Source organism: Labrus mixtus, chromosome 1 (genome assembly GCF_963584025.1).
Source record: "Labrus mixtus chromosome 1, fLabMix1.1, whole genome shotgun sequence".
In the NCBI taxonomy this organism is placed as follows: domain Eukaryota; kingdom Metazoa; phylum Chordata; class Actinopteri; order Labriformes; family Labridae; genus Labrus; species Labrus mixtus.
The window spans coordinates 23,671,308-23,815,486 of NC_083612.1; the positions used below are offsets into that span (position 1 = coordinate 23,671,308).

Consider the following 144,179-nt stretch of genomic DNA (forward strand, 5'->3'; position numbering starts at 1 on the left):
AGTAATCAGGCGCACAGCCCGGGTTCATGTTCTGACCTGTGGCTTCTTAGCTGCATGTATAGTTCTCCAATCTCTCTCCCTCGGTTTCCGACTTTATCCACTGTTATCTCTAAAAAAAAAGGCATAAAAACCCCAAAATAAATATTTAAAAAAACAACAGACAGCAAATGACTATTTATGAGATGATCCTGAGACCACAACACTGCCCCATACTTTTTAATTAAAACATAAAACATGCAACAGCATTTGAGTTTCTTACAGCGCTAAAACAGGAATCATGGGGCCATTAAAGAGCAGGTCATGCTGGCTACATGATGTAATGTTTTAAATATATTGAGAAATAAAGCTAATTAAGAGAGCCAAATTAATTAAAAGAAGTGTGTCACAGTTCTTCCTAAATTCTGAGGGCACTCTAGAAGGTTGGGGGAAAGGGGACTTACAGATGAACAGAAACAATGGACCAAGAACTGGACGCATCAACATGTATGACAGATGGCTGACAGAGGGGGCAGATAGTTGGATTACATGGATTTGTGTACATAACCATATTTTACATCTGATGTATGAGTGTATGCACAAGATATATGTAAGGAGACAGATGCAACAAAAAAAATCCATTGATGCTTTTATCTACTTATTATTTCCCATTCTTATTTTGCGATGCACACCGCATTTTCTAATTTTGAGTTACTGAAAGACAAACTTTGAGTTGTGAAACAGCTTTGCAAAAAACAATCCAAATAAGAAGACATGGATATGACAAGTGTGCAAGGTGACATGCTGAAGTATTATTATTGTGTATTGTTTGAGGTATTGTTTCCTGGCTGTGACTTCCATTTCTTCCCAAGGGTGTCAGGTGATTGACAGCAAGCACAGCGTAAAAAATATGCCCAGTGTGATGAAAACACAAAACTTGGCCAAAAGGGAAAAGACGACAAAACAGACATTTAAAGAAATCACGCTAACTCTTTTAATAGTGTACATGTTTAACTATATGGGGCGGGTACCTCATTCAGACCAGAAGACAGACATGCTCTCCACAGGGATCGTCTGAATCAGAACAGAAGAAGATGCAGGAACATTACTTGTCAGTCATGTGACAGAGCTTCATTACACTCACACATCACCAAAGCAGAGACTCTCTCTAGTGTTTATTACACTGGGCTTCAGGGAGAGATCGATCTAAAATGACAGTTGTTAGGTCCACTCCTGTGGAGAGTGAAGTCGACCTGTACACAGTGAAAACTCAGTGACTCGTCCACCTGAAGTCTCTGTGTTCATCTATCCAGGCTGTGATCCTATCAGAGGTTAGATAAGTCATCTAGTTGCATGATGGCTTCTGCTGATTGCTTTTTTACAATAAAGAAGGTCGGGATTGAGGAGAGAGGATGGTGTCAAACATTTGGACATTTACAGAGTTAAAGGACAAAGTACATACCATGAAAAAGCTGTTTATTTTTTTCAATTAAATTGTTTATTTATGTATTTAAATAAATTAATTTCTTCTGTTATTTAGCTAAGTAAGGACATTATTGTGCATTATATTTTATAAGTATTGCTTATTCTACTTCTGTTTTCTTTGCATCTCTCTGATAGAAAGCAACAGTAATTATTTTCCTTTTGAAAACACTTCTGATTCTGAAATGCAGGTAATGAAAATGAGTGCATATAAAACATTTCAAATATGTATTTATTTTTGAACCTTAACTATGAGCATAGACAGAGACAGAGAGATACACATATAGGCGTGCTGCTGCATACTGGAAAGGAATAAGTCTCTTCTCAAAAATAACTTCACAATGACAGGACATAAACTTGATTCAATATTGGAGAAAAAAAAAATCCAAAAAGGTGTAATAGTTCAACCGATAATTCATTCAGAACATGATTGTAATTACCCCTCCCCTCCCCCTCCCCTTTATTCATAACAGTAAATACTACATTTGAGAGTATTTAAATCAACCCCTTGAATAGCTAAATGAACTGCACAGAGCAACACTTCCTACTACGTTGTACTGTTGTAGGTCTGTGGGGAACCAAAAGCATAGCACAGCTGTTAAGTAGTTTAAGCAGAGCTATTGTTCAGTGAAACAAAACAGCCCATTCAGGTTGGCTGGTTTCCAGAGCACTCCTATAGTGGCCAAATGTTTATCATTGTTTTGACACTGCATAGGATAGGACGGCATGGGGTCTGCCTATGGATAGCCGTGTTGTGTGTGTGTGTGTGTGTGTGTGTGTGTGTGTGTGTGTGTGTGTGTGTGAGAGAGAGATAGAGAGAGAGAGAGGTTGTACAAGGCATTATGCTCCGGAAACAAATGAGTATTGAAACAAACTACTATACTCTGACACTTCCTTGTAACATATATGGGTTTTTTCAGTGTAATTTATCTGAGGGTAGGAGAAGATTTGCAGTGATAACCTGCAGGAAATAAACCTGTTTTAGGTTTTAAGTTTCAAAGAATATGTTTTTATTTTCCTCACAAAGTATAGGCCACTCTGTTGTCTCAAATGATTGGCATTTCCTCCATCATGGAATAACCAGTCAGTGTTTGGCGTAACAGTACAAGACAGAAATGAGAGGTGTTACATTATCTGCCCTGACTGCAGTCCGATTGCGGCTGCTACACTGATTGTGTTCCCCCTCTCCTCTCCTTACCCATTTAATCTCTTCATTCTGGCAGTGTGCACAGCCAGGACAGTTCTGCTTTATTCTAATTGCATACTTTCGATTAAAAAAGCTTGTTTTCCTTGATTACTTTGATGTTGAAATGGGAGCTGGGGAGCAATTCACATTCATTCGGCGGTATGTTTTTTCCCCCCGCTCTTTTGTGCTAACAGCAGAATTCCTATTTATATATTGGCAGTGGAACTAAATTACTGCAAACATCTCTGTGGGCCAGCCAGGCATAACAGATTGGAAGGGTCTTGTATTATTTCAGTGCCCCCTACTGGCCACGAGCAGGAATGCACTATTGTTCATTCCAGGCACATATGGCATCAGGGGCTGTTAGAAACACAGAGGAATGGTCTCCTGGATTCTTTGCTGGGCTGCAGGAATATTTGCTAAATGAATCCCTCATGACTGGGATTCCTCTGCACATATACTGCTATGTGCAAGTACCAGGAATGCATGTCATTTACATTCACATTACCTGCGTTAAGCTTTCAAGGTTCTCAATTTAAACAGTTCAGCTGGCTACATCTTCAAGTTCACTGCATTACAAGCATTCACAAAAAAGGGAAATGGATTTTTTTTTTTTTTTGCTGCAAGGCTTAAGGTCTTATATACTGTAATGTTTCTGCGATCTGTTAAAAGATCAGAAAAATCCGACCTTATAAAAGCACTGACGCATTGAAGATATGAATCAAAGGGAGGGACTGACATCTTTTAAACAGATGAGTATTTAAAAGAAAGTCGGTCCCCAGCGGAAAAGGAGGAGGGTAAATGGGTTTTTAAATAGAAGAGGGAGATTCTTTATTTGTGCTTTGATGCTACATGCTAAATGCTACAGGTTTACAAGTGCCGGGCTTAGGGCTCAACCATACGAACAACATGAAAGCTTGATCAGCCGTACATCATTCATGCCCTCCACTGATGTTTACACTGTAACCCCTAACCCAGCAGAGTTCAGGAGCAAGTTTGCAACTAAAGCCATGGATCCCTACTGAGATGTGAGCGAATCTTCCCGTGAGTCCCATCATGCACTGTGCAACACCAGCAAACATCAAGGGGCTTCGGCTCTTTTTTTCCCTATTTGATTCTCTCTCTGTTTCACCTCTCAAAACAGCTGAAAAACTGAGATGCACAAGGGGGCACACAATGCAACAAAAACTGCCTTGTTAGCCTATTAGCACACCTGCAAATGTCAATGAGGTGTATTCTAGTGCTGAGAGCTCAGCTGGAGCCTGAGATTAAAGAAAAGAGTTAGGGAGAAAGATGTCTTTTTGCTACATTTCTCTCTAACAAATAAGATATTGACAGAGACAAACAGCATGAAGGAGAAATATCTATGCACAGTCAACTGTGATTGCTGAAGACATAAATAGTATCAGATGCAATCAACTCAACAGTGTGGCAAACAGGTTATGTCACAAAATAAAACAAGGTTCTCGTATTGACTATGAATCAGCTTGATTTATTGCAGGGAATGTCCTTTTAAAACTTGACACTAATGAGTACATAGAAATGACATTCAAGCTTTTAAAGAAATTGCATCATTTGCAGTGAAAGAACGAGATAATATAAAGCTTTTTCATTTGAAAGCAAATGCCAATTACTGAAATGTCACCTAAAGTTCACGACAGCATAAGAACTGAATAATGTTTCTAAGTGCTGCCCTCCTTTCACTTGCTTAATACAAAAAGGCATCTTGGAGGATGCTTGTTCGCTTCACAGAGAGAAGTGTTTAAGATTATTTCAAATCACTTTTGCAATTTTTAATGTTGCTTTCTTCTCTTGGCAAAAAACAGCACAGCTCTGTTTTTGTATAATAGTTCTATTGATGGGCATCATGTCAGAGCTGGTGCCAGCTGCACCTTGAGATGGGGCTGTTTGTCTTCATTAGCATCCAATGTTTTCTGCAGTGTTTTCATTAGCAAAGTCCCCTCCTGTATTTGTCAACTGCAGTGAAAGGGCAGAGACACAACAGAATCTGGGTCACGCTTTAATCGTTTTCATGCTATCTCCACCGCTCTCCGAGGTGTTTGTCTTCTATTAGCCGAGCGGAGACTTTCCCACACTGGGGGTTTCTCGAGCAGCTGGTACAGTCTGACCTGGCCAGCTTTGAGAATGAAGCTGCAGGTTTTTGTTCCCAAGCATTCCTTGATTCCCACCTGCACATCCCCGCAGCTTGACGGCTTTTCTTGAAGAAAAACTGGCAACAACAAGATCCAGATAAGGTGAGATGCAATTTACTCAGCACAGTAAGTCAGCTGCGCTTAGAGCGAGTAGACACACATGAAAAGTTGCACTAGCATCTTTCAATTATAACTCTAAATATAATGTTTGTATTTTAAGAGCCAATTTTTTGAATAGCATTACCTGGGCCCGGAGAGATGCTTTGTTTTAAATCTCATGTGACTTGCTGTCATTGTAACTACAAAGGTCACTGTGCCTTCATTTAAACATGTCACATGAAATCCACATTATCTTTTGCCTCAAACATAAGGTCAAGGAGTTTGGAAAGAGAACGAAAAAAGCACACACACTAAAGTTTTCATGGGTAGTAGTGAAATCAATGCATATTAAGAGGTTCTGTAATAAATGTACCACACGCAACACGATAGGAGATCTGCCTAATTGTGCTCATACAGTTGTCAATCTTTTCACAACGGTGCTGCTGCATAATCATTGCACTTTATGACCTCTAATTAAACTATGAAGAGCAACTTTGAAGAGGCACCGTCTCCCTCACTTCATTTCTGTGCTGCCAGTTATAGAAACAGAGTTAAGGTGCTGTCAGCAGTTTAATGAGCCTCTTACCTATTGTTTCCAGCACTTTTCCGCGGAGCCGCATCTCCACTTCTCGCTCTCATGACTGTAGACGTCTCTCTCGTTGTGTAAGTTGCAGTGATTAGCAGCTGTGATTTAAGCTATTTCTTAATTAACCTTGTTCTTTAATTCCCTCCCCCGCTAATTTTCAGGAGAGACAATGGAGACTGTGTGGAGAGAGTGCTTATGGGACTGAGCCCATTACAACGACAGGGTGATAGAGATATGGTGTATCTCACCGTGTGCACATTAACCAAGTCAATTTGAGATGGATGGAGATGATAATCCTTCATCATTAATCTCTCTGCATGTGAGTGGATCTTTTGGTTTCTGGTAGACCCCTGGTACTGGGTTCCTTTATTTGTGAGCTTTTTTTTTTTTTCTCGTCCTAGGGCATTAAAAGAAACCTATACTAGAGGCGTTTTGTACAGATGTTATAGGCTTTAAGAGCTGGCCCTATGTTCAACTCCCACCCTCAGCCATTTACCACGTCACCCCCACTCACGTCATGTTTCTTACTCTATCCACTGTACTGTCCTCTCAATAAAGTCATGAAAAAACAAACAAGATTGTCCAAAAAAACATCAACTAGTGTCACTTTAAATGGATATTATGCTATATTGAAAAAGCACATCAATCTCATTGATGATCTTGTTTCTCACAGACATTCATGTTGTTTGGAGGGGTAGTGATGGAAACATGTTAAAGTCCCTCAGAAGATCTAATGGTTGGTTTGTGTGTCAGGCTACGACTTAACAATATATACAATACATTGGTTTCTGTTAACAGTCGAGACAATGCTGCTTTCATGTAAAGTTGGCAGAATGGAAAGCGAAAGGAAATGGAAAACATATTTCTTCCCACTTGGCAGTGATCCCACATTACTCAAACATGGTTATTGCATATCCCTAAGTCTATTCGACAACAGATACAAACAATCTGTGTATAGCTAATACTGCCTGATTACATTATGCTTGTATCAGGATCTTATATTTAGATGTAAATGTCAGGGATTTTGGCTTCTTCATCACAATAACAAAGTCTGAATATCTGACTCAGTTGAGTGTGAATGACATTTGAAAATGATGACAACATAGGGATTGCACAAATAAATACTGTCCCATATATTGTGGATGGCTGTAATTCTTATTACAGTGCAGTTTCATTTTCAGTAGTTGATATTAGTGGACAAGTATTAATAAAACATGTCAGCAGATGAATTCCAGTTCATATTTTTGTTCATTCATTGTGTTTCCCGTGTCACATCAGTGTTACATCATGTGCAAATAAGACCATGGAGCCTTATGGCTATCTAGAAATGAGTCTATTTTTAAAATGCCTGTCCCACTATTCTTTTTCTGAGTCAAAGTCTGTTGGGTCTATTGATTTTCACTGAAGTGGTAATCTCTGCTTGCTTAATACACACCAACCCGCAGTCTCTCATTCCAAAAATAATTTATCTTCGCTGTGGTGGTTGGATGAATGGAAGAAAAATGGAGTGGGAGTGGCCAGCTAAATACCAAGACCATGTCATGGCTGTCTGTGCTCAACGATTGTGGACTGAATAGCTGGAGGCAGGGCATCAGAATCAGGTCAGTCTGTTTACCGATCCTCCATGAGCCTCCAGAGAGCAACCCCTGCTAACAGTGCTGAACAGCAGAGAGGGGAGTGTTTTCAGAAACCCATGGAGGTACCCACTGCCCTGGGCCAAACTCTGCAGTATAATTTCTAAATGCAATAACCATAAGTCAGAAAAGTTGAAATTCATGGATACAACTGGCAATGCTGTAAGTATTCATGTATGCATTAGTACGAGTAGTGCTCATATTTTCAGTGCGCCAGTGCTTTAGGCTACTCCTCATCCATCCATGCTTTTTGTAAACCACTTGAAAATAAACTACTTGTACATTATTCTATACAAATTAGAGAATCACCATCACACACTTTAGCTGCAGCTTGTTTAGCATCATGATCGGCTGTAATTGTAAAAAGTTCAATAGAATTTAAGCATGGATGTATTCTTTAGCATTTCCCTCAACATTTTGAGACAAATTGCACACATTGGAGGTCTACTAAGGAACTGTTTTATATTAACCTTAGATCATTTATTCCTCTAGTGAGAAACATGAAATTAGAATGTGGAAAACCATTCATAGCATATCGACCATCTTTATACTCAATACAGCAGAGGTACACAATACACTATACCTCTGTTAAAAAAAGTGCTTCTATGAAACAGGAGGAACCGAGCATTGAGAAGAGATCGTTGATGGGATAGAAGTTTGTGTGGTCAACTTATTCATAGGCCATAATCAAATGAACCTTTTTTAAACCCCTGGTTTTAATAACGCTTCAAACATTATGTTTGGCCAGGGACACTTGATACTTTTATGCTAAAAATCATGTGATCAAGGACAGATCCACAAGTTGTTTATTCTTCAAGTAACTTTTTATTAAGAAATTAGGGCCTGTGTACGGAACGCACATACGGAATCAAGAAACCAATAGCTGACATCATAGTGGTGATGTCCATCATGGCTATAAACAATCAATGTCAGGTCGGGGTTGTGGATGAAATATGGAAGCCAGTTGACTGTTTCAAAATATGATATCGATCAGTTCATCAAAATGTCTGACAATTCATCCCTGAATTATTCAACTCCCACACATTTAATAATTTCCATTATTAAATAATAAACATTTACCACTTTCAGTTTATCTAATTATTTTTTGTTACTTCCAACCTCAAACGTCCTTAAATAATGAATGGTAATATTGTGTTGAGGCTGATTAATGATGTAGGACTGATTTTATCAAATCGTTTTTGGAATTGCTGATACGGGACTGTTTGACAACATTTATTAGAAGGCAGTTATTAGCTAACTTAATCATTCTGTGCATTATGAAGAATATATTTGTCTACGAGAGCCTTTTCACTTATGTGAGAAGGGCTGTGACTATTTTTTTCTGGTTAAAGATGAATATCAAAACATTTTTCTTTTAGGTCCATTTTGGGATTAATTCATACTTATAATAACCGTACCTGGTAAAACAGTTTGCATCATCTAATAGCCTGATGATACGGGTGTGTGCTTGTGTGTCTCCGCTCTGCAAGAAGGTGCTGATTATTCCTATTAGAACCATGTTGTGTTTCAGGCACAGTAACAGCAGTGTCATCTGCCAATGTTATTTCATGCTCAGTTGGGTGTGAATCAATTTCATTTCGGGGAACAATTACAGAAGATTGCAGTTTTTTTTTTCCATCCTTCCAATCATAACATTTGAATCAAATCATTATGCATTGCTCAACATACAGTGCCAGAATAAAAACACATCAGCAGCTCTGTGCTGGTATTATGTGATGTCTTTGACAGGCTGTTTCTGAGAGAAAACCACTTGTTTGCAAACCACAATGTCCGCTTAGTTTCACTTCGACAAAATCTAAAGCCCTAGTTTCTTTCTGCACTTTATTGCAGGTCAATACATTCCACACATGACCTTGGTGAACTCTGTCTCTGAGCGTTTACATTGTTGGGGCAGGGTAGTCAAACAATACGCGGGATGGATTGGAGATAAAGCCTCACACAATCTCCTATTACTCACATAAAGCATGTTGGCCCCTCTGTGATGGACACACAGCCTGGATTCCTGGAGCCTCGTTGGGCCAACACTGACAGTTATTTCTGGCTTCAGAATGGGAATGAGGCAGGCTGGAAGTTGGGAAGTCTACCCCAGGAGCCATGCTTCAACAGTTAAAGAGGCTGATCAGATTGAGGTTGTTGCACCTTCACTAACGTGGAGGTGTCATTCAAGCCTGGCTACCTCTAACTGGAGGAAAAGGTCCATCCATGGATCACTAACCAACAAAGACAGACAGGCGCTCTCCAATTAGAACCGGCTGCAATGTATCCGCCCTGTCTTCCACTGGCTTTTAGTTGGACTTGGACAAAATACTGCTGAGGGTTAGAATCAAGGTGAATACACTTAAACTAACAAATCTTTGGGACACCAGTATTGAAACTCAGCGATGTTCCTATTAAGATTTTAGATGATTTCCAAGGATCTTGTTATATTTACAGTGCTTTAAGGTGTCTAACATTGAATTAAATGCTTGATTAGACTTTATTAAAAATATACATTTACAGTATGGTATAATTAAGGCAAAGTAGAAACCACAGACAACGATCACATTTTTTGGGACCACACTGATCACTATGAACAGATAATCACAACGACGTTATTTCATTTTGTGCAAATGACCATATGATTGATTTTAAGTTATGTAACATATGAATAAAGTGATATAAGGGAGTGTTTTGCAAGTAACTGAATTGAATTGAACGTTTCAAAATACGGGACAGTTCTACCTTTTTTACCTCACTCACGAGTCTACTCAAGTATCAGATGAGCAGGAAATATCACTCCACTTGATGAAGAAGCTTTAAACCCCAGGTGTTTTCCTGGTGAGTATTTAGGGCTGAATGATATCTATTTTTATTATACTACAGCTATTGTGATGTGCACATGTTGCAAGACTTGTGATAATCAGGCAAATAAACTGCTATACATCTTGCAGTTCGTTTTTAATTACTTAATGTTAAATGAAAACCTGCCAGGTTCTCATATATAAGCTATATCAAGTATCCAGGATGTCACATAAGTGTCCCACTTAACCACATCATATGTGAACAGAGAGAGTGTATTCCCGTTATAAACAGTTGAGCTGTAGCTTTACGTGTGGGCCGTTAACAGAGAGGACATGCCGCGCTGTGTTTACTTTCAGCGGCTACACCTATAAGACTTATTGTGTAATGATGTGTTAGTCGACAGGAAGTAGGAGACAGTGAGCTACTATTTCAAAATGTTGCTGGAAGACAGTATATTGACAGTATAGAAATGAATATAATAACTCTAAATCTTTTTATACGGTCTACTGACTGGACACGCTAATAAACAATACATCTTGACACTGTTGGAAATGATTGATGCGACCCACAACTTGTAAAGTTTTATTTAGAATCATGTTGCTACACCTGTTTTCTCTGCTGCTGTCTACTCTTTATGCTGTTAGCGAGTCTCTGTCAGGAAGCTGAACCTATTGCGGTCAACTTTAAGAAGATTTCCTTTTTCAGAAAATAGACTGAAAGTCCCGAATTTCAAGAAGCATGATGGTTAATTAATGATTGTTTAAATGAATAAATAAACTGTGATTTTCTGGCATCATTTCATATCGCAGAAAGAAAAAATACCACAATGTCATATTTTCCAAAATCTTGAATCCCTAGCGCATTTGATTTTGTCTTTGGCACCTGCAGCCGGGACTGCTGCATCTCAATTACATCTCAATGGCTTGTTTTTGGCAGAACATTGTAAACCATTCGAAAGAAGACGGGTATATATGAGAATATATCACAAACAATTTTAAAAAGACTTACTATGAGCAAAACATTATGTAGCTGTTAAAGCCACTTGAGGAGTGGGAATCACAGGGTCACTCACAATACCATGCAATATGATACCATATGATAATACATAATACATGTATTAATATAATACATGATAATAATATCATCATACAGCGAAAGAGATATATTTCTGTTGCCTCAATGTAAAATAGATATATCAAGTCTTTTAAAACATATTATCGTCTTGTCTTCCATCAAATAATAGAAAAGTATCAACAGTGGCATCGATAAGGATTGGGATCATTAAGGAGTCTCAATAATGGCATTGATTTCAATACAAATGATCAATCCCCATCCATACTTTCCACAGTACATGAGATGCTGTTTTTATAGTAAATTTGCGTGCAAAGCGATTGTTTTTAAAATTGGAGTCTAGGGCCTATAATTGTCCTGCTTCCTGCTAATAACTGTAGCATCATGCCTTTCCTTTGTCACAGAAAAGCCCCTTGGTGTGTGCACACAGAAACCCAGATTTTCAGCTGATTTCCCTCTCTCGTGCTTTGTGAACTCCTCCTCCCTTTCTTGTCCATTTCAGACAGTTACCCAACTGCTTTTAACAAGACTGCGATCATCAAGCCGTGATTTTTGACTCAGGTCTTCACACAATCAATTGACAAAGAAGAAGCTATTTCTAAAAGTGGCACAAGAGTACAGTATATAAAAAAAAAAAAAGAGGAGAACAAGAATCGATAGAGATTTCTTTTGCAACATCGGGGCTGTGTGATGTGGTGTATAGTACGCTACATCAACCCTCCACCTACACTTTGCAGATCCAAACAGACACTGCGCTTGTTGTTGGTCATGTTGCCACAGCAATATTTCTATTTATCCTGTGAGACAGCTACACAAATAGATGAAGTGCAACAACATGACATTTTCTGTACTTCAATTACTTTGCAGGGCTGGGCCACGTGGGTTAAAAGCCAACAAACCATAACTTTCCCTGACATTTCCTCCCCCCACAGTGACCGTTGATGGATTCTCCCTGACAAAGCATTCATTATCGCTGAGAACAGAGAGTGCACTAAAATCTCTTCTCTTTTCTTCTCCCCTCTATCCTCTGCCTCGCTGTCCAAATCGAGATGAACTCAGCTACAGAAACAGAATGGGCTCAACACTCAGCGTAAGAGGGGGGAAAAGCACAGAATCGCTGCAGGATATTCACAGGCAATCAAAAAGTATATCCTTATTGCAGGGCAGCTATTATGGTGCAGTGGGCAGAGGGGCATATCAAATGGAAACAACTGTTCTGTGCCAGCTCCGATTTGATCCCGTTACAATGAGAGAGGCTTCTATGGAAATGAGCTATGATGGCATGCCATTGAAGATTAGCCCCCTTTTATCATTTATCTCTGAGTTCAATGCACTAAAGCTCAGTGGTCCAAGATGCAGAGAGTCACCTTACATGGCAGGCAATTCCCCAACCCCCCAGAAAGCCCTCTGGATGGATGGAGCTAAAATGTAAAATTCAAACACAATCTGTGAAGCAGTTTGTGTAAAGGGTATCATCTCTGGTCAAAAATAAAACCTCTGCTTCCTTTTTTAACCTGTTGTGTGACACTGTAACCTGCAAGGATGCAAGAGGGAGCTATTTACATGCAAGGGTTGGTGTCTTTATCACATCTTTCTTACATGGATGCAAACACACACACACACACACACACACACACACACACACACACACACACACACACACACACACAAGTCTTATCCACCCACAGGCAGGGGACTGATTGTCTGATAGCATTAGCATTCCTGTCCGACCCCGATAGAAGCAACACAGGAATCAGGCTCACTTCAAGAGGTTCACATCACAGACAGAAACACATCCATTCACAGCGGACAGGCTAATAAATAAAAGAGTAACCCTGTGGCAGTAACAAGCCTATAAAGTATAGCTATGTTTTACAAGTGAATGAGACGGACAGCCCAGAAAGATGGTTACCTCGCGAGAGCCAGGCCGCTCTGTACTTTACAAGGCTGAGAGGAGTTTGTGACTCTATCTAATACTGGACTCCGCAGAAGATTGACTCTCTTCATCATAATTGGAAAATCTCAGAGTGTCGCATGAATTATCATGTTTACACTGTGGACTCAAGTCATCTGTATGCTAGACTGTGTGGTTTGAAACATATTTATACTCAAAAAGTTATTTTCTACACAATATACAAACAAAAATACACAACTTTTGCATCAAGTTTCCACAGTAATATATGATCAATATTTGTTTAATCAGTCATAAAATAAATACTGGATTTCAAATATTTAATCAAGAAATAAAAGGTCTACTACGAGGGAAAAAATTACATAATGTATTCATTTGTGGCGAAACAGAAATGAGCATTCTCAGGATTTTTTGCTCCATAAGTCCATCTTCTGTCAGTAAAATGTTAGAACATGTGGACAATGAGGTTCTTAATCATTTCCAGGACCACAATTGAACATATTAAAAAACATTGTTCAGTTGAACAACATTTACAAAAACCCTTCACGTCTATTGACGTAAACTTTGTTACAATAGAAGACTATGGACAGACGGTGTGCTTTGTGCATTCAGTCTGATTTTAGTCCAAGATCAACCCTGACTTATTTTAAGAATTTGGACACATTTCTACATCAGTTCTGGTTTAACATGCAGTATTTAGGAGCAACCACACCAGATGAATTATTTTATAATGAATGAGAAAGAAAGGACAAATTTTGTCCGTTTTAGTCTGGAACCAATGCAAATTTTTTTTATTGGACATTTGAACAGAATTTTTGAGTTATCAATTGGTACAGATTCATTTTCTTTCAGTTCTCTTTTTAAAAAAAACAAGCATTATTTCCTATAAGTAGAGTATTTGGATCAATCTATCCAAGTGGAAAATATTTTTTTTTTAACTCCAATATTGGTTTGAAATAAACAAATATTTTGTGTAACAATTTAAATTTTCCAATTCTCTATTTTATTCTTTTAAGTATCTGAACATAAACTGAACATGAGGTAAGATAAATGCAAATATATATTTATCAGACTACAGACAATCGTACCCAGAAAACAAACTAAGACAGAATGTGATGCTGAGATTGCCGAGAGGCTCTAGTCTGACTGTCATGCCACATCCAGGCCTGGTGGACACAGCACAGATGAACAAAATGACTCCATGTCGGCTCCAACATATGCACGTCAAATGCTGGATTCCAAAACACGCCTGGTAGACACAGCCCTTTAAATTTACCCAGCGTCTGTTACACGAAGAACCGAAAGCCAACCAATCAGAGCAAAGTCATTCAGCCGCCTCAATTACAGGGAAAGTCTGAGCAGCCAAAACATTGGCCTCAGCATGTCAGCGTTAGCCCCACTCCAGTCCACAGAGACTGCAATCAGCAGCACACTACACAAATATAAACACATTAGCTTTAATTAGATTGTGGCCAGCACTTTGACTCCATCAAATCTAATACATATTATGCTGGATGTAATCCAGCTGGTTGCCATGGTGTTTGTTGCCTCTGCAGTGCAGGGTGGGGGGGGAATATGGGCTGCGGGGGAAACACTGATTTGTTTAACTGGCCATATATGAGAGTGAGTGAGTCTGTGTGTGTGCAAAGGCTGGTAACAGTGTATTGAAAGTTGCTGTGCATGCATCCACGAATGTGTGTTATTGGTTATTTCCAGGTGGTTTAAAATATGTGTGTGTGTGTGTTTGTGTGAGAATTATCTCTGAGGTAGGGGGTTGCTTTTATAAATGCATGCCCACGCATATGTGTGTCAGTGCAACCGTGTGTCACAGCCAACATATGCTCCCCAGCAGCTCTGCCCTCAGAGGGAGGCTGAGCTGCAGCACACAGCAGGACTCCATGACATGATCCAGGGGGACAACATGGAGCATGGTCCCAGGGGCCATGTGTCTCAGCCTGGAGCCTAGAGATCTGTTTGTGGCCTCACTGTCACCGTCTGTATAGCTGAGCAGGACTCTTGACCATGGACGATTATGCCATCAAAAGACAGCCCTATTGAAATATCATCAAAATATGTTCATAAGCATGCACAAAGACATGATTGCCAAATCCATACATCTATGATCTCAAACTGTTGGATCAAACATTAATCAAACTTTTACTTTAAACAGCCTATAGTTTTTTTTTTTTTTTGGACTTTTAAAGAAAGCCACAGCAGTTAGAGTTTGTGAACATTATCAAATGTTTGATACTCAACAGATAATTCATGTAAATGGACTTGGACTTTTTCTAATTCAAAGCAGCTTTGACATTGCATGTCACATTCACCCATTCACACCATATTCACACACTGATGGCAGAGGCTGTTACGTAAAACTGTGATTTTCATTTGTATGCATTTACACACCACTGGCTGTGCCTTTCAGGGTCCAGTGTCTTGACCATGGACACTTCAACATGTGGCTGCAGGAGCTGGGGAATCCCCATCCTTCCAGTTGAGAGACGACCGACTCTACCACTGAGACACTGCCATCCCCACTTGTAATACACGTGTATTCTCTGCAGGTACATGCATACCTACACACCAGCTTTAATGCAAATGACTGTTAATAAATGTATAAAACACCTGCTTACAGCCATTAGCAAAGCAACACCACCTAATCGTACACAAGCAGTATTCACCTTTTACGTTCATCCATTATTAGTCATTTGAATTAAGGGCTGCCACTGATGAAGATTGACTGTATCACTGACTTAGCTGAAATATATAGTATAGTATCATTTTCATTTTCTAACATGTTTAAAAATGCCTACAACAGCTTCCAAAATGAACGCATTAAAATATTTGATCACAAATAGCTTGTAAGCAGCAGTTTTTGGTATCTGCGTGATCGTGAGAATCAAGACAATTTAATGTATAATGGACACACAACGACATTGATGTCATGTTTTAAATTTAGAGCAGGACTAGATCATTTTCTCTTTATTTTCGAACAAGATGATAAGTAGGCTACATAACAGAAGACAAAAATAACTTATTGATGCACTGGAATATGCAACAATTTTCCAATTAAGGTGAAAGTAAAAATAGTATAATGATCCATTCCTTGAGATGTCTCAATGTGAGGCATAATTCATATAAATAGATGCATTATCCATTTTCATTATCAGACACAAACAAATGGATACATTAGAATCATGGAGCCCTAAATGTATTGTTATCATTAGGGCATGGTCATGGCTTGTAAAGCACTTCTTTTGTCTCCTGACTACTCAAAGCACTTTTTTTTTCACCACAGGTCACATTAGGTGCACACCCATTGAAACACAATGATGGTTCTGAGTGGCTGCAATATAAAGTGTCCATCAGTATTAACTAATCCCTTTCATACACATTATTTTCTTACTGAAGTAAGCTTTATTGGCCATGATGAAAAAGCATTTAAGGCCTCAGATGACTGTTTTGCAGCATATAATGAGTCGGCACAGACTGTACCCTCAAATGTCACAGCCGCAGCCTCAGCACATCTCCAGCCAATTGACACAATGAATGACGTATGGAGTTTTAGCTTCTGTAATGTGCAAACATTACTGTTGGAGCAGCTCTGGCTTCAGCCTGCACTGTTCTCTCTGCCTCTGCAAACTTGGAAAGCAGCACCCAAAGCTGTGTGCAGCTCCACGTCTCTAATCCTGTAATTACTGGCCCATCAGCGCCTAGTAAAACCATAATTGGAAACAGCTGTCTATTTGTTTTGTCCTTTCCTCTCCCAATCTGCACCATGACCAATTTGACATTTGCGAACGCGTCTCTGGACCTCCGATTGAGCCTGCTTTTTAACAAGTTGAGACAATTTGGTCCAGATTACATTAGTCCAGAACTATGAGCCAGAGAGCGGAGGGAGCCCTGTCAATATGGCAACCTCTGCTCAAATGTTGCATGAATCTACAGTGTTTGTCTGTGGCTGTGGATGAGTCAAGCATGAGGTCCAGGTGTACAGCGAGGCAAATAATAACCTGGCTGAAAACAAGATAAAACAAATGATCAGACCTATGCATGGACAGACTTGAAGGGATAAGTAAAGGATACTGAAACACAATCACAGGAGAAGAAAACAACAAAGTAGAAGTGAGGTCTGGGAGTAAGGGATTTGAGTTTTATTTAACATTTACCAGAGTCTGCTGCTTTCTGGGTGAAAACAATTAATGTGCCTTGTATTCATTTTATAGCCAAAACATGCCTGCATACTACAACCCATTAGGCTCACAAAAACATACTTTTTTTCATTGCTACCTAACAATGTAATCCAAATGCAGGATACTACTGATTCTAGAAAAGAGTTGGGTCCATTGGCACATGTTTTGCCCCCAGTTTTGTACGCTTGATTAAGATTTTGCTATTACTAGGTTTGTGATTTTTCACCTAAAGATGTTGTTACATTTCCCCCGGAAAGCAAAATCTGAATGCCAGGAGTCGTGAGTTAGGGAACTATTGTAACAAAACACTGCACTTGTTACGAAAGGGTACAATTGGGTATTTGGGCATTGGGTTTCTTAAAATTGGCAGAACATATCTCCCTAAAACCACCCACTGATTCAGTAAAAATTATTTGAAAAAAAACAAAAACATAAATTGGAGCCAAACAAAAGAGAAGTGGGAGTCAATGACCGGGGGGACAATAGAAGGACTCAAGGGGCTCAAAAAAAGAAACGTTTTCAATAACACACACAAACTGAGCGTTTCATTCAAAAGGACATAGAAAGCCAACTGACAGCATGGACTCTCTGGAGACACACAACCAACTCAGCAGGGAAACGTCCAACTCCCTATATAGCCTCCCAGCCCAGCTGATTGTCATCAGCCATCAGGTGAGGGAGAACATCACAGGTCAAGTCAATAGCTCCTGATGAGCATGGACTGTGACCTTCCTTGAGAATCTATCCACAACAATGTATACATGTAAACTTATTGAACATATTTCAATTGGCCACTTAGGGGCAGCAGAAACAAGACCCAAACACCACGATTGAATTACTAGCAACATTTGAATGAATTCATCTGATTGGGCGGCTAAATGCTTTAATATGTTCCCCAGTAAGGCATATTTCTTTGTGCTAAATAAATAAAACATTCAAACAAGCAATCATTTCTCACTCAGCATGTGTCTATATGATGCTTTCACAACATTTTATTACAGTCAGATGAAGCCCAACATAGCCATTAGTTAACCTTAAATTTATTGGTGCAAAAGAAGTGGTTAAAACTTTTTTATTTTATTCTTTTGGGATTCAGGAGAAACATTACAAATAGATATTGTGTAAAAGTTAAAGAACAGCAGACAGACATACAACAATGGTTCATTATTTATACTCTTCAATATTTGCTTTTTTATTGTACTTCATGAACATAAACTACTGAACAAAAGAATATTTTTTTTCTTATATCGTGCAGGCTATACTGTGCAGGTATCGGGTAGAGCTTTATACTGAAAATATGTGTGCGTGTGTGTGTGCATGTGTGCATGTGTGCATGTGTGTGCGCGTGTGTTTGCATGTGTGTGTGGAGTAAAATGAGCAGATTGACGTTTTTGTTGGGTAATACAAAAACATTAAGAAGTTTATAAAATTGGATTAAAATGTTGTTTTTTTTCACATTCATTGAAATGTTTGGCATAAATGTCAATACTGTCACTTGATCTAACAGACGACATCACATTAATGAAAAACATTGAAATACATGACTGCATACAGTCCATGGAAATAACTGTTTAAAGAACTGCCAGATAAAGTAGCATTCCTGTATGCTTATAAACAAAGCTATATCCTGCTGTTCCCGTATTATTATTAAAGAAAAAAGAAAGGGGAGTATTGATAAGTTGAGGTTTTCAACAAAATAATGACAAGGCAACAAAATCACTCAGTTGTGTTTTTTCAACAATTATCTTACAAAGCCATACATACTCATCCTAGAAGAGTTGTTCTTTGAAAGGTAAATTGCAATGAAAGGGTTTGCATCTTTCTAATCTTCATCGGCTGCTTTAAACTGAACAGTCACTCTCAAAGATGATGTCTATTGTTACTATGAACATGGGTGCATCTTAAAATAAACAAATTATTTTAAATAATGTCAACAGAGGTTACATTTAGTTTCCATTTTCCTGGCATAGATACAGTAAAGTGTTTACAACTCCAGATGGAATATTCCACACGTCCACACTAACCTTCCCTTCCATTTGTTTTCCCCTGTGAAGGTCACTGTTGACTTTCCTCTCTCTCTCTGTTTACATCACATTTCACAGTCTGTTGCTTCATTCTCGTCTAACAACATGCAGGCTCCTCTGTCTGATTTGCCAGAAATGAAAGCAGACATGACAGACTAAATGACTTCAATTCTACTGCAGAGTAGAAACACATGCGGTCTGTGGGAAACACACAGAGGATAAATAACAAATAAAACAGCAGGCAAAACGATCAGGAAATACAGTCACGATGAAAATAAAGCTGCAGTACTACACAATAGTCATGATTAGAGTTGTTTATGGAGGCCAAATTAAAGCAGTTATTCATTTATTTTTAAAATGGGCTTTTAGAAACATGTGCCCCCAGATGCTTTTTGTTGAGGCCTGAACATGATTATGATATAAAAAAAACAGCCTCAGTGAAATGTCATCTCTGACAAACGGATGTGTTTTGAATTGGCATATTACCTTTTTAGAGAAAAAGCATGATGCCACAATGATTGTTTTTTTCATGCTTTTGTTGCTCGTGTTACAGTTAGATTAGCCTTTACCTACAAGAGGCAACCAACTCATTTCAAGTGATTTTATTTGCTTTAAAGATTCCTCATGATAGTCAAAACAAGAAGTGCCCAGAATGCAAATAAGGAGGGTATATTTTAAAACAACTGGTTTTAAAGTAAGCCTTTTCAGTGTGGTATATGTTTTGGAAATACAAACAATCAAAATGTCCTTAAAATAATATTTGAGTTTTTAGCAAACCTCCTTCACATGTCACTGAATCAGGGCTCTTAAGATAAATGTGTTTGGATCTGCTTTTTGAACCAGATTTAAAGGAGGACATAGAGTTAAGTGTTTACCCTGTGATATGATACATTCTTTTAGCTTCCACATGATGGAATACTTCTTTAATGCTCTTGAAAAATATGAATGTACTTATCTCAAATTCAATAATAAGATCATGCTGTGGAGTTTTCAGCCTTTCTTCCTGGTGTTTGATACTTTACCTTTAGCCGACGTTGCCTCGGGGCTCATATTTGAAATGTTACAAATGCTATATAGCAACACAGGATAATTTAATAGGTTTCTGACTGCCAGTCCCCAGGAGCCAACAGGAGACAAGGAAGAGAAAAAAAGGCAGCTATTCTAATGTATGCTTGGCTCTCTTCCTTGACTCGGATGCAACTAGCACTGAGAGGAATGATGGTTTTTATATGTATCGCTTTCTGAGTGGCGGCAGATGTTCCGCATTCTCCAGCAGGGCTGGGATCCGGGGGGAAATCAGGGAAAACTACGCACTATAAAATTAAACCACTAACACTTCACCGGCCCTGAAACCAAATAGGGCCTGCAGCATCAGCAGGCTGGAGCGAATCCATCATTTCTCATTTTTAGAGGGTTCCATCTGTGCTAACTTTCATTAACACTGGCTGCATCTGCAGTGAACTGCTTTATAATAGATAAACACACACTACTTATTCAGCAGGGCCCATTGTGCTTGATATCAGAGGAAAACATACAGAGTGTATTGTAGGATTAGGAAATCCCCATGTGGGAGATAAAGCTAACATTGTCTGATTTCATTACATACTAAACAGCCATGATTATTTGCATTGGAGTGTGCCACGATTAGTTAGACTCAGCCCTGCCACAGAAAACAACTTGTGCGTATGTGTCAGTTTGAATCTGATATTTCTGGTTCTCGATGGTAATGGTGGATACAGTTTTGTACTGGATGAATAATTCAAACTTTGAGGGGAAAAAAACATGTCCTATAAATAGTGGTGGGACAAAATATTGATACTGCAATTTCTTGTCGCCCTGACTCATAGTGATACATTCATCAAATTGGTCATAATATCAATATTTCATTTTTTTCTTTTAAAGATACATCTCTCTGAACTGATTTCTCTGCAATTTGACTCACCACATCCCCACTTAAAGTTCACACTTATGACATGTACGGGGGTAATATGAATGGAAGTGAATAGGCCATCGAAGATGATGACAGCAGGAAAATGACAGACAGCAGTGAAAAGAAGTTCAAACATGAAAAGCATGATAAGAGATGAAACTGACACTGAATGTCAGTGAATAAATAAATGAATCATGCACTTTACCTTTTTAGTGTATCGTATTGTATCATATCATGAGGTACCCAATTAATGTTACCCAATGGATACCCTGATTAATGAATTGCTGCTTTTCATGACTGGATTATAAAGTTTTGCTATCCGCTCTTTACTTTGGAGATCTTTAGTTTTTTTAAATATGTTCTCTCTATTGCAGAATCAAAGAGTAAGGCATATGAAGAGACTGAAAAGAGATGTTTGTCAGAATGGAGATTTGCTTAATTAAATGACTCACTGGATGGAAACATGATTACCATGATAGCTCTTTTATGTGCTCTCCGTAATGGCAGGTGCAATTGCATTTTGTACCTTCTAATCATGGACAAGTGCAAAGACTAATTACTTTATTTTTTCCCTGTTAGCTATTTTTGATGTATTTTGGTTACATATACATAATAATAATAATAGTATCTTTCACTATTTTGAATTATTTACATTGTAATCTGTTAGCCACTGTAACTGCCTCCTTCAGTCGCAGGTCACACCCAGTTGAGCCTGGATAAGGGGGATTAGACCTCAGGCATTATGGAAATAGAACAGATCAAAAGAGGACCAGCAACGGTCACACTGTTCATGCAGGTAGACTGGTGGAACAAAGCCTTTTTAATTACCCTTCTAATTGCCCCTTTAACAGTATGAATTAGCATTTTAATGATGGGTATGTAATTAGGGTGGAAAAGGCTATGAGAGCTGCAGGCTGCTAATAATGTCTCTCAGCTCAGAGATCACAGCAACAGGAGACAAGAGCAGCTGCACCTGAGCGTCATGCACACTGCACTACTCAGCAGACAATGAACAGATGCCATATACACAAATACAAAGAGGGGACACTTCTACACACACATAGACACATCTATGGGTACAAAGGATGTGTGGTCACTCAGGGGAATGATCAGACAGCTTCCAGACACACAGTGATAACAGTAAAACAAACATCATTTGTACAAACTCGTGACTCAACAACCACAGCAGGCCTGTCCAAGAGCCTGATTAAGCTAACACCATTTAACTGATTCTATCCTCTATTACCACAATGTATTACAACTTAAACTTTGCTTTTGTGCAGTATCACTGGTCAAGCTTTCCCCTCTAGAGGAACTGTGAGGAACTCTCAGTTTGAGTTTGTTTTGGCTGCCCTTTTGGAAAACAACGGTACACATAATGTTAGAAAGATTTGAATCATGCTAGCATGGTCATATGCTATTTGTAGGGTTAGTCCTATTAAGCCAAGGTAATCATATTTGATACACAAGGGATGATGCCCCCCAGTGTGGAACCAGTCCCCACACCATTACCAACAGGCTTCCTAACAGCTCACATGTAGAGATTGAAGGCTGTGAAAGAATGAGAGTAGTTTAGCTAAAGTCTTTCCAGCTAATTAAAAGACTAACGTAGCCTACAAACTGCCATTAGGATGCATTTAGCTTGTGTGCAAAAAGGCAGAGATGTATTCCTCATCATGAAATGTGCCTAAGATGAAAGCAGGAAACATCAAATATGTCTTTTGTGTGGGCAAGTCTTTTTTTTTTCCCTCAGAGAAACCTTTACCTATGTTTACATGCTAATCAAATTGTTCAACTGCCTGAGCAACATCAAAGAGGTTTCTGCTAATGGTCTGATCTCAAGGGGCATGCAGTTATTTTTATATGAATAAGTCATAACTCAAATAGGCATAAAGTAGACACAAGGCAGGAAATAATTATGTGACTTAATGGCATTACATGAAAAACAACAGCGGCATATCTCTCATTGTTACAGAGTATGATACCTGCAGTGTATTACATGTAAATCTTTTCTTTTGTACTCTAGCCCCCTTACAAAATCATATGCTGCAAATACAAAGCACTTTTCTTCTTTACATGATCAAATATGAACGTGTTGACCCCATTTTTATGCTTTATGAAAGTCATTCAGCAGCTGACATGCTGCAACAATGAGACGCACTTATATCTGCAGAAAATAAATCACACCTGCCATGCAGCCTCTATTTTTTGAGAACCTGTAATCAGCCTTTGCATTCAGTTTCTAACCTGTTCCTCTTCTGGCTAATCTGACTCTTATTGCTGCTGCCTTATTTAACATCACAAACATGTTTCTATTTAGCACCCGAGTTAAGATTATGTAGCCAGAGTCCAGACAGAAATATCAAGGCGGGGCCAGCATGGAGAATAGAAAACTGTCTTTGTGTATAGTGTTTCTTGTGGGAGAGAGAGAGAGAGAGAGAGAGAGAGAGAGAGAGAGAGAGAGAGAAGGGGGGCGGGGGGTTCTCAGTATGCTCTGGACGCCCATCCTAATTATTTTTCCCAGAAGATGAGGTCACATTCCTCATGGCCCAATCATGAAGAGAGGCGAGCTTGTTATTAAGAATCTGCAGACAAATAAACAAGCCGGTGAAAAAGGCATTTATTCAGCAACAGAGCTCTAGTTGTAATGATCAAATTCAAACAAACAAATGTAGACACAGAACGGTAAACAACTAAAGAAAAATAATCTTCATATTTTAGCCATCATTGCAACAATAGAACCGATTTTTCTCTTTTTCCCTCGAGGCATGCAGGACTGTGGTATGATGACACAGCGTGCAATAACACCATTAGCAGACTATTACTGTTATTTGATATGCATTAAGCAGCCCTTCTGCAGATGGTTTAGTAATGTTCAGGGGTATTAAGCTTGTTGTCATGGTGAACACAAAGGCTCAGTCGGGGAAAATGATTGCGATAATTAGCGTTTCTTCTCCTAATGGATTTGTCTCTAGTATTGTTAAATGTTGAGCCAAAAATCTAATCCACAAAACAGGCGTTCAAATGCACACATTTGTTTAGTGTTTCTTGTGATATCTGGCATATACACGCAACGTGTTCTTTATGTACCCTCAAAGGGAAGATGTCTATTGTGTTTCTTTTTTTACTTTCTAGGGAGCTTGACTGGCAAGTTTAGCATAGATCAACACTTCTCTTTGTGTTTTTTATTAAAGACATCTAGGTAAGAGCTAAAGGGGTTTATTTTACAAGGACGCCTCAAAAACAATTAACAGTAAGCAATAGACTCTTGGCTAAACCCAGCTCCTCCCTAATGTTGCTGCATCTGTCAGGATTCCAATTCGAACATAGCACCTATGTGGAGTTAAAAATTAACCAATCCAAATTCAGCTATTAAAGTCCTTAAGTCCAACAGAAGTACGCAGAGGCAGGTTGTCTTAATTTGGGGTTAAGACGCTGTGGGCATTGGCAACTTAACTCAAAAGTTATCTGTATAAAAAGCAAAGCAGAAACACATAAACCATGATATTATTCTTCCATGAAAATAGACTGCACAGACGCCCAACTAAACCCATACAGGGCCATCATTTGCTTTAACACCAACTTTTTCCTTATCAAATCTGATATTTTACAAAGCCCACCAGTCCACATTCACAATAGAAAAAGCCGATTCTGCTGAAGGTCACCCCGACATTCATGCTGAATGAATGACATTTAGAGTACATTTCCTATTTTGCACCATTTCCTTTGAAATATGTTTTTGTACATGTACACACATGCACACCTATACACCAGTCCATACCACATTTATGCACACAATCATACAGAAGGCTTTTAGCTGCCTCCAAGCTCTCTGTAATAAGATGACATGATGGCTCCTGAGTAACTCTCCTCTAACATGAATACAAAAATACTCAGACTGGTTCCACACTGTTCCATTTATCTTTAAAGGAGTTGTGGTTAGCCGCTTATACAAAACGCTTGATTGCTCAAAACAAAACACTTACACAAATCAACACATCATTTCAATAGATGTAATTTTTAAACAACTAATACATTTTAGCAAATAGCTTACAACTGTACACTTAGTTAATGGCTATGAAAAATTAAAAGCTTTTTTTTTTGACATAGCTAGTTGTTTGCTTTACAGCATAGAATTCTAAATGAATGGTAACCTCTGTTCATCAATAACACATTTTTCCTTTTTTAATGTAGAGAAAAGACGGTTTGATTCAATCTGGAATATCATTAAAATGCATGCTAAAAATGTACAAAGCAAACACAGTCACTTCTTTGCAATACTATTGAACAAATCAAAGGCAAACATCAAACACAAATAATCACCCTACCAAACATAGTCCCCACAAAAGGCATATGGATTTATAAAATCTTTAAGCTGTGATCAAGAAACGCTTATAGCAGTGCTCGAGTTAAATAGCCAACTAAACGATAAAGCAAATCCATTTTACATAAAACAGCAATACCCAACTCCTGTTAGCAAGCTAGCAGCTGCTCGTTAGTTCCAAGCTAAGCAACAACAAATAACAAATGGCTTACTCAAAGCACACACTGACTTACAGAATTAGAGCCTGTATCCATTACAAGCTTTTTTTTGGGATGGCAGCGCTCACAACCTCAGTTTCAGAGTGTTTCTCACTGTGGCAAAGTTACAAAACGTATCTATCTGTCTGTCTGTCTGTCTGTCTGTCTGTCTGTCTATCTATCTATCTTTCTGTCTGCCTGTCTGTCTGTCTGTCTGTCTGTCTATCTATCTATCTATCTATCTATCTTTCTGTCTGTCTGTCTATCTATCTATCTATCTATCTGTCTATCTGTCTGTCTGTCTGTCTGTCTGTCTGTCTGTCTGTCTATCTATCTATCTATCTGTCTGTCTGTCTGTCTGTCTGTCTATCTATCTGTCTGTCTGTCTGTCTGTCTGTCTGTCTGTCTGTCTGTCTATCTATCTATCTATCTGTCTGTCTGTCTGTCTGTCTGTCTGTCTGTCTGTCTGTCTATCTATCTATCTATCTATCTATCTATCAAATTACAGGGTGTTAGCCTTTTCCCAGTGAAGGGGCATTAAACACTGTCTGCCTTCCACAATAGGTTGCTTTTACTTAATTCCCTTATTTATCTGTATTTTTCAAGCGTTTCGAGCTGACACTGTTACCCCTGTTATTACAAGATAGTATTTTTTTTTTCTAACCCTGCTGCAAAATTACATGTCTCTTTGTGCTCCCATCCAGGATAATCAAGTCATCCTCGTCCACATGCCTCCCTCTATCTCTCCTCCAGTGCCTTGACCTTTATCTTCTGCTAAATCTTATTTGCCTCCAGGAATTTATAGGGTTCTCCACTCGTTCATAATGTATTTGCAGTGTCCTACAGACTTTTCATTGCTATGACATTTGACAAAAAAACGTAATGGTAAGATATTTCAGTCCCTGCATTCATTTGCAGTGGACTTAGAGTGAATCCTTTTTGGAAGCAGTGAGTAGATGGATTGTGAGCAGCTTTGCCCCAGGTGCATTGTGACTATAGTTCAAGGAGATTACCTTTTTTTGATGTATGCTCCATTAGGCAGCGAAATCCTAAAAATACTCTAGTCCCAAAAAACTTTTGAGTAGTTTTTGTTTGCTCTCCACTAAAGGGAGATTCAAGTAGAGCATGTAACAAACCAATGAATCACACGTGTTTCCTGTTTGAGTTTGTCTCATATATTTACTTGAGGACTTTTTCTTCCTCTGCAGAGTAACTTACAGTGACTCACAGAACAATCTAGATGGTCCAAGCTAAATGGATGAAGTTGAATTAGCTCAAGTGAAATATTTCATTTGATTCTTTTGCGCTCTCTTTTGCTGGATTTAGGGTCCTTGAAGTGCACTATGGTATTGACTTTTCATTGGTTCACTCCTGTCTAAAAGCTAAGTAAACACAAGTCCAAAGTCTTTGTCCTCATCAGCTTACACACAGCCATACATCTCTCAAACTTGGAAAGACAAAAGTCCACTGAACACTTTTGCTAGTTCACTGTGTAAACTATCCGTGATAGTTCACAGAATGGTCCACGTTAATAAAGATCAGGTACATTTTTCATTCTTTGAAAACAGCCAATAAACTAGTTACATTTTGTTTTGTTTTTCCCTGGAAGCTGATTTTTATTTCACACATCGATTTAAAAAAGACTCTATGGTGTATTAATATAACTGAAACTTATTTAGACTACAGGGTTCTTAGAAAAGAATTTTAAAAAGCATTTATTTCTGTGCAACTTTTCTCTATAAAACAGTCCATGAGGAACTTTGTGTTGATTTTGGTGCGCCCATAATCAACTTGTTTTTTTAAACTTTAAATCAAGAAACTCAGCTTTTTGAACATCTAGAGATACCTTAGTGCATTGCAGTGTTAACAGGGTAGTGTCCGTTGTTGCAGTCGTAGTGGTAGTGTTGGTGGGGGTAAAGGAGGAGGAGGAGGAGGATGAGGAGGATAGGAGAGGGTGTTGGAATCAGTGACATTCTTCAAGGCCAGTGTAAGATTAAAGACCCAGGCTGTCGGGCCTCTGATCATATATTCACAAAAGATACCCTGTGAAGAACATATCTTTAAAGAGAAGCTGGCTGAAAATAAGACCACTGCTTGTGAATATTTGTGGCAGCCTATTATACACATCATATAAATGGTCCATTACTGAGTAAGGAGATTACACCCCGGAGAGTTTTCTTTTTCCTTTAGTTACCCTTCTCATTTTCTGTTTGCCCTCTTTTTTTGGCACAATCCTGTGAGCAGCTGCCTCCAGTGGCACGAGTTTGTCCTCTGTGATGTTTTATGTGTGGGAACTGCATGGATCCTGGGTTTGGATTTAGCCGGGAGAGCTTTATCTGCTTCTTTTTCTCTTATTTTTTTATTGTACAGAATCACTCCAACATCATAACATATAGTCGCATTGAACTTTAAGAGCACGGATAGAAAAGAGAGGGAGAGATTCTAACAGCCTTGGGCATAATGCGCAACCAGAAGCATTTATGCAGAAATGAAAAATGTCAATAGTGCTCCCTTCCATAATATTGCCTATTTCACTGGCACATAACACTGGCCTGTGACTCATGAACATAAATTCAGCGCACACAGTACAGTTAACCGAATAATGATTAATATAACTTTCATCTTGGGTTTGCTTCACTTGGTGTGGCCTTGGGTCCTTTAATAGTCATGGCACAGTGGAAAATTTAATAGCTCGCTGCTCTGCATGTCCTTCAAATAAAACGTTTCCAAAATGGATTCTCAGTAGTAGCCTTACATATGTACTTAAACTGCTCTATAAGATTTGCCCTTTTTCTATATTTCAAGAGAGAGTTCACCAAAATGAAACTCTGCTAGATCGCAGGATTTCAGCGCCTGGAAATAAACAGCCAATCAAGTGTCTCATGTTGCTCTTAATTCAATTGTCTCTGTTAACATTTCCCGGCTTTGTCAATCAATGTGTGTGCCTTGTCTTTAAAGCAACAGAGGAGATATTCATTCTGGCACCATTAAAACATCAATGTCTCATTTTTGCTTAATGTCAGAGGGAAAGATAATTGGCATGTGTGCATGCATATTAATTAACTGATAATGAGACGATAAGGCCTCTTCTCTATCTGCAGATGTGGAACCACTAATCAATTGGCAGTGAAATGGGCTAAAAATCGCCGTCTTTTATCCCTCTACTGAAATTAAAAACCTATTTAGTACCACGTTTTCCAACAAAGTGCTTTTCATTTATCTTCTCCAGCACATTATTCAATCACTCTTTCCATTTGTATAATGGTAATATTTTCATGTAATTTCCCACTGCCTCTGAGATGGGTATTTTTGATATGTCTTTGTGAAATAGCTATTCCATTCCAACTCCATTCTCCAGCAGGTAATAAACTTACAACCAATATTTCAGATTAAGTGTCTTCAGCAAATGGAGCCGGCCTCAGATGTCTTAGCGCATTGGGGAAAGATCACTTCTGCCCTCTTGTGGCGAAGGAGATAACTCGGTTTGTGATCCTGCATGCCCCCTGGTGGCAGAGACCGGAAAGAACAGGAATATTTCTTTAACCCAACACTTGGCAAGCATGTCATTATTTTGCTGTGTTGAGCTCTCACTGTGTCTGACTGTTGGAATGAGCAGCCTTCTGGTACGCAGAGCATGTTGGAAAGCTGCGAGAAATTCACAGCTGAAACACAAGATGACTGTCTTAAAGGGTTACTGCTTGAGCCTTCTTGGGGCCTTCAGAATCTTAATAAATGATGAAGACAATTAAAATAAAGCACAGTTACAAATACAAACACAACATGGTATTTGACTAGTGTATTTATCACACAAAAAGTTTAAGCATTGTGAACACAGGAGCTGTATGTATTCAGAAGTGTGTGTATTTGTGTGTGTTGCTGGCCCAGATGACACAAAGGTTGATGGACAGTAGTGCAGCATTGCCTCCTCCTCCTCCTCCTGCTGACAGGCCCTCCTTCACCCCTGACAGGCCAATCTGTACACACTGCAACACAGACACACACAGCCTGTCTCAGTCACCACACAGCTCATTTGTCATGTCAAATAGCCTCAGAAAAGACATGGCGGTCAGGTTATAGAGGTGATTGTATCAAAGTGACCCCAATGTGTTGGTCATAAATTGCTTGCTTTGTGGTTAGGTACTTTAACCTTGTTCCATTGATACAATTGAAAACAGCAAAAGGACATAGTCGACTGAAAGGAAAAAATGGGAAAACATTGTTCATGTAAACTTTAGATATTTTAGAACCAAAACCACAATTTCCAGGCGATCTACTGTATGTACTTCTTACTTTGAGAATAGCTCACAATGAGGTTTGAAGATCAGCTGGAACTTTCCGTTTTTTCATCCCTGTCTTCGACCGTTGTTCCATTCGTTTCCTCTGTAGACGCCTCCTTGGTTGAAGCAGCTGTCTTTGGTCTCTCCTCTGGCTTCTCAGAGGGATCCACCACCGCGCTGCCGCTGCTCGTGTTGCAACCCATGATTTTGTCAAAACACAAGACCTCACAGTGTGCTGCTCTGCTGTTGGGACTCCAGAGGTGAATAGATTGTTCAAACACTTGTCGTATACTTGTTTTGGGTTTAGTGCCTTTGTTCTCTATGGCAACCTGAAGACTTCCTGTTAAGTTTGGGTACCTGACTCTGTGTGTATGGTTTTAATTTACAGGCCTTTTGCTGTGAGCCATTATTACCTCCTAAGCAACACTGGTGTAGCATTAACTCTGTAGATAGCCAAAACATAGTTACTGATAAACACTGACAAGGGTTGTGTGCCAATCCCAGGGCAAGCAGAGTCGCTGAGTTGGTGCTTTCTCTCAGTCAGAAGTAAAAGAAGAAGTGAAATTATTTCCATCAAGTCAGTTATGGCGGAGAGAGAGCAGATTCTTATTTACAGCTTTTCTGTCTCTGGGAGAACGTAAAGGGGGAACAAAATCTGTAATTATTGATTCGGTAGATACACTGCTTTATATGATGGAGACCACACCAATGGTACTTGATCATAAAATCACACTATGGTAAATATAGCCTTAGTGTCACTTTCTGTTTATTCACTAGATAAAACCTGTAACCCACCTGATCTAGTCTGACTCGCCCCTCACTGGTTTAGACAGGTTTTTATTCAAACGGATTCAGATAAACCAAGATGGCTGCCACTCTGCCATTGCGTCAGTGTTAATCAAACTGGACATACGTTGATTCATAGATGTCAGCCATAAAAATCAGAAGATAAAACGACTGTACTGATGAAGTCAATCGGCCTCCTGCTGTCACAAATCTCTGTGCTCTGATTGGTTGTAGCATCCAGAGACATTTGGCCCTGCACCCATTACTGTATATATCCCCTGTATTTTTTTTTCCATTGCTACTGAGAAACAGCTGATTGAAGTTATACAAAAAGATCAATCACAGCTGAATCCCATAGGAACACACTCAGGTGTTGAGGTTCTTTCACATGTTATACAGTAAAAAAGGACCTCTTTGGGCTGATCTTGTGTGGAAAAGGAACAATATAGAGCAACATAAAGAAAGTAAATACAATGCCTGCATGAGGGAGAGGAAGACTGAGTACCAGGACAAGGAAGGAAGGAAGATTCAAGATTTGTCACATGCTCAGCAGATGTGCAGTGAAATGTAAAGACTGTTCCGCAAGGCCATACAATAAACACTCAAAAATTACTGCAGTAATACACATACAGTAAATGTAGAAATATGCTGTAAGATAAGATCCAAAAAAAAGAAAAGTATAAATATTCAAAATGTAGAAAATGTAGAAAATGTAAACAGTGTAATGAGTAAAGTGTCAGCGCGTAAAGTGTCCATGGTGTCAAGTGCAGACGAGTACCAGGACATGGGAGAGGAGGGGGACAACGGCAAGGGAGAGGAATGCCTGGACGAGGACAAGGTAGAGGGAGAGGAGTTAGAATGCGTGGTGGCGCTCAAAGAATGGCCAGAGCCGGGGTAACTGATGAAATACTGTAAGAGCTTCTATCATAAACCATGTCATAAACCACGGGTTGTCATACAGAATGGCTGGTGAACGAGTACAGCCAAATTTCAGCCGGGACACAGTGGCATCCATTGTCTGGATTTTTCAAGAAACCAACAGGTAGGATATTGTGTAATGGCTTATCCTACTACAATGTGTAAATCATTTTTACCTTGTATTAGCCTCCGGTTTCTGATATGTAACTGTATTTTGTCTCTCTAAGGATTCAACGTCTACCTCCCTCAGGGGGCAGAGGAAAGCACCTACTGTACTGCAAATGAAGAACAGGAACTTGCCATTATCAACATGGTGATTGCTGACAATGAAATAACTGCACTACATTTACTGCAGCAACTCTGTCTGTCTTCTTTTTTTCATAAACCGTACATTCACAAAACAGAAATGTAGAGAGGCTTCAAAAGAAAATGCAGTGCTAAACACAATCTATGATCAACACAGTGTACCGTCTATTTAAGGGCAGACCCGACACATTTAAGTAATGCAGTGTTTTTTTATGACAATGTGCTATGATTGACTAAATGTTCATGTTGGAAGACGACATGTGTTAGTGTTTTGGAAGATTTTCTGATCTTGAGACATGTTTACAGTGTTTTGGTGGACATGGTGTATTGTGTCTGTGTATTATTGTATTTTGAAAATTAGTGTGAAGAGTTTAGTTTACAATGGGTTGTTTAGAGCATGAAATTAACTGTTTTGACAATTGTGTGTTTTAGGTGTCTTGGTATGTTAAGAGTTTAGGAAAATTGTTAAAAGTATTGAAAAAAATTGTCATAGCAATTGTAAAAAACTGTAATAAAGCCGCTTGGTAATTAAAATGTACTTAAGGTAGATAGCATTGCTCTCATAGAAGAAGCACAGAAGAGTGAAGCCATGACTCTGAGTGTAAACCAGTTTCCTGAAAAAAGTCATGAAACAAACCAAAACAACCAGTCTCTGGGGTTTATGTCTTTGATGAGTCAACACATGAGCGGCGGCTGTGGCTCAGTTGGTAGAGTTGTCGCCTCTCAACCAGTAGGTCAAGGGTTCAATCCCCTTGCCCCTCCTTGGGCAAGACACCTAACCCTGCATTGCTTCGCTGGCAGTGTATGAATGGATTGTTGTTGTACTTAATCTCTGATGTACATCATTAAGTGAATTGTAACATTGAACACATGAATAAAGACAATCTTTTATTGAAAGAGGATGTAATAGAGATACGAATACATGACAGTTTTAAATAAATGCACGTTCATGTATATGCAACACTGATTGCTTTTAAGAAACTCAGACATATTAAAAGACATCAATAGACTTCTGAAAGCAAAAGAATGCTTCTTTTGTTATAAATATTTGTTATAAATATAAATATAGTGAAAAAGATTACATTTGTTTAAGAAATTAGAAAAATTTAGTTTCCCCTTTTTTTTTTTTTTTTAAAAGCATTAAAAATGGATTGAAGCACAAAAAATATTGCACTTAAAAGTGAATAGTAAAATCCTTAAAGGAATCAGTATTCTGAATCCTACATCATTAAACAGGACAAGAAATTATTTTGAAACTGGACATATAATCAGTCCAGTTCATGCTGTGAGGGGCTTGACAATCCTGGGACGAGTTTGTCCTTCACTTTTAAGTGCAGCACACTTTGTTACCTCCCTCCCCTTTTAAACCGGATTCATCCAAAGGGCAGTAAACATTTCCTTGATTCAAACATCTTCGTACAGTTCCACTGCAGGTGCTGCCCAAGTCGACCACAACCTATAAGCTTTGGTGGTCAAAGAGCTGAGTGCTAACTAATGAAAAGAACACCGAGAGTTGGTGTCAGAAAAAGTGCAGTGCAAAGAAAGGATAGCATTAAGCTCAGAGCGCAGACAACACTGATTTTTGTGAAATAATTTAGCCTGAAGAAATTTTTAAAAGGTACCTTCAAAGAAACCAAATTACTTGATGCTTGATTTTTTTCTTTAAATATGGCATGATCACATCTACTCTAGTGCAGGTGGTTGGCCTTGGTCTCTTCCTGCCACTCGATCATTCACCACATCCCTCAGTCGCCTGTGAAAGGCTGACGGACGGTCCAAACGACGCCTCCTTATAGGAGGACCATCATCTCCTTCTACCTCCTCTGCTCCATTCATTGAGGAAGCAACATGTGGCCGCCTGCTGGGGATCCTGCCTGAGACCACGTTATTGATGTGATGCAGACGCTGTGGAAACAGGGATATTTGCAGAATTATTAAACAGTGAATTAATGTCTTGATCCATTATTGAAGCTCTAGTATCCATTACACTGAATCTGCACAGTATACAAGCAGAAACATCTGATTGAATGTGACAAATTGATGACTTAAGGTCTATAGCAGTTTGTGCTCAGACCTCAGAGTTGTCTGAGTTGAAGGTGTAGGTGAGTCCAGGTGCCCGTTGGGGAGCCGCTTCTCTGTTGTACTGTGAAATGTAGATGTTGTGACTGCTTGACGGTCTGTATCTGTGAGGAGATGCTCTGTACTGCTGGGGAAGTAAGGTCAAGGGGGGAGTGCTAACCTACAATTGGAGTTACAGAAAAATAGCAATCTTAATCCACAGTGTATTACAACATTTTTAATTTACATTCATTTGTTTTTTCATGACCTCAGCTTTTTAAATTGTTCTCTTGTTCAGTTTGTCCAATGTAGCAACTTTACTTACGCCAGGAGGTGGGGCAAACTGCATGGCCAAGTCTTTCATCTTTGGCATGTAGACTTGGTTGTAAAAGTTAATGAGGTTTCCCCTGTCCTCTTGACGTGGTGCTGGATAATGTGCTGATGGTGTGTGAGGGGTCAGAGAGGGGTCTGGAATCAACAATAGAAAGAAGAGTGAATATTACAGTTTGTCTCTTCTTTTATCACCAATATGAAGCAGATAATACAATGTGGTTAAAAACTTGTGGTAATGTTTTACCACATGCCTCTGAATTTTTACTTTTTTTTTTTTTAACCATGCATCCTTATACTGTACATCTCCAGCTCAAACTGAAATACAGGAGTACAGGAAACATGGTGGAGCCAGATAGTATCCAAAGATATTCTGCCTCCAAATCAAAACATTGTTCATCAAATAAAGTGTATTGCAGGAGTCCCATATAAAACATTGGGACTGATACATCGCCGGGAAATGAGGGACGTTTCTAAGACTTTACTGTTTATACAGGTTAACAGATCCAATATTTAGTTAATAACATTTATACTAAAGTGTTTCTTACTGTTATTCCCAATTGGAGAATTCTCTGTGTTTCTTCCGGAAATCAGCACATCTTTATAGACCTGAGAACAGAAAATGTCGGTGTTCAGTCATACACAAAACTATAACAAAGCAAACACAAAACAGCCCGCTTTAAAAACATGACTTACATGTTGATCACGCGTATACTTTTTACACTCACTTTTTAAATGGCTTTAAATAAAGCTTTTCATTTCCATAGCCATAACTATCATACTTAAAAGATCCAGAATCCTGACATGTTTCATCCACAGGGAACTTTTCTATGGAGCAAACATGTCAAGATTTATTGTGAGGTGAATGGCACTGGGTTTTACATTTTCGTTACATTTCAAAGTCAATGTTGATGTCAGATATAACAAAATATAAAAAAACAACAACTTACATTTCTGCTGGCAAGTGGCAGAGACATGTAGCACACAATTATGCGTTTGAAGGGTAAATCCATACAGGTAATCTGTAAATGCAAATTTAATTTGTTCATTTTTTTGCAGGTTCTTTTACATTCATTTTTACGCAAAGGTGTCACACCCTGTACAATCATCTTTAATAACAAGATGCCATTGCTAATACATTAGTATTCCGGTACATGATAACTGCTGTTGTTTTCAATGCAAACATTTGAACTAAGTTACACTATTCTCCTTTTGAGAAAAGAAAGTGAAATAGAGTAGCAAGGATTTGTCCCTCTGATAATGTTTCAGCCCACCTTAGCAATGATGTAGACGGCACACATGAACAGTTGGTCCAGGTGACGGTCTGCCATGACGTCAGTGAAGTGGACCACAGAGTGCTCAAAACAGGTCCAGATCTTCAAGCGCAGCTCATCAGAAAGGCCCAGTTTGGAACAAATATCCTTCAGCCTTGAGCTCATCAACATGTAAACCTAAGGCAAAGAGGGGGAAAAAAAACAACAACACACTAAACATAACATGACGGCCCATGATTCAGAAGATACAGACATGATAAGTTTATTCAAAAGAAAGCTATGATACTATACAACTTTAGTAGGGCTGAAACTTTCAGCTGGGAACGCTTCAAATAAATCATTAAAAACATATATTTGCCAATGAATACAACATCATTGGTGAGGGTCAAGATTGGTTGTATGAAGGAAGAAAAGTCCTTGTGGAGAGCAGCAGAGGTTGAAGCCATCAGCCAAAATGCCATCTCATAACCCAAACCTTAATGTAAAGGCATTTATATGCAGATATCTTTTTACAGACAGTGGCCCGAGAAGTCATTTCTTAACTTCAACTCATTTGACTGCCTCATTCTGCTGGTCAGACTTCAAACACTGACCAGGACACAGAGGTGGAAGGCTTGTCCTGTACGTATATTTACTGGATATCTGTTGGGGAAACCTAAGGGCCCCAGCATTTTTACCCCAGGAAAATAATTTTGTTATCAGACAGTGGTGGGACTGACTGTTTGTCAAACACATACAAACACAATGCAATTGTATATTTGTTCTGCAGGCTCTGTCCATGCAAGCAAAAACAATTCAGACAATAATAGACAGTACAGCACTAAAAGAACTCTGCTGCAGGGTGCTGTGACAGAGTTATAGGACACAAATGGACAAGTCAAATAACAGGTGATACCGAAATCTTAATTCCACATTTAATCATGAAAAATCTCCAATCACTTTGCACACTAGTTTGTTTGATTGATTTACCTTTCGAGCAAACACAGACAAAGACATGCCTATTGGTGGTCTGTCTTCAGCTGAAGGCTGTTGATCGTGGTTTGCAGGCACTGATGAAAAACAGAACTGATCAGTCAGTATACAGTATGCATCAAGCGAGTGTATTAAATGAAGCAATGTCTGCATAGAAATTAAAAAACTGTGACCAAAAAGTGGCTTTAATATGTTGTATCAGCATCGTACCTCCTGGTAGGTTTTCATCAGGTTGCAAAACAGTCCTGCTCGGGTCTTCAAGACTGTTAGGAGGCATCACCTGCATGCCAAACAAAGACTCCATTTAAAACTACATCATGTACATTTGATGCTTAGATAATCATCAATGATTTGTTCAGTCAAATAAAATGTTTCAATCTTATTTTTTCCCAAGCGACGCAAGATTAAGGGTGTCAACCTGTTGGCAGGTAGGCAGACGGCCACCATTGGCTCTGATGTCCTCCCACAGAGGTGAGTCGCTGGTCCAGGCCAAGCTCTCCAGGATTTTCTCATTCATTTGAGCGAGGTGTCTGTAGACAGTACGAGACAGGCCGTCTCTTACTTGCAGAACCGGCTCTATCACCTGTCAGACCAAAAGGGAAACAACATGGAAGGAGGGAGGTTTGCTCAAAGTTAAGAGTAATCGTGGATGTTTCACTTCAATGTAAATCTTTACACACTTTTGCATCCCAAGACAACGCAGACAACATATTATTTTTGGTTGTGTTGGGAATGTGGTGTTGGTATTTGACAGTTATTTGGGGTTGAGATCTGTCTACATATTATATTCTAAGAAGGAAAAATACTAAAGTATGTATATGAAAATGTTATCAATGTAAATAAAATATCAACAAATATCTGTGTACACAGCTATTGTAAGCAAACATTTATGAGGAAAGTTTAACAAACCTTTCTAAAGTGGTATGGTGCCAGTCTGAAGATCTGAAGAAGCAGAGGGAAGTCACATGGTAGGTTGTTGGATGATTTGGCCATCTCCAGACAACAGGCCACCAGACAGCACTGGTACAGTTCATTGTTCAAGATGCTCTGTAACAAAAACAAAAGTCATCATAATGAAACATTCAAAAATATTTGATTGTAACGGCAACAAAAAGCCTGAACACGTAATGTAACATGCAGTATTGGGTATCTCTTGTCACTGCTCAAACAGTGCATGTAGTGTCAATAATTGAGTTTGCTAGACTGCAGTTCTGGTTTTAGCCACAAGAGGACAGTACACTCACTGAAATGTCAGTGATGCCCAGCCTTTTCCTCTCTCGAATGGCGTTCTTCTCCAGGATGCGGTAATACCAAATCCCAGCTTGGTGGCAGCACCTACCTGCCAACTCTGAGAGAAATATCACCCAGATTAGAAGTGAAAAGTATAAACAACAATAGATTTATTCCAAAATATATGACATGCCTTAAAAAGAAAAGAAACAACCCTCACTAACACTGATGTTACCCGGAAGTTGTTCCCTGCTGCGCTCAGAGAGTTATGTTGCCTCTGATGGTTTAGAGAGCAGCTCGATCACATGTCTCAACTGTTTTTGGAGAATTAAATAAAACATACCGTTGGTCCCCTCGTTTCCTGCAACGTTCCTGTGGTGCTGAAGAAATGTGTTTAACAACCTTCTCAGTCGGGTCCTAATCACCTCGGTTGGATCTCTGGAGCACTCCCTGATTTAAAGGAATCATAAAAGTGAGTACAAAAGCGCAGCAGTTAAATTAGCAGGGGATATTGGTTGGAAAATACCTGGAATTAAAAATTTAAAAAAAAAAACATGCCTAACAAAGGTTTTTTTAGAAAGCTCATTCAAATAATTTAAAAAGTACACAGAAACCCTGTCAGAAGTTCTCATTGCAATCCTCGTTGTGGGTGTTTTTACTGAAACACTTCACACATTCACTAACGTATTAACAACGTTTCAACCGTCACGTCACATAAACATGTTGATGGAAATGTCTCTAAACTAAGGAACACTATCCTCTAACTAAAAAAATCAATGTCAAAATAAAAGGTTTGCTAGCTCGATATAACACATCCTCGTCTCGTATTTATTTACACTCACGTATGAATACAAAAGGTTTTAATTTCATCCAGATGACTTTACGTATCTTATTCTTTTCTAAATCAGCTGATAACTCAGAGTTTATGTCTGTTTTTCTCTCTAAACTAAACGTCTATAACCTCTCCATTACAGCTACGAACACTGTTAGAAACTATTACAAAGAAATAATATGAAAAGTAAAGACCCCTCTCGAGTAACACAGTTAATAATGACTCATCAGGTGTGTGATGTCGGTTTATGACTCCTCTGATCACAGTGCGTGTGCTCGTTTGACGGAGAGAGACTGAACACACACTCGTGTACACCTTTAATTGTGTTTATTTGAAAGTGTTACGATGCCGATCTCTGTTGACAAAATATTTTTTTATGTTTACATCACTGGTCATCGGATTTAGGCTCATACTTGCCGTTTTAAAATACGGTTTAAGCCTTTAAATCGGTAATGACCCAAACTTCATTGGCCGCCATTCATCCAGATGGAATGATTTCACCCAGAAAGGGGCGGGGCCGGCATCGTTTGGGCAAAGTACCCGGATGGGTTGCTCTCATGAGTATGGTCATGTTGCTATACTGGATTTTTCTTGATAGCTGAAACCGCCTGTGTCGGGCAGAGGTTCAATGGAAGGTTCTCACAGATACCAGTGAAAAATAAATAAGGTGTATTTTGATTTGTAAATCATGCAAAGCTACTAAAGAGGTATCACAGAGTGAAAACATCAAACTTGAAATGAGCATGATACTGCTCCTTTAAATACAGAAGCAATCTTTTTTATTCAAGGTAGATATTAAAATCTTACATGCATGTCAAAGTGTTGTGGTTTATTATGTTACAATCTGTGTCAGCAGCTCTGAAAAGTTGCTGTACTCTAAAAGAACCTAGATGTTCATCTTCATTTTATGATCCCATACAACAGAATACAACTGAGAAAAACATACAAGGATATGAGCGCTAACCTGAAAATAGCAGTCAGGCAATCACTGGGGGCAAAGCAGCCTGGTCCTGTGGCTGCCATGGTGACCTGCACAAACACACCTACACACACACACACACACACACACACACACACACACACACACACACACACACACACACACACTTCCTCTTTTAAAAACAATTAATGTTCTAATACTCAAGCAGGCTCTGACTTTGTCAAATAAAAGAGTATTGTTCAGTGCATTCAATTTAAAATGCCGGTTATGAACTATGTGTCCTCGCTGCAGCATTAAAATGAATCATGCAGAGGAGGAAAAGTGTCACAGATTATTAAAACAAACATACATGTCAGTCCAAAGCTACAATCCTAAGTTACCTACACTGAATAAAGCAGAAACAAAAAACATTACACATAACTGGCATGACTTGGACTCTTTTGTAGTGGTGACAGAGAGGAGGACTCTGGACAAACTGTTCTAATACATAACAACTGTTATAACCCTGATCACCCTCTGCACACCCTACTGGACAAACAGCGGAGCAGCTTCTCCAACAGACTGAGACAACTCTGCTGTCACAAGGACAGATACAGGAAATCTTTCTTACCGAAGGCCATGACGCTGTACAACAGCTCAGAGAACTGTCATCATGATAATATCTGTCTCTCCATACTGTAATCTGTTCTGCACATGTTAAATTTACAAATTATCCCTGCACTCATGTTCACTTCATTTGTCTGTGTACTCGCCGTTATATTGAATAGTTTCTGCTGATAATATGTCTACACTCATGCACCTTAACTTATGTCAATACTGTCCACTTACTACTCTGTTTTTTCACATTTACATTTAATCTTTCCTATTTAAGACTAGTAATGCTTAGTTAAATCCTGGTTGTATATATTCTCATTCTTAGTTTTGATATTTTTAGTGCTTATTTACTTTGTGTTTAATATTATATTGTATTTAAATTTGCTAACATTGTGTTTTTTGCTCATATTGTGTGTTTGGATAACCTGCTGCTGTAACGCCACAATTTCCCAGTTTGGGATCAATAAAGTAATTTTATTCTATTAAGAGGTAGCCTACTTCAAAGAGTTTAAATGAAGTTTAAAATTGAGTCATCTACCGAAAAGGGTAAAATATTAAACCCCACAACAATGATTCAAACTGCTGAAATAAAATAAATGCGACAGGGCAGCTTGTAAGGGATTAAAGGTTTCAAAAAGTAGTCAAACTCACTCTGTAGCCGATCTAAGAAAATAAAACGACATGGCTTTAATGTTATCACATAACATTGTAATGAACGGAAAGGTTTACTTAAGATTTGCTTACAACGATTTAGTCATGTGACAAATCAAAACATTGAAACGCGGCGAGAAAAGGCGCAGACACTTCTGGGTCAACACGAGGAAGAGAAAGTTCTGGAACATGTGGATACTTACTATCCTCACTACAGCAGTGTTAAAGCCGTCGATGCTGTCATTTCCTCAAAGCTGAAAAAGGATTTAACAGATAAAAATCTTTAATCTGAGTCTCTCTCTCTTTTTTTTTTTTTAAAGGAACCAACCCGTTACTTTCACTTTGAGTCTAGGAACATAAACAGCAACACTCAAGTTAATAATTGACTAATGATATCTATAAGCATCGATACAGCTGTGTTATACAGTGCAATAGCCTATTTTAATATGCTTACCTTTAGATGGCAAGTTACAGCAGCACTAAGTCTTCTTGGATAATGTAGACGATTCCTCTATGTTGGCTCCATTCCTACACGAACTTCTAATTTAGCACAAAAAACATAGACGCTTAAATATGCTTTAAATCACTTACCAGGATTTGTATCGTGCTTCTGTTGAGTTCAAGATCCAGATAGAGGTTCTTACAGTTAAATAGCCCTTTAAAGGTCTCTTACTTCCGATTGATAGCGACGAAGAGGCGCTGCATTCAGGGTGTGGCTAGTTCAAGTCATTGCAGAGACAAAGTTCACTTCATCGGCCTCTCAGCGGCAGACAAGTCAAGACTTGCCTGTGGACTTGGCCTGCATCTCATTTCTCTTTTCTCGTTTCCTCGCTCCTCGCTCCTCTGGGCCCGCCATGTTAAGGACAGCCCAAAGCGCCTATGACTGAAAGGAGGAGAGAGGATCGAGGAGAGAGGAGAGAGGAGGGAGACCTGAGGAGCGATGACCGAGGATACAGGAGAGCTGACTTTGCAGAAGTCTTCTTACTGACATGCACGCCCCCTTCTCCAATATCACTCATTGATTGGCCGCTGCAGCGGATTGGACTTCATTGATACCAACTCCCCCATGTCATCACACGATCAGCTGTTATCATCATCACAAAGGGACGTCGCTTCACCTGACGCTACAAAGGAAAGGACGTCTCATGTCTCATGTTTCCTCAATTCCTCTCTCCTCTGCTTCGTTTCCTTGCATCTCTGGTGGGAGGGACTAAGGTGCAAGTGGAGGAGGCCAGTGGAGGACACTTGGTTGCAATTAAGGGAACCGAGAGTACCCTTGTTGTCCGCGTGTGGGTGTGAAGAGGAAATGGAAAAAGTGACGAATACACAGGTCAGTGAACTATCTGTGTAGGCCTATAATATATGATCAACAAGATATTGTGCAACAGCAGCGTCTCTGGTGGTGCTGGTGAAGAAAAAATGTGTGATTTACGTTTTGTCCGACAGAGTAGTACTATTATTAAACCCGCCAACTGAGTGTGAATTATTATGTTGTCTTAAATCTTTTTTTTTTTTTTTTTTTTTTTACTTCTAAATGCTTTTAGCATTTAAAACACATCCTTATAACTTGCATGCTCATAGTGTAGCCCTAGAAGCTGTTAAAGCAGCTTATTAAGTCTAGAAACCATAGCTAGTCTAAGTACTAGTTTGTCCTACTTTTTTTTGGTAACGAGTAGTCATTGTTTTGTACTGTAATTTGTTACTATTGCTAAAAAAAAAAATAACTTTAAAAAATACTAAAGTAGGCTAACCTCAATTGAAGCAATGAAAGCCTATATAGTATTTTTGAGTTTCAGCTTTCTTGAGACGCCAAATTGAAAAGCAGATAGCAAGGAAAGAAAGTTATAGTGAACACAGTGAGGAGGAGGACCAGGACCGCCCCCCCCTCCCCCCAAGACAAAACAACAGACAAAGGCACTTTATTGATAGTCAGAAGAATATGTTTAATAAAAATAATTAAACCTCAATTTCCTCTATAGAACTTCATAGAAAGTAATCCAATAAATTACAAATGACTTTTTAAGACAAGTTGTCCTGCACTTCATAAAGAATTATTTTGACTACACAGACCACATCTTGCAAATATTACAACTGTCCAATGAAAAAAAAAAAGCAAGACAGAAACTGACCAGGGTGACGTTTATAGGATATAATCAAGCCTGAAATAAAAATACAAACCAATGATGCTAGTTTTGTCATCCCAGTGATTACATGTATGCAAACAGAAAGAAAACCTCCCTGTACAGCAGTAGTGTGTTTTGTCTTTCCTTTTGCATATTGGTCATGTTTACTTTTGTTTGAATCAACACTGTCTCTCTAGCATTGAAATGTTTTGAGAGTCCTTGTACAGTACAACATAAGAAAAAAAGGAAGAAAAATGAAAGCAGAAAGTCCAATGTTATATCTACCATCTTTTCCATTTGTGTCCTATAGAAGTTTAGCACGGTCATAAATCCATCAACACGTCACCGCGGGGCAACAAAAAGAAGCAACAGTCCTCAGATCACCTACAGCAGAAGAAGCGATGGCTGGGTGTTTGTATAAGGGCACTACGAGTTTAAAGAGAGCAGGGGTGCAGATATACAAAAATGACAGAGGCATGTTTAATTACATTGCTCAGACATAGAAAAATACTATACTGTGAGTAATTATATAAAAAAATGCAATTGCATTGCAAGCAAAACTCATGAAGAGGTCTAAATAACAGGCATACAAGAAAACTGCTAAAAGCAACATTAGAGATCTTCAGCCACTCCAGAACGATGCTACAGCAGTACTTAAGAAACTAAACAGACTGAGTTAAGTCAGTGGGGTTTTTTCTTCCCCCAACACTTGAGGGGCGCTCTGTGAGTTCTAACAGAAACCTGAAGCTCCGAAATCATTTTAAAAAGTATATCTAACAGTCCACTGTGTAACAGCAGTCCTAGAGCAAGCACTGTTGTGCTAGAGAAGGTTACAAAAAGGTACTTCGGCTTGAGTGTTTGTGTGTATCCTGGTTACAGCTGAACATTGACATGAGCGGAGATGATGAACTAAATGCACAAATTTGAGCTGTTATTTTGTCAGACGGAAGCAGAACAATGGAGCGAGGTACAGGATAAGGGCACTTCTACACCTAGATGAAGCTCCATTCATTTCTGAAAACACAGTCAAGCAAAAAAGTGAAACAAACACAACAAGCTGCGAACTCACAGTAACACAAGCTGCCATCATTTCACCTTTTCTAGAACTAGCCTGGCACTGTGTAAACTTGAATGCGCAATCAGTGACAATCACTTCAATCTTAGGCAAGATTTTTAACTATTTTGTGCATGTGCCATGTTTGTATTGTAAGACTTTGGTTGTAGGGGGACCATGCAACACATAATCCAGAATGAACTGTAATTCCCTAAATGTTTCTAGTGAGAAGTGTTTGAGATTGAAAATGTTGGTACAGTAGTTTTTCCTACTAGCTTGCAAGGCGCTCTCATTTAGAGTCGACATTCAGACCGAAAAAGCTACGGAAGCAGTAGACACCAGGTGAAAGGAGCAGTTGAGCCAAAGAAGTCAACACAGTGGAAGCTCTTAGTTAAAAAAAAAAAAAAAAAAAAGGCCTCCGACACATACATTTGAGCAGAGACTAAGACTTTCTGCACATGGACATCAAAAGACACACCCAAGCACATGTAAATCTGCACAGTGAAGCCAATCATTTTAGCACAGTCGAGGTAAGATGCAGTCAAATACGGCGGGATGTAGTTATAATATACACGTCATCAAGACTCCTGAATTCTTCCTCTAAACACTGTCTGGATTGTTAATGGTCAAAGGGCAGTTTGTTTGGCACACAGTAAAAGGTTGTTTGTTCCCCCCCACACCACTCCTCCGCTTGAGGAGTTTATGAGACACTGTAGTCAAAATCAACAGATGTGTAAGTGAACGGGTGTAAGCTCACTGTGAGCAGCTAAAGTGCGCCTGACATGTTTTTAAGGTGAAGAAAAGGAGTTTCCATAATGACATATCCACCTGAACATTGAAACATTTAAAAAAAACAAAAAAAACAGCAAAGAATTGAATTTGGATCCGTTTTGAAGTATTCAAGCTAATGCTGTTTGTTTGAAGAACGTAATACTTTGACAGATTCCCCTCTGTATTACAGTGATGTTGAAGAGGGGGCGTCAGGAAATGTGAACAGATGCAACAATAAACTCTTCAATGTGATGTGAAAAACAGTGAAAGTGAGTGAGGTTGGGTTGTGCACTGGGTTGGAACATGGCAGACAGAGAATCTACAGCTTCAGTGACATTCATTAGCTGCCCAAGTTATTGCTGACATATCCAATGTATGATCTGCAAAGCACAAGTGTCAACAAACCTGTTAAAGTTTTATTTACAAGAGAAAACCAAAGTGTTTGTCAAGTCTCATTCTCCCAACCCCCAACAGTCAAAATATATTAATAGTACAGCTCAAAGAGCGTATTGATGTAGTCTCACTTTTTTAATAAAATTAAATCCTGACATAATTACAATAATGCCTTTTTGTTTCAATTGTACATAATGGTGTGGTACAAGTTCACAGAGTTCAGAAATCTACTAAAGTCTGACATGCAAAATGTCTCAAACAAGACTGTACCATTGAACAGGAACTGAAATCTCATTTCAGTTTCTTTAAGTCAGTTGTTCATTTTTTTTTATGTCTTTGTAGTCTTTATTACACAACATTTTAGTTAGTTCTTGTATTTACATGTAAAAGAAATCGCAACATAAGTGCTGGAAAAAATCCATATATATGTGAATATATGTATACATTTCTAGGCAATACATAAATAAATCTATAATTATATATTCAGAGGATCAGTCCTCATCACTGGAGTCTGAATCGCCTGATGAGGAAGAAGAGCTCCCAGACTCTGAAGAAGATGACTTGGCTTTCCCCGAATCTTCAGGACCACTGTTCTCTTTTTGTTCTGCTGACTCCTCTCCTTCATCTTCATCCAAAGCCTCTTCTAACTCCTCATCATCCTCATCTCCGTCCTTCTCTGCTGCTGGCACCTCTGTCTCCTGTGACAATGACTGGGAGGCTGCAGGCTGAGGAGGAAAAGGAGCAGGAGGAAGGACATGCTCCCTGCTTGAGCTCTGCAGCTGTGTGGCAGACACAGGAAGGTTAAGGCCTGGAGTGAGAAGCATCCCTGGGTAAAGCATACTGGAGAGTAACAAGGGGTTAAGAGACAGTGAGTGACTGGAGGCTGCAGAGGCAGCTGAAGCACTTTGTGGGGCGCCGGCAGAGGAAGAGGAGCTGGAAGTGGAGGAAGGAGTTGTGTTCAAGCCCTCTGTCCTTTCTCCTTTGGTGTCTGAGGTGTTAGAGGGGACTTTAGAGGCTGACGGCTCGCCTGCAACACTGCTGATGGTTCCTTTTGTCTTCTCTTCAGAGCCACCTGTGCCCTCCTGAACAGGCTTCCCTAGCAAACTGCTCATGCCAATGAGGTTTGGGATTCCAGCCATACCGGAGAGCATCATGGGAAACATGGCAGCAAGGTTACTTGCAGCCAGGTTGCTAGCATCAGACGGCAGCCCCATTAGGCCCGCGGTGAGCTGCAGGGACTGTAAGCTCTGGAGGTTTTGCTGGAATGCCTGCAGACTGGTCAGGTCCATTCCAGTAAGGAGGCCATTGGCTAGAAGGGGGTTCAGACCCAGTGCAGCGACTGCAGGGTTGGGAGCTGCAGCTGCCGCAGCGGCAGCCGCTGCTGCCTTGGCCAGAGGATTCTTGGGTCGACGTCCACGTCTGCTCACCTCCTCAGGAACAATTGGTCCTGTTAGGATCCTGTCAAACATGCTCTCTGGGAGGTAACCCTGAAAAAACATCGAAGAGATGATGGGGTTGGTATCATTAAACATCAGAGCCAAACCTGTGTCATTACAAATATTACAGCACACATGCTGTAAAAAGTAAACACGAAGGACTTGTTTAGGTCCATCTAGCTAAAACTTATACAGTGAACAGCTGTTAACCTGATGTTCACATAGATGTGATACTTTTGACTTACCGACTGTTTGACAACATCAGCCCACTCAGGTGGGACACCATACTCAGGGTTCTCCTGAAGGAAGCGGCACAGATCCTTAAGAGGAGGAGCAAATGCTCCACCGACCTACATGACAGATGACAGCAACATGAAACACTTCAACCAAAAGTTTCTCTTGCTGTAGAACCTTGCTAAAAAAGCAAAGGAAGTACTGTCTGGCGTTATTACAGTAAGAACACTGGGCAATGTGAAGGTAAAAGTATCCAGTGTGTCAAACAGATTGTTACTGAAGCTACGACCCAGTTTTGAAGCTTAGTCTTTGAAGGAACACTCAAAAACAAAAGCAAACCTTGCGTGCGTTTCTCCTGTTGATGATCTGGACCCTTTCTTCTCCTGTCAGGCTGTTCACATCGATCTTGTTGGGGTTCCTGCAGCGGTGCCTTTTCTGTTTGGGCCGACCATCCTGGAAGTGGAACTGCATCTGCATTTTATTTACCCCCTGGATAGGAAATGATACTCATGATAAAAGAAAATGCCTCAGAACTGTAGATTTTCTGTACAAAAGAATGATTGGTTCACTGGCTTTTGCAAAGTGAAACAACCCTCTGTTGTTGAATTCATGAGGAAGCTATGTTTTGTACCTGCCTTAAAAAACTGCACATTAATTTCACCCAAAAAAACTAAAGATTATAGTTGTGATTTTGCTTTATAATAATCAGAACCTTAACAAAACATTCTTCTTTTAACTCTACAGAAACCTTTAAGGTGAAGTGATGATAAGAAATAAGTACTCACAGGGATGAAGGCTCCTGTGTCTGCCACAAATCCAGGGTGCTCTTTGAGCCACAGATCTAGATCTTTCCTCCTGGGAGCATCGTCCCCAGCAAGCCGGGTGCCATCTTTGAGGTTGATGACAGGGACTCTGCTGTCAGTGTCTGCTGGTATCTGATTGGAGCTCTGGCTGAAGCCTGGCATTGAGGCCACAGCCATGCCCACCTGGCCAATACCCCCCCACCCTGGAGGCATCTGGAAAAACACAGGCACAAAAAATGGTGTGTTATTTAGGATACAGCTCATCAGATCAGAACACTAAGGTATACAATAACTTATTATCTATTCATTGCTTGAATAATCAAAATAAGTCAAATAGTAGAGGATGCTAACCTGATCTGAAACAGCAGGGACTCTGCTCCTGTTCATGAAGAGCAGGTCCATCCCCTCCACGTTCTTTCTCCGTCCCCTCCGTCTCTTCACCACTGGCTGGCCATCCAGTACGCCATTCAGCCTCATCTGACTGGAAAGATCTGGAGGTGCTGCAAACAAAAAAAACAAACAAAAAAACAGCCTGTTAGCTTCCATCTAGTTTGTCAATGTTTACTGATTTTTAAGCGTAAGGAAGGATCTTTTGAATACATTCGGAAATATCTTACATTTTGGGGTCATTCCATTAAGGCCTTTTTTTTTACTCACGGCTGCTTGTTACTGATGTGTACTTATGGCAAAGGTCAGATATTGTATTTTAGACTTAACACACATTTTTTGTTTCGTTACCATCTGTAAATTAAACTAGCATGGCCAAAAAGATGACAAGTATTAACTTTACAGTCTTTTCAGTTACTGAAACCTGACTTTGCTGCAATCTAGTGGTCGTCAAGGAAAATAGCAGGGACTTCTGTCAACACATGATGTATGTACATGTAAAGGTCTTTTCTGCATTTGAAATAAACACACCGGTCTGGAAGCTGCACTGAGGCTTGGTGATGTCTGCCAGGCCTGTGTCCGAGGCGCTCTGCAGCTCATGAAGCCGGGCCAGGTACTGCTGCTGGGCCTGGGGACCTTCCTCGGACTCCAGTGGCCTCTTCAGAGGTAGACCTTGTTTCTGGAAGGTCAGTTTAAGACCTCCCTCCTGCTGCACACACACACACCACAAATATGTTAGACAAGTCTGGGGGAATAAAACGTTAGGGTGAAAACAAAATTGAGATATAAACAAGGAGAAATGTGCTATTTAATTTAAAAAATAATCCTCATCCGGCTGTTTACTGCGTAAAGAATCTTTCACTGATTTTTCATCTATCCATAGATTAATGGATATTGAAGTAAAAGCTTTTTTTTTATATTACTTAAACTTTATCATTGAATGTATATTTTTCACAATATATGATTATTTATAAACATGTTTTACATTAAGAGAACATTTTTGCAGTTATTTTCTTGTTAGTAGTATTGGGACACATGGACACAGAAGAGGGCAGTGACTAGCAGGGGCAGTGGGTTTAGTCTAGTCATAGTTTGGACTGCATCGGGAAGCCATGCCAGAGCGAAAGCTGCTGTCAGCGTTAAGGAATTTAAAGGTAACAAGCAGCAAGTGTTTGAAGGTATAATTTGTGAAAAGATCTTGATCAAAAAGAAAAACATCCAAAGCAAAGAAATAATCAAAAGCAAGTCTGAAGCCTGTCAAGTTAATGGCCACATGCCTTGATGCAAACTAGAAAACGCCCACAGCCGAGGTCTCCATTTCAATCAGATTATAAGCACGACCCCTTCAGTACAGAGAGGCTTCAAACTGAACTCATTATGTCCTCATGACTGAGTGATTTGTGCTCATGTAATCACAGCCTCAGAGCCCAATTCAAATTGAGTGTGTGGGAAAGGAGAGGAACGCTGTTATTAAATTAATCTCTCCTCCTGCCGGGCAGTCAAAACCACTAATCATACCCGAAGGAAAGAAGGATGAAAACCAGAGAAACATGCTGAACACGGCAGCTAACACCAGTCATGGCAACAGAAGTGGTAGGGTCCTACGATTAGGGCGAAGCAGAGGGAGGCGGATGGGAATAAAGGAGAAATCAACATACATCGTTGAGTTTTACTGAGAACTCCTTGTTTTCTGCAACATGCTTGGTCACCTTTGACCCCTGTGGTGAGGCAGAGGGGTCCTCGCACAGGCTGTTGGCATTGTCCAGCAGCTTGGTGGTGTAAAAGGAGGCCACTGCACCTCCTGGCTCGTACACACGACGTGTTCCTGGCCACTTGCCCTTTAGCACTGCCTGGCAGATGCTGTCCAGGCGGTTGATGATCACACGATCCTGAAGAAACAACAGCAAGACTATCAGAACACTCAAGCACTTGGATCATAAAAAAGAAAAGAAAGGATATTATTTTCATAACCTCTCAAGAATTTAATAGATCAAACAATCCCTGTTAGCTGAACATTTTATTCAAATACCTTCAGGGACAATGCTGTTCAGATTATTTGTAAACCAATCAGTTTCGTTATCAAAATTACTCATGACTTGTTTGCACACATCAACAGTTGTTTACCTTTGGCCAGTAGGATGCAGCAAGCATGTACCCCCCTCCCTGGAAAGGATGAGAGGAGTTGTTGTTGATGCCGTTCTCAGTCCCATGGGTGTCTTGCGTTTCATCCTGTGTAGTGCTCAGAGATGCCACACTGTCCTCATCGAAGCCCTTTACTTTTGTTGCTGCAGGCACTGAGAATGTGACAGACAGAGAGACAGACATTAGAAATAGTGTGCACACCTCTTGGACAGGGTATAATTTGTTATTATGTTGTGTTTTTCTGCTGATCTTTTCTAATATGGTATGGTATGGTATGGTGTCGTATTTTATTAACAAGGCTTATTCTACATTCCAGTTTTTTTATCCTGCAGCTTAGAAGAATAACATCTACTCACCTTTCTTCTTCCCCTCCTCTCTCTCACTGTCGCTATCTTCAGAAGAGGACGACGAGGACGACGAGGATGAAGAAGACCCAGAGGAGCAAGAGGAAGAAGAAGAGGAGGAGCTGGACCCGGAATGTGAAGAGGAAGAAGACGACGAGGAAGAAGATGAAGAGGAGCGTGATGAAGTGCTTGAGGAGGAGCCATCTGAGTCAGATTCTGAGCCTCTCCTTGCCTCCCTGCGCCCTCTCTTGCTAGCCTTCTTGGGTTTCCTCTCAGAGGAGTTTGGCGTGAGAGGTTTGGTACGTGCGGCCACCATCTTTTTCTCGCTGTCCCTCGCCTCTGTAATGGGCTTCTCCTCCAGACCTGTGGGAGTAGGTGGTGCTTGGGGAGGACTCCAGCTGTCCCCAGGCTTCTCCCTACTCTCCTCTCCTTCTGAGGCAGGTTCCACTTTTGGTAAAACCACACCGGGCTCAGTGTCTTTCTGGGTAGGTGGAGGCAGCGGAGAGCCTGTCAACACTGAGCTAGCGTTCTGGTACTGGGGCTGTAGAAGTGGGGTGGATGTATGGGATTGCTGCTGTGTAGCTTTTGTTTGGCTGTTACGTTGGGCAGCCATGAAGCTGAGCTCAGGGTCTCTCAGGATGTGATAATCTGTGCGGCTGACACCATGTTTGGCAGCACCGATAAGCAGGTCACGGTCATGAGTACCTGCTTCCCACCACACGGGTAAGTCAGAGCTCATCTGGCACAGCGGCAGACGCTCATACAGTAATGTATGACGGAGTACTTGCTCCCGCACCTGACGAAGAAGCTCCACTCTGTACAAGGTACGAGACGCCCGCTCCTCTGTGATGGGCTGGATGGTCAGAGACGGGTCCACAGCAGAGTCTGCAACATAGCCCAAGAAGAAGAAAAAAAGAAAGTGAGGCTTCTACACAGAAACAACCCAAAGACCTGTCTGTGCCTGGAGTTTAAACATCACACTGTTAGCTTTTTAGAAATGATTAACTTTATCAAACCCTCTGCCTCTGAACCGTTGAGCCAACATTTGTTTTTCAAAGGTAAAACTGATCTCTCTTTAGAATGCAATCCTTTAAAGGCAGCAATGAGTGTAGAATATACTACAGTACCTGAAACGATGTTAACATTATATTGAGAAAAGTGTAGATCTGATATAGGGTTTTTTTTGTATGGAAATTTGTCTTGCTGTGTTACAAAGAACACAAGTGTGATGAATAAATACTTTATATATATTCTAATAAGAAATATTTCAGCTATTTTCTTACCTTACAATAAATATTTTTATTTCTACAAAAAGGTTGTCAAGGTGCCAAACAAAGAATTAACCCTGACATGATCATCATAATGTCCAAACCCATTTTTTTCAACTGTGTATAAATATATACTGACAATAAGATTAAAACAATATTCATAAAGATATCATGTGTTTGTTAATGAACTGGTAAGACTACTGACCTCCCTCTTTGGGTGGCAGGCGACACACCCTTCGGCACATGGCGGTAAAAGCACACAGGTATTTCTGCAGGCTCTCATCAGTCTTCTTGTGCAGCCGAGCCATTGCCCTGAACTTGGTCCAGTCGAACCGGCTGAGGTTCGGGTCAAACACTACACCAAATGTGGAGACCACACGGTAGAAATCGGCCTCTTCTCTCCTGGTCCATCTGAGGAATGGGAAAAAATGACATCTTGTTCAAAATCATCGAGAACAATATTTTTTCTCTGTTACAATCAAAAATAGTTCTTTTTCATTAAACAATCCATTTTAGATCATTTATATATCTTTTTTCAAACGTGGATCTGCTTCTTGATCTGACCTTTGTTGGCGCTCAATCTTAGCCACCATCTTTGGGTTCAGGGTGTCATTGAGAGTGGGGGGCAGCGGGCAGAGTGGAGCTGACAGTATCATGCTGGGCGTGGACTGAGACTGAGTCTGGTGGATTTGGAGGATCTGCCGGCTCTTAGTGAAGCGCTGCGAGGCTGTGATCAGACGTCTCAGCCTGGCTGTCAACACCGAGGATGAGGGCCAATAGATGGTTTCACCTCCTGTCATTGGAACTGCATCTGGATCAGAGTATTACACAGTGATAGTAACATTAAGTTTTTAGAATTAGACCTGCACATTTTTTATTGTTTATACAGATAAGAGAATTCTGAAAACATTTCTTAGAATTCAAAAATGTAAATCTTAGAAATTTTAAAGTTGCCTCTTGGCTGTGGGAAGCTTGTATTTGTACTTATCATGACCATTTTTTTTATGGATTATGGATTAAAGCATCTAAAGCTCACCTCCGGCGTTGTCAGTGACAACCAAGTCTCCAGGTGAAGAGGCATCATCCTGCAACAGAAGTTCATGGCAGGTTTTAAAAAACACACTTAAACCAGTTTTAAAGTCTTTCAGACTGATTGGTTAAACGATAAATAATTAACAAGCTCAAATACAAAGAGGGGCCAATTTGTTCTATCAACAGCCCCCTTCGGTTCATGTAGACTAACCTCCATATCATCTTTCAGCAGGGCTGGAGCAGGCTTGTACTCTGGATCATCCACATCCCTACACACATACAAATACATATCTATTTGTTTTATTGGAGTTTACATCCAAGTTGTCACAGATTGAAAAATCATTGTGTTTTATTGTGCTGGGCTTAAGTTGAGATATTTTTACGAGTGAAGACTCGTATGATGTACACACCCATCCATGAAATCATTGCCTCTTTGTTCGGCAGCAATGGCCTTCTCATCTGGTCGTCCAACACGCTCTATGAAGCAAAGAGTCGGGTCTGCACGGATAGTGTTGTACTTCTCATAGCCTAGGAGTGCACACAGGGACAAGTGATTAACAAGGTCAGCAAAGAATCAAACATGGAAACTGTTGGATAGGCAAAAGCCAGTCAACAGAACCTGGGTGATTTCTCATATTTTACATTTTAATTTGTTTACCTTAACTTTAATTATTTCCACTTTGTAGACACTTTAAAGTACAGCAAGGAATAGCTCTTTTGGATACAACAAGTAACAGTAAGAGCTGACATGTCTTACCATGTTTATAGATACCCAGCAGCAAACACTTGTCACAGATAGCATCCCACCACAAAGCTGGCAGCTCAGAATGGTCAGGATCTGGCACCCAGATCTTTATTTCACTGTGGAGAGGGAGTAGGAGGAGGAGGAGGAGGAGGAGGAGGAGGAGGAGGCGTAGGAGGAGGAGTAGGAGAAGGAGGAGGAGGAGGAGGAGGAGGGAATCAGAAGTATATCATTTTAGGAGACTTTTTTTTTCCTTGGGTTTTTTATTTGTTCCTCTATTAAAACATGGAATAAGATGCAATGGAGGCAGAAGGAAGGACACATTCAGCTTCATATAATTGTATTATGTCATTCAAATGAACAAAACATTGCAACTTTTGTGTTTAACTAATGTCTTGTTAAATATGTATGTGTAATAACCTCATACAGTTATCAAACTCAGTTTAAACAGGGGCCCTTTGTCTTTTTATTTAACCCGTTTTCCATCATTTCTTCTGTGTATGTAACTCAAGAGCTTCAAATATAATTCCCAAAGAAAGCTTGATTTAAGAATTGTGGGGGAAAATACAAGCTTCCTTAATTCAATCATGATTTATTGTAAGGTGTTGTTTCAATTAATCATCTCTGACAACACTGTCTGGAGGAAATATTTTTTAAAACACACCCATCGTTCACCAGCAGGTGGAGCTCTACAACCGTCTTGTTAATTTAGCTGAGCCGTTGATTCTTCCTTCAATAGGTTGATACCAGATACTTAGGACTATACTTGCTATTTCACACTGTTAATGATATGCCCTCTTTTTGATACTTTACTCTTTCCAATAACTAACTCTGTAGTGTTTTATTACAGTTGCTAAAGCCTTCTAACCCTCTGTGTAAATCAAGAATCCTGCTAATCCACACATCGAACTGGTCAGGAATTTCACTAGACAGAGTGTACGGTGATAACTACTGTGCTGCTTATTGTAGTTGTCCAATGAAGTTATTGTTATTCAAGCCCCTAAAGCAGTAGGAAATGCTAGAAATGAAAAAAGCATAGGACAGGAAGCTGTTGTAAGTAATGAGTAGGTTAAAAGTTGAGCTCACCTGGAGTCCGCACCATCCAGCACCTTCTGGGCTTGGCTCCCTATCACCTCTTGTTTCAGGTAGTACAGCATTCTGACCCTGAGCAGCACCCTGCATAGAAAACCCACTGGTCACAACAAAGCCCTGACCCCGAACAAACGCTGAGTGAGCAGTACCATCATGCACACACACACACACACACACACACACACACACACACACACACACACACACACACACACACACACACACACACACACACACACACACACACACACACACACACACACACACACACACACACACACACACACACACACACACACACACACACACACACACACACACACACACACACACACACACACACACACACACACACACACACACACACACACACACACACACACACACACACACACACACACACACACACACACACACACACACACACACACACACACACACACACACACACACACACACACACACACACACACACACACACACACACACACACACACACACACACACACACACACACACACACACACACACACACACACACACACACACACACACACACACACAGCAAACTGATGATCACAATGCAAATGAGAGAAATGTGTGACAATTTATGTGTGATCCTAAAATTGAACTGTCTAGGTGTATAATTGTACTGCCATACCATCCACAAACAGCATACAATCTACTGAACATATAGATAATGCGTATGCGTTTGATCACAGATTTTTTGTGTATTCTGCTATTAATCACAAGCTAGCCTTTCAAAGAGCTTGCCACAAAACAGACTAAGCCAGATTCATTTCTGTGAATTATGGTTTAATTGAAGTCGACATTATCCTATAGACCTCACAGGGAGTCATGAGTGTTTCTACAACACAGCTCTGAGGACTGAATGAACAGTCGACAGTCTCTCTCCAGTCGTCATGTGGTCGTGCTCTGGCAGTAGATGAAGGCTGGGAAGCCGAGGCTGACAAGGTAGAGGGAGGCTGACTCACAGGGGAGACATTAGCTCTGTGATGCATGATCACACATCACAGCCAGCAGGGCTTTGAGCGAAGACACAGTCAAGTGGTGGGAAATGTGTTTGCGCTGGTGTGCCAGGCTGGAACGTCTGGTATGCCTTGAGATTTAGCATTTTGTCTGAACACATAATGATTATTAAATTCTGTCATGTAATGTCTGCTGTTGGAAAAATTGGGCACGGGAGTTTTAAGGCTTCCTGGCATGAGAGCAAAACTCTCTGTTGAGGATTTGCATGGCTATGTAGTCATAAGCTGTCTTACAATTGTTCCTCTCAGTATGGTGTCATTTCAGAGGATACAGTGTACTCCTCTGACACTGTCAAATGCCAGAGAAATTTCTGAATGAAGCACCCTACCACTGCCTATTAAGAAAAAAAAATTCAAAACAATTTAAGCAGACTAGATAAAAAAAAACAATTCCCATTGATCGTAATTAAAACATGTTGTGAAACTACTGATTTTTGAACAATTAAATACATAAGACCAAGAGAAAGGTGACTGACAGAATACCTCTGCAGGTAAATTATTTGTATTTTAAGCCAACATGAAAGAAAAATCATTACCAAACCTCTTCCGTCATTTAGCACTGAAAGTGAACCCTGTTGTCTTCTCCACTTCCAAGGCTTCTTTCTGCTCAAACAGCACTGAAAGAAGTATGGACTACCTTATGACAGAAATAATTCATACCAGGCAATCCTTCTTTTGTACATCATAATTCAGCTAAATAGTCTAAATGAACCCAAAATCCATCCCTGATTCACAGACAGTAACATTTTCAGGGCTTCCATCGCTGTCTGTCAAAGTGATGGATTTCTGTGGTGACCTGTTTGCACTTGTGGCTCTGTTAAATCAAAGTCTTGAACTTCCTCCCTCCCCCACCCTCCATCCTCGTGTGTGAATGGACCCGCCCAGGAGTAGCTGCTGCTTCCTCCGCCTGTCAGCCCGCCCTTCATTGCTCTTCTTCAAAGTGTTTGTGAGTCAGTGTGTGTGTGTGCTGTGCTATGTGGTTCACTCAGAGGCTGCGGAGGATCTCAGCAGAGTCATACACTGTCTTTCAGAGATGAATAAGCCAAGTATACATGACATGAGTGGCATGCAAAGAATTCCTCATGATCTGTTCACAGAAAAAAATCTTACAAAATGCAGTGTAAAAGTCTGACTGAGTCACTGTTGAAATATTGATTCGAAACACAGCATCATGAAATGGACCAGTGCTGGAGCTCAAAACTACACAGAACAGATCTAATAAATACAGTTTTTTTTTTTTTTATCTGTACAGTAAAAAGTACAGGTGGGAAACTGCTTCAATCTTATGCAAACAGTCCACTTCCTATATTTCACACTCTTGTGAAGAGGCTTAACTGTCCAGCTAAGGAGGCCAATCAGCACCAACCTCCCCACCCCCCTTTACCCCACCAGTCACATTCCAGGTCCTCAAAGTGAAAAATGCAGAAGTCAGCTAACTCTGCTGGCTGTGTGTCCCCATTTGCGTGTCACATATCAGACAATCCCTGGATTCAGCACAACTGGACCAGGAAACAATGAAAAACTTTTCTATAGAAGCTGCAGTGCTCTGCACCCAGAAATGAACACCCCCCCCCCCCCCCCCCTTATTGAAATAAGCAGCAGCCATGTTTTCAGCTTTATATCTCAGCCGCATTTGTTTTATAGCAGCCATCTTTTCCCCTCTGTCAGTAAAGAAGAGAGATCTATGACGGCCATTAGCTGGGCTGAAGTCTCATTAACAATCATATCAGTCAGTCTGGTCTCAAAGTGATGCACGTCCGTTAATGAATCAGTCTGCTGTCGGCTCCAATAGATGTTTTAGTGCCTCCTAATTACTGTGGCTCGAAGGTGCCAGTGTTAGAATTTGAGCCACGAATTGTATTTTCATTTTTCACTTAGGCTTCATTGTATTAAAAATAAACTGATACAATCTGTGCTAGAAGAGAATAATGACCACCTGCCAGTAGCTATAATAGCAAAACCGTTTAAACACAGACACATGAACACTCACAATCATGCACACTCTCCCACAGGCATTAAAACAACCAAAACCGAGACTGTTAGTCTCCTTATGTGCTGCAAGCAAGTTCAATCCTGAAAAATATATAAAATATGTCTCTTCCAAGTTATACCACTGTTTTAGATAACTGAGAATATTTAGTAACTTCCCTGATGTAAAGTTAATGCAGTTATAGTGGGAACTACAGGTGAAGTGGATTAAGTTGCCACCTACTTGTTGCAGTGGTGTTTGAGGTGTTTCTTGTAGCCGTCATCCTGAAGCATGTGCTCTGGGTTGTGTTTCCTGAGCCACTCAGCTTTATGGATGTCAAAAGAGCTGGACTGGATCTTCATCTTCTTTCCCTTCCTGCCTCTGGGGACTGGGGCAGACAAACCTAGAGGACAGAAGGAGGCTGACAGTTATAGGTGCAGAGTTATAGGTGCAGTATAAGAAGTGAAATGTGAAAAAAGCACACTGTCTAACCTCTTCATTTGTCACCATCAGTTGTATAAAGATAGTTCAATGCATGCTGAAAGTGCGGAGACTCACCCAGGTGATTCTGTAGCTCCTTGGTTTGTCCATCCTCAGTAGGGGCAATGAGGTCCCACATGAAGCTTTTAATTTTGTCGTCTCCACGGTAATGCACCAGGCAGTAAGCCAGCAGGGCCCTGCAGATGGACTCCACGTCCCAATCTGTCAGCTGCTTCTTAAAACGCCCATGGTTCAGAATATCCTTCCAACGGCCCCAGCTGGACAACAAAGGGAAAAGCAAAATGGAAGGAAAGTTGTCACAAAGGAAAGATTCTCTTACTATAAAAGATATGCTAATTTAATAGACATGGCTCACCCATAGACAAGCAGGTTCTTCTCTACTCTGAAGCACTCTGTGCGTCCATAGCTGTTGAGACGGTCATGGTTTCGCCTGAGCTTTGGTTTGGACTCATCATCGCTTTCGCCCTCTGAGAGCTCAGCTAACTCGTCCTTTGTGGCACTGAACGGCCTTGTCTGCTTTCTGACGCGAGGGGTGTCAATCACCAAGCTGTTCTGCAGGGGGGAATGGAGGGTGAACAAGACTTTAAAAAAGGACTTCCCAGGACCTTATCACAGCTAAGAAAGGCTGTCACTCTACTGTCTGAGCATTATATCTCTATGATGTGCAACAAATCTTTGTGAGCAATGCTCTCATTATGTCTAACTCTCCATAATAATTGAAGTGTTGTACAACATACTCTTCCGTTGACCATTTCCATGTCAATATCCGCCTTTTTGGCCCATTTGTCCCAGAAGTTGGGATCATCCAGAGAGATGTCTGTGCGGTTACCGGACGCCACAAAACTAGCCTGAAAACAGACGTTGGAATATACATTAACAATCCATAATCAAATCTGGAATTCATGATAAAACACTGCTATTCAAAAATACCCAGTTAAATTTATCCAGTCACAGGTAATATCATCTGAACTTAATAAACAGAACATTTGAATAAAGTTTCATTTAAAGCTTTCATATTAGAACAGTTTTATGGCTCTCTAACAGTCACCTTAGCAAAGGTAGATCCTCGTCCCTCAGACTCGATGGTGATGGTCTTTGTCCTGCGCTGGAGAATCTGGTCGATGTCCTCCTCACAGAATTTCGCCCCTTCATCCTCCTCATCCATGATTGCCCCGTATGCACCACGTCTCAACAGATCCTCGATCTCTTTTTTAGATAGCTGCTGCTGCACAGCCTAGGAGCAACAGAATTCAACTCTAATGAATAAAAATACGGTGATATAGGCCAAAAAATTATAACTGATTATGAGCTACAACCTACTACTACTTAATGCAGGATAAGGAAATGGTACCCTGCAAAACCTCATAGCTTTTACAAAACAGGACACGATCAAACAAACACCTGTACCGGGTTGCATATGAAGTCAGACCCGAAGAGAAGGCCTGCTAATAGCTCAACCTCTTTTATACTTTAGATAATTCTCAGAGGACACCAACCTCAGCTAAACATCCACCTACACATTTCACATGTTGTTGACACACTCCCTCACAAAGAGATTAAACTCTAATAGGATTGGTTACACTTTAAGTAGAAATTTCAAGATTGAGCTCCAAGTTTGCGGGTTTGTGCACATTTGTTTTTCTCTGTTTTGCATCTTCTTGTTGTCTGCCATCTGTTGCACTGCTTCTCTGATATCACTCAGGGCCGATGATAAAGGAAGCTGTTGTCTTTTATTATTGATGGAAAGACCACAAAATCTTTTGAATTTTATTTGTGAAACTTTACTCATTGTCAAACCATTACAACAATTACAGGTTGTCACGGTGAGAGTAAGAGACAGGTTTATTTTATTTTACAATTTTCCCAGTAATAATGCAATGAGGGCCTGATTCACTAAGAGTGTAGCCGCTAATGGTTTCAAAGATGCACAACATTTGCTTACACTATCTGCTCCATCCCAAGGTCTAATACACAAAGCATATAGTGCTAAAGATATTAAGGTGCAAACACGCTCAGTGCATTTTGTTTTTCTTGGTGTTTGAAAGTGGAGAAACGTAGGCTGAACCTTTACTCTGCACAGAGTTCAGTTCTGTCCACATAAAGATGATGACTGTAGGAGGGGAGGGGAAACTGTTTCAGGGTGTATTTTAATACCAGACTTGAAAAAAAAAAGAAGAGTTTCACTTGTTAGAACAAAGCTTCCTCTCTGAATGTTGCATGCAAGAGCAACTTGAAAAAATTTAAATAAAAAAAACTCACATCCTCGTGTGTAACAGCTTCAGAATAGTGGAATCGTTTTTTCTGATCACTGGAAAGTTTGCATGTGACATCTCCTATAAATACTGCTCTCAACTGTGTGTGGTCGTTGGCGCGTTTTTTATGCAATTACGCTTATTAGCATTGAAAGAAACAAAATGTTCCCCAAATGACAGCGTAATGGCTTATTTTAATACATGGAACCAACAAAGACACAGAGACGCTATTTGCTCTGCAGTGCGTTAAGGGGAGTGTTTAACCTCAGGCACATGTTCTGTGAATTAGAAAGTGTCTTTTTGACTCATTTGCACAGGTTTATCAGGCACAAAAGCAGTGCAATACTTTGTGAATCAGGCCCTGAGTGTTAAAAGCTGGAGCTACATTTGAAAGATGAGCTAAAAGAAACTACTCAGTTAAGATCCCTCAGGATTTAAGATTGTATTCATTGAAAATTGATGCTTATCTGAGTAAGAAAAAAGGGTAGATAGATAAACCCAATTAAATTAAATAAAAAACCATGCACTCTATAATAATCCTGGTACTTATGGCTTTTGTGGTTTCCTGCTTTTAGTGTTAGCATTTGATGATGAGATAGTCGAATAGAAAAAAACCATTCATGCCCAGCTAGGACAGAAAATCACAAACAAACATTCTTTTTGAAAATTAACTGAACATAATCAACATGACTAATTGATTTAATCCCCCATTTCTATTTCAAAGAATTTGGAAACTTCTCAAACTTACCCCTCCCCCTGTGCCTCCTCCAAGGCTGTTATCTCGGCCACTCATGCTCTGCAACACTGCTTTGTCGAGACCCAGCTTGAGGCTAGCGCGATCAAACATTTCTCTCTCGTACGAGTTCCTGGTGATCAGACGATACACCTTGACTGCTTTGTTCTGACCAATACGGTGGCAGCGAGCCTGGGCCTGTGAAGGGCGGGGGAAAAAAACGAGTGAAGCTGCTATATATGCAGTTTGACATAATGTCAAATACTCTTAAATGATGATATGTTGTATAATGAATCTGCACTTGTTGCCTTGAGGACAGCATGTAAAGCACTGTATAAGTGTTTACATGGGCAGATCAACGTGCTAAATTAAGCTTGTGCTGAAACATTAATAGCAGTTGGTTGTAACTTTATCTGTGAGTGAGTGAGTTGGTGTGTGCAGTTATCTCATACCTGCAGGTCATTCTGTGGGTTCCAGTCAGAGTCAAAGATGATACAAGTGTCTGCAGCTGTGAGGTTGATTCCCAGGCCACCAGCTCTTGTACAGAGGAGGAAAACGAAGCGCTCTGAGTCAGGCTTACTGAAGCGGTCAATCGCTGCTTGCCGCAGGTTCCCCCGAACACGTCCATCTATTCGCTCATACAAGTACCTGCAACACAGAAACACTGAGCTGTGATAAAGGTTCACAACAATGACCCATTGAGTCAGGACTTACTCTGAATATCTGGGGTTTCACAAAAAATATAAAGCATTAAACATCAAAATTTGATAAATGTTTTTCATCCTAGGGAGAATTATTTAAACTAAGCTTGAAATAACTCAGGTTCTAAAGTCTCCCTATACTATTTTTTTTTTTGCTTTCCTTCTACATTTGAGAAACTATGTGCTCAAAGCTAAAACTGTAGAGTGGTTATGCCTTTTCATCTTGTGTTCATTCTCATCCCCTCCCACAACCCAACCCCCTGCCCTCCTCCAGGGTAATCCACTCACAAGAAGACTCACAGAAACCACCACTTGTCTCAAGCAGTGGAGCCCCGAGGGCTTAAATAACCTGCTGCTGAACCCTGTCTGAGGTCTGTGCTGCACAGCACCTCACATGTTTACAATAGTTTAGGGTTAAGGCCAGCTGCGGGTGAGAAGCCAGAAGAAAAAGAGAGTCAAAAAGAGAGTCAAAGTCAGGAACGCGAAACGGAAGAGAATTAAGAATGAAAATAAAGTCAAAGATGAGATGAAGCTGAACCACTGTAATTATCATATCTTTCAGTACATTCTTAACCTAAAGACTAGTTGTAAACCTCCTCATGATTGTTACTTACCACTCGTTCCATTTCAGCTTTTATATGATCTTCTGTGAAGACCTAAGACACTGCTTACACGTTGGCAATGCAAACACACAAAGGGAAGCAAGGTCTAAACTCATGATGTGAGTGTAAAAAAAGCACTCCCATACTTTTCAGGGCCTCAGATTGTATAAAGTAGCTAAAAGGACCTGATACAAGTCCAAACTATAGCCAGTCACCTGAACAGTTTTTGGACCTGTTGTATTTTGTCTTTTCATTCAAAAATATTTCAGTGTGTTATCGACAAGGGAGCGGATACATGTATTCTGTTTTAGAACAGAGATGAAATATTTGAGCTGAGAGGTTTAAAACACTAGAATGTTGCAGGATTAAAATGGTTTGGTAAAGTTGTGAAATATTGTCAAACTTTTTGGGTCATACAATGGTAAGGGTAAAGACTGTTAGAGGTATGAGACTCGGTGCTCTTTTGAGTTGAACTTCCAGAAAATGAGCATGATTTAAATCCCCCTTTTCAGGCTTGTGTTGTAAAGGTTTTAGTCAGAGCTTCAAAGAATAAGCCCCGTGTCCACCTAGCATTTTGTTATGACAGGCAGTGTCTTTTTTTTAATTGTTTTCAATGAGGAGAGAGGGTTCTCAGCAGAAAGCGGACGCCTGGAGATAAAGCGCAGCTCCCAGTGTCTTTTCTTCCGAGCGCTCTGCCTTTATGTGCGGCCACTCTGAGCGTTCAAGACGTAAAGGTATCAAGGTACTGTTGATGTCTTTTCCAAATGTATGATATTCCCTGTATTTTTGCCGCCTACGGATCGTGTCTTGTACCTACATCCTCTTTGCGCTCTATCTGATGGTTAAAAAACGATCTCAAATATAAAACATGTAGTAAAAAGTAACGCAGCAGTGTCGGTCATACAGCAGCCTGTTGACTGTTGTCATAGAGACAGGACGGACGTGCAGCACTTTTCTTCTCAGCGCACAAACGCTTCATGCAGACACTCCTGAGCGCACAGCCAGCGCTTTTCTGCCCAGAAAAAACTCTAGGTGGACACGGGGCTTAAGTCATCCTTTTGTATTACCTTCTCTGAATGAGGTAGTCTTCCAAGATGTCCAGGCAGCGCACCATTTGGGAGAAGATGAGCACCCTGTGCCCTCCGGCCTTCATCTTCGGCAGCAGCTTATCAATAAGGACCAGCTTCCCTGCAGACTGCACCATAGCCTGCAGGTGAAAGTCCATGGCAGTGGGGCTGTACACCTCCCTGAAGTCCTCCATGATCTTTTCTTCTGCTCCTGACAAACAAAAGACAGAGAAAATTCAGCAACACCCGCTCTCCTGCTTCTAATGATTTTCTTTGAAAGTATTTTATCCTCCTAATTATCAAGTGTCAATTCATATGAATCAAGACTTTTCTCCTTTATTTGATATACATTAAAAAGATCATTAGATGCATATCTGCAACAAAACTTTTGCTATTGCTGAACGTGAAGTTTAAGATGACCGTGTCAAACATGAAAGTATGTGGTATTAATTCAGGAGTAGGTAGTGTTTGTCAAAAACACGATCATTTTTAACTGTGATAGTGTGGTTTTATTAAGAAGGGAGGAAAAAAATAAACACTCAAAAGATTCTACAAAGACCGATGACATTTAAATGGCTGTTTCGAGGGACAATCACCAGGTGTAGAGTCTTATGAAATAATCACTTAAGGAACCACATAATAGTGAGCACCTTCATCTTCTAAATTGAGCCCACAACACCTCTGGAAGACTAAACAGGAAATTGTTATATTGCACACCTTCAGCTGCTATATCTGCAAAGCTCCCAACTATACATTTCGAGGATATTTACAGTTCCTACATGAACCTGTATTTAAGGTAAAATAGCCCCCAATTTACCTTTGATGAGGTAGGGGTGGTTGCAGCACTTTCTCAGCTCCATCATGGTGTTGACCAGGTTGGGCATGTTTGCCTGGCCAGCTCCTTTAGCCAGGAAAGAGAAGTTCTTCTCAAGGATCGCTCGATAGTACTTCTTTTGAATGTTTGTGAGCTCAACTTCAATGATGGTTTCCTCTTTAGGAGCCAGCTTCTTCTCCACGTCTTCCTTTAACCGACGCAGCATCATAGGCTTCAGGATGGCCTGAAGCTTTTGTACCTGCAGACCCAAACAGAAAAAGATGTTAAAAGCGTTAGTAATGGTATGGTACACTGTATAAAACACCAACAGTGACCTTACAAAATGTGCCTATACTTCTTCTGATTAAATCTGAAACAGCTGTTTTACACTTATTAGTATTGAATTTTCAACTTTGAGAATCAATCTTTTGATTCAAGGATTTCATCAAAATTTGGTTGCAGTGGAATGTCAGAAAAAGCTATTAATTACATTTGATACACAACCAGATATCCCAAAATGAAGAGTTTGTGCTTGGAGTACAGCAATACAGCTTAGTAACCCACTGCAGGTCAGCTTTTCCCAACACTTTTCCATTTTTAACTAACATGGCTTAAAAACGTTCAACATAAAAGCCTTTACAACTACCGCTATGAAACAGATTTTGCACAATTGACTTCTTTAGTACTGCATGGTGAGTACTACACGTTTCATATTTGACTTAGAAGTATGAGAACAAAACTCCCAACATGCATTATGGTCTTTCATTGAGCATCTCTTCTGCCTACAAATGAAATGCCAAGCAGCAAGGTAAAACGCCTTTTTTATTGTGAGACCTTGTGTAAATACAAAGTTCAACAAAGACTAGCATTAATACTCCATTTTCTGTGTGTGTGTGTGTGCGTGTAGAAAATGTCACTGCGTAGGCAGAGAAAAAGCTGCACTTCAACAGATCTATCCGTACCATTAGGATCTTTGTATCAATGATGTGTGTTGTGTGGTCTATGAAACAATAATCAAACCAGCCTTCCTATCATTTACAAACACTAAATCATATATTTACTTTATGAAATAAAAGGATTTCTAACCTGAATGAAGGACATGTAGACTTCTGACTTTTAATGGTAGATAATGCATACTCCAGGCAGAATATTCAGAGAATGTAAAGAACCTCAGAACATGTACTCTTTTTGTATCAGCGGGCTCACCTGCTCCTCAGTCTTGAGGTCTCCGAACTCCTGCATGAAAGTGTTTTCTGAGGGAAAGCGTGCCGGCTCCAGGAAGTGGAGCAGGCTGAAGAGCTCCTCCACAGTGTTCTGGAGAGGAGTACCTGTCAGCAGGACCTTGTGCTCCTGAAGGAGAACAAAGGGAATGAGAGGAGAATGTACATTTTTAAAATTTTTATTTAAAATGCATCTCATTTGTCAGAATATTCATGCATCTTAAGATTTCTCACTGCACACATTTATATGATAACATTTATTTTTGCTCGTTGATCTGGTGGTGGTTTATGTACCAGGCTCATGAGCTTGAAGCCCTCTAGCAGCTTGCAGTTCTTGTTCTTGAGGCGGTGAGCCTCATCAATGATAACACAGCGCCACTCGATGGCGTTGAGTTCGGGACATCCTCCCAGGATCATCTCAAAAGTGGTGATAACAGCCTGGAACTTGTAGGCCCCTCGTATCACACGGCCCTTGGGGAAAAAGAAAAGGGGGGGCATGGGACAAACTTAACATTTGAATTAAGCATTGAAAAAGGAGGTGTAAGCATTATAAGGGTGTGTACAAACTTAATTTCTATAGATGTAGAAAAGTAAATGTAAGTTTAAAATGTAAATAAATAAATGTTTCAATGAGGGTGATAGAGTATGTTATTGATTGAAGAGGAAGATTAGGAATAAGTAATGTATACACATTAATTCTGCATTGTTCTCCCATTCAGCCTTGGAGTTCATCTTGGCTGTTAATCCTGGTTTCACTATCATTGGAAATGATCAACAGCAAAACCAGGATGTAAGCACACACACAGCGGTGAGTCTAGCTGTTTGTTTGTTTGTATGTATGTCTGGGGAGGTTTTGCTTCACCCCGCCTCTCAATTTGTATCTATTGCCTTGACAACACTCCTCTAGGGATTCTCAGTTATCCAGTAACCCCCTCCCACAGCCAGCCAGCCAACAGATTGCTGTTGAGGAGCCTCTCTCTCTCTCTCTCTCTCTCTCTCTCTCTCCAATATGCCTGAGCAGTGCTGACAGAGAGCTCCCCTCGGGGGCTGCTGCTGTGACATCACAGGCTGCCTGGGAGACAGCCTGGTGGCGGCATCGCTCTGTACTGCTCTCTCGCCTTAATTCCTCCCACGGTTTGTCTGAACACTAAGAGCTTCTAACTGCCTGTTGTGACACATCACATGGCCCACCAACCACAGGAAGCCTCTGCCCAAGGCTCACTAACTACCTAGCAGCTCACATATTGCTGGGCACATGCCCCTCTTATAATGAAGTTCACACTACGTTAGTGATATGAACCAGTTTTTTACATGTTGTGCTCTCATGCCTTACTGGGTAAGCAAGCATGAGACCTAAAAGACTTGCACTTGTTGCTATAATTTATCTTCCACTTTTTTTTAAATTGCAATAACACCTTTAATTTAGCTGTTTTCAAGGCTAACAATAATGAGTATATTATTAATGATAATAATAATAAGTGTTGGTTTAATAATGTTTGATCTGACTGAATGAAGGAATCAACAAAGTCACATCAACCCAATGAAATGTTTCATTATACGTCATCTGCTGCCTACTTTTCAGTTCCTTCAGGTGATTTTTCCTCTGGATCTCATAAAGCAAACTCACTTAGCAAAATGTTTCAGAGTGCCGGAGTATCCAGGCTTTCTACTGCACATGGTAATCACGGTCAGCCTTTTTTTTCCCATAACCCACTCTTATTGTAATAAAGAGGCCTCATGTTTTCAACCATATCATTATGTTACTCACAGGACTTCATACTGCTGCAGTTTTCTAAAAAGCACTCAGATCATTTTAATTGAAGTGAATCACTGCTTTCCTGTCTGGAGGTAAAGCAAATGCTTTCTGCTTGCCTGTCTTTAAAAAGAGGAACATTTGGTTTGTCAGGATGAACTCAAAGACCTCTCAATCTTCATGATTTCACATGTGTTTGGTACATGACAAGCTGAATGCCAGTCATTGTATTTATTACTGATTCTAATGTGGCTCCTTACAGATTTACTTTGGTCAAATTTACAAGCATTTACAGGCAACAGAGAGGTACATAATGACAAATTTGTGGAAATTGTTGTGTTCCCAAATGATTTTGTTTCCAACTATTATTTCTGTCTTGGAAATAAGACTAGTGTTGTCCTCAGGGAATAGAGAAGTAAAAAATAACTTAAATTTACCTGTGCATCCCTGAAATACATCTCGTACTGTTGGAGCATCTGCCGGCTGACCGTGCTTCCGTGATAGACGATGACATTGAGATAGGTCCAAGTATGGAACTCTCGCTCCCAGTTGGCGATGGTGGAGAGGGGGGCGATGATGAGGAATGGCCCTTTAATGCCCGCACGGAGGATCTCCTCTAGGAATGTGATGGACTGGATGGTCTTTCCCAAGCCCATCTCATCTGCAAGGATGCAGTTTCGTCTGATAGGTGGAGATAAGGTTTAAAGAGAAGAAGTGGAAACGCAATTAGCGTTACTTGTTTGTTACAATGTTTGTCAAGTAATGTGTGATGGATGGGTGGGGGTGATAAAGTCAAGAAATCAAAGCACAAAGAGAGGCAAACAAGAATAATCCCATGATGTTAAAATAATAAGCAGTGAACAACGGAGGGGAAAATGACATGATCAGCAGTAATAACACCAACGAAACAACATAATGGCATATACAACTGCCTGTGCAGCATGGTGTACTCCAGCAAACCATTATTCAGCTGTCCAGTGGGTGGGGGTATTATATCTTGATGCTAATTGCAACGTGCAGATATTCCCACTGGCCTCTTAAGCAGCTCTCTACTTCTGATGAATCTCTACGCGTAGGCATACGCAAAATCCTGCATGCTCACACATAAATCCAATTCCCAGGGTTAATACAAGCACACTTACACTATGTACTCCACATCTACACTGTGCAGTGATTCTTTTGTGATCACAGGCGAAGAAAAGCAATTGCAGTTGCAGCATTGTGCACCTTGACAGGAAATTTGACTCCCTTGCCGGCCTGACCAAATAATGTGAATACAGCCAAAACACAGCGTGGTCCAAACACTCACAGTAATACAGTAATAATAAAAGTGAATCTGTATTCATTATGCACAGTCTCAGTGCACCCAGAGGATTCCTCTTGAAATAAAGAATGCCTGTGTAAAATCTCTGAATCTATATCAAACATACAATGCTGTAGCGTTCGAGTCACATGGGATAACTGAAGCTTTAGCAGCATGGATACAGTATGTAAAGAGATGCCATTTAGTTCAGGTTTTAAGATATATGCTAACCCTACTATTTGTCTTTCCCTTTGAGAAGTGTGTGTAAGGTGTTCAGGCTTGCTCACATATGTAGAGTGGCAGCAATTCTCTGTGTCAATGAGTTTTCATAGTGCCTTTGTAAATGTGCTGGTTTAATGTGCATGTATGTGAAGGTATTACAAACTGACCTGTTGTACCAGTTGAAGAGGAGCCAGTTGACCCCCTCTAGCTGGTAATCCCTGAGGCTGTTGCTGTTCCTGTATTCCCTCGACTGCTCCCTCTTCTTCCAGTGATTGGCTGGGGGCCGGTCCTGAGCAAGAATTCAAACAGTTTGTTAAGCCACTCTATGACTACATTTAGAGTGGCTTAGGAGAAAATGTTGGACACAATTTTTACAAGGATTGACAAGGGGCGATCTTTGGAAAAGAGACAGAGTTGAAGAAAGCCAGACAGTGCTGCTGTTTTTACCTGAACTGCAAGTAAACAGGTCTAAACCAAAACAGGATGTTGTTGTCTTTTAGTGAAAATTGGTCTTAACTTTTGACCATATGTTGACCATATGCATTTTCATCTGCTTTTGGAAACATGGACATACAGTTACAGTTGTTCAAAGTGTAATCTTTTCTAATGAACAGGGACGTGAATATTGAAAGAACGTGAATAATATTTGTTAGACTGCAATGGTGCTGATCACAGGCAGTACACATTACATGCTGCTCTGTGTAGTCTGGCCACTAAACTGTATGAGGGAAACTACCCAGTTTTTGTTTTCTACATGGAGCCTATGCTTTGGGATTGAAGTTAAAAATTATCTGTTGAAGCCTATTTGTGTTTTTCTCTTGCTTAAGTTTAACCTGTGACGTGCATATGACAGTCATTTCTTAGTTAGGAAATACCTCCTGGATATATACAAGAAAAAAAACACCATTCTCTGTTTGAGTGTGGTTGACTGAAATTCAGTTTCATTTCACAGTACAGTGTGATGGGTGCTCACCAAACATTTTACAACCACAAATCTTCACCATTAAACAGAAAAAAAACCAAAGACATTTAAAAGGCAAAACTTTCTTTATAATGTGTGAAAATACTAACAACTAAAATATAGAGCATGAGAGCAGAGGAAGGTGTAAATACTATGATTAGTTGGGATTGTGTGTTGTCATGACTTACCATCCTGCGCGAGTCTGGCTTGACTGCCTGCAGCTGCTCAAACTCCTCAATCTTGCTCTGATCTACGTCGTCTTTCAGCTCCCAAGTGCTATCCTCGTAAGCCAGAGAGCTCCACTTCACAAGGTAGTACACCACCTCCTGCAGCAGGCAGACAAGAATTAGAACTGCAAAAGACTAGAACGAGGCCATGCTCTGCTTTTATGATATTAACAAAGGCTGCGAGGAAGCCCATTAGGATGGCCTTGGGCACTTCTGGTTTATAAAGGCAACACTGAAGTGGAGGATGTACTGAAAGGAAGAGATTTCACTGAACACTGAAGGCAGGTAGACATAAATAAACACACACGCTGCAAACAGATATGATTAACAAATGAAAGGAGATTTACTTTACCTCTCCTGTGTCTTTGTCCTCACAATATGACACCTCCAGCACTCTGTCTACCTCTACATAGTCAGGGTTAAAGGGGTCCTCTTCCATCTGAGAGAGACAGAAAGGGAAACAAGAAGGAAAAAAGAGACATCATAAACCTGAGTGCCCACTCACCATCTGCGATCTGGGACAAGCATCACTACTGTAATCACTGAGCAGGTAAAGACATTCTAATGTATGCACACAGATGTGCCTTCCCACACAAACAAAACACAAATTAAACATCTACACACACAATATCTATAAGCATGTACACTACACACACACCTGCTCACACCAAAATACCTGTGTGTGCATGTACACAGGAGGACAGTATACTGTATTCGGACAAAAGCACAAACACACATAGCCTTACATCTGCAAAGAAGAGGGCCCTCTGTGCTTGTTTCATCTTGAAACGTTTGATCTTCTGCTGAATCCTCTTGTCCCTCTCCAGGTGTTGCTCTGTGGCCCACTCACAGTGTAGGTAGGAGCTGACACACACACACACACACACACACACACACACACACACACACACACACACACACACACACACACACACACACACACACACACACACACACACACACACACACACACACACACACACACACACACACACACACACACACACACACACACACACACACACACACACACACACACACACACACACACACACACACACACACACACACACACACACACACACACACACACACACACACACACACACACACACACACACACACACACACACACACACACACACACACACACACACACACACACACACACACACACACACACACACACACACACACACACACACACACACACACATTCAGACAAAGGTGAAAAACAAGAAAATATTTTCTAAATAACATCTGGGGTAACAATGGAGGCCAGCAGGATTCATCACTGATCCTACATGGTACAGATTTTTACTGTCTTGTGATCCGGAAAGATTCTTATTCCTCAATCCAATTTGGGCCACAAACTTCCATAGTTCTATGCTTATATGATCACACAGTTATTTTTCTTCATCCTTTGCCTTTAGGCATTTGTTTTATTTTTTAATCAATTACTTAAAAATCATTTGTTATAATGTAAAATGTGCATCAGTAAACTCTAAACAAGAAATCTTACTGTTAGATGAGAAGAGGCATAATACATATATAGCATGTCTTATTCTTGGCTTCATGGCATCATTCATTAATAAAGTTGTAAACCTTCAGTCTCTAGAAGGAGGTTAAATCTAAGCGAAGCACTTACTAGTTTTTGTATTTGACAAAAAACTCCTCCGTCTCGACCACAATTCCCGGAGAGACCTGTTGAGAGATTATTGCAACACAACCGTATATGAGTCAAGAACTGGATGGCTTAATGAAGTTATGTTAAACAGCTGTGAACCACAGTAGTTCACATTTAAGATTTTAATAAAGATGCATATCAAGTAAAATTATTCGTGGTAAACAATATTTGACTTTCTTGCAAAATAATGCACGATAAATCGTAAAAACCTCAGCATTACCTCCTTTTTGACGATACGAGAAGACATGATTTTGTCAACAACTGCAGCATCTTCTTCACTGGGATTCTCCTGTAAATGCAGTGGACAGTAAACAATCAATGTCAAGAGTTCATTCAAAGTCTCCTACAGCAGGAATGTGCATTAGCCTGGGGTAAAAAAAAATAAAAATAAAATATATATACTGTATTTATATAGAAATATAGAAAAATGACAGATTTAGATAAAGGAAAGCAGAATGCCATGACAATCTAACAATACTGCCCTCCTAATTTTTCCTTTTGCATCTAAATCTATAAAATGGGCACCAAGTGTTTGTTTTCCTTCTTTGTACAGAGAGACTGCAGGGGTCCTGGTTTGCACGTCACAAAGTGGAGATGAAAAGAACAGGCTGTGCTGCAATTCACTGAGCATGTAGAGCTTCTTAACAAAATGTTTTTTTGTTAGTCAGGACATGAAGTTCTTTTCAGCTCTAGTTTTATGGATCATTGCCTCAAAAACAGTCCTTCGAAATGACTGTTTTGAGGCTATTTGTGCGTAATGATTGAAAGATTGATCAACAATGCAGACTATGTGGCTGTTTTTGCATTCTGTTTTTCTAAAAAAGATAATACATTTAAACTTGATCTCTAAGCTATGAGGAGATTAGTAGGTAGAACTACTTACTACAAAGAGTTGAAGAGAAGGCGCTTTGGATGCTGATGTTTTCTTGGCTTTGACAATAACCTTGACTTCTTCATCTGACAACCTGGCCTCCAGCTCTTCAGCGTATTTCTTCCTTTTCACCTGGCGATTAGATCGCCTCTTCTAGAAAAGCAGGGCAAAACGGAAGAAGCATTTTTACAAAGATATGTATCTTATCTGAATGATCAAAAATCAATTACACAACTGCAATACTGACACTGTAGCTAAGGATACAGGAAAACAGTTGGTCATCTTCCACAAGTGGATGTGAAAAACATTTGAATATGAATCGTTAAATGTGCATGACCAGAACTGTCTTCATGTGTAACATAGCATGTATAACATCAAAGGATCGATGATGCCACTTGTGTACTTGATGTACACTCGTGTAATCTCAAAATGACTAGAACGCTGCTAAAAACCACACAGTTCACACCACTTCCTACAGCATATACAATGATTGATTTATCATCAAGGTTTGAGAGTGAATCTACTTCCTGCTCATTCAAGCGCAATGTTCCAGCTATTTCAAATTAGAAATCAACATAATTTAAAGTGACAGCAACAATATAAAAACATTCTGGTTATTGCTAGCGAGTTAAAACATTTACTTTTTCAAGCTGTTAATGTCTTGACTTATTTACATTATTGATATCACCTGTAACCTATATGAAACACATAACTCTAGATGTGTATACACCATTATATCCATGTCATAGTTTTTAAATGAGGGAGGAAAAACATTAATCACAAAATACCTTCTCACCACAGCAATCCATATTCAAATTATCTAGTGAGCCCTCTATTCTTTTGATGGTTTCAAAAACTTGAAACATCTGAATCTGAACTTCATTACAAGGAAAATAAAAATATCAGAAAATCATTCTAATAAGTCTGAGAACAACCCACGCAACACAACAGAGCTTTAAAATCCAGCTTCTTTCAACTCCTTCCTGTCAAGCCTTTATAATTATCCCATGTGTGGGATGTTGTATCCTGCATCAATACATGAGCCCCTCCTAATGATAATATGTAGTTAATTAGGAATAAATGCCACTGAGCCAAAGTTAATTAGGTGTGGAGTACAATATCCCCATGGAGTTATACCCTCACATCCTCCAGCCGTAGCTGACCAGAAGCTGGAAAGTCAAAGATGGCACATGCTATGACGACAGGGCTGAACCCCTGAGGTGACTATTCTAGCTGTCGGCCACGCTACCTTGACTTCTTCAACAGGATCATCCTAAATGAGTCATCAACAGACTGTTTTAATTAAGGCCAGGGGCGCTACTTAAACAGCGTAATTATATCAGAGCCAATAGCCTGGATAGGATGCAAAGAGAAGGGAGAGGGGTTGTGGGATGAAGGATGAAGGAGGGGGCAAAGTTGCTTTTAATCTCTACTTATTCATTTATTATCATGGATGGTGACATCAAATCATATTAAAGCACATTTTGCAATACATTTTCTACAACATAAATTATTTGTACAATACTGAGTAGTAAAAAGAAAATAACAGATTCTTAACCAACTGTGTATCACATATAGATATTATATGAAAATGTGCCTGCCCACTAGAGTCTCCTCTAGAGAGGTGTGGCGCCAGAGTAAAAAAAACCCATCTGAGATCAGCTGGTGAGAACACATGTTGGAGGAACATGGCAGAAAGCAGTATTAATTTGGACATGGAGGGAAACTATTTCAATACTATAATGTAGGAGTCAGAAAGCCGGGGCTTCTTATACAAGGCAGAATCCAGTGCAGAGGGATTACGGCAGGGAGAGGAGCATGAGGCTGCAGCTGCAGCAGCAGCAGCAGCAGCGGGTGAAGCAACACTAGCGGGTGAGGGAAAGGTCCTGCTGGAAGGCTGGTCTATCCAAAAGGGACCAGCATAGGAGTGGCCTTTAAAGGCAACAAGCCCAGTGCATTCTGGGTGTGAAATTATTTGATCCCTTTGGGTAGAAGGGAATAACACAGTTCCTTTTCTAGAATTTCTCTGGTTATGTGGCATTGATCTAAAAACATTTTCACCTTTCTACTGCATAGTTAAGTCTATATTCCCACTGTCAAATGTATTCTTTAAAATGTGTTTATCAATTCACCTTTAAAAACCCTAACATATTAAAAAACTGTGAAATATTATTATACATTTTTACAGCTTTTTAAAATATCCTCATAGTAAGGCAAACAACTCCTTAATTTCATTAAGATGTGCTTGAAATCTTCCCCTTGTTGGTGTTTTTCTTTTTTTTTTTACTTTAAAAAAAATCTTATCCTCAGGTGGGCAATCGTTAATATTCCCACCACAATACGTTGTGTTAAATCGAGAATAGAAAGAAGATATCATCAGTCTGAAATTAAGGGTTTAGATAATTGAATTTAGCTAAGTGTTATGTCATCAAACATTTCACAGGCTGCTTCTGTGGCAGTAACACTTCATTTAAATGATAAAGCTGTTTAATTCAGGTATGTGCATGAGATCTTTCTAACAGTGCTCTCTGATCAAAAATCATCCACGCAGTTAAGAATGTGTACTTGAGATAGCCACCCACTGCATGACCTCTGTGTGAACCACAGAGTCAATCCTCCTAGGCTCAAAGTGAAGCTGGGAATCCTTCCTCTGAGCAGTGAAATAGTCAGACTACGGACACCGCTCCAAACGTGTACTGTGGGTTTATGTTTAATTGTTCGTGAATGATTTGTGAGTGTGTGTTTGGTGGAACTTACAGAGTCGACATCTTTGGATGACACTTTGGAAGAGTGTCTCAGGGGAGGGTCATCATCCGACTCCTCCTCTGAGGACTCAGGCTTTCGCTTTTTTTTCTTCCCAATCTTGATGACAATTTTCCTGTAGGAGAGAAAGACGACAAACCATAATTAGAATAAAACATATATTGAATCCTCATCCTCCTAGTACATAAAGTGATGTTTGCTGTGCATGTTACTATAATACAAATAAATCATACATGAAGCCAAAATCCAAGTGTGCCATTGTTTATGAATCTCACATAAATCTCCTTATAAACAGTCTTCTTTCAATCCTAAAAAGTGTCCTCAATCCAGTGAAACCTGCAAAATACTGATACAGAACTTCATTCACTGTGTTGGTACTACCAACATGACCCTGCAATTGTTTTTTTCCAGAATTCCTGCATGTGAAGATCTGTTGAGGTATGGAAACTGACAGGGTATTTTATAACAGAAGTTTAACCTAAAGTCTGTTGGAGCTTCAGATTTTCAGCTTAGCTTCAGATTGCATTTAGAAGAAGCCGGTTCTGTGGGTGATGACTCCCATCTTCTTGTTTAAATTACACATATATTTTTATCCCTGCACGGGTTATGTACATTTCTTGTATAAGTCTATTTTTAATTGCACAGTTTAAGTTTGATTCATCTAGGGGTATTCTTTAAATCTTTTTTTCGGGTTAATATATGTATGGGAGGGGGGCGTCGGTTTTGTGGTTAATTTGTAACAAATGTTTCATGTCATGTACGTTTTTGTAATCTGTTACTGGATGCTTTGAATTTCCCTCGGGATCAATAAAGGATCTATCTATCTATCTTTCTTTGTAGATAGAAATCTTTGTGGCCAGTAAGATCAGGAGCAACAAACAGTGACCTATAAACCTTATAATTTACAATTATGTAAATGAGTAGTGCTGAAAGAAAGACATGGCAATGTAAACCTCAGCCAATTTATTACATTATTTAACTTATTTTCAGTGGATTGATAACAAAATGCTTGGCTGAGAGACTCTTGCCTCATGCAGGAGCACTGTGGCACAAACAAGAGATTGTGGATTGGCAGCTGCTGCACTGCAGTCCATAAACAATATTTGCAGCAGTAGCCTTTATTCTATAAGAAAAGCTCATTGTGCAGCTGTCAGCATTACATTTTTGACCCTGCTATACCTAAAATGACTGATTGGGGGACCAGCTAAAGCATGGTAGGAAATGCTTTCATGTGTTAGCATGCTGAAATGCTTTCATGTGTTAGCATGCTCACTACAGGAGCTGCCTGAGTTTATAGGGAAAGGAATTCAGTGATTTGCTTAAGCTCCCACAGAGCCTGAGGATTGAGACCAGCATCATTTGATCGTCATTTGGCAAACATTTTTCTCTTTAAGCCCCCATTACTAGTTTGTGAGTTTTCAAATATTCACCATGGCCACATGTACAATTGGAATACATTGACAGACTGCTGGGATGTAATGATATCAGATAGCAGCAGATTGCAGACCAAGCTTATACTTTTCATCCTCTTACTCTCTCTTCCCTCTTTCACACGTAGTCGCATATTATTTCTGTGACCTTTCTCTGTATACTTTCTCACCACATATGCACACACTTCCTATATTGCGCCTCTCCACATCTCTTGGAAGACACAGGCGCCAAATCTCTGGGGTGTTGAGATATTAATGGAAAAATAAAAATAAAAGCACGGCTATCATACAGACACACAAAGGCATCTTTCCTCTCACTCTCCAATGTGCTTGTAAACGCATTACTAACCCACACAGACAAACATGCTCCTCACGCCACACACATACAATACCAGGCACTCAGACATACTGTTGCATGCCCAGGTTCGTCTCCAGTGGGAAAGATGTCCCTGTGGGGCTTGTTCATATAAGATAGCATTAAAGGTTCAGAAAAAACAATTCCCATGCAAGCCAATATTTTCTTATGTTAGCCAACAAGTCATTCTGTTAGACACCAAGAGAGCCAACTTGACAGTATGTTATCCAACAGAATATAAAATAAGCTTGTTCAATAAGTCAGCCTTTATAAAAGATACTTGCCCTCTTTTTATGTGATGAATGTAGATGATGGAGTTGCATGTCTACAAAATTTCTGATTTATTTCCTGTTAGCACTCCTACTTTAAACATCCAGGTTACTGCAAACTGACAGACTGAAATGTCTTACCATCTTTATACAGTGTGGATATAACACAGTAAGTATAAGTAACCACATCGGATAAGGAAATTAGCACCTGCCACCTGCCAAGTACAGGGTAACAGTCGGCTGTGGCAGGTAAAAAGTACCTGCCACCACGGCAAAGAATTCATTAATTTTTCATCATTCCAAATACAGAATATTACAGAAGTAGCAAACTTCAATCATAAGAAGCCAGTAAAAGAGATCAACGCCACAGTGACAGGTGTGAAAAATAAAAACTACATTTCACACCCTGACCACAACAACACAACTTCCATCCATAAACTTCCATTTGTAATAAAGCACAGACAATCATGAAATCATATCTAGACAGTTAAGTCAACCTTTCAGGTCTCTTTTTAATTAACTTGATCACCTTCTAGACAATTGAAGCAATTGAGATGTTGGGCTAGATAATCTCTGGGCCTTTGCTAATGTGATTGAAGTAGCTAGTTAAACCCTAATAGAAGTACTAAATTAATGATGTGTGTATTTGTTGGAGGTAGAGATCTATTAATATATTTAAAAAAAGAAAAGATAGAAAGAACTGGACAGATTTTAACTTTCCCTGTCAGATTAGTAGAAACAATTGGTTGTTGTGGCTTCAACATTTCACCCACATTAATGTAGTTTCCATCAACAATGGAGCTTGACTTGGGGTAACAAACATACAGCAGGCTGAGAGGCAATCTATGTCAAAGACTTTTCTGGGCACACTCTAATACACACCTAGTGTAAATGTTCTGACCTTTTCAAATAGAAAACAGTGGATTCCTCCAGCAGCACTGTGTTTAATAGTGTCCCATCTTTCTGCTGTCCCTCCCCCTCTGGATGATATTACATTTCACAAATCCTCTTGACAATGACACTTCATGGTTGCCATGCAACATGCCCTTGGGAGGGTATTTAGCTGTGTGGGCGGTAATGTTCATGGTGACATCACTTCCTGAGAAAACAACACCAGTACATGTCCACTAACACGATGAATAGGTGAGGAATGTGCCAAGTCAGAGAGTGGCACAATGGGGGAAAAAAAATCATCCAGCTGTGCCACCGAGAAGAAAAGAGTTTATAAAAAAAAAATAAAAATAAAAATAAAAATAAAAAAAACACATTATAAAGCAGCTGAATGGCACAACACACAATGTTCTTCCTCTACCAAATAAAAGCTGGCCGACAATCGGGCCTTGCAGATTAACAGTGTCACATTACCAGGCAGCAGCTCAGCAGCTAACAGAATATAACAGGGCTAAAGCATCGCTCTGATCCACATATGGGAGAACCTGAACTGTGAAACAAGAGACTTGAGGGCTGTGAAACCATCAGATTAGCCAGTACACAGAGAGAGAACACTGATGGTGAAGTGGCTCCTTTGCACCGTGATATGGAAGCATGGCTTTTACATAAGTAACATGGCATAGTAAAAGCTTAGTATGATGAAAGCATATATTCTAGGTACATACATGGGTAGAAAACTCCTAAAGCACATAAAGCATAAGCCACATCTTAGCAATGGTTACAGCCTGTTCCACCCAGCTGTGGTTGATACACAGGACCACCCAGGGGTTTACTAACACCACCGCACATGCTCCGTTTGACTGGGTAGCTTCTCCACAAGCTGAAATATATTAAGTCAAATGACAGGGAGGAAACGCACGCATTCAAATCATCTTCTTACTGCTGAAAAGAGGGGCAGTCAGTTCTACTCTTGAGGGTCAGAGTCAAGCCTCCCTCATGTGAAGAACTGGATAAAGAGCTTCTGCACAGGAAGATCAAATGCTACACAATATATATCTTCTGACCTTGAAGTAGAAGAGAAGGATGTCTTTTGTAACAGATGCAACTGAAGAAGGCTTAAGGAACAACGTTGAAAAATAATAATCATTAGGGTTTCAAGAGGACCCTAATTATTGACAAAATAATTCTACAAGTTTTCTTGCTAACTGAAAATACAGTCAAAAAGCCTGCCTTTTTTTGAAGAAGTCATTTTCATGTATATAAATAAAGTTATGTCTCAGTAAGTGTCTCATCTTGTAATCCAATTATTTTAAATCAGAATACTGTCATGAACCATTTACTTAAGATAGACTTGCTGCCAAAAACAAACACATGAAAAAATGTAGCTGTCGGACTCAATGTAAAAATACGATTAGGTATTTCAGTAGAGAAAAGCCCGGGGCTAGTTCTGAGCTAACTGCAACATATTTAGGGCCTTAAATGTTTAAAAAATATAATCTATAAGAAAACTAACTGCACACAGGTGATGAACCCTGCACAACAGTAGAGGGTGATGTTGAAGTTAGAGCTCTCAAAAGGCTGGATCGTTTTGGCAAGCCTGCTTTTAAACTGGTTTTGGGCACACTATAACACATATTCAAATGCCAAACCATTTGGCAGGAAGCTTTGCAACAGCTGTCATGTAATTTTCGTTGAATCAAAATAGTGGGTGAAAAAAAAGGAGTGTAATTGTAAATCAACCCAGTCCTTGTTGTCAGAGAGGCAATGTGGAGACACAATGTTAGTGAAAAACATGTCAGATTGATCCTTGATTTATAAATACTATATATTTAAGGATAATAAAGGGATTGATCAACCAAATAGTAAAACAATTTTGATCTAATGAGCAAACTGTAAGACACTTTCCACTTTTAAAAGGGGAATAGAAGCATTACTTTTAAATCTTAACAATACCACAGCTGTATTATATGATTCTCACTTAGACATCATCTATCATTTAAAATGGTACTGACAGAAATGATACACCACATGTTAAATAATCCAATATCCCTCTATATCACTGTGGACATCTTGAGTTGTTGTTTGTGATATTAATCAGTTTTCTATGAATTCAGAAAGCAATAAAATGTTTGTGTTTCTAACATTAAAACAGTTAAAGACACTTGTTGACTGGAGTGTTGACAGCACTGATTGAGTAAGACTGGGAAGCTATGCATAATACATTTTACTTTATATAATATATAATGAAGTACAGTTTATTTTGAAAGCTGTTTGTGTGCTCAAAATATATTTTTTTAATTTCCTGTTCAGCTTTAAAAAAAAAAAGCTATTATTTAATCTTTTGCATTGTTAAAATAACTCTGTTACGGTCTATATCTTATTGTTTAAATAACCATAACAAATATCTTTCAGTTCCCACTCCCACCAGTGTTTTTGGCCTCTGATCAACATGTTTGTTGTCTCTAATTTCACATCTGCACACTCTTCACACCACTAGGTATCATAATCATGGAATGAATTTCTTTTCTACCTGGATGGTCCCTTAATGTTTGTTATAGATGGAGAGGAAATAAATCTATTTGTCTCCCCAGCAGGATTTAAAGAGGTCATCCTCCAGACATAATCTTGCATCTCTAATTAGACTACAGCAGCCCCTGCTCTGACATTACAGAGCGAACCTCGATGATAGGCTAACAGTAGCCTTTTTTTTAACGAAAATGATAGCCTAGTTGCTGTTGGAGGCTTACTTGGCTCCCATCCTCCTATTGTGCCAAATAACCTCCATCCCTTGTCCCCCCAGTGTTGTCCTGCCCTACTTGGCATGCTGCCACCTGGAGTGTGAGTGTGTGTGTGAGAGAGAGAAGGTTTGGTTTTAATAAATTCAGGTTATGCTAGATACTGTAGTGCTTTGCAGGCTGCAATGTGGTGCTTCAGCATCTCGGAGCTGCCTTCATCGCCTTGAATTGCATCTACCTCAGAAATTCTGATTGTGTGTTACTGAGTCATCTTGAAAACGGCTGCTGAGTGTGTTCTGTTTGTGTGTATTTTTTTCATCCTGAGGGGCTTATTGAGACGATGTGCTGGTTCTTGACAGGAAATCCCCCTTCTTATGAATGGAAGGCTATAATCTCAGTGCCACACAACACACAACTGGAGACAGTAGTAAAAGCATAATCAAGCCTGCTCTCCGAGACAAATACTCTATCAGCATAGTGCACATGGACACATAGGGGACTGCTGCTTAAACAGCTAACACTTTCAAAATGGGTAACACACACACACATACCAACACACAAGACTGTGTACATGGGTATGACTTTCAACACAAAGACATGCGACACAGACCTCACAAACATGCTAATATATCACATGCAGGCACACGTGTGAACATGCACGCATACACACCCTGCAAGGGATTAACTAGGAAAACACTCAATTAAAAAAAAAAACAGCTTTAGCCATGCCTAATGAAAAACTGGGGAAAAAGAGATTAGACGGCTAGCAGGCAGCACTGAAATATGAACAGCTATATGCTGCAGCATATACGCTAGATTTGAACCTCCATTTTCTATCATGTAATTGATCTCACAAGCACCATTTTGTTTGATATTTTTGCTGCAACCCTGCTGCTTTGTAGTATCAGCATATTTAGTACATGTCTGCTTACAGGAAACACGGGATGCAGTGCTTTGAGCAGGCTGGAACCAAATTTATATTAGGGAGAAAAAAATGTAAAGGAGGAGGGGGAGGGAGAAACAAAAAAAAAGGGAATGAGCAGCACAGTGCTTTCATCTGATGATTACATGAGGTTATTTTTCAGCAGGTAGGCTGCCTAGAAAGGCAAATTCCAGCCCGTAGAGTGATATGATCAGCGAAGCCTGGCCTGCTTAATAACCCTTGCCTTACACGAGGGGGGATTTTGTTAGTCAATTTTTCAATGCAATATGTTGCTGTTAAGAAAAATATACTAATGTCTTTGTTTGCCATTGTTCAAAATTGAGTATGAGTATATCGGAAGTTGTCCCAGTTCAAACAAAATGAGAAACAGGCCCTATGGTCACCCTCCCTGTTAGCTGAGGTGATATTTGTGACACCCCTTTGTAACCAAAGTCTCATGCACAACATAATGAATGTATTATAGTACATTCACTTAGGGACATTAAGTTAGAATATCTGCTATGACTAAAGCCTTTGTATTCTCCAGGCTTTCAAACAACTTTTAAATCTATTGTGAATATAATTTTGAAACAAATCTTTTAAATGACATGATGACAAATTTCAGAAGGGGGGCATGTTGATTATTCATCAACATACCATTTTCAAGGGATTCTCCGGGGTTATTCTCAATCCCTGTAGATGTGTTTCATTCTTCCTGAAGTCTTTTGGAACTAAAAGTCTGTGTAAGCTTTGATAAAGGTTCAGCACCACAGTTAATTTCTTGATTAAGAATTGTATCAAGTGAAATTCACATTCAAGCTGTTTCTACATGGTTCACAGCTGGCTTTAATGTACTACATTTATTTTAGCAAACTAAAACATCACTTGGGACTAGAGAAATAGGAATTTGTTAAGTAGTTGTGCTCAGATCAGAAGCACTTTAATATCATAGTGAAGTAAAATGGTAGTTGTTGTTTTTTTTGTCAGTGATCTTTTCTTGGCTACGTGTCATGTTGCCAGTCCAGCTGTCAAAGCGGCTGCTGCATCCATATTTTAATCAGCTGCTTCCATTGATGTTTCATCAGTCAGACAGTTTTTCCATATGATGATATGACCCCTAACTTGCTTGGCAAGCGGTTGGCAGAGTAACCCAGAAAAGTAATCCAGAAGGCAATTACTAGCAATTAAATGGAGCTGATGCTTTGAGTACAAACCCAGGTAGTAACGGCAGCATGGTGGTCTCACAGAAGCAGAACCTTAAGTACAGAGACAATTAGGATAAAAGTCACATCTCAGGCCCCATTCCCTGCTTCCAGAAGGGTCAGATGTAAAGGAAGACTGAGCATACAGTCAACATACACACACACACACACACAATGTCTAGCTTCCTGAATACAGAGCCAGTACACACACTCAACAGAGTGAAATAATGACTCTAGCAGAAGGTCAGTACCTCTGCAGCTGAGCTGCATTAATATTGTATGGGGAGATCCTGGGTGGTGCATGCATATGAACAGGGCTCTCCTGCAGTACACGTCTGTCCTGAGGGCTCTTTTGTTATCATACACGCAGGCTGTCTTCATCACCTCACTTTAGCAACCTCGAAGCAATACTTTACTAAAATCTATGCTGACACACAGACACACCATTTCTAATTGTATGTGGTAGTTCAGAGTGTTCAATTACAGTCAACCCAACCCCAAATGAATATAAGCACTCCCAGCTCTATCCATCACTTACATGGCTTTGTCTCGATTCGAGACATCTGAACTGAAGATATTGATATTATTGCGTCATGGGTAAAGTGCACATGCCAGTGTTGTCTAATATTGAGGTTATGGTTTTTTTTCTCTCTAACTATTTTTCATTTATTTATTTTTTTGTTTTTTTTCCTCGCAACTCCCCACTAAGTTCCGCACTTTAATGCATTACGCTGCCACAAACACATTTCACACCTTTCTAACACAGTACCTGGACATAAAAATTGCTTGACTTTCATCTCATTTAAATGTATTTTGTCTGTATTGTTGCTCTGTATCTCTGCTGATGTTTTGCTATTTTGTGTCTATTTTTATTTTTTGTCTTTGTTTGTTTGTTCTCGCTTTAGTTGTCATGTCTATATATTCTTGTTTCATTTTGTTCACCTTATCACCAATAAAAAAATAATAATAATAATTATATGGAGATTAAAGATGTGGCATTATACTCACAGCTTTGACGTAGGAACATGTGCAAAACTTTTTTAGGACATTCAATTTAAAATGCACAACTGTCTTACCCATTGTCCCAAATTGTATATGTTTCCTTTTGACTGGAGCAACTTAAAGCAACAATGTATTTTTTTTACACAACCTTAAAATTTGTTCCGCTAGCTGTCAAAGCTTCCTCCTGTCAGTCTTGTGTGGAATCACACCACAACCACAGTAAGCTGTAGTAAATTAGGGTGTGTGTCTAAAAAGTTTCCGGCCTCTTTTGCAAACAGGAATTATTCTTTTTATCCATTTACTACATTTTCATTTATAAATGGATAAGTCATTTTAATGTTTAAAATGATACATCTGCAGACTTTGTTTACTTAAAGTGTTGAAAAAGGGAGAACAATGTGGTAATTTAAAAAACCGTAGTATTTATGTTTGAGTCCTCATGTTTACATTACAGTGCCATTAGACTGTGACTGGCTCTGACTTCTCAGGATTCTATGCCAAGACACGCCTACATAACTCCAACTGTCATGTAAGGAAAATGACAAAAGTACTTGTTCAAAAACATGATCATGTTGATTATTACGGTAAGGCCTCGAGCCTTATTGTAACACAACTCTTCTGAACTGTCTGTTCTTTATTGTTTAGTTTCTGATTGAAAAGAAGAAGCTCTGTCTGTACGAGTATTTGTCAGCTATGAATCTTCACATCTCATATGAAATATTCCCACATTCCCACAAACCTCTTGTCATATATACAGACAGAGATATACATCACTGCCACATTTCACCAATGGCCGGAAAATCTGAACTTCTTTTCTTAATTTAAGAAAATACAGAGGGCCCCAGAGAGTCTTATCACTATACGGCCACATCCTCTAACACAGATCCTCCATGACCACTAAAGTGTTAGTTACAGCATCACAGCACTCAGGCTTCAATATGTAACAAAAAAACAACAGGTTCACATCTAAATGTGTGAAATGTAAGCCTGTCTGATTTTCACAGTTGTCACAAACCTTGACTGGACAGTGGATCAGACTAGATCATCTGCACACTGTGATATCAATGATGACCCTCCTGTTTTCTGCAGACTGCAATCTTCCTTTGATCATATAATATTCACCATGGGAAAAGGGGGGCAAGTAGTTATGCTTACAAAGGCTTGTAAAGTGGCCTTTCACTAACTTACTATATTGTAGACCTGTTATAAATAACAGTACTCCTTGACATTTTAAGGAGAATTGACTACATCTCTAACAATGTAAAAAAAATCAATACACTTAAAAGAACATAGTGTTCAAATGTATCTAATACACATTACTTGCAATTATTAATAAAAAAAAGCAGCATATAAGCAGTAATACCAACCCCACAGGCTGAGAAAAATACATCCAAAAATAAATCAAATGAATAAATTATAAAGTTCAAGGCCCCTTAAAATGTAATCCTTTGGTTAGATTTAGCAGGACTCTCTTTCATGACTAGAGTGAATGACTTAAAATGTTTCAAAACGGCTGGAATGCATGATGCAATGAAGGCTATAAAAGGTTAACTGAGACAATACGGAAGGTTTTTCAGTACGTAGGCCAAATATGGTTACAGTGAAAAAATATGGGTTACACAGCACATCACTTTGTAACAACAATGACCGTTATCATTGAATAAAGATTTAAATGGCAAAACTCATAATTGTTAGGTGCTGTTCATGACTAACAAGTGTGTATTTGATTAACTGCAGATAGATAAATCAGCTGTGTCTCCACCACTGCCCAGTGGTTGAGAAGAAAGAAAGACTGAAACATCTTGATATAACGATGAATCATGTCTCAATATTTTTAAAATCTTAAACAAGTGGTGCCATAAGACCATCCGAACATAGAGGCCTGAGTCACTGTCAGCATCACAGCGCAAGTTAGCTTCAGGGGACTATATCACGTTGACCAACTCCAGCCTCATATCAGTATTCTCTTAAACACCATCATGGCCTCAAGTTTTCATTCATCACTTCCACACACACCCACAGACTACAAGCCAAATCCATTATCTGCTACAGCTCATCTTCCTCTGCCTAACCCATCTAATTATTAATTAACACAGCTGCCAGATAGATATAATTGTTGACCATTGTTACTCCGTCTCATGCTTCATCTTTACAAAAATAAATTAAACAGGCCTTTTCAAACATGGTAAAAATTGATAGATTTATTCGGCAGAACATTTTCACATTACCCTGTCGCAACATTCCCACTTTTTTCTTCAGGTCCCTGCCTCAGCCCTCACATTTGCACCAGCTGATATTTCAATAGCTTCTGTTGGGTGTGGCTTATACTGTAGCTAAACACTGCTTATAGCAGTTTAAACAGGGGGATGGGAGGCGGATCACGGTATCTATACATCAGCACTACTTGCATGAATATACTCAGCAGCAGTGTCTCACTTCACATGTAAATGCAGCCTTTGTTTGCTCCTCCCATGTCTATGCTGATGACTGAGCCTGCTTTATTGTTATTGCAGGCAGTAAATTCTGTCGAACTTTGAGCTTCCAGCTTGACAACCACAATGTACACTCAGGAAATAATGTATCCGCAAAATCAACGAGAACGCAAGCAGCTTACAACAGTAAAAAGGCAAGAATTGTACATGTGTCAGGTGTTAGAAATCTATCCACAGATAATGACATGCATGCACTGTATAGTGTAATATTAGTAATTTAACAGTTTGCCCTGGTTATTAGTAGAAACTAAAGTAATGGGTGCAGATGAAATGACGACACCCCCAGATAATTTGTTTTTGATCTTATATAAAGAAAAATCTGCAGGGAACGAAACCAAATGTATGTTTCTTATTTTATGTTTAGACAAAAGATGCAACTGCTTTGCTCCATTCAAAATAATGTAAAATAAAGACTTGAATTGTGTTGTCTTTATGTGTCTTCTATGATTTGTATTTGCTATCCCATTGACAAAAATAGAAATAAATATGTTTAAGTAATAGATTCACAGGTTAAGAAATGAAAGTTTAATGCAGCTCTATACCTCTGGGTTGAATGTGCTGTAAATCTCCTTAGGTATGCGAGCACAATGACAGGGGTTTACCCACTGCAGTGGCATATGTCACTTTTTTATTCAGGCTCATTAAACACCACAGTGGTTGGGCTCTGGTTGTGTTCAAATAAATTCCACAGTGCTTTAGGCAGGAAAGGACCTGATGAAAGCTCCACTCATTGTATTTATTTGTTTTAAATAAGCATTTCAGAGCTTTACAGTATTAACAACTGTGGTTACATACCCGATCTTGGCTTTCTGCTTGGGCTTGGATGAGGGTAAAATGCAGACCTTCCTACAGGCCTTCTCTTTTGGCCGTGCTTTGCCATTTCCTTTGTGCTTGCGGTCACGGTGGCTCTTGTGCTGCGAAGAAGAGCTGGGGAAGCTCTCAGGGCTCATAACTCTGGGGATGTTCTTCTCCCCACGCTGCCGGGCCTTAGCAATAGCCTCTGATATAATTCTATTAGCCTTCTCCTGCTTGTCCTGTATATTTGGCTCCATCTGATGATGCGTCCTCCGCTGCGATCTCTTCTCTGCTGGGGAGCTGGATGAGGATGAAGATGATGAGGAAGAGGAGGACGATGAGCTGCTCTTCATTGGGGGACTTAGGACCCGTACCTGGCTACTGGGACCATTAGCATTCTTTCGAGGCTAGGAGAATAGAGAGAAAGATAAAGCGAATTAGTATTTAGAACAATCATACTCTTTCATGCAATGATCTAATTAAAACTACAGACATTATGTCTTCTCTTGTAGATAACACAATCCAAAATAAGCTGCAGGGCTATACTTCCTGTAGAAGGACCTATTAACACACAGACCTAGAAAACGGACACTTGCCCTTTAAATCAGAGCCGAGTGACTGAAGCTTGTAGTGTATGAAAAACAAACCACAGCAGTGTCTCACAAAGAAACAACATATATGTTAAAATATTGAGACTGACCCCTTAAAAGTTTACTACAGTTGAGTTTATTCAAACTAGAGTCAAGTGTGAAAACAAGGGCTGAAACTGATACTAATTTGCATTGCTTCTTTGCAATTCCTTGTGCATTTTTCTTTAAATGAGCTATGAGATTTGATGTATTTAAATTGTTGTTAGTAGTCCCTCCACTTGAAATGTTCCTTGAACATCTATTACTTCTTCCTGATCTTTCTTAGAGACGGTATAAGACTCCGACGCTGCTGATATTTTCTTTCATGTTTGAACATAAAAACTACATTTTGTTTGTCCAACAGGTGACTTCTTCTGCCAAATAAAAAACTCAGCAGTTAGGTATACTGGCTTGCCAGCATTACATTGATTGGTCGGAAGATACATCGAATACCACATTATTTGCTGATTGGCAACATATCATGGGTATCAGCCGATATTGGCTTCGACGCTTGGAGCATGAAGAGGTGGTATATACATGACAGCTATGAACATGAGTTCATTAACAAGCCGTACAGCTCTGCTTAAATGTGAGTGAATACATTCAAACATGAACTGACTGTACTCTACAATACTGCCGTTCTTTTATGAAAGTATACTGTGTTGATGCGACCACTACAACCTCACTCATTCAGAAAAAAACATACTACTCCTGGCTGTGTGAATGTCTCAGAGAGCAGAGCTTGTTGCAGTCCCTGTCCCTGATGATGGGGGTGGGGGGTGGCCCCACATCATGCTCACTTCACACCTCATGCCTCCCATGTAACACTACAAACAGACTTTCAGTATGAGAAACGCCACTCTTTCCAGACAATAATTACTGTAGATCAGGTCAAGAGGACTCGGAAACTCTGACACTGACACCATGTGACATGAACACTCAGCGAGCGTGAAACAACTGAAATTATTTTTGCTGTAAGCTGTTTAAAAGGTAGGGGAAACACCAACTAGGTGTAGCAGGTTTCAGTGAGCCTTGCAGACATAAATAATCCAGCCTGGCTGATACATGATAATATGTGAATAATAGATGGTGTGACTACAGTTATGCCTACACAAGCGCCTTGAGATGGGCCTTGAGCCCAGCAGCAAGGGAACCCATAAATGGATGACCTAATCTAAAAATGTGTTGCGTATGCCTATGGCCCAGGCACAGTTGGCTGCTTTTTTTTTTCCACACTGCTAGTTAAGTAAAAAGAATGAGTTTGAACCTCACCAACAGGGTGGGGGAAGGACTTGACTAAGTAGCGAAATCATTTGGAAGGAACGGTTAAAAAAAACCTCACACACATACTCACACAAGCCCTGCATTATGATTTTCACGTGTGCAACAGTGCTGAGGCTATTAAGAAGACATTGCTGGAATGTTCTCATTCAAGTAAAAAGGTTGAAAAGAAAGACAGGGGGAGGGATTGAAAGTAAAGCTTAACAGAGGAAGAACATGAGAGCACATGAAAGAAGAAGCAAGAGAAAGAAAAAAATATGAAAGTAGGCTCCTATCACAGAGAGAGAGGGGAGGGGGGGGGAGAGAGAGAAAAGATAAAATGCACCAAATCTGAGAGCACTGCAGCTGTGTAATACATCTATAAATAACTGAAATTACAGCCTGCCAGCACTGCAGTGATTTCAATCTCTCTAGCAGCACGTAGTCCCATGGAAACGGTGGGGACCATTACAGCACATGAAAAGGTAAAGTAAGCTTCATTTGGGCTGGCCAGCTTTCCCTCGCTCGCAACCCTTAATTTCCACATGTAGTGAGCTCTCTGGTGACTGACAGGTTCAACTCATGGAGGACACACAGACGCGGAGGCACACACACCATACACTATGTAAACTAGAGTGCAGAGCAGCTTGGGGACAGGAATCCAAAAGAGTACAGGAATGGGATGTATGGAATGAACAGACAGTGGGGGTGGGGTTGAGAAAGTGTGCCTTGATAAGGTCTAACACAGCAGAGCAAATGAGTATGGAGGGGAGGAAAATAAAGCAGCAATGAGTTCAAGATGGCGGCAGTGCAGCATGAGCCAGTAGCAAAGAAGGTTGTTCAGTTCCTGCCGGCCCCTCCTCCTCCTCCCCCTTGTCCCTCCTCCCTCCCAGCTCTCAGCACAGCTCACTTACCCTTCCTCTTGGCCTCTTCACTGTAGACATGGTGTTTTTTTTCTTCCTCTTTCCTCCCCCCTCTCCAACCGGCTAACAAAAGCCTTGCCCTGTCGCCGGGTTTTTTTTCCTCTTTCTGTTGCTTGCTCAAGCTTTCCTCTCAAAAACACACTCTTTTTCCTCTATCAACAGTCGTTTTCTCTCACTCTTCCTAGAACTGTGGCTGTCCCCCCCTCCCCTCCCTCGCTCCTGGTTTGCCTCCCCTCCTCCTCCCCGGTCAGCTTCTCTCCTCGGGCAGTGCGAGAGCGCCGGAGCTGTGCGTCTCCTCCTCCCCCAGCGGGCAGGGCTCAAGAGGAGCGCATGGGAGCTCTCTCTCTCTCGCCCTCGTTTGTCTCTTCACAGGGTGATGAGGGAGCAACGCTGTGGGCGGTAGAGGAGGTGCGTGGCAGTCCAGGAAGCTCTCATTCTGCTGCTGCGTGCTGCTTCGCCGTCGTCCGGCTTCATCCAAGTCTCCCTCACTCTTTTCTCAGTGTGTGTGTGTCAGAGTTGCCTTCCCCTGCCTCCTCTCTCCTCCCCTCTCATTGATTCCTCTTTCCGCCTGCCTTTCGTGTGGGCTCTCTGTTTTCTCTGAGCCGTTTCCTTGTATTTCTCACTCGTTCTTGCTCTTTTTGCTCTGCCGTTTCCCCTTTTGCGCCTCACCTCGTCTTCTCCACCAGCCAGGATAAGGTAGGTTCCTCCATTTATTACACACAAAAAGGCTTTTGTGTTAGCTTGCTCGCTTGTTTGGCTGGTTGTTTTTTCCTCCTTTTTCCCACTTCTCCCTCGCTGCCCTCCCCTCTCCCTGGCTGGGGCGTGTATGGCGAGCTCGAGACTCTGGCAGGCAGAGCGGCGGAAAATGAAAGCACAAAGCAGCAAAATGCATCAGCATGAATATTAGAGATGTCGTTAAAACCCAGACTCGTTTCTCACTCTCTCTCTCTTGCTCGCTCGCTCACTCTCTGACTCTCTCTCTCTTTGTAGGGAAGTAGGCCAGCAGATGGTGCTAGCAGTTATTACATTAACTTTCACAACTTAACCCCCAAAGTACTGGATTTCTCTCACACCACAGATTGTCAACACTGACGCTTTTTTGTACCCATGAAGGTCACTGCCAATGATTTTATGATTTATGGAACAGCATCATGCAGAAAGGCTAGTTGAAACAATTGATTAACTAATTCCCATAGGTATCCTGATACATTCAGCACACAGAGTTGCAGATAGAAAGAAATTAGAAACATAGTATACATCAGACTTTCTTCTCCTTTACTCTACCAGACACAGTGTCCAGAGTCTAACAACTGGATTCAAGCCCTCAAGAGGTCAAAGCCTCGTCACCCTGTTAGCACTGTGGGAAAAAAAAAAAAAAAAAAAAAACGTCAAGGAGAAACTAGGAAGTTTCCAGGACATGCAGCGCTCCTGTGTCCCAGAAGAGATCTTGGAGGAGTGAGCCAGCTTCTCAAGGGACTACTGACACCATGATGCAGGGGCCATGTGCACCGGCTGGCACATGGTATTGGGAGTATGCAGAGACACAGGGCTGGCCTGGAGCCAGGTACAGAGCACAACACTACTGGGTCAGGCCTGAGCCCCATCAGCTTTGAAATCTTCTACTCTGCAAAATGAGACAGGCTTCTATAACAGTCAGCATACTGTTTACTTAACATGCAGCTGCACACATTTTAATATGTGAGCTGTCCAGGGGAATCAGGACTGCCAGACACATACAAAGAAGCTAGGAAGGGGTGTGCTTTTGACGCCCTGTCTTGAAATTATAAAAAAAACTGGGGGTTGCACGACTTCAGATTTTTTTAAGTTGACATTCATGTGGTAATAGTCAAGTCGATGTCAACTAGTCGCTGATGAAATTATCAATAAAACCATGGGAGAAGGGAATGCTTTGCAACCAACAAAAATATTTATGTGCAAAACCTAATGTATATTCTGCTGAAAGCAGACAGTTAACATGTAAAAAAACAGCAGGTTGCAACAGCTGCAATAAAGTATTCAACAACAACACCTGTTCCACAACTCCCAAATAAGTGAGTGCAAAGAAAAAAAGTCACACTTGGGAAATAAAAAAAACTCAGGTAACCAGAGCGTGTTTGCCTACATACTGTCATAGTCCTGCTCAGTCACAGTTTTAAATTGTCTATCCTGATAAGTGATTATTTGACATCTGACGAAGCCTCATCACACAGCTGTAAAGTTGACTAGTGGACTAGTCAACAAGTCTGTGCAACGCCACAAATATGTTTTCTTAATAATTGGGATGAGTGATTACCACACTAGTTTTAAAATATTACCAATTTAACATGATATGTCAATACATTGCTTCTGACAAGTGAAACTGGTCATTCAATGCAACACAACACATATCTAAAATCTTTCAAAGCTAAACAAATCTTGAACATTTTATGTTTTGATACATTTGAAATGTTCCATTTCTTGATTTTATGATAAGGGCACAACATCCACAAAGGAACGCATGTTTTTTTGTATATTTTTGTGTGTGTAATGTATCATATTGTTTCATTCCCTCTCAGCCCAAGTAAATCTCACTGGTGTGAATTATGTGGGTGAGTTGTGTAGGCCACAACACAATATGGCTATAAATTTCATGCTGCACAGATAACCTTAATAAAGTTTTAAGAAACTAACCAACTGGTGTGGATAGCCTCATTTTTAATGTGTATGCATTAACTGCTTGTGTGCAACAGTAGAGGAGAGAGAGATCAACACAAACACACGGGTATAATCTTTGCTGAGAAAGTTTTCTCACCATCACACTGAGGTTGTGTAGTTTTACATTTTACAGCTTTATATCTCTCACAGAGACAGACACTTCCATTTGATCACAGGCATTGGATCCACCTGCCAGGCAAGGCAAGGCATGGCCTTGGAGTTTGGACTTTAAAGCAAACCACATGCTTACTGGGAGCTCAACAGCAGCGTCCTCTCCAAGGTAAACAAATCTACAGGAAGATAACGCAACCAGGGTACACAAATGAACATTCTTTTAACAGTTTAATTTTGAACAACTGGATCATTTTTTAGGTGTACCTGATTAAGTAACCTTTGAAATCACAACAGAACTATGTGGAATTTCCACTGTTAAGGTGGGAAAAAACTAAGCTTAAGAAGCATAAAGAATATACAATAAACAATACAATAAAATTCTTCACATCTATCATAGTATTGGATTAAAACACAACACGAGTTATTTACCATATGTTGCCAATAAAACAATTCTCATTGGTTGGGCTTACTTGTATACCAATAAAGAGCAAAGAAGGAAAAGAAAGACAATAAAAGTCAACACATGCTCTAACAGTCACATGGCATAGGGCCACTTGGCAACTAAACGGTTAATATGCAAACAAGCCTGGCAGCTCTGTTTGAGGGGTGTGGCTTCCTTTTAGAATAGATGAGGGAGGGGAGTAGAAGAGGAGGGGAGGGAGTAGAGGAAGGGGAGGGAAGAAGGAGAGCTGGTAAAAAGGAAGCAAGTGGAAAAAATGTGCGTATGTGCATGCGTGTGTGTGTGTAGAGGTAGGCTGTCTTTAGAGGCACAGGTGTCTGTGTCTGAACACGCCATTAGTTCCCTATCAAAGGGACCGTATTAGCTAATAACCACTGCTCTTATTTCTTGCCTGTACCTCCGTGAGAGTCTCCACTAAGTCACCATTAGGGAAATGAAAGCTTAGAGCTAGCAGGGACTGAAAATTAGAAGATGGCCAGCACCCACCGGTGCATAGAGTCTACAACCAGCTGCTACTCTCATACACAGAGATAAACTTGAATATGTCAACAAGTCTTAAACGCAACAGTAATTTGTGCACTGAATGACAATACTGTAGGCAGTGTGTGACCTGACTATTGGCTTTTTGAAACTCCATTATTAAAAGGGGTAAAACACTGCTTGGTTTACACAATGCTGCTTGGTAAATTATCAATATGATTTTTATCATTGTACATTTCTATTGACAAGTTACTTTACATGAGAGGAGGCCCTCTTCTCCTAGTCTACAACAAAACAACATACATAGATACCATTCAAACATAAGGCCTGATAATCATGTTTTAACACCTTCACCTTGAACCATTCCTTCACTCTTCACACTTAATTGAAACCATGCCATTTTACTAACAATATACTTGGACTTTGTTTTTTCCTAACAAACAAGAACAACAGAGGCTTCAAAACCAGATCTTATACATATGGCTTTGTTAATGAAACTGTTCAGTCTAGGTCTGGAAAAAAAAAAAGATAAGGCCCTACTATTTAGGCCTTTGACTACAGACCAGTTTGCTGCCACAATGAAGTGTAAGGCAGCCGCAGGGTTGATAAATGAAAGGAGACATGATGCACAGCAATGCTTCCTCAAGCAATTAAATACAGCACCATGCATTTATGATCCTTTATTCAGGACCAAGAGTAGCTGGGCTAACCATGTTGCCATCCAGAGAAGCTGCTGCAAGTCTGACAGAGCATTTTAAGGTACAGTCTGACCTGCTCAACTTTGACCAGACGAGCCGTGGTCACAGTGGCTGCTGTGGATCAGTGGTAGAGTCAGTGGACTCTCAATCGGATTGTCAGGGGTTCAATCCCCAGCACATGCAGCCTAAGTGTCCTTGGGCAAGACACCTATCCCAGTGGGATAAGTTGATACTGATGGACACCTTACATAGAAGCCCATCAGTATGTGAATGGGTGACTTTAACCTGCAGTGTAAAAACACTTAGTCAGAAGAGTAAAAAGGTTTATCTAAAAAGATGTTTGTGGTATAAAACTGTATAAAAAACATTTTAAAACACAAACAAACACATATGGTCGTTGGTCTGAACCGTCAAAACGGAGTGTTTTATTCCTAAAATAAACTGGCTGTTTTTATTTTGTTTCGGATTCTGACTTCCCGTCCAGCTCGATCTTTTCTATGGTAAATTGATGCGCCGTGCTCCGGCATCTGGCAAAAATAGAAGCCTTGCTGTCTGTGCGGAGGCCTCCGGACTGTGGGAGCTGAGACGAAGCTATGACGCAGTGCAGCGAAGCCAGTGGAAGCACACTCATTGAATAAAGTGAAAACCTATCAGCGCCGCTGTAGTAACCGAGCGGAGACGGACTGAACAGGCATCTGCTGGAATTTAGGCTTGAGAGGGTCCTGGTTCAGCAGGTATCTTTGTCAACTTTTGTTCTTTTAAAACAAAAATCCAGATTTCTGAAAATGCCTCATAAAGTTCAAAACTACTAGCATCAAAAAATTAGATGATAAAAACACAATTAGAGAATAAAAAGCCAATCTATGATTTCTGCCAGATAGCAACATAAATATGTGTAAATAATAGCCATAAATAATGTTTCTTTGATTGTGGAAAGGCCAAAATTGTGAACGGGATTAAAATTCAATTGATTTTACAGGCCTATTTAATGTTTGGTTAATTGTATATCAATAAATAGTAAAGTGGATACAACTCCACTATGAGCTGGGACGTCACTGCTGCAGTCCAAAGCAACTCAAATCCAACAGGATTTAACAAAGGCAGAACATTAGCTCCTAATTATTCATTAAGCTAATTAACTCCCTCATGTTAATCAAGTTCAGCTCAGCCATTCCTACTGTTAACTAAAAGGTTCATTAGTGCAGACAGATCCATGTTAGGTGTTACAGGTACAGCATGTTGTGCCTAGACATCTGGCTAGGACAGGGTTGAACACTAGGGGGTGACTGTGAGGAGACAGCAAGACTGCATGGTAAAGAGAGAAGACCTTTACCATCATCACTTCACAGTACAATAAGAATTGCATTTAGTTAAATCCAAAAACACAAAGGGGAAATTAGAAAAGCTAGGAACAAAAGTTTTAAAATTGTAAATTTATTGAGTCTAATCTGTCCTGTGTCTTGATTCCGTTTGGCTTCCTCATTAACCTTATTCTGGTCTCCAACTACTGTGTAAAACAGCTGTGACTTAAGTTATAGATGTGTACAGAATACAGAGTATATCCTTAACCTGGCTTTGTGCCAATCAGAGCCTGTGACAGGGAAGAGCAGGCAGTGATTCTAACTCTGCCCTTCTTGCATCTTTACGTGTCAGCTCAGGGGGCATTCACTCAGCAAGAACTAGGATGATATTTTAGGGGTCAGCACGGTGTGCAAGAAGAGCAAGCATCAGCCAAAGTGTAGCGAGCAGCAATCCATCCACTGAGGGACATCCCTCTCAATTAGCAGCTGACTTGTGATTCACAAACCAGCAGGCTGTGTCATTGTAGATACTTCACACAGTTCCCCACTCCAAACTGCAGGTCTCATTTGTCTTAAATGAACTGATTTATTTTGCCTCGGCACATCTGGGTGATGCCGTCTAATATTTATTAGCATGTTCCTCACTCCTGCCGTGGCATCTTTGTATCGTTTATTACTCTTCTTTGTTGTGTCTGCTTCTTCTTTGTCTGTTGTTTAATAGAAGTTAGCAAACAGTTAGGAGCACCTCTGGATTGGGGTGTAGATACTGCCATGTGTGATGAACTTCTATTCTGCTGAGACATAATCTTATGTCTAAACCGTGACGTCTGAACCATGACGCTTCGGGACAAATACAAAAACCGTTAAACCCCTAGTGAACAACCAACTAAAGAAGGTTTCAGAGGCAGCATACCAGAGATGTTCTAGGAATTTTCAGGAGTGCATGGCTTCTGAGTACAAATATAATTTAACAATATAAACAATATCCGAAGCAAATGAAAACCGACTCGTTATACAAAAAAAACGAATTTTGCTTTGGTCTCCTTATTCCGAAATGTGAATTTATCACAGAAAACTTACAGCATTTCATTGATCCTTTGAAATGAGACTCTAATGCTGACAACATGAACCCAAAAGTAGCATTGGGCTATAAATTAGTGACTGTTGTGCAGACAGATTCATCTGTTCCTCAGAAAAGAGATGTGTTTTGCATATTGACCAGCTTATGGTTTTTGTGTATTTAACATGCGGTGTCGCAAACAGAAACCGTAAACCTTCATCTATATGGCTTGATTTAAGCCTTGGATGATCTGAGTAATAATGCAGTGCTCTCTGAATCAGATATACATTTCAGACACCAGGCAGTGAAGTGATGCTGAATTGTGCAAAACAAGCAAGCCGGATAATGCCATTCATTTATGGGAATACTGGTGCAAACTAAAGAGAGGAGCTGAGAGGAGATCCCTAGGATGCCGGAGAGAGAGAGAGAGACTGAGAGAGAGAGAGAGAGAGAGAGACTGTGCAAGGACAGAGAAGCTGGAAGGATGAGAAGGAGGGTGAATTCAGCGAGGGGCTGACTGCCAGACCTTAACAACTCCTTCATTATTGAAGCTTTGCAAAGTGAGAGAAGGGCCATTGCCTGTGTAAAAAGGGATCTCACACAGACGCAGCTACGTTCACCAGCAAACAAGCAAGACAGAGGTGGTCAGTAATCGGCCTGCAGCCTTCAGGATATGTTGAAGTTAGGATTATTTCCCCCCTGCTCTGATTTCAATCCTTTGAGTGAGCAGCAGGTGTCTTTAGAGTGGCTTCTCACAACAAAAAAAGCAAAAATCATGAACAAGACAACCTCTATTCAATAAACCTCAGCAGAGGTTTACAAAAGCATTTGAAAAATATCAAAACTATTTAAACTGTGAGGAAGAAGGCTGTTGCAAGGAATGTTGTGTTTTTACCAAAGGGCAGTGTCCTATATACTCTGTATATGCCTGGAATAGGGTTGTGTAAAGCATATCTGGTGCATATGCATAACATGTTGCATCCATGAATCTGAATTAAAATGTATTGTTGAATTGTTGAAAAAATGTAAAAAAACAAACAAACAAAAAAACAGGATAAGTCTGATGTATGTGTTGTGAGCCAAATCATTATGAACTCTTAGTGTGCTAGCAGACAAGCAGATAAAGACCATATAAAGCCTACAATGATTTATACGGAGAGAGAAAGCTGTGTAGGTGTGCAATGGATTGATTCAGTATCTTTAGTTTCTGCATTTATCCATTGTGGATGTTAATACTCACAAATCCACTCATGTCAGTACAGCCAATCATGATGACAATCAGAGTGACTGCTGCATTGGAAGACAAAGACAAATGATGACGAAGAAAACATTTCAATGGAAATAAAGTCAAGTGCTTCCTGATAGAAAAATGTGATAAAAACAAATGTCTTTTAAAAGAAGATTTATTCTTTGCTACTTGACTGAGGAAGTTGATGGTTAAACGCATTAAAAAAACGAAAGGAAGCGCTTGAAAGAAAATTACGTGGCACTTTCTCACAATCCTCTGTGAAATGTTTTTTATTCACCTGTTGACAGGATCCGTAAAGTTACCTAGTGTCATGTTTTGTTTTTTACTCATTTATTCAGTATTTTTGTCTGTTCCTGTTTTATTTTGTACTTATCCTTGTCTCTGTCTTTCAGATCCTGCTCCTCATGTTTTCCTGCCTTGAGCCTCCCTGCCCTGATTGTCTGTGTGTAAATATCCCTGCGTTTCCTCCCTCATGTTGCCAGTTCGTAGTGTGTTCCTGTGTGTCACCTTGTTCCAGCATTTTTCCTAGTAGACTTATAGTGATTTTGACCCCCTCCCTTTGGATTTGTTTGCCTCGAAGATTTGCCTTCCTGTGTACTGACCTGAACTGTAATTAAACTCTGCCTTTTCCTGAACTCAGCCACGTGTGAGTCTGCTTTTGAGTCCCTGTCTCTATCTGGTTCTGATACCTGTATATGAATTGAAGCTATGTGCTATAGTTCATTGCAGGGCAATGTAACCATATGCCCCAACTGTATTTCAGCTGACAGCCTGTTGATGGTATCATTGTTTCTAATCACCCACAAACCAATCACCCATAAAATCAACCCATACTCATAACTAGACAATCCATTTAAATATGACTTCCTTCTCACGGATCCTTGCTACACTACTGCTGCTCATACTGAGCTGCTTCTCGCAAAGCTTTGCCTCCACAACCCCAGCCTCCTCCTTTCTAGGGGATGGGGGGGGGGGTTAGCATTGCGCTCCCTGGAAAGCTTTTGGCATGCTGCTCAGCTAACCCAGGGAGAATCCTTAAAGCAGAGTCATCAGCCCATTTTGCAATAAATGAATTAACTATGACAATAGTTTTCCTGACTGAATTATTACATGATTGTATTCCTCCAGCATAAAACCACTTAATCAATAACAAATCATGTTAATGACTCATTGCTGGAAAAGTCAGTGAGAACGACATGTAAGATTGTTTGCAGGTAAGTCAAACAGTTTTTTATCTAACTGAGAATAAAGTTCCACTATTTTTTTGATATAATATTCTAGCATACTTTTACTTTAAATAAGTTGTGTGTGTGTGTAGTTTTGATACGTCGAACATTAACTAAATTTACTCTAGCAGTCCATTCAATTGACAGACATTTGCTCACTTGCACTTTCAGCAGATTATAGATAATACCTTTAAACTTATGTACAACCTAGTTTAAGTTTCTAGACATGCATGGATTGATTCACTTTTGGTATCATACTTATATAAACTATCTTCTAACTCTTTCTTTTTTTAATCAGTCAATCCCTTTTCAGCAAAGTAGAGCTCTTTGAAGTAGAAGTGCACTAACACAACAAAAGGCCACATCTAGGTAACAGGTCCTGATAGAGGTGGCGATGTTTCGTTACACTCATTATTGTTCGAACTTAGAAACACATTTTAATCCACAAAGTAAAAGAGGCCTGTACATCAATAGGACTATACAGTATATGACTCCAAGACTCTAGTGACTTCTGTATAATCAGACAATAACGTATCAATAACTACCACTCGTTTTTAAAGGGGCTTTAAAACCGAGGAAATATAAAACCACCCTTGATCAGTTATTTGAATACATCCTTAAAGGCCGTACAAGAAATTATGTCAAAAATGCAAAAGTGTTTACAACCAGTATTATATTTTGTTTTTGTGTTTTCACCTCTTGTCAGCCTTAATTAGAGTATTGTAACTTCAGTCACTCCAAGTGAAGACAGATATGGACATGATGACAGTTCAGACAGTGAACCTTTTTTTTTTCAAAAGTTAACAGCGAGTATCAGTTGATTTTATTGCCTCGTCAACAGAAACTGAGTGTTCAAAAATACAAGCACAACACTCAATAAACAAAGTCTCGACTTACAACCCTGGCGTCCATGGCAACGAGCTAACGACTTCTTACTGACATGAACCTGTTTGCTAAACTTACAAATCAGTAACCAGTAGGCCAACTGCTTTCTCTGTCGACAATGTGACCGACATTAAGTTCTGTCAAAGTCAAACTATGTCAAAGAAAGACATGTATCAAGTGGAACAGAAATTCAGACTTGACTAGCTTTAAAATGGCCAAATTAGTTTAGCTCGAGTAAATATTCAGGTGTTCTAGCTTGTTTGTTTTTTTTCAGACAATCCCTTCATCACACCACAACATAAAAATCATTGTGTCAGTTGTAACCACAAGGACAAAGGGGTCATTAGATTACTCCTTCATGCACTCCTTTTATACAGTCTTCTGTTGCACCCTACACTGAGGCTATAATATAACCGTTTTCCATGCCATTTTCATCAAGTGGCTCAAGAGTTTTTCTAAAGCCGGAGAGACTCGTGTTTTAACCTTTCAGTTTCTTTGCCAGTCAAACATCAACACATGTCAAAGAAGGTTGTCTTGTCACAAAAACATGACATTCCAGTCACATATACACAAAAAACCCTTGATATTTGACTGCTGGGCTAGCACTCACTCACCCTTCACCCGCAAAAAATATTCAATGCCATTTAATCCCTTGAGAAAGAGGCAAGAGAGGGAAGGAAGGACAGCAAAGCAGAATAAAAGAGCATACTTTAAATTCAGACCTACTGTGCACTTTGGGCTGGCAGGGTTCCCACATGCTCCTGAAACACTCAATCCAAGTACAACTCCCTCCTCCCTCTTTCTCACACCAGCTCCTCCCAGTTGAGCCCTCCCTTTCCGACCCAGAGCAGAGACCGCCTGACTTCCTGTTTACCTCTGACCCTTCATTATCCCCCGCCTCCCTCTCTTATCTGGCAGGCCTCCAATCAGACAGGCCAATGAGGCCAGATGCAAACAGACAGAGCACTTGACAGAGCGAGCCAGAGGGAGTGGGTGGAGGGGTAGAGAGAGAGAGAGAGACAGAGAGGGAGGGAGAGAGAATGTAGTTGGGGGAGGTGATCAGAGAAAGCGTGTGAATGACACAGCCTATCACCATGTGGCCACTGAAGCAGCAGGTTTCCCAAGGTTTGTTTTTTTTACTGCGAGTGTGCAAAATGTCTGTGTGTGGTGCATGTGGGTGTTAGGGTGAGGGCCAGGGCGATGCAAGGTGTCAAGTTTCAGGGCTTATTATGGCATCGCCTGCCCTGTCCTGTTAGCAGTTGTATGAACCTCAGAGAGGTCAGTAAGCAACAAAGCTATATCAAACACCAATACACCACTTATCCTACTCGCAAGTGCATGCACACACACCTTCTAAGTTGCATACTGGTGACACAGCTCAGAGGCCAAGGCAGGGTAGAGAGGAGTGAACAGCGATACCCATTCAGATAATAAATCTAACCCAGCAACACAAGCAGACGGGGAGGAGGCTATTGCTCAGTGTCACTGCCAGGGGCTGTAGTGGCTACAGCAGCCCTGGTCATCATTAGCCATACAGTAGTTTCGAGTTAGTAGCATGGGAAACAATTCTAAAACGAGTCGTTGAGAAAGCTTTCTTAAGAATACTGGCATGACAAGAGAAAAGATGTAGAAATTTACCAGAACAGATAAAACGTCCATGAGACTAAGATCACATCTGAAACAACATGCTTTTAAAACAGACAGAAAATGTAACTGGCAGACAAAATAAATGTATTTAACTATATAATATAACTACTACTTTTTTTTACATTTATTTACTTTGCTGCAATCATTAAACTATACATACTCCATTTAAGGATATTGTAGAAAGTAGGAAATTAACATACTAAGGATCAGCTACATAACACAGATTTTGGAGTTATGCAGTCCATAACCAGTCACTAGTTTCTTGTATGCAAAACAAACATAGTAACCCATGTAAGTTACACATATAAATGATGGCTCCTATAATTTCCAAAGGGAAGGACTGACACCACTACTCTACTTAGTGTACAACAGAAAAACTTGTTTTGAATGTGCTACTGCTGCGTATAGAATGTAAATATTAATGGACAAAGCCTGAGTGACATCACTCATATGTTACTGCAAGGGGCTTTCATTTGAAAAGCCACACCTCTCGCATCTCCACGGGGACGTAATGCATTGTGAATCAAAACACTGGGACAATCAATAACACAGATGAGAATGAAAAGTACAAGTACTATGTCATAATAACATAGGAAGTTTGTTACCGCGCTGTTGCAGAACCACAATCTGCAAAGGTAAATCCACAACAATCCAACTGGATTTTCAATGGAAAAGTTATGTAAAGTAACGCAGTGTATAAAAAATATCTTTTTACACACTGCATTTGATAAATGACATAAATTGATTTTATTTTGCTAATGTTACAGGCTTTATAGCAGGTTTTTACAGGATTCATCTGTCCTGTGCAACCCACAGTGACACACACTTCCACCAATTGGCTGCCTTCCTCTGCAGAGATTTTGTAATAAATATGGCACACTGTTGCTTCATTTGCCACAAACTTAAGTTTTAGATAGTGATTTGCTCAAGGTAGGAACAACCAGACACACTCCAGACAACTGTGGAACTGTTTATGTGAACAAACTTTTTTGGTCTAGCACGTATCCATGTTAAAATGTTTGACCAGTGTCTGTAGACCACTCTTGCCTAGCTATGGAGTAAGCAGCTCAGGATGTGACACTACAATGACCTAAGGGAGTTTAGAACTGTAATTATCTGGCTTGAAAACAAAAAGCATTGATTTACAATATAACTCACAATGGTCTGTTTACACATGTACATGTCAGATCTAAAAAAAATATCTGCCACTTTAAAAACAACCTAGAATAAATCATTCTTAACCTCCTGACTATAAAGACAGACTGCTGACATGAAAACATTTAAGCTTCACAAACATTTCGCTGTAATTATTTAGATGACTGGCTAAAGTTCAACACCCATCTGTTCATCAGATCCATTGCAAAAGACACTATGTTTTACCCAAATTAATATTTAAATACTGTGACATGGGACAACTATTCAATCTTGAACTGTGCGTTTTTATTACAGCTGCAGCTGACCATTTAAACAATTGGAAATCCTAATTAGCCACATTCACCACAGAAATGAGGAGTGGGCAGATCCCCTGATACCTTGCCTGTTCAGCAAACACACCATCAGCAGGCTCTTCACACATCAGTGCACATGAATAGCACAGTCAGCCTGTAAGCATCAACACAGGGCTGGATGTTGACACAGAAAGGGAGAGGCTTGCTCGTTTGCCTTTGGTTCATGGCCTCATTTCAATCAAGGACCTTTGCAGTGGGCAAATGGCCGGTATGGATGAGCTCTGGTTAGGCTGACCACTAGTTGATTTATGGCCTGCTGTCTGTTAGGGGAAAATAAATAATACTCAACAGACAGGGTGTGTTTTGTCTCATGGGCATAGGTGTATAGTTTCAAAAGTGGCAGGACCTAACACATTTCTTCTAGAATTATGAGATGGATCAGAAAGATTAGAGTCATTCAAACAGAGACTGTAAAATTGTAATAATGAATGCATTGGTGTAGACTGAAAAGGTTGGTTCTTTCAACGTATTTGTTGTCAGTGGAATTAAAAACGACTGTCAGACTTGCCAGTTAGCGGGCCATTGAAAACACAATTTTCAAATAGCCTATATGTTTCACAGACAAGATGTAAAAACGTGAATTTACTAATGCATTGACTAAATGTATTAAATAACCATAAAATGTATGCCTTTTCATCCTTATTATTCTTCTTTAATCTAAAATATTTCATCTTAAATAAAAGAGTTTACAATCAAGAATATGACTATGTTCATATTGAAATCGTTGACCACTCCCACAAATATTGCCATGAAATATCGCATCTGTTACCAAAACCAGCTTATTAATTGGAGCCTATTTAAGCGCATGCAGGGAATATACAGTACATGATTTTGATTTACATCCAAGAAAGTGTGAAGATCCAGCCATTCTGTAAGAAATTGCAGCCCATGCCTTCAGAAGACAGCGCATCAGACCGTCAAAACATGTGTGAAGAGTGTGACGAAGGGCTTATCAGCTGATACCGACTGCCAATGCATGTACCGAAATGCTGCAACTATGTAATTCACTGTAATGGCATCTAAGCCTCCAGACACACCGATCTTATTTGCTGTTTGGGGCCATCTCTTGCAACTTCTGCTTGTTTCCACCTCACCGCTCTCGTGCTGATACGCCAATCGGATGTCCTATTGAGAGATGGGGAGTGGTAGTATGATGATTGCGGGTTGCGGGCACACGCCTATAGATTTAGAATGATTCTGATTCACTAACATACCCAAGGTGGAGAGAAGAAAAATGGCTGGTACACACGTGTCATGAATCCCGACAATGATTTTGCGATTGCACTTATTTTATGCACAGAGTAAAAACAATTTGTACGCAGATATTAGTGAATGAGGCCCAATCTTTTTGTGAAATATTTCTTTGGGGACTTTCAATGTCTATAAGTCCAGTTTAAGATACTCTGTTTCTGCAACCCTCTAGAAATGTGTTTTATTTGGTTTGATTCTGATTCTTATTGTTGGTACATGTTATATTATAAAAAAAGAAAAGGATTAATTGAAAATCATATGCCTTTTTAAAAGGATAGACTGTGAAGAAACATCTGTTGCTTTGCTGCTGGTCATGTGTCACTCGTGGGCCAGGAGGCTGTGTGGATGCTGCTAGGTTACTATCCAACTAAGATCCAGGAACCGCCTGAAGCCTGTTACAGCCAGCTAATGCATTCTCCCAACCTCCCCCTCTCCTCTTCTCCCTCTCATGCTCTTCCTCTCTGTCCCTTTCTTTCATAAGCTCTCCTTTTTTTTCCATGGGCTCCTGCTCTCTCCATCTTCCAAACCCCTCCCCCTCCCTGAAGTGCCAACCACTCTCCTCCACCACGCTCTTTTCTTTCCGCCTGTTCTCTCGCATGTGCACGTGCACTGAAAAACACATATACAGAAACTCAAAGTGTGGCAGCTTCCACAACTGAGTGCAACCTCCCCCACACTCCAGCGAAGCAGTGTGCAAGTGCCTCTGGCTTGCCCTGACCCACATCTTGATATAGCCCTAAGTATGCTTACAGCTAAGTCCTGAAGACACTCTTGCCACTCTCAGCCTAATCAGGCCTGACCTGCTGCCGAAATACAGGGCAGATACAGGCCAGGCTGGACAGACCATTATCATATTCAGCAGGCTTTCAGATGGCTCTAGGTGCAGCCTCTCCACCTCCCCCAACTCCACCACTGATTGAATATGTCCTTCCACACAAGCACATGTGCTATCTAGGATAGTTAGTTCAACATTACATGAATGGCCAGATTCTCTGCCAGGCTGGGAAGATCACACTAAATCAGCAAAGAATTAGTCTTCGATACACATTGATATGCACAGTCGAGATAACTTCTAAATATTTAAATTAATTTCAACGTATTAGCCTTCACCCAACCACAATTCCCCTAAATGATTACTCCTGTGCAGTGTGGCTAAAATTGCCTGCAGCGCTATAATAAAGTAACACATACTTAAATGTTTAGCACTGTATTACCTTCCCTCCTTTGAACTCAACAGGTAGGGGTGTCCTTTCCTCATCTCCCCTCTCCTGCCTGGACTTGGCCCAAGAACAGCTGGAGTCATCCTGTTGGTTGAGAGCAGCCTCCAGCTGGGGCATTAGGTCAGGCAGTAGATCAGGAGGCTCCAGGCCTTCCATGTCTCGATCCTGAGCCTGTGATTGCAGGAGATTGTCTCCTGTTGCTTTGTATCCATTAGTGTTGATAGGCCCACAGCTCTGAGGCTGCTCGGAGGGCAGATGGTTGACTGTACTGGGGTAGCAGCTCATTGATTCGCCAAACATCTCAGATGACTTGCAGTTTCCCTGGGTTTCTCCAGAACAATGTAGGGCCCGAAAAGGACATTCCTCTGTCAGACTGACTGATGCCCTAGTGCGCTGCTGACTCATAACAGTTGTGGATGAAAACTGACTTGCTGTCCCTGATAGCTCAGGCATTGTAGAAGTCAGGGGTGCAGAGGTGGTTGTGGGCCTAGACTCAGAGGCTGTGGACAAAGACTGCTGGCTGAGGGGGGGTATTTCTGGCTCTCCAGGGTAGGCAGGGTACTGAGCCGCTTGGTAAGCAGTGGCAGAACTGACAGAGCATGTGGGCAGCGAGTGAATCACAGGTGATGAATGCATGGGAAAGTGTAGGTTAGGGTCTTCCGGTCCTGCTCTAGAGAAGGCTTGACCTCCCTTGGGCAGCTGGTAGCTACCCTGCTGCTGCTGCTGCAGCTGCTGCTGTGGTGGTATGCATGTCTCACCCAGAGAAGCATTTTGCTGATCCAAATAAGGCTTATTTGGTAGAGCCCTTGAGTGGAACCTTGGTCCTCCTACAGCTAATTGGTGCTGAACCTGCTGAGTATGGGGAACGTGACATTGACCTCCCTGGTGAAAAGAGAAATTATGATGCTGCTGTTGCTGCAAAGACAAAGTCTGTGTGCTCATTTGATGGTGCTGGCGCTGGTTTAACAGCTGCTGCCGATGACTTTGCTGTTGATGCAGCTGCTGTTGCTGTTGTGGATGATGAGACGGGTGATGTTGCTGCTGTGGTGTTTGTTGTTGTCGGACATGTAATTGCTGCTGCTGGTGACAAAGCTGTTGTTGCTCATGTTGAGACAAGGGGTGGTACATATTCCCATTCTGGTCTTGGTTTCCCCACATTGGACTGCCACTGTTACAGTATAGTCCATTGGATTGAGGTGCTTGGCTCATGACGACATTGTGGTACTGGCCATGCTGATCTGCAATCATGCCTCCACCACCACCACCACCACCACCTTGACCCCGTGTACCAGAAAAAGCCTGGCCCATAGGATTCTGTCCCTTTATACCAATGTAGTGAGTCATCTGCTCACCGTAAACAGGCATGGTTTGTTGGGTTGAAATTGGTGGTATCATGTCTTGGTGCTTCCCTAGAGGCCCTACTTGGAGTGGCTCAAAGTCAGCACTGAGATTTAGCTCATCCACAAGTGAAGGAGCTGAGGGGAAGCAATCCTCCTCATCAAGCCCTTCCAAGCCCCCAACAAACAGGTTGGGGTCATTAAAGAAATCCATGGCAAAGTCTGGAGGTGAACTGGAACCTTTGAAACTCCACTGGATCCAATCTGGTCCCAATGAGCCTCACTGTGACCAGAGCTACAGCATGTCCATTATATTGTGCACCTGGCAAAAATAAAACAAAGGACACGAACATAAATATCAACTTTGATATGAGAAAATAATAACAGTGACTTATTGCAAAGTAAAGTATGGTCTAGATAAACATCAGAACACTGTTTACAATCAAATGAGTCATCATAATCAATGATTTACACACAGTACATAAATCATTTCCAGTGAAATGACATGACACCTCATTTAGTCCATATTTTTTCACTATTTATTTTAATCATCAGTTCCCTTAAAATAAATGCATGAATGTCCATGCTTTCAAATGGCAGGTAATGGCTAGATCAAAGGGATCTGAGATAAATTTGGCACTTTCAATTATCCATCAAGACCGCCTTTCATGTGTGTAGCGAAGCAGCTGGTTCAAACCAACCGTCAGCCAGCAGGAGCATCTTCCTATAACCCCTCCTATTTAACACACACACAAGAACCTCAACAAAAACGCACCTCAACCCCCCACCACCACAACCAATGAAGCTGCCTGCCCTGCTACTGCAGAATGTGTGGGAGGTGCAGACAGCTGATAGAATTTCAACAGCTAGGGACACAGGCATGAGGTCGTTTGAGTGTGTGTGTGTGTGTGTGTGTGTGTGTGTGTGTGTTCTGCAACCACAGACAAGCTGAAGATGACAGCAGCTTACCCAGGTCAGTCATTATATGCTGACTTGCTATGAACCCAGGCACACAGAATCACAAATGAACAGACATTTTATTCAGTATCTCAGGTGCTCAGATACTTTTGTTAGATTTAAAATTATAGGCAGGCTGATAAGATTAAATGGGAAGGAATATGGCATTTTCTGTCACCATTCCTGATAATAAAGGTTTTTAAACATACTTGTCTGAATAGAATATATCCCAGAAATTGAGGACTGAGTACAGGTGATACTGATGCTGCAAGGTAAATCCCAGTGTTATGTTGTAAACCTGATTTATACTGGTAAACTAATTTAATTATAAGTAGCACGCTTTATTTCAGCAGTCCATTTAAAATAGGGTGAAATAATTCAAATTTTCCAAAAACATTAAGCCTTAAATAATTTAAAATCACAAACCAAACAAAATAAGTTTTTTTTTTAAATGGTGTTATCGTTTAATACACTTGCTTTCATGGCTTACTGTCATGCACAGTAGGCACATTCCTTAAACACTGCCAGTCTTCCAAGAACTAATGTCAACAGTACCAATACAAATCTTTACACACAGGCATTTAGTCCTTCCTGTTTTCAGTCTGGGTTGTACTCCCCAGTTCAGCTTGACGCATGTGCATTGTTTACTATTCTGTTTCCTGGGGAATCATGGGACTCTCCTGCAATCTGACTGTCTCTTGTCACGTTTTTCTCCTTTGGATGACTATGTTCATAAGCAACATACAGATGATTTGTAAAACACTTAAAGACAAAAAACAAAAACAGAAGGAATGTGAGGACTGCCTGACAAGAGAAAGCCAATAGTACTTATGTAAGAATACTGAGTAAAAAATGTGCATGAATGTCAATGGGTAAAAATTAGAGCATGATAGAAAACTACCACTTAAAGTCAAACATGAGTGATAATTAAACCTTCTCTAATGAGAATTACTCATTTGAGATGTTCTCAATTAAAGTGATGAGTCTATTTTGGTTTGTGCCAAGAACAAAACCATGTGCCAGTGTCCTCTCCTCTAATTAACAAACCAGTAACCCTCAACTTTGTTTAATATGTTTCATTTAAACAGATTTCAAATACTTTTTTGACAGAGATTCTGTTTATAAGATCCAAAACAAATTGAAGACTTGGCCTCACAGAGGTGACTAAGTGAGAAGAAGTAAGAAATTCGTTCCAGCGGATTTTTCAAGGGTAGGCTATCCCTAAGCCTGCTAGCTAAGCCCCATCAACCTTTTAACACCCCGAATCTGGCCCTGGGGCACAGACGTATCCGCCTTCCAGCTGTTTCCTCCACAATCGTGACGTTGCCAGCATTATCCAATCACGTGCAGCAAAAGCCCTATAGGGCCTATCAACAACACCTGTGAACATAACTGTACCTGTAGGTCGCCATTGAATTCTGGGGATAACACAATGAGCACCTCCGTTTACCAACTTAAAACCAGCACAATTAAGCCTAAATCCAAATTGGTGAACATTACTAAAGATGCACGCGTTAAGTTTGTCCCATTTGGGATAAAATGTGAAACTGTTGCTGTGACTTGACGCGCATGGACCTACTTTTAGTCAAAACATTGAAACTGTTGAATTGACACTCTTGGCTACAGGTTCTTTCAGATTGTAAAGCTTTGGTAGAGAATTTTGCCTTCATTAGCCTAAGGACTTGCCGGGCTCACCTCTGAAGTCGGCCACATCCTCTTCATCTTCAACAAGCAATGGCTTCAGCTCTTTGCGGCGCGGTGTTTAATTAGTCAGCGAAGCGGCAATTTGTTGCGCTTGCCGTGAGCGCAACTGCTCGTTAAGTATGAAAAAATGTAAATGCACGCAGGACATTTGTGTTTCAGAGTATTCCTTCACCCCGGGTTGTTTGGTCAGACGGTTCACACGTGCTCTTAACCGGAGCGTCACTTGGAAAGACAAGGGATTCAAAGAGGTGTCGTGACGCTTCCTCACTGAGCCAAAGGAGGAGGGGGAGGAGGCCGGAGATGGATGGAGAGGTCGACAGTGATGGTGTCCATGATAATAGGCTACTACTAGTTGGTGCTCGACTGACTTTCCTGTTCATTTTAAGTAATGCTGCCAATGAAACGTCCCAGCCCACGGTCACAGCGTCCAAATGCAAAGTGCAGTTCTGACCGAGCCCGGCTGGTCGCTGTCAGTTCAGGACCAAGAACCGCGAACGAGTGGGTAGCCTACTTATTAGCCTTATGAGCCACACGCATTTTAATTTACCCAACAAAACTTTACGAAAGAACAAAGACACTTTCTGTTTAAAGTGGAAACATAAGGGAAACTAGTGAGGACAAGTTTAGCAAGTCTTATTCCGGTGTTATTCCTGCGAGGAAGATAGCCTACACACTCAGCAAGGCGGTGTGTCATCAGACAGCTGAGGCGAGCACCACTCACGGACTGTCAGACATTTGACAGCTCCTCGCCTGAATGAAAACCTAACTCCTCGAGTCTCAAATGTATGTCACAAAACACAAAAACAAGTGTTCTACCTTACCTGGAACGAACACTAAAGTTGAATTCCGGACGTGAATACAGGGAGAGTGTTATCGGCGAAGTTGTGACAGTGTTGTTACTTGTAGCCTACTCCTGCTGGCGACCACGGCACAGCGGCTCTACCGCTGCTGCTGACGTGACTCTGATAACACCTCATTTGCATAAAAGTGACCCCCTCTATGATTGGACCTCCAACAATTTGCAACAATTTCAGCTCCCCGTGGTAAATCAACAACCGACACCCCAGTATGAACTCTTTTGGTAGGGTTCAGCCCCCAACCGGCCCGGCAGAGCAGCTGATTAAATCATTGATTCGTGTGTAAAGCCCTTATGTTGACAGAGTGCATAAGATGGCCGCGTACGAGCCAGAGCCAATCCAGAGAGGTTTTACTTTCGCACATGCACCGGAGTAGGCCCTACTCCTCAATGCAAACACGACTGTAATGGAAAAGCTGCTCACCTCTGTGGATACATACCGACCTCTGCTGGCTCTTTTGGTGACTGCCCTCGACCAATTTATTATTTTCACAATAGAAACGTCACTAAATCGGCTCATAATTTACTTGTATTAGTCGTAACATTTTAGTCTTAAATTGAACAAAAGTATATAAAAATGGTCATTGAATGACCTGATTTGTACAGTGCCCCCAGACATTTTGTAATCCTCAATACAAAAATTATATATTACTAAAATAAAAATGAGTACCCTATTATGAAAATTTCCTCGTAGTGTTCCTATACAAGTTCTTAAAAAAATAAAGTTGTTCCAAATGTCATTAGGTTCAAGTGTAAAACGGGAACTGATGTATGACATTACAAATCTAGTGTATTTATATTTTTTTTAAGATAAATTGACTCAAGTATATTATGCTAATGTAACATGGAAATTACATAAACAAAACAGCCAAGTGCAAAAACAAAAATTCGTAATGTGACTACTTTATTGTTTTCAGAGTAAAGCATTAGATCTTGTGACTCGTCAATGTAGACGAGTCTTCACAAACTTGAGCAGGATTTGCTACATAAAAGAAGCATTCATACTCCAGGTTGACGATGGTAACAGCCAAAATGACAGCACTTGAATTACACTGAGATTTGGTTATGTCTTTGCTTTTTATTGCAATTATAAATAGATACAGGTTAAGCACCAAATCTGCAATTTCTATATTTTAGTCAAGTCCATTACACCAGAGCCCTCCATCAATGAAGACATCACAAAGGAAATAAGTCTGGCAAATCAGAAAGGGTGGCTTCCCATAGCTGGACAAAACTCTGTTGTGTTGTTCATAAACTAAAAAAAAAAACTAACCTTATCAATATATATGTCTGATTTTCATTCAGACCTATAGAGGAATCCAGCAGTAATGTCTTTGACTGAAAAAATAATTTGGAAGGAAACTTAGTAACATTTGTAAAGAAAGCCAAGAAAACCAAGCCATTCATGTAGAAAACCCAAACATTAATGCAGAAATGTCTTTAAGTCAAAGCTGAGCACAGCATCCAGTATTTACACACCAAACCTTTAATAACAAATGATACATAAAACATTCAAAATGATTTCAAAATCAGACAATAAAATACAGAAGCTTACTTATTTAGCATCTCATCTCAGAAGATCCATACTTTGCCGCTCTGCTTTGTATATATTACAAATCATGTAAGACAACAGTTTACACAGTGGAATTAAAAATAAATCATTGTCCAATGGTAAACACATAAAACATATTTCAATAAAATTGGGTAATAGGAGAGGTGTGGATTTAGAAGTTTCATCACACAATTATGACTAAAACATTCCAAGTCTGATGAATGAACAGTCCTGAGCCAATTTCACCAAGTAGTATAGAACATCTTGTCCACTATACTACCCATGTGATCGCAAAACCGCTATTCTCCTACTCCTCAGCTCCTTTTGGGACAGCATGTTGTATCACCTTTCCCCAACATGTGCATGGATCTGATCATCTAAATGAGAAAGCTCTTTGCACTGCATCACAGGCTAAATGATGTTGCCGAGACATCCATTTGTCGTTGATTTACATATGATACAAACTTTGTTTCCTTATTCTAAAGCTGTCTGAGGAGATGCCTACAAAGCTTTTAAAGCTGAGCAATAACATGGAGATTTAATATAAAGTTCTGCCAACTGTTTCAAGGACCATGATCCCAATAAACAGCGGATGCAAGCCAAAGGCATGGCATCTGATGCATGTGGATCCCTCTAGTGGCTGCTTCAAGGATACTGCAGGTTCAGCTCTGGGGAGGGCTGTCGTCTTTGCTGAAGGGCTGCGTCGATCCTGGCTTCACCCAAGACAACCCCGACACCTGTGTTCCCTTGTGGTGATCCTCTGGCCGTCTCTAGAGCAACAAAGGTAAATTAGCAGTTATACAACAGGCTCACCACAACCAAAGTGCTGATAGCACCCACTCCAGCTTAACCAAACACTGGGTTTTAATTCTCGGGGGTGGGGGGGGAGACTACAGTGAACTGCACAATCCAGCTCAAATACTTTGTAAAGAAATAACCAAAAAAACTAAACTTCATGCTTTATTTCTTTTCACTTACTTTGTGTGTGAACATTCGCTCTTTTGCTTCTTCATGAACGGCTGGGTTCCACGGAGAAAAACTGTTAAATAGAGAAGAGCCGCAATGTGAGATATCAACTTCTTCCCTGTCAGAGTGTACTTGCATTAATCATTTACTAGGAAGTGTCTTTGTATTGACGAAGGTTGAGTGATATTAAACCTCGAGTTCACTGACCTTATTGCGTAGGGGTCATCTATTTTGGGCAGGTCAAAGAGATGACTGTTGCATAGTTTTACGCTATCCACCACTTTGCTTTTGAACAACTGCACATCCTTTTCATATCTGAAAGTAAAAAACAAAACAATGCTAAATGACCAATATGAGGCATGACTTTTGACAAGAAACTAAAGACCTGATTTGTTTTTTTTAGTACAAAAGCTTGTACATGGGTCTGCAATAAAAATGAGTCAAAGACAAAAAAATAAAGATACCAGCATTCATGCAACGATCTCATGCCACTCCAAAAGTACGGCACTAAAGACTTCATTCATGGCATTTACATAATTTTATTTCAGCAGAGCATGAGCGTTTATGCTTTTCACTGCCTGATCCCTCACTTCCTCTGCTCTGCTTGTGTGCTCCTACTGAGGGGGAGTTTTTGTCTCTGACCAACGCAATCTGATGAATACATGTACTTAAGGTTTGTTTCAGACACAGCCCCAGGACATTGACTGGGTTGGCCAAACTAGTGCCCTGACTATGCAGGTGGTATTACTTTTGTGCACATACACACAAATAATCATTTATTTACCCCTACTGTCCCGACTAGTACCAAAAACACGTTAAAGTATATTAATCATCTTTTCAAAATAAATGTTCTATAAAAATAAAAAACTGAGAATCGACAGAAAAACCTGGGAGAACACTGGCTACATAAGAAAGAAAAATAATAATTTTATTTATGTACACCCAGGATAAAGTAACTACTAGTCTATACAACATTTATGGAATAAATCCAGTCTCATGTTGATGGTTCAGCTCTCACTTAAAGAGAAATGCATTTGAAAGGATGCTTAGAAACTCACAGCACGGCAGCCTCTGGGTTGAGTGGTTCTGTGGTATTGATCTTGTAGAAAATTGTCCGTGCGTACATAAGGACTTGCCAGATGTGGTTGTGATTCCGTCTAAAAGAAAAATTTAAAAAAAGCTGAAAACACCATTACATTTCCCCCAGAAAAACAAAAGTAGATCCCATTTTCATGTGAATAAAACGACTAGAACTCAACGTAAATAAAAAATAATATTTAAACTACACACAATTTAAGAATTGTAGTTACAGTTATGTTCTTGTTCTGACAGAAGAAATATTTCACAACTGAAGAGAAGAAAAAAATCAGTAGATCATTCTAAATATTTATTTGGCAAACAAATTACTCATTAGAAAAAAAAAAAAAACAAGAGTTAAGTGTGTGAACGTTAGAAGAGCAGAGAAGATACCTCCATTTGTTGAAAGCTCTTCTGACATCAAGCTCTCCTGACACAGGGTCAACAAGAGGGTGGAAGACTGGGATGTCAAACACAAATTTCTGAAACAAAGCACAACAAACTTTCACTTTTCTGTAAAATCAGGCATTTCTGAAATCATCTCAAAGAGCAACTTATTAAAGCTCCGAGGACTCACACTTTGGCTCATTTCATAGAGGTTTGACAGTTTTTAATAGGACTATAAACACATTAAGGCAAACATTTAAGCAATTTTAAAATATGAATACTTTTTTTCAAAGCCTTTGCAAAAATGTCTTGACAATGATTTCATAGATTCTGAAATACTACGTGATGTATCAACACAGAACTTTTTCATGGTAAACAAAAGTACACACAAGTATGTACACATACCGGCAAGTGTTTGCCGTTGTAAACCGTGCAAAAGCACACAGCTAAAAGATCATATTAATCAAACCAATAAGCACACATAACTTACAGGACACTCTCCATCTGGATAGTTATCTGGAATATACACAGTGAATTTGAAGACTCCATCCTGGTACAAGCCATGTCTGATGAATATGACCCCAAACCACACTACAGTCGGAAAACAGACAGTATTCATTAATACAGGTATAAAGTTCACTAAAACAAGCATTGTGAATTCTGTTTGCAAAGTAGACCCATTTTGTGAGTGTAACATGAAACATGGTAAAATATTCAAATCAAGGGTCCTTACTTAGTGCTGATTTGTAGGATGGCTGGACATAAATTCCAGGGAGCTTCTGCTTAATCACCAGTGTGCTGCAGGTCACATGGCAAGAAGTAAGATAAATACAAAAGAGATAACAACCTTGGAATTGATCTTCTACGTTGGGATGCTCATAACCTAATTCAACGCAGAATATGCCTTTATGTTTTCAAGTGCTACCATCATTTTTTTTTTTTTTAAAGGACTCAGTGTAAATCTAACACTGGACTAATACTTACAACTCAGCCAGCAGAGAGTACTCCAAGTAAAAGGGGCCGTAGGAGGCGTGTGTGCCATTGGCCGACTGGGCTGTAGTGCCAGTCGCTGTAGGTTTGGTAATGGGTGCTGCATTCTTAGGAATAGGTGGAAGCTGTTTTTTGCCAAAGGGCAGCCGGGCTGGGCTGGCTCTCTGCTCCCCGTGCCCGCTCTGTTCCTCGTTGTCAGGTCTCTGCTGCATTTTGAAAGAGTTATAAAAAAGGAATAAACATTAGATGCAAAAGCAAGTCCATCTTTGAAAAAGCAGACAGAGCATGTCTGAACAGCCAGATAAGAAAAGGCTTCTGTTTATCAGGCACTGTGTGCACTAAGAGCAGACCAATAGACCAGGGTAATGATGGTGTGCTGTGACAAACCTATTAAGTTACATCAGGTATGCAGCTTATCAGGGAGCAGTGTCTAGACATAACATGTACAACCGTCATAGTTACTTACAGATGTTGCTGAAGATATAAAAATGATAGAAGTATTTACTGTACACAAAACACAAATCTGCACATGCCAGGAATGAATCAGTATGGTTCAGCCAAAGTTTCTGATGACTACTTCAAGTATTCCAGGAATGCTTAAAGTGACTAGTGCACTAATGTGACCGCTCTCGCCTTCACATCTACTGAAGTCAGACTTAACTGCAAGATGTTTTTGGAATGCTCCTCTGACAAGGTATAAAAGGAATTCCCTCACGCCCATAGTCAAGGTTTGCCTTCTACCTGCGACACCAGGGTTAGGCCACCATGCCACATTTAACTCCTCCCCATTTGTTTGTGGAAATTCAGACTAGCACTTGCCAAATGTATCAAACCACTGACACAAGCAGCAGGGCTAAGTCATGTCCTACTCACAGATTTCTTAGCCATCAAAAATTACAGGGTGCACAAAGTACATGCATTCAGAACACATACAGGACTGAATACCTCGATTAAAACAAACTGTCAAGAGCGGCTGAAGGCTGTATAATACAGCAAGCCTTCTCAAATATTAAGCAACAGTCCAAAACTTCAGACAAAGTCGCAGAGGCTGAACACAGACACCTTACTGTCGCATTTACATGGGGTTGGTGATGCTGATACCATACCAGTGTTTCCCACACACAAGAGAGAGAGAGGACGGTGTGTTGGTGTGTAGATAAAACAATTGAAGCTCAACTGATTACATAGATAGATAGACAGATACTTTATTGATCCCGAGGGAAATTCAAAGCATCCAGTAGCAGGTTACAAAGACGTACATGACATGAAACACTTGTTACAAATTGACGTCCCCATACATAAAAATTAACCCGAAAAAAGATTTAAAGAATACCCGTAGATGAATCAAACTTAAACCTGTGCAATTAAAAATAGACTTATAGAAGAAATGTACATCACCCGTGCAGGGATAAAACAATATTAAACTTCTTTGTGACACTAAAATGAGTTAGGTTTGTATAGTAATTGTGCTTAATTCTCCAACACTAATATTTAACCTAACCTTCTAGAAATAGGTTACACATCAACACATCAAGTGTGACGTCATTTCCTTTCAGACAAAGTGTTTATACATTTTTGGATCCTTGGTTTTCAGTCCTGTAGAACAAAAAGGAGGTAACATAATTTTACCTTACGACTTGTATTTGCAGACATGCTCCAGAAGGGGTTAAGGTTCATTACTCATCAAGAGGTTCAGATTGATGTGCTGCCCGGGCCATCCGCTGCTGGGATGACAGAGAGATTTAAAAACATGACTTTTTCTGCCCTTAAGGTCAACAAGCACAACATTTCACACAGACACGTACATGGCTGAATGTTTGGGATAGCTTTAGCTTCGTGCTAACTTGGCATGCTAACTGTGTTTTTTTACGTCGACATTCAAGAAGTGTTTTCTCTAGCTAATGTAAGCTTTCGTGTAATGGTAGCAACAAGAGACCCTCTTCAAGTGTTAATATCCTTTTACTATTAAAAACCCTGACACCTTCAGGAAACAGAGTTAAATCGTCAGTCGACACAGTTTTAAGTTAGCAAACATTACGGAGCAGCTTAAGGTTTAAACAGAGAGCTACAACCTGAACAAATACTTCATTATCTCTGAATCAAGCTGAGGTTGTAGTTAATGTCCGAGCAGTAAAGTTGTTTCATCCCATTTCGTTAACTTCACGTTACCTTTAACATTAGCTCGCAATGTTGCTAACAACTTGACTTTTCCTTTCATTTCACCCCCGGCACGTAAGACAGCCCTAGTAGTTCACTTACCGTGTTTGTTAGAGAGCTTTAAAGTCTCTTCTACTTGTATGTTGTATCTTCCGACGTAATCTTTTTCCTGAAAATGCTCAGCTAATGTTGGCTAAATACTTTGACAGAGACCCATGTCAGTCACACAAACCGGAGTTCAATCTAACCTTAATGAGGGGCGTTTTCTGAGCTGGAGTAAAGGCTTGTGATTGGTCTATGAGTCAGACGTCCTCGCAGTTCATTTGCTGGCGCTTCTGTCATGTGAAAATAAAAGGCTCGTACAGGGGGGGAAGTGTTTGATGGACAGGTGGCTGTCACTGGACGGTAAATTATACTGATAATAAAATAAAAAAATAAAAATATATATAGGTCTAAACAAGATCCATAGCCTACCGTTTTTTGTTAGTTTTACAAATACTATTCTTACAGTAGATTTTTTTTAACTTTACAAAGCAGGACAGCACAGAGCCTTAGATAAAACATGATTAATGAATATTAGCTTAGTCTTCTTGAGTGTCAGCAGTCACATTGAGGTATTAAGTAATGAAAAAAGAGAGGCCGTAGAGCACTGGCTAATCTAAAGGGAATTATTGTTATGAACAACTGTGTGTTTACTACAGTGATATGTCCAAATATGTGCTTCCAAGAAGGTTAATTGCTTATGTCCACCACTCAGTGGCAGTGGCCACACCATGTTGACTACATTTAATGTAGTTTTGTTTTTTTTACATTTAATCAAGTGGCAGCCAAGAAAAATCTGTAATCCAAATTGTGCATCAAGGTATCATTTTTAAAAGCTTTCAACTTTTATTGAGTGAATAGGCTACATTAAAAAATCCTTTACAATTCTGTATTGGATATAAAGTGTCATATTGTCTCTTTATTTTACATATTAGTAGTTGAAGTTTCAGTTCTCTTGTATAAAACAGATTATGTGAGTTAGATATATTTTAATATTGCCCTAAATGACCAAATTGAACACATAAATAAATATTGTGCAATAATTGAATGTATACATTGATAAATAACATTCATATTACAGTCTATGAAATTCTTGGAGTTTGTTAATTCAGTCTCTCAAGAAATAGGCTATCCTGTACATTATCTGATCAGCTTTAACTTAAATAAACAAAGAACCCCTTAAATGCACTAAGGGGCACTTTAATAAATTATACACATTTTCCATTGCCTTAATTGTAATGTTTTGCTGTAGTGCACAGCAAAAGGCCCTTGAGGGTTATCCAAGCCATCTGTTTAACACGTTTCTTTAGTTTTGACCACGCTTCATTGGCAGTTCACTCTGCTGATTGATTTCCAAACAATTACTCCTAATTATTTTTCTGAGTGAGGGAAAAAAACTAATTTAATGCATGGGTGACTGTATTAATTGGGAGAAATGACATTGTCCAAGTTTCAGAGTAAATACAAATTATTGACTCCATTATTGTTATCTGATTGTATATTGTCCCAAGTACACTTCACTGACAAAGGTAATTAGTGTCCTGCTTCTTTATTGGGGCAGCCAACAATGCAAGGTCATCGTCACTCTTTTGACACATACAAATCAAAGACCACCTCAAAACAAATAAGTTTATAACTGCATTGTCTTCATCGACATTGAGATAAAGCGTCTCACACAAACAAGGGTGCAAATATCCACAACAGTGCTTTCGTAATGAGTTTTTGTCTTAGCCATGGGTTCTTTATCTAATCAACTATTGTGACCTTGTTTGGTCAAACAAATCTACTAATGAATGTAATTAAGTCAGGAGATTGAACTAACTAATTGAATATGTGACCCGTTAAGGCTCGATTGTCATTTATACCATAAAATCTATTGCAACTTCATTAAAACTTACATTTTGTTGTTGTTTTTGTTTTTGATTTTTAGGACAGGCCAAATCAAATTACAGGCTCATGGGCATTCATTTTTTCCAAGACCTTCTGATCAAGGCCCCACATTTGAAAAACAAAAAAGCATCCTAGCACAAGACACTCAGATACCTTTTGTATCTTTTATCAGTTACATAATGGTAGATTTTATTGTTCCTTTCTGTAAGATTTTTAAATGGTAGTTCCAGCAATATTTTCCAGATGCCCCTAATGGCTGGCAATAAGAATTTAAATTTACTATGAAATATGTCCCCTTCTGTCAGGCCATTTCTTCCGAGAATTTTAGGCCCTCTGATTCAGATCTACAATTTGGTTAAAATGACAGTAAAGAATTACAATTGGCCGTCCCTGGTGAAACTGGTCCTTCCAGTGCAGACATAAAAAAGTGAGGAAAGATGACTCCATGTCCACATAATATGTAATAACAATGTTAGCTTGAATAAAGAAAACCATATCTAGATTTAAATGTAATATTCATTTTAGATATATGAACAACCAGGGAATAAAGGTTTAAAAAAAAAAAAACATCCGCCATATCCTTCATATAGCAATAGTATTTCCTTATCCCTGAGGCTGTGGCCTGGCTAAAACCTCAATGCAGCAATTATTTGATGTAATGACAGCAGTTCAAATAAGCCTGGAGATTTTATTAGACCAAATGAGAGAATCATGTGTATTATCACCTTGTGATTGACAGTGACAAGTTTTAGGCAGACTCGGATGTGAGCATGATGAAGAAGCTCTCGGCAAAGCTCTCGATAATGTTACCCCTGATAAAGTTGCCTGGAAAACCTCAGCCAACAAATGGAGACGGAAAGCTCCACGCATATTAATTCCAATTGTCAGATCCCTCTGGTGGGGGAAGGGGTAATCTGGCAAGAGACCATGGCTGCCCCTCCATTCACTGAGTGGCATTTTACACAACTAATGAAAAAGAAATCCATCGTGCTGATCATATGCATAGATTTCACTCTATAATAACGACGAAATAGAAATATTCATAATAAAAGTAAAGGTCACTCGCTCCTGCAACTAAGCTTCCATAAGCTGCAATCTTTGTGAGAGTAGTTGTCAGGTTATGGCGATAAAATAGGAAAAAGGGAGAGGCGTCAAGTTTTAACCCTGCAGAGGCCAAGAGGTGAGACACCGCAACCAACTCCAGCAATGTCATGTTGCTTGTTGGTCATCTGTTTATTTTTGTCGTACAGCAAACAGTGCAGATGTCAGTTCATCGATAGATCCAACAGATTGGTCTCCTCCAGCATCCGGTGGTGAGGTTGAAGGTCGGTCGCATAGTTGTGATTTACATACTGCGGGCCTTTCTCTGAGGTACAGAATCAAAGCAAGTGTCTACATTCTGTTGGGATTTGTATAGTCTGGTTAATAAAACACATGGAAATATGAACAGCCGCCTCTCCGCTCCTCAGCACTCCCATCCTGCCTCTCTCAGTATGTAGGTCACCTGGGCTTCTTCAGGCATATGAGCAGAGGAGTACAGGGGTGGATAGAGGCATGTCTCACCTCTGAAGGGCAGTCACAGCATTATTAATGCCCGCATGCGACTTCCATACTGAGCCCTGTCTTCATATGCATCTTACATTGGCATTTATTAGTGCCATGCACTAAGTACAGGCCATTTTTATTGAATTTGAATATCAGCTCATAGCCACATTCGCAGGCCCTGGAAATATATTATATTAAGATGAAGCAATCTCATTTAATAACACCCAAACTAATAAAAGTAGAGCAGATTGGAAATTAAATTTATGAATATTGCTTGGCAGCAGGAGTGATCCAAAAAAAAACAGCTTGGTCTGTCATATGCAGATATTTCTCTGGCTGTAAGCGCAGGTGGAGATATTTCTGACTGCCCCCCATGAGTATCACGTGTAGAGAGCAGCAGGTACGTTTCAGTCCTTTTGTTTATATTTATATATATGTATATCATTTTTTTTTTTTTTAAGATCTATTTTTGGGCTTTTGGGCTATTTTTGTGTCTATAATGGAGAGATAGGACAGTGGATAGAGTTGGAAATCGGGGAGAGAGAGAGTGGAGATTGACATGCGGGAAAGGAGCCACAGGTCGGATTTGATCCTGGGCCGCCCGCCTGGAGAGCTACAGCCTCCATACATGGGGCGCACGCACTAACCACTGCGCCACCAGCGCCCCCATTTTTCAATATTCTAAAGAAGTAAGCCATGTCTTAGGCTACTGTTAACTGGACCGAAATGTTCTTCTTAAAATAAAAGAGAAATTCTGAAATTATACATCTCTGTATGAAAAAAAACAGAAGCAGGACTGCAGGATGATAATTATCTGTTCACCATCAGCCATAATGCTATTAAGTGGTAATGTATTGTTTTTATGACCCAAGTTTAACTGAGTCTCTACATCCTGATATATATAAGATATATTAATTTGTTACAAATTATGGAAAATGCACCTGGCCAGCTATTTAAACCCCCCCATATTAAAATACAGCATTTTTATAGTGGCTTTCATCCAACAGTAGTCATAGTCCATGCCTGAGCTTAACAACTCAAATTATGGTCCTCTTCACTTTACAGACTCCACATCACATGAGATCGTAATTTTCCCACTTGTGTCGTTGATGTACAACATTCTGTTGGTCAGTTTTTTACTGTTGTGTGTGCGTGTGTGTACAGTAGCCTTTTGCCAACACAACCGACGGGGCCGGTCCATCTGTGTGTAAATGTTGACTCCCGGTGGAGCTGTGACTGTCATTCACTGCCCGGCCAGTGTAGTGCCAGGCATTGATCGCTACATATATCTTGCTCTGTACTTCGCAAACCTTCATCAACAGATGCGGCTGCAGAATTGATTAGCAGCAAGTCAATGACCAAATCTCTTTGGAAACATTTTTATTTATGTGTGTGTTTATGTGGATAGCTTAGAGGGCCATTAGCAGGATTACCTTTGAGGCTTGGCTGAACAACAGATGTTCAAGGACGGCTCAATCAATTTGACTTGCAGGCTGGAGTTGCCGGAAACAAGTCATAAGTCTGTGAGGGGGGAAGAGGTTCACAGTGGTGACACAGGTACAGCAGAATTAGACTTACTGTGGGTCCATTATTTAGTGTGATAATACAAAAGACCTATCTATAAGTAAAGTTACAGACCTACCAAAATATCTGGTGGGGTCCGATTTGTTGTCTATTGTAAGATTAGAGCCTTTGAAGTCATTTCTTGAAGTCATGCTGCATTTGTTATTGAAATGCAACAAATATAATATTATTAAAGTAGAGCACATTCTGAAGAACTATGGATCATATTTATGTTCTTGGGCCTGTGCTGAAAATCTTCATTCATTTGGCTGAGTCATACAAACAAAGTTAGTTTGGCCATTTATTATAATAAACAGGCATTGCTCAAAACATGTTTATTAAATGGGTTTCAGCCCAGGCAAAATTGCATGCTGGGTATAACGTTTTCAATATAAGCAGCAGCCTCCAGAAAGGCCCTTTTTTAATTTGTGCTGATGCATTGTGCGAGCAGCACATTCAATTATACACATCTATATTGAATTCAAATTAATGTTTGATATGGATATTTTTATTATATTTAAGTAATCTCAATTCAGCAGAAAATGTATTATTTCTCTGAGAAGATCATGTTCTTTCATTCTTTTCAATTCCCCCTCTTCCTCTCATGAATGACAGTGAAGAAATGTGTTGCAGAGACTCACGATCTGCCTTTCAAGTCCCTGCTTATGCTTCCTTATCTGCAAACTTATTAAAATTAAGTCAGAACACAAAATGGTATTTAAAAAGTTTAAGTGAAACAATTTGCATTGGGAGTGTGTGAAAATGCTAATGCATTCTTTCACTAAGCCTTACAATCACTGTCATCCATTTCGAGCTCTGATTGTTTTCCACATGGATGCCTTCATTCATTATTGCAAAATTATAAACATAAAGAAGATCTCTGTATTAATATTTCTGCTTTTTGTTAAAGCTCAATCAACCATAATGTTCTAATTTTTTCTCTGTGAACCTCATTTTAAATTATCTCTCTACTCAAGGAATGAATGTCCCAAAAGGGATTTATTTCATTTATCAGGATTATTGAATTAAATTAAACTAGACACTTACCGCAAGCTGAACAGAGGTACCTTATCCACTTAAAAGGAAGGCCTGCTCTTCACTGCTGTTTAGGCAAACACATTAGGAAGCAAATGCCTTTTGTTGGCTGAGCCTAGGTTACTGCATAATTCATTTGTTCATTAAGGAAAAGCGTTGAAAGTGCTTGAGGTAAGTGGAAAAGGTCATATATTGATGGATCTTTAATTAAGCTACTTCACAACCACAGTTACACGACTGATGACATATGCATCATGTTTGTTTACATGTCGAATGTATGTGTGGAAAGACAATTAGTAAGGGAGAAATGATGAAAAATGGGTTACTAAGGTTGATTTGACCTAATTAATTGAGATGAAATATAACACGCTACAATAAGGTTCAAACTATAAAAGAAACCATGTTTGTCTATATAATTGATATTGTACATAAATGGAAAATCTAGGATTTTCAGAGTTTATTCTTTTTTCTTGTAAGAGTCAAAAACATTTGTTAAGAGTAACAAACCTCTGAAAATCATTTGTGTGAAGAGATTTTCAGTAGCACTCTGTTATTCTTCTGTGCAGCAGCAGATGGCAGCCTGTTTCCACTGATCAACCTCCTTCCCACTACCACACATGCTTAACTTTCGCTACCCTGTCGCTGTGATGTTGGCTTTCCAGACCTCACTGCTCTTGCCTGTGAAATGCATTCCCATTAAAAAGGCATTTTTAAAGCCAACACCAGTGCTATAACAATCATCTCTCCAAAGCCAAGCCTCCACACCCGGGAGCTCAGCACTGCCACACAGGCAGACATGTGGCGGCTGCCACAAACAAAGGCCTCATACTCTCCTCCCTATTTCTATTCCCCAAATCTCCACATGGTTACAAGCCGGCCTGCAAGGGCCAATTACACCCTCCGCCCAAGTGTGTGAGGTCTCACAGAGACCCCAATGACAACTAACAAGATAAAGGCTTACACCCTATCACATGAAAAGTACAAACATGCAGCATGCAAACAGTTGGTCCCCTCTGTTTTCACCCACAATCTCTCTCAACCACTCTCTCTGTGGTACGCTCTAAACTCACGACACGTTTTGAGTGGCTTTAGATTTTTTTATTCTTTTTTAAGAGTAACAAAAATCACAGGGTGGCAATCACGCTAGATGCTGCCTCATTTCACTGTGTCACCAAGTTCAGCACTTTGTCTTGGTGCACCTCTGCTGAAATTCATCAGCCCATTTCATGTTTATGTATAAAATATGCAGTATATTTAGGTTACAGTTAGAGAATGTGATGACCCAAGTGTTCAGTTTAAGCCGTATTTCCTTAAGATGTAGTTTTTACAAATTAATTTTTCCCTTTACATGGAGATATAGGGTATAAGAAAATGAACTGGATCGTGTCTGCAAAAATGATACAGAACTGACAAACACTGAAATATTCTCATCCGCGCTGCATTAACAATTTTTCTGTAGCAGTTAGGGTCACTTTTCAAACAGTGGTAGGTATTTAATCTGGAGCAAACTTACACTAAATCATTAGTGGCTGAATCATTGAGAGTGTACATTTAAATTTCCTTATCAGGCCTGGCTAAATGTTGACGGGCTTTCCTCTGTTGACAGAAAATGTACCGCTGTATCCTGATACAGCCATCGATACCCATGAGTATGTGTGTCATGCGCCAAAAAGCCTGAGCAGAGATTCACAGGCCTCCTATGATACCTCAGTGAGAGCCCATTCTCGTTGTCCCCACACCAGGCAGTGATGTGGCAGCTTGCTAAATAATTTGTGCTTCTTTACCGGGGTCATTGAATAGAGACTCTGGTCTTTGAATAATTAATCAAGACACAATCTTAGCAGCCGACTTCTGTTTCCTACTCGTTTCAGCTATTGTTTGCTGCTGTCCCCCACATTCATTAAACTCACAGTCTAATTCATCTGGATTTGACTCTCCATCACAATATTGTTGTAGACAGACTGGTGTTAGAAAGAGCATGACCCACATGGTCTCAAAAGAGAAAACCACACACAGCCGCAGAATCTATTTTCATTTTGTGGGTAGAAAAAAACAAAAGCCTATTACCGCCATGGCTTTGTTTAGCGACATAATTGCTACATTATTCAGTGAACAGTTGATACCCACAGTGTAGGTTGAAAGAGTGGCTGTTGTTAGAGTGCGACTGGAAATGAGATCTTTTATTGATACTGCTGTGTCTAAGATCTGATTCTTACAAATGCTGAGTGATAAAACTGGAGCCTGATTGTCTGTCTGTCTCTGTGAATACTAATGCAACTCTTCAGACTGTTCAAGGGGCTCTAAGGAAGCCTAAAGGTTGGAGAAGCAGACTTGTTATGGAGAGATTTCCTCACCAAAATTGGCTGTAAAATCTTGGACAGACATAAAGAAACAGGTTATACAAATCTTGAGTCTTTCCTTGTGAAAATGTTCAACATTTTTAAGAAATATGATTAGAGAGCAGAGAGTTGGACTAGATGATCAATAAAACTCAAATGTTTGTAAAAAACAAGGCTACCAGAGTTAGTATACAGTAGCTTAGCACATAGAATGGAAACAGCCAGCCTGTTTTTTTTTTTTTATATATACAATGACAAATAACACTAGTAGCCTAATTTCATATAATTACTACATATACTTCCTGATTTTATCTGGTATTTCCTGCTTCAAGCAAATTGTCAGTTTAATCATTTGTTTAAAGTAGGTTTTAAAGTTTTCTTAACACAAAGATTCAAGCAGCTCTCATTTCAAGTCTTTTTGCTAAGCTATTTATACTGGCTGCTGGCTGTACCTTCATGTGAACTAGACAGATTTGAAAGTGGAAACCATCTATTAAGTCTTTGTTCTAAAATGTGCAAAATTGCAGATTCTCTCATTTGAAACTGTAAATCAAAAGTGCGATCCCATGCTGGGACAAACAAAAAAACAGCTTAAGCAACTTTATTAAAAAACACCCCACATCTAGCATATGTTTGCATTAAACTTCACTCGCCCAATTTGGAATCACAAGCCAAAAGTTTGCAGCCATAGGGCCCGTTCACACTTGGTATTTACATGTGAGCTGTGTTTTTGGATCCCAAGTGAACAGCTCTTAAGTACTGTTGTTTAAAATGCTGGGAAATGTCTCAAGTGACCTCTTTAATAGATCATCTCACAACCCCTGATGTTTAAATGAACTCATTATGTCTTTTTCATTTTATCCATCAACCATCAATTTGTAGGTACTGGGATGAAAACTCAAAGTAAAGAGTAAGCAACATAACATGCTCAAACTTGTCTTAAAGGGATAGTGCCTTCTTTTTCCAATGGAGTTGTTTGAGGTACTTGTCAGTAGTAAGTATTTGCCACAGGAGATGCAAGTCAGCTAGACCGACTGGAGTGCCAGCACAGAAGATATACATCACTGCAGACAGGGTCATCTGTACCATGTAATTTCCTGATTTTAAGAAAAATTGTTAAAAAAAAAAAAAAACTAGAGCCGTTTTCACATATGCACTCCGGATAATATCTAGATATTTACAGGAGGACTTCTCCGGAGATTCTCCCGACCTAGCTGTTTACATATGCTCCTCACAGCGGGGGACTTTCCCTGTCAGAGGGGAGGGGGGTCGGGGGATTTCCTGAGGTAAGATGTGACGTAAATAAACAACGCTATAATGACAATATTTGCCTTTATATCAATGCTATGTGTAATCCAATGGAATGACAACATCCACAAAAGAGAGGAGAACAACATACTGACGAACAGAAAACATCATGCAGCCGTTTAATTACGTGCACGGAGATCGTAGTGATCGCGTGTAGACACTTTATGCACCGTGCGGCAGTCACTGTATATAAACGTCACTGGGGTCCCTTTGGCTCGAGGTGAATCCTCCGGAGTATATGCTGCTGCATTCTCACATCAGCTCACTCGGCCTTTCTGCGGATAAAATACTAGGGGTCTGGCCGGAGAAGCTCCGGGTAAAGACCACGCAAAAAATTCGGCTGTTTGCGTTCACATAGACCCTAAAGTCCCTCCGGGTGACCAAATCTCTGGAGTTTTTCAAGAGATTTCTGTATGTGTGAAAAGGGTTTAAGTAAATGTACACCAGTGTGCTGCAGGCGGAAAAGCATGTATGTGGTGTTGAGAATTCCAAAGTTGTTACAGCTGTGATTATTTTAATATTATCTAAATTACGTGGGAAAAATTGCCATGTGTGCATAGACATATTGCCTAGCTTCTGGGCCGGCACTCTTGTCAGTATCTCCTTAAAGGGGACTAACAATTGACAAGTACCTCATACAACCATACTTCAAAAATACCGAACTATCCCTTTTAGCTTTATTGGACAAACTACAACGAAGACTGTTAATGTTAACAAACACATTGATAGCTCTGTGACATATATTCTCATCTCCTCTGTGAAGTATTTCTTTTTCCTTACAGCGCCAAATTGTTAGCGGAAAAAAAGAAGTTAATAGTGCACTCACACTTTTACTTTAAGCTTTTCGCTTGTGATAGGATGGCCCAGGATGCATGGTTTTACAAGGTGTTAACTGGATCATAGAGGCATGCCAGAAGTATTGTCTGTAGAAATTAGACACCAAAGGCCAGACCAAAGATGACAGTGCATAGTTAGTTACATTATTTTGGTCCTTACACCTTACTCACACGTTGCTTTTTTCCCTGTGCTTATCACTAATAGCTTCACATGTATTGATGTCAACCTGTATTTACTTTCAGATTTTGATATTTTCGGCTCTTTCTTTGAGAATTGGTGTATGACCAGGGACATCACCTCAGGATAATACCCAAACATGGTTGTCAGGGTCCGTGTCCCTTCATAGCATGCATCAAGGGTTGGACTTTAAGTCTGAGGCACGCAGTAAAAAGGACAGAGATAGAGCTCTTTAAAAAAATACACCAAGACAGAAAGAATGACACTTAGCCCTTAATCATCTCTGTGTCTGCAGGGATCCCCCGTACTTTTGTGTCTATTGCAGATAATGGTCTTTCCTTACTTGACAGCATGTCTTTCCCGAGCCAGAGCTCTGTAACCAATGCTTAAGTGTATCAGGGTGACAAAGCGTTGCTAGATTTGGTGGTGTCACGGCTCATCATGTCGTGACATTGCTGACAGCTGTGGTGTTAAAACAGGGAGGCTGTTGAATGGAGTCAGAATATAATATAATCTAGTGATATAGACCCAACTATCATAACAATGCCTTCTCTAAGGATCAAGCTACGCTATGCAATCCAACAACACCAGCTGTAACCACTGGAAGACAAAGAGGGGAAGTAATGGAAAAACTGGATTGCGCACCAAATTGCTGCTTCAGTTATTGGAATGCATGGATACCTGTGTTTCAGGACAAAAACCAGAGGCAAGAAGAGAACAAGAATGACAGTGTTTTTTTGAGGGAATGATCTCTAATGAACTGCAGTGTCTGTCTAGCTGTAAAAGTCTACTGGCTCTTTCTTCAGAAAAAGTGGGAGGGAAAAGTCCCTACCGTCAGATATAACCACACCATCTTGAGTCTGTCCAATCCCATCAGTCCTTTTTCTTGGGAGCCTGCCGGAGGAGACACGTCGTTGCCAGCTCCTCCCCTGGTTTTTGAGGGACTTCCTGTTTGTTGAAAGCAGTACAGACAAATTGTATAATGACAAATGGTGGCCCAAACATCATGGGAGCGTGCTGTCGGGACCTCAAAGCCAGTTGCAACTAATTTTACCCCAGCCCTAAAACAAGCAGAACAACATGACAATGACCAGGCTTTGTCTGTTTCCACACAAGGTTTCTGAACTTTGGCTAGATGTAAAAAAGAACTGTGCTCATAGTTATCCACTTTCTGCTGGGATTGTGAATCATCTTCGGAGTAAATGCATTTCACATCACCATGAAAACCACATTTTACCCTTTTGCCTTTTTAAAAATAAAATGTAGGTAATGCAACACTTGAGTCCAATAGACATTTCCCCATGGGGCAATAAAGTGTTCCTACAGATTGTTTAGATAATCCTGCATATAAAGTGTTACAGCAATCTAACCTGGTTGAAATAAATGTATGGAATAATTTCTCTGCGTCTGTTTGGGTTATGAATGATCAGAGTTTTGAGAAGTTCTTAACTTGATAAAAATGCTGTTTTGGTTATATTGGAGATGTGATTTTTAAAGCTAAGGTAACATTTCAATATAATTCCAAGATTGCAGACAAACTCACTGTATTTCATGGATATTGATTTGGGGTTGATGGATTTGCTGTCTCTGTTTTTTTTGGACCAATGGTGAGTATCTCTGTATTGTCTGTGTGTAGTTTTAAAAAGTTTCTGGACATCTAGGAGTTGATTCCCTTTTCTACAGTCTGGGAGTTTTTCAATAGATTGTCAGATGAAATTGATATGTACAACTGTGTGTCATCAGGATATAAAAGTTAGGATATGTATTTCTCAATGATTGTACTGAGTGGTAGTATTCATACATTTAAGAGCAGCGGCCTGGACTGAGCCTTGGGGAACCCCAGACAGAACCTCTCTTTCTTTAGATTTTAAATTGCCTTGGGATCATGGGGTTATTTTTTGGCAGCAAAACACTTGCTGACCTGTATCGAATGCTATAGTAACCCATTTTATCTTCTGACCATTGGCAAGTAGTTGGAAACACTCTAATACCAGGCCAGGCCCCATTTAGCAGGCCTCTGTTCACACCAAGCAGTGTGCACCTACTTTTAAATTACAATTAAATGGGGTTTGCGATTACTGAGGTACAGATTTGATATTTTACTGAAAAATAGATAAGATTTAATAAATTACCCACAACATAGACTACTTAACATACGCTAACGGTGGACGAGGGGCTTTTTGCAAACAGAAATACAAGTTGTTTTAATATGTATATTAAAAATCAGGTACATGTAGTTCAGGACGAGCTGGAAGGTGGGTAGGTTTGAAGGTGCTTCAGTTTAAATAAGGGATGGCTGTTATTTGGTTGCCTTTGAATCTTTGTAAAAAACGACTAACTAAAGCTTTAACATTAACTGGTTGTAGACTGCCATTTCGGGACGGAAAAGGTATGCCCCTGGTACGCCTTGCATGCAAAGTATTACACACTGAGGCGGAATGGTGGGGCAAATTCATTCCATCCCTGTTCTGTCATTGGATGTTGTAACAGAACGTAATGGAAGGAAAGACCAGGCAATGTTTAATTTTGGAGCTGGCAAGGTGGAGCAGCATTGTGTGTGCATGTCTTAGTGTGTGTCTGTGTATGTGAAGTTCCAGCGGTGTGCTCACACACTGTCCCTCTGGTGCCCCTCTCAGCGTTTCCCAATGCTTTTACACACACTGGGACATCAATATTGCGCCATTTCAAATGCAATGTGTAAGAAATAAGGCAAAGGCGTTGTTGCGGAACCTCAGTACGTAAGCGGCTATCTTAATGGACTGCATGGACCTCCAACTGAATAATCTATATTCATAGCTGACGGGACCTCCCAAAAGCCAAGGACCCTTCCGTTGTCACAGAGCAACTTTTCACACAACACAAGAGTAAATAAAACATGATTTAGTACTTTTTCACCATGTAGCACAGGGTGTACTTTACTTTCACGGCAGCATATTTTGCTCATGATGGAAGACGTGCGCGAGAGAAGTCGAAATGCCTCCATAAATCATTCCGTGCGTTCCTCCTCAAAAATAGTGCTCACATGATAAATGCGAGTTTACTGGAAGCATTTTAAGCCTGAACAATGACTGTGTGTGAATGTGTGTGTGTGACAAATCTGGAAGCATTTTATGGTCAGCCACAGAGGCCCCTGTGATTGGACAAGCTATGTCACTCCTGTTCTTAAAAGGCTTTGCACAACAGCGAGGGCATCCACGAGTCATTCCACCATTTGTGGGATGAGAAATTCTTCAGAATTCACCACACAGTTTGTTTCTATCCAAACCACTTATTCTGTCTTGCAGACACATGAGTTAGCTTGGTCACTTCTGATTGTTCTCCATAATCAATACCCACAGCTTTCATGATGCATCACATTGACTAACCTGGAAATGGATTTGTCAGTGTTTGAGGATAATATGTCTGAATCAAGTCACAAACACTCTGATGTGTGTGTAATATTGGGCACTCAGGGAACTACAGCTCATGAACTGTGAAAACTATTTTGCTGTGTGACTAACTTGAACTATTGCAGTTGCATAGATCACAGATTTGCTAGCTACATTTCAGCAACACCAAGATTTGTGATTCTGTCCTGTTATCATTTTCCACTAGGCGACGTAATTAAATGTGACGGGCCGGCGGAGGTTAATGACGTGGGTCTGCCGTGTTGAAACTACATTGTTCCGAAAATGGACTACTAAAAGCGCATCTAAAAAGCTTTCCCCTGTGCTTTCTTGCCGGTGAAATAGTCCTAATTACCACAAGGTTGGGATTGAAATAAAAGCTATATAGGCTACCTGGATACAAGTAAAAAAAAGTGAAACCATCACATTCCTGTCCACTCATAAATCAACATCAAAATAAGTATGATTGTATGAAATGAATTGACAGCCGAAGCACTGCCAGTGTGGAAAACCCAGTGACTTTTCTGCTAATTGTTGAAGCCTCTATTTTTGAAGATTTTCCCCTGTTACTGTCTTTGTAATTAATCGCCTCACGATATCACTCTTGGGTTTGTATGGGGCAAATCAGGCCCAAAATCTGGCCTAAAGTGGTCTAGTGTGTTGCATGCTTTAGCTGACTTTCTTCACCCGGTAAAGCTTAATATGTGAAAACCATGACACTGATAATGATAAAGCCTTATAGGTTGCAATCTGTTATGAATAATATCTGAAGCAATGTGCACTATGCTGTCAGTTTGTTGCTTTCCCATTAGCCATCTTACTGGGCAGTAGTGTAACCACTTTGCAACCATCCAGCAATATAGCCAGCTCAGTGTTGGACTTGCAGCACACTATTTCGCCTGGCTCTTGCCAACATGTAAAGCCTGTCCAATATTTACTCTAGTCCAGTCTCTTTCTCTCTCTCTTCTTAGTTTCATCTGTCACCGTCAGCTTCTTTCTCTTAGCACAGCCAATTTACCAAACAGCTGAAGGCTGGTGTGTGAACTAGTGCTGTGTAGCCATAAGCACTGCTCGCAAGAGAACCGCAGCCCACTGCCAAAGTTACATAGTGCAGTGAACAGGTGACCAGTGCACTCTGTGGTTATGGAGTAGTCTATTGAAAGTCATACTTTCAGATCCACTTTGAAACTATTTTAATGATTAAAAGTTACATATTGTTTCATGTACAGACCACATTTCTCTACCGACTTAATTTTTTCTCCTTTTCTTACCCCTAGCTGTCTCAACAGCAACACCTGTTGGACTACCTGATAACTAAACATCCATATAACCTTAAGATTACTGCAAACACAAAGTAATTTTAGACAAGATAAAACATCTTTTACATTAACTATTCTTAACTGTAGGCTACGTCTGCGCAACCATTTTTAAAAACCGATATGTCAACGTATAACAGTTTCACTCTTATAGCTTCTTGCAGGTAAAAGCAGTTAACTGGACAAAGTCAAATTGTTACCTTCACAGGATTGCCATGTAGAGTAAAAATATATGAAAGTATCTAATTTTGAAATTAAAAAGCTGTTGAATTTCTAGAAAGACATATTTATACACTGAAATTATGCATCAGAATTTTGAACCTCTGAATTCAGCTCTTCAAATTTCCAATACTCATTATTTTTTATTGTTCAAACATTCTTTATTAAAAAAAGTAAATAGTAAAAAATTCAATATACCAAATTCAGAAGGAAAAAATATGATGTTGAGGAATTCAGATGCAATGTACATGTATCAGCGGGCTTAAGTATAGCAGGTCCACTACCCTTTGCAGAGCATATGTGCTCACATACACGTCAGAGGTATCTTACTGCAGTGCCCAGTTATTGGTATTAGCCCATAGATTAGCCGAGCTAGCATCTTGTGCTCGATGAAACCTTAACTGGATGACAGACTGAGCAGATGAGCAGATGACATGTTGCTTCTGTACACTAATCTGATGTATTTGGGAATACTTGTATGTACACATCTAAAACAGTCTAAAACAGACATAGTCACCATTGTATTTCAACTGCTTGGTTAGACATGTTAGCCGCGTGTTAGCCATCAGGTGGTATGCCTGGTATTTACCGGGTAGAGTAAGAAATCTAAAGTTAAAAGAGTTTTAATGTGTGCGTGGCACGTCAATAACATCAGTACGTGTGAACAATATAATTTGAAATAAATCTGACTCAATATTTATAACTGTTTTTCTCCGTAAGCTTTGTTACCTTTCAGTAATATCCAAAACGCTGTATTGCTCTAAAAGCTTGTGGTATCAGAGTATGGAACATTTTGAAAACATTACACATTTATGCAGTGATTATCATGAATACATGAGCTTATAAAAGCAAGTTTAGCAAATGAGCAATTCAAGCTCTTACTTAAACTGTACTTGTACCATTTGTGGCCATTGCAGTAAGGTAAAAAGACAAAATTGAAATTGTTGTTCCGTGTTTTCCAACATGTTAGCCAACATTCACTTGCATTCACAAGGAGCATTCAGTTGGAGTTATATCTGAACAACCAACCAAGATTAAAGGTACCAAAATTTACACCCCTTTAAGCTTAATTGTCTGCCTAACCGAGGCTGTTATCTTGCTATCTTTAGGTCATTAGCTAGCTAACTTTGTCTGTCAGCTGTTTGATACAGAGCTATTTATTTTTGCTCAAAGTTCATAAGAGGAGTAAGACTGAACTTTAAAAGTGAAGTTGCAAGCCAAGGTGCCAAATTTATCTTTAACATTGCTTAATAAAATCTTGATGAAGGCAGCTTTTGGTATTGGCGACAGGGTGCTTTTTAATCAATCAATCAATCAATCAATCAATCAATTTTTATTTGTATAGCGTCAACTCATAACAAGTGTTATCTCGAGACACTTTACAAGAAGCAGGTAAAATACCTAACTCTTTGTCTGTTAACATTACAAAAGAACAGGTAAAAAGACCTTACTCATTGTTATGTTACAAAAAGCAGGTAAAAGACTTTACTTATTGCTATAATGGCCACAGTCAGTGACTGTCAACTGTGGTTGTCTATTATCGTTTATAGCAGTTAGTGAAGGCCGTTGAGACTATGTTTCAGAGTCATTCTGCATTGCAGGTAAACTTATTAGTTCAAACCATCTCAGCTAATGTTGCTTGTGAATGCTAACAGCTAAGTAAGATATGGATCACAATACTTATTAAACAAACCATTCAGTGAGGAATTGAAATAGTCGTTTGAAATGAGCTGGTAAGCTCTGGTAATCACTTCTCCACACTGATTGTCAAATATGACATAGTTATTTACAGAGTAAGGCAGCTGTCAAAGGTTGATATTTAATAAACACTGTTAATGTGTAATACTCCCATGACTTGACAAAAAACTCATTAAACAGGAATATTACTGCAGATCTTTGGCTCACACCATTATAATCTTTACAAGCAATGTGTATGCCAAAAGAATTGTAAGGCTACTCCCCCCCACCACCTCCCGTATCAACAATGACATAAATCTGTATATCATGAGGATTCAGGGGAAATATTACGTAAAAATAAAGTATATACAAAGATTTATTTTAAATTCAAAGTCCTGTTTAATAGACACAATTTTGAAATGAAAAATCACTTCAGTAATATGTTTACACATTCCCTATTGCTAGAGGATGTTTGAGTGTTTGTTATAAGCTCTGCAAAAGGCACAAGGGGCTCCCAGAAATCTTCATATCACCACATTGCTCCTTCTGTATTTCACAAACCCATTCCAAATACAGCCCCCTCCATTCCCCCTCATTCAAGATAAATATGAAACCAAACGGAGAAATTCATGCTTGAAGCGAGGGAACTAATCTCCCTCCTGCCTGTTTCACTCCTCTGTGTTTAATTGATAGAAATTGCACGCATCAAAGAAAACGCACACTGAGATTTAATGGGCATAAAATGGACATTAGCATTTTAAAGAGGTGGATTAACACATTAATCCGGGCAATTTTCATCCAGCACTTCCAATGAGATCGTCACAGCGCGCAGGCTCCTAATGGGGCTTAACTGGCTTTCTACTGTAGTTCTGCTTTCAGGGATAACACCAAAACTTTTAGTTTTTGGAGAGGGGAAAAGAAGGGGCTTAACTTTGTGTGATGGCTCTTTCAGAACTGAGCTTTTCCTACCAAGTGAAAAGCCGTCCAGATGACAAATTACACAAATTGCAACAGCAACACAGGTAATCTGGGTTGGGCAGAGAAAAAACAGATGTTTGTTTGAGATGATGAAATTGCCCATGCTCTAAAATAAGTAATCAAAGGGTCTGTTGTTGGAAGATCGCCATGGGGATGACTCTTCATCCATGCTAAACATATGTGGTTTTGCTAGAAAAGGCACATTGGTCTGTTAAGCACAATAGGAGTATCATAATGTAATACAATAGAACTCAGCACATGATTTTACCTTGATGTGGGGCATTAAGTTTTGCATTACATCAAAATTATACCAAGAATGCTGCCGGATTAAACTAATTTGAAGAAAAAAAATGAGTGCATCACATCTATAGTTGCACATAAATGCCATTCCCATTGGTGTGCTGCTGTGGATTGTTTTATACATATAACTTGTCAAACGCGAGAAGGAAGTGGCTGGCAGTTGGTCCCAGGAGTATTAGCTTTGTTTCTTGTGTGAAGGACAAACCCATGATGAGCACACACGCGTCCTGTGAGTATGCTATCATACTTGTATAAAAAGCATGTTCAAACACACGTTGCACCAGTGCGAGCCATCATCAGTGACATGAACCCTCAGTGGCGGTGTTTAGACTACATTGAGCTCTCTTGATGCAGTGGGTCCCCTACAATGGTGCGCACTTTCATTTCCATCCCTGTACAGCTGCTCCTCCCTTTTGTTCCTGTCATTTACACTGCAGTTTATGCACACACAACATGTAAGCCTGCTGTACCTCCATGCAAAGAGAATGTAATGTAGGTCATCAAACAGAGCCGACTGGGAGAGGGCTGTTGTTTGTGAGCAGCGTGGAAGCCCCCAGAGTAAAGGACTGATGTGAAAGGAGGGGTGTAAAAAAAACAACAGAGGCAAAAAACACAATGGCACAAACAAAAGCTTCTTCGACAAACTACTAAAACGTAGAGTGTGTCTGTTTTGGGTGTTGTCACTGGTGGGTCGAGGTAAAGAAATACAGAAAACTGCTTTTTCTCACTTCCTCCCCTCCTGTCTCATGCACTCTGGTGAATAGTTTATGCTACGCACCTCCTACTCACCTCCACTGTACTTTCCGTCCCATTATCACTCCAACATGAGATTGCACTCAAGACAATGTTGGAATTTTTGATAACATGGATTGTGAAAGTGAAACACCATTTTGAATTAATAAACAACGTAGTCTGGAGCTTTTAGAGTGGAATCCTCGCTTTTCATGCTGCTCGCTGTATTATTAGTAATATTACTTTTCATCCTCTGCCTGTTGTCCGGTACTATCTGAGTGATATTAGAGAAAGCTCTCAGCTCCCTGGATGAGAACCGGAGATGGTTGTTTCCCTAAACACGCTCTGGCAGGTTGCTGTGATTTGAGTCACCCCTGAATGTGCAACACAAATGACATCTGAAAAGAGAGGCTACAGTTAAAGCATGGTTTCCCCATTCCCTCCCTGCTACGTTTGTCTAAAAGCCTTCATACTCAGGTGATGTGCTTTAAGTGTCTGAGTTGCTCTTTGGCCAAGATTTGGAGCGGAATGCACTCTTTGGCCAGAATAAATAAAGTTATTGCAGTTTTATGAAGCTATTTCTGCTCTGCCACCACCTCACACTTATACGACAAATACAGTAACGCAATAAGGCTCCAATTTCCAACACGTGTTTACCAGATCTCCTCTGTGAGTGATAATCTTCAAATTCCTTTGGCAACCGCTTTCTCATGGTCAGAGGATCTTGCCAGACAATAAAAAAATAAAATATGCCAAGCCAAAATGTGGAGGACAAGAAAAACATCAGCATCTTTCCCCAAAAGTACAAATCTCACCCATTTTTTAATAATTAACACTTTTATTACCACTTTATCTATGATCTTCTTATGAATGGCTTCCTTTATGCAAACAGAACTTGATTCATCTCGAACTTAAATAAATGCTCAAAGTGCAATAAAAAGTCTGCCATTGATTTGATCAATGAAAGAATCAAAACTCAAACAGGAAGATGTTCACCCAGGGGCTAACTGTGACCAGTATTTGAAACGCCATCAAAGATCTGGTCCTCTCCCCGTCCTGTGAGTATTTACACTTACTGTATCTCCGGCTCAATCTGATTTGTGTTAGCAGCTTGAGAGACAGCCAAGGCACTTGGACGAAAGGACAGAAATTTATGGTGTAACGCTTGTCTTCTCATTTGCCTTGGCCAGGCTTTCGACAGCCTCAAAAAAGCTGGTAAGCTTGGATACTTTGAACTGAGTGATAAGGATCAGCTCAAGTCAGACAGACGCTATGCTTAGAAGAATCCAATTTTACATAACGGCTTTCAAAGATGTGCGACATGAGTAATTTAATATAGAGTACCGCAATAAAGTGATCAAAGCAGGGAGCTTGCAAGTTAATGAAAATAAATAAAGCTAAACAGTGCATTTCACTTAAGTGACAGATGGGTTTAAAAGGATGCAGTTTTATCCTTAGTGCTAAGACCTGTCTTTTAATAGGGATCATAATGAGGGGTTTCCTTTAAAAAAAAAAAAAAAATCACAAGCTTGTGAACAGGACAGAATTTGATTAGGACAGCCAGCTCTCTTCGATGTGTATGTGTGCACATGTATGAATGTGAGTGCATAGAATAGATACATCCGTTCCTGATGTGGCTCTCAGCAGTCGACAGCTCTGCCAACCGTTGTCATTTTCTGGCAGCCAGATTACTCTTGGGGTGGCATTTTCACAGTTGTCAAGTGAGGATTTAATGGCCAATTATCCTCAGATAAATATATCTCTGCTGAGAAGAGGGAGCCATCGTAGGAGTGGGAGACTATTGCTTCTAATTGTGGGCTAAAGAAAGAGGGAAAACATGTCTGGTCAAAGCCTCCAGAGACTGTCCGACTTCTTATATATCTGTGCTGCTACTTCATCATCACCTAAGAAGACAGTTGGATCCTTTAAAATAAAATCCACTGCACTGTAAATCACGTGTTAAGCTTACAACACAAACACGCCATCGTTAAACAGGGTGTTGCCATCCTCACTTTAACCGGAGCCGTTCTGCCGAAGGATTCTTTTTTTACCCGACTGGTTTTCATGACAGAAGGAAATCGGAGACTGTTTAGGCCAGGAGAAAGACTGAAAGACAAAAATGATGGGATTATGGAACAAAACATTGGAAAAAATAGTTTAGTGCTGTGCTGTCAAAAACACTCAAAATGCCAATTTCTATTATTTTTAAAAGATGAAAAAAGAACTGCAACAATTCGTGCAGATATTAATTTCCTTAAGTTTAACTGCAGAAATTGACATTGCATTGTGGCAACTTAGTAGTAGTAATAGTTTAAAACTATTTAAAGTTAAAGACTCAAAATGTGATAATCCTGATAATTCCAGTTTTGGAAATTGGTGAGTCCATTTAAATTGAATTATTTCAATCTCCATACATCACCTTCAATTCTATTTCATCTCGTTGAATGATCAGTAGTAACTCCAAGAGGTCAGGCTCTTACTGGGACATGTAACGTTTTCGAGGTGACACTGCAGAGATAGCCTGCTTTTGGGCTCCAGCATTAAACAGACATACATTTCAGTTGCTGGCAGACTATAGCAGCGTGTAGATGTCAATGGGGATGGCGGCTAACAGGCTGAGCGGCTTCACTGAAGTCACCTCAGGTTAATGACAGTGACAGTCTCAATCGCCGGGGTGGTGTAGAGGATTTAATGCTTCCCCTTTGGCACCAGGAAGTGCCGATAATGATGCTTGGTGGCATGGAGTGTGTCCTTTCTGACATCAGCAATGATTTAAACTCCTGCAATGGTGAGCAAGTTCATATACACACACAAAGAGGCAGACACACCTACATGGTTATTCCTTCCAATTGCTGCCTCACATAAATTTATTTTTTATTTTTACATTAATCAAGTGTTTGACCAGATCTAACCTCTTATGATGATATTTCCCATGAAGAAAACATGCAAGGACATGATCATCCAATGGTAAAATGCATACAGCAACTGTATTCTACATTGACACAATAACACAAGTCTGTTTACATGTTTAGGCTTTTAAGAACTTAGCTTATGTTCAATATCATTAGGCTATTCCTCCATTATGTATTTAAAATAACTCAATGTAAAAAGGGCGTTGTATGCCTACATCATAGGTTTTAAGCCATATTCTGTGTAAAAAAAGGTTTTTATAATCTGAATTTTCATAAGCACATCTGCATCTGTTTTGGATGTGATAGTAATTGGCTTTTTGTGACAGGAGTCTTCAGCTTTAGCGCTGCAGTTTTAAGCTAACAAGCTACTTTGCTAACCAGCTATCAGATACAACCATGTGCAATGACCTGTGCTACACATGTCACAGTGTAAGCATGTCAAGCTAGGATCCTGACATATTTTATGCACATAGCTCATTATTTTAGATAGTAACATACAATTGAGTGGTGTTTAAAAAAAAGTCCAATTACAATTCAACATAAGGCTGTCCTGTCACCATGGACATCAGAAAGATGTGGATATACAGTATTTGACTTATGAAGGTACTTTTCTGTCAGTAATTATACATATTGTAGGCAACTCCATATAGGCCATAGAGTGCAATTGCTAATATTAGCTTATTTGTAATATTACAAAGGTAACAAACTGGATTCTCAATAGCAAGGCCCTAACATGACTTATATTCAAATACAATAAGGAATCTGTCAGCTAACTGAGTGTGGCCAATATATGATTTTGACCTATTTGTAAAAGTAACCCCTAAAAGTTTCACCAAACCTTAAGTGTAACATGTGATCCTTACCTTGGCACAGTATGATGTGTATTATCATCCTATCATCTCGTTGCGGCAACGTCAGTGTAACTGCTCAAAAAGTAACTGAACATTTTTCCTCCACACTGCTACGTAGTTTGAGCTAACAATCACTTTTTCTACCCACTCAGTTAGGCTTTGCCCATCTTTCCCTGCTTCCCTCTTCTTTCCTGCCTGCACTCTTTATATTTACATTATCATCACTGACATTGTAATGATTGGTGTGATTATGCATGCGGACGGGGCTGTGAAAGGGTGTGTTGACATGGTGTTGACAGGCTGGCGCGGTCACATCTCTCCCACTGTCTCAGGTGGGAGCTCTGGTTATGCACAGCCTTCATTTAGATTCGATTACAGTGATGCACGCCTTATGGGTGTCACTTCTCTTCCGCTTCACAATTTAGGGAGAGAGGCTGTGCAGTAATTGTGCTACCTGGGTTCCGAAGCCCTGGTGGCAAATCAAGCAGCGGGATGCGCAGTGGCATATCATCTGGCTGCCTTTCCACAGCTCATTTATTTGCCTCCAGTTGTCAACGCAGGAATATCACTGTGTGCAAATTAGCTGGGCCTTCAAGGAACCACACTGCCTTTTACCCGCCCACCCCACACAAGTGACGCCTGTTATGTCCAATTACACACCCAGTAGCTGTGATTAGCATGTGTAACTACTGGCTCTAGTATGAGCACTCATGCACATACGGTACAGAAAACACACGTTCATATACAGGCACACACCTACACAAATACTTCATTACCTGCAGTCATCATCCCTTTTATTAAACTTCCCAGGGACTTCCTTTGCTCTGAAATAAGCTGTGAGATCAGCTAATAAGTGACAAGATATATCTAAATGTACATGTTTGACATCACATCCGAGCCACATCGATTGTTCTAAAAGAAAACAGGTAAGCATATACAGTATATCACCCTAACAAACACATGCCACTATGACACATATTCCCAGAGTAAAATAATCTTTAGGGAAAAACAAAGATCACAGTTTCTTCTCTTGTCAACAGAGCAAATTCTCATCTTAGCAGCTCCAAAGCCTTTGGGTATTACATACTGCAAATAGCCCATAGCAGTGCAGTTATGTGGAACAGAATAGAAAAGCACGCTGGTTTTTGCTTGGTTAGAAGTGAAATGTTAGATCTCTAGCGTTTACTGTCCTACAGTTGTTGTTATTTCAGTCCTTGGATTTTTGCGGCGCTGCTCTCGACATGGCCCGACCAAAGACGCGGCATTACTCAAGCTCCGGGGCCACATGTGAGCCGCACATTACGACAAGCTGCACTAGCCTCTGACCACCCCTGCTCTTAAACTGCAGCGAAAAACAAAAGAAGACAGTGAGTTCAAAGTGGTGTCTGTTTTGTGTGTAGTCATGGTGGCCTGTATCTGGATGCTTTCATCCTCTCTCTCAGTGATGCCACAGTGCCCAGAGGGGGTGATGTCACGGCAAGGTCAATGTCAAATATGAAAGTGGGAGAAGTGGCTGCCAAAGACGTGTGGGAAGAGACAAATTTAAGCAAAAGTGTAGTGAGATGGGAGGCAAAAAGGCACCATGTGGCACGTTCGCCTACCCTCCTGCAAATCAGGCTTTTTTTTTTTCTCCTGTCAGCCAACCAAAGCCTGAAGCTGCAGATAATAAACCACATGCTTCCGTTTATCTATCTGTCACTCTTTGTCTCTTCTTTTAGTCTGTCTGGAACACAGTCAAATGGACAAAGTGCTCCAAGAACAAAGGGAGCATTGCTATATCCTCAGTTCGACGCTTACTGCTCCGCGCGGCTGTGGAAATGTCAAACAGGGCTAAGATGAGAGAAGTGTCTTGAGTGGAAGAAACTGCTGACACCTCATTTCCTTTCATTTCCAGTTCTGAAGCTACTTTTTTTTTTTTTTTGCAGAATGTTTTATACATATACGTAGATTCTATCTCTCGTCACTTCTTGCTGTTCGCTCGACATCAACCGCAGAAACACAACACGTACTATCACGCAAACTGCTCGTTGTGTGCCATTTGTTCTGCCGTGTTAGCGTGCTCTTTGTTTGAACCTACACCTTCTGTTTCTTCCCGAATCTCCTTTTTTTTCAGAGAGAGAGTTCAGAGGGAGAAACTGTTATTCAGACCGGCTCTGGGTTGTTCAGTGTGAGTGTGTTGTGATTGCTGTCTGCAATATCACTATTCTTTTCTTCCCCAAAACGTAAATCTCATGTTTTAAAGATTCCTTTAATGGAAATCAAAGTCTAAATATTTCAATACAGCTATTTTATTATTCAGGAGACTCACAGGCATTTCTAGCCATCTAACTGCGAGAAATCCATGTGCCTTGCGTCTTAGCGATGCAGGTACATGGCTTCAGCTGGCAATATTACAAGGATTAGCATGGCATATGAAATATTTAGTGGATTTCTTCTCCCCTCCCTCTAAAACCTAATAAATCAAATGACTGCCAAATGTCATTAAAGTGATGGTCTTTGACTGTGTAAGAGAGAGTCCCTTTTCATATTCAAATTTGGGCTGGAAGAAATGAAAGAGTGGAAAGGTTACTTGGTTTAGTCGACAACCCCCAGTGCCCCGACGCTGGTGGGTGAAGACTCAAGGAAGGGCAGATGGAAGGAGGAAGAAGGAGTAATGGGTTGCTGCGACAGAGAAGGTATTGTCTGACATGCCAGCCAGGCGTCCTCATGGCATTGGTCTCCTGTTGGCGCAGGCAGGACGTCTGGCCTGCTGGTTTGATTAGTCAAAGATGTGTTTTTTTCCCCCCTCATTTCCCTTTTTTTTCATGCGAGGTGTCACCTCACAGCGGATCACAGGCAGGGGCTAGTGGGACAACCAGCTGTCTCTGTCACCAACTGTCACCAGCATTGTCTCTCCTCCCTCACTGGCTGAACAGATGACGGACATCTGAATGGCAGGCGCAATTCTACAATCCCCCCACATCTCCCCTAAACCCGGCATACAGAGGAATCATCGATATTCATCCCCTCGCCCACCTCCAGCCTCCCTCTCTGTGTTTTCAGTCATTCATATGTAAAAGCAGAGATAAAACATATGGTGCTAATTTGCAACAAATCAACAGTGACCCACGCTGACTTTCTACTTGGGATATTCAGAGT

General features: G+C 40.1%; 3 protein-coding genes and 2 long non-coding RNA genes across 11 annotated transcripts; 1 reads left to right on the plus strand and 4 right to left on the minus strand.

Moving 5' to 3' along the window:
• Positions 1-29,350: 29,350 nt before the first annotated feature.
• On the minus strand, positions 29,351-31,534 carry LOC132974811 (uncharacterized). Its single transcript, XR_009673144.1, has 2 exons — positions 29,860-31,534; positions 29,351-29,552 (listed from the first exon to the last, which is right to left on the minus strand). It is a non-coding gene; the product is annotated as an uncharacterized LOC132974811 (long non-coding RNA).
• A 1,197-nt stretch (positions 31,535-32,731) lies between these two features.
• LOC132979870 (retinoblastoma-like protein 2) lies at positions 32,732-41,938 on the minus strand. The gene is made up of 14 exons (XM_061045706.1): positions 41,329-41,938; positions 39,517-39,581; positions 38,064-38,170; positions 37,735-37,838; positions 37,400-37,537; positions 36,909-37,073; positions 36,701-36,770; positions 36,488-36,567; positions 35,519-35,695; positions 35,195-35,266; positions 34,793-34,853; positions 34,240-34,382; positions 33,931-34,095; positions 32,732-33,761 (listed from the first exon to the last, which is right to left on the minus strand). Exons 2-14 carry the CDS (start codon positions 39,573-39,575, stop codon positions 33,540-33,542), a joined length of 1,563 nt encoding a protein of 520 aa, XP_060901689.1. The 5' UTR covers positions 39,576-39,581; positions 41,329-41,938; the 3' UTR covers positions 32,732-33,539.
• Positions 41,939-44,309: 2,371 nt separating this feature from the next.
• chd9 (chromodomain helicase DNA binding protein 9) lies at positions 44,310-110,904 on the minus strand. Of its 6 annotated transcripts, none has more exons than XM_061045969.1 (39): positions 110,771-110,904; positions 105,946-107,610; positions 87,347-87,753; positions 75,248-75,368; positions 72,503-72,643; positions 71,840-71,908; positions 71,581-71,636; positions 70,679-70,796; positions 70,285-70,371; positions 69,894-70,031; positions 68,912-69,033; positions 67,657-67,900; positions 65,761-65,937; positions 65,453-65,596; positions 64,250-64,505; positions 63,433-63,643; positions 61,515-61,710; positions 61,078-61,260; positions 59,126-59,311; positions 58,815-58,925; positions 58,433-58,629; positions 58,135-58,334; positions 57,820-57,979; positions 54,553-54,642; positions 53,482-53,585; positions 53,135-53,252; positions 52,936-52,993; positions 52,729-52,777; positions 52,257-52,503; positions 51,898-52,103; positions 50,437-51,309; positions 50,063-50,232; positions 49,648-49,827; positions 48,470-48,644; positions 47,903-48,051; positions 47,534-47,764; positions 47,088-47,237; positions 46,760-46,864; positions 44,310-46,565 (listed from the first exon to the last, which is right to left on the minus strand). In XM_061045969.1, exons 2-39 carry the CDS (start codon positions 107,500-107,502, stop codon positions 45,570-45,572), a joined length of 8,982 nt encoding a protein of 2,993 aa, XP_060901952.1. In that variant the 5' UTR covers positions 107,503-107,610; positions 110,771-110,904; the 3' UTR covers positions 44,310-45,569. The 6 variants fall into 6 exon arrangements, with proteins under 6 accessions (XP_060901952.1, XP_060901944.1, XP_060901936.1 ...); XM_061045961.1 differs by having other exon boundaries at positions 48,470-48,647; XM_061045953.1 differs by having other exon boundaries at positions 49,597-49,827.
• On the plus strand, positions 90,706-92,827 carry LOC132980079 (uncharacterized). Its single transcript, XR_009674131.1, has 2 exons — positions 90,706-90,854; positions 91,446-92,827. It is a non-coding gene; the product is annotated as an uncharacterized LOC132980079 (long non-coding RNA).
• A 791-nt stretch (positions 110,905-111,695) lies between the features above and the next one.
• Positions 111,696-118,193, minus strand: aktip (akt interacting protein). 2 transcript variants are annotated; one of them, XM_061039096.1, is made up of 10 exons: positions 118,037-118,193; positions 117,407-117,498; positions 115,772-115,983; positions 115,521-115,585; positions 115,278-115,378; positions 114,794-114,882; positions 114,382-114,480; positions 113,531-113,638; positions 113,336-113,396; positions 111,696-113,127 (listed from the first exon to the last, which is right to left on the minus strand). In XM_061039096.1, the coding sequence occupies exons 2-10, from the start codon at positions 117,452-117,454 to the stop codon at positions 113,020-113,022; spliced, it is 891 nt and encodes a 296-aa protein (XP_060895079.1). In that variant the 5' UTR covers positions 117,455-117,498; positions 118,037-118,193; the 3' UTR covers positions 111,696-113,019. The 2 variants fall into 2 exon arrangements, with proteins under 2 accessions (XP_060895079.1, XP_060895088.1); XM_061039105.1 differs by having other exon boundaries at positions 117,407-117,501.
• Positions 118,194-144,179: the final 25,986 nt, after the last annotated feature.

Coding starts and splice junctions, on each gene's coding strand:
- LOC132979870 (XM_061045706.1), bottom strand. CDS start 39,575: ATGGCAGCCACAGGACCAGGCTGCTTTGCCCCCAGTGATTGCCTGACT. Junction 37,839..38,063: donor AGGAAACGAGGGGACCAACG/GTATGTTTTATT, acceptor TATTTCTCTCAG/AGTTGGCAGGTAGGTGCTGC. Junction 34,854..35,194: donor TGCCACTTGCCAGCAGAAAT/GTAAGTTGTTGT, acceptor TTCTGTTCTCAG/GTCTATAAAGATGTGCTGAT.
- chd9 (XM_061045946.1), bottom strand. CDS start 107,502: ATGGATTTCTTTAATGACCCCAACCTGTTTGTTGGGGGCTTGGAAGGG. Junction 61,261..61,514: donor ACCCACAGAATGACCTGCAG/GTATGAGATAAC, acceptor CGCCCTTCACAG/GCCCAGGCTCGCTGCCACCG. Junction 58,630..58,814: donor TGGAAATGGTCAACGGAAGA/GTATGTTGTACA, acceptor TCCCCCCTGCAG/AACAGCTTGGTGATTGACAC.
- aktip (XM_061039096.1), bottom strand. CDS start 117,454: ATGAACCTTAACCCCTTCTGGAGCATGTCTGCAAATACAAGTCGTAAG. Junction 115,984..117,406: donor CTGCAAATACAAGTCGTAAG/GTAAAATTATGT, acceptor TTCAAAATGCAG/CAGAGACCTGACAACGAGGA. Junction 113,397..113,530: donor GATGACCCCTACGCAATAAG/GTCAGTGAACTC, acceptor TCTATTTAACAG/TTTTTCTCCGTGGAACCCAG.